This window comes from Ptychodera flava, chromosome 14, assembly GCF_041260155.1.
Source record: "Ptychodera flava strain L36383 chromosome 14, AS_Pfla_20210202, whole genome shotgun sequence".
Taxonomy (NCBI): Eukaryota; Metazoa; Hemichordata; class Enteropneusta; family Ptychoderidae; genus Ptychodera; species Ptychodera flava.
The window spans coordinates 18,398,186-18,537,907 of NC_091941.1; the positions used below are offsets into that span (position 1 = coordinate 18,398,186).

The 139,722-nt window shown below is 38.5% G+C and overlaps 2 protein-coding genes and 1 long non-coding RNA gene across 8 annotated transcripts; 2 read left to right on the plus strand and 1 right to left on the minus strand.

Annotated features, from left to right (window-relative positions):
• Window positions 1–6,823: 6,823 nt before the first annotated feature.
• Window positions 6,824–85,981, plus strand: LOC139149616 (B-cell lymphoma/leukemia 11A-like). 6 transcript variants are annotated; one of them, XM_070721449.1, is made up of 6 exons: window positions 6,824–7,060; window positions 8,384–8,478; window positions 17,320–17,587; window positions 37,766–37,980; window positions 74,710–75,105; window positions 80,389–85,981. In XM_070721449.1, the coding sequence occupies exons 5-6, from the start codon at window positions 74,733–74,735 to the stop codon at window positions 82,752–82,754; spliced, it is 2,739 nt and encodes a 912-aa protein (XP_070577550.1). In that variant the 5' UTR covers window positions 6,824–7,060; window positions 8,384–8,478; window positions 17,320–17,587; window positions 37,766–37,980; window positions 74,710–74,732; the 3' UTR covers window positions 82,755–85,981. The 6 variants fall into 6 exon arrangements, with proteins under 6 accessions (XP_070577550.1, XP_070577554.1, XP_070577551.1 ...); XM_070721453.1 differs by lacking the exon at window positions 17,320–17,587; XM_070721450.1 differs by lacking the exon at window positions 8,384–8,478.
• Window positions 50,468–56,840, minus strand: LOC139149617 (uncharacterized). The gene is made up of 3 exons (XR_011556128.1): window positions 56,675–56,840; window positions 53,058–53,189; window positions 50,468–51,529 (listed from the first exon to the last, which is right to left on the minus strand). It is a non-coding gene; the product is annotated as an uncharacterized lncRNA (long non-coding RNA).
• An 8,433-nt stretch (window positions 85,982–94,414) lies between the features above and the next one.
• Window positions 94,415–106,465, plus strand: LOC139149618 (transmembrane protein 160-like). Its single transcript, XM_070721455.1, has 4 exons — window positions 94,415–94,864; window positions 97,470–97,494; window positions 101,902–102,003; window positions 104,313–106,465. Exons 1-4 carry the CDS (start codon window positions 94,445–94,447, stop codon window positions 104,573–104,575), a joined length of 810 nt encoding a protein of 269 aa, XP_070577556.1. The 5' UTR covers window positions 94,415–94,444; the 3' UTR covers window positions 104,576–106,465.
• The last annotated feature ends 33,257 nt before the right edge of the window (window positions 106,466–139,722 follow it).

Here is a 139,722-nt window from a genome sequence, read left to right on the forward strand (position 1 = left end):
AACCGGATTTCCCAGCCAGCTGATTTCCCAGAAACGCGTCACGCTCATAAAAAGTAAAGCAGAATAAATGAACAACCAGATCTTTCAGATCAAGTAATATGATAAGCATATCTTCTACGTTCTGGTCCGATGTTGAAATGACCAATTGACAGAAAGGAACCAGTGTTCAATAATTGGTACATTGTATTATCACTGGGAAAAAATTAAGAGATAGGTAGGCGTGTCTTTTGATCGCAAGAGCCGGGGAAGTCCCTGATTAGAAAGAAAAGAAAGAGAAAGTCATTTGGATGAAGATGTTACAGTGTTGAAATTGACAACATAATTGACAAGACTTTCCCTTTGTGCATTTCGCGAAAAGCCGATCGTTTTCTTCAATGCCTTTTTGTTTCGAGGTCCATTTACCGTTTTAACTTCTTTGTGTAATCCATCTCCATTACTAATCTGACAACTCTGGAAACATTGGGGTGTTACACTGATTCAAAGGGTAAATTGACAATATGTGGCCACCAAGGTGTGTGTGTGTGTGTGTGTGTGAGAGAGAGAGAGAGAGAGAGAGAGAGAGGAGAGAGAGAGAGAGAGATGAGAGAGAGAGAGGAGAGAGAGAGAGAGAGAGAGAGAGAGAGGGAGAGAGGGGGGGAGAGAGAGCTATAACTGTACATTAATTTTCAAGTTCCAACTGCCGGAATATACACTCAAACTTGTCTCTATAAAAGCCAGAGCTCGAGATTTCGTGCATCATCGCGTAGCATCACTATTATGTAACATAATCGATTATTTGTCCAGTTAATTCTATTCACCACAAGCTGTTGATTGTGTGTGGGGGGGGGGGGAGGGGAGGGGGCACAAAACTTGGTGAAGCATAGAACACAAGTAACACATTTTCGTCTGTTACCAAAAGGAGTAATTAAAACTTATTCATAACAGTCGGCATTTTCAATGATCACGAGACAGCGCTGGGGAGTACGGCATAAGTTAGAAAGAAGGTAGCAACAGCAGGGATGGGCCTTCCCACCTCCTTAAAAGTAGAAATAATTTTGTTTGTTCAGTGCCACAGGTATGATCAGTTACTTAAAAACAATAGGAATCCCCTGGGAGAACCTGTAATGACCTGAAACAAATGAACTACCAGCAGCAAACCAATGCTGCATGCAATGTTAGCATGTCATTGCGATCGGAAAATCGCGCGTGGAACAATGGGAATTATCTTACATTAAAGGTGTACAGTCACCTGTAATCTAAATATGCCTGTATATGGTCAAAGGGGCGTTCCTTGGTATTGAAACTGCCCATGCGAGGGCGCTGTTTTTAAAAAGCGGCCACCCGCTTAAAATCTGTGATTGGTTAGCTTTTCTCTTTCCATGGTAACTGTAGCAAAATTGGAGCAGGTGACAGTATACCTTTCAGGACTATAATGAGTTAAGTTGTACGCGTACGACTTCGGGAGAGACTGTGATAGTGACAAGAATGCAACACCTATCATCATAAAGAGGACGTTTATGATGTTTAGTAGCGTCCATCGCTCCGTCAATTCAGTCTGCCTTCACTATACATCGAACGGCATGAACACAATCTCGTCTTTCTCTACTTTTCACTCCGTGTCTCATTGTTCAAAAGACATACCATCAGTCTTTTAAAGCCAATGATTTCGGATAAAAAGTAGCAGCAAACAATATTGGAGATCTTACAAATAAAGAAATTTAGCGTAAAAAGTGTAAGAGTAACAATGAATTTTAATTTCCGATAAGTTAAGGGTTAACAAAACCCCTTGTCATGTTTACTTGTATTGGTGACGAGAATGAAAAAAGTCTATAAAAAAATCAAGACGATTTGAAAAATCAGCAGCTAAAGGTATAGAAGTAAAGGTGTCAGATCTGAAGCAGCCGCCGACAGCTATGGCACAATATTGTCTGACAACAGCAGGGACTGGTATTTTCACCGCAAAGCCCGACGCCAAAAGAGAACTACCCGTGACTGGGCTACCGGTGTTTAAAATCGAATGGTATTATCATGACACCTGGTACTGTAGAGTGAGTATTGCTTATAGCACGGTTCATCTGTATGGATTGGTCGTACTTCAGTGGAAGGGTGTCTTCTAAGTGTCTGTAATTATAGCACATTGGACCTTGTTGATTACAAAATTCAAGTTTACACGATGAAAATAGGAAAAGTGAAATCAGTCGTTAATAAACTTTGTATCTCATGCCAATAACATTGTACTTTCTCTGAAGCATCACTCGAATTACATTCCGTAAACCCCAAATTGCGATTAAACTTCACTGATAAACGCTGGAACGAAGGTCGTTGGCGAAAGTAGCAAGAGTCCCAGAGAAGGTGTAATATGCGTCTGTGCATGGTGAGATATTAAAAAAGAATTTGCGCACGTTGATGTACAGACATCAGACGGAGTGGCACATTAGGAATAGAACGCAAGGCAGAGTTTCCGTCTGCTGTTAAATGCCAGAAAGAACACTATTTATAGAATTGTGTAAAAGCCGGTAGCAAAACCAACCGGTGACTTTACCAAACGTCATGAGGTGCATTGTTCTCAAAATACATGAACTTTTTTATTTTCCTATAACAACAGTCCGCCTAGGCGCACATGTGCACCTAGGCGTGGCTTGTTTTTATGTTTTGTTACATTCATAACATGTCAAACTAAAAAGTGCACGTGAACGAAAGGGATGTCCTCAGCGATGGCCCTTACAGTCGGTCGCTAAGCCACTCCCCGGACGGCCTGCAATAAACTGGTACCAATTTGTCTTCCGGTTTCCAGGTTAGCTCCGCCCTCCTAGTTAACACATGTTATCTGATACCTATTCGGGTCAATACAGAGTTCAGTTGTTCTGGCCTCGTTTTCATATTGTGTATCATCTCGCCATACTAGAAATTTGATAGAATACAAAGGTACAAAGGATATCCCTTGTCGGTGTCGATATAATATAACGCATAAAATAAGCACAGACCGAGTCATCCGGGTATTAACCCTATTCATGTTGAGTACCAAATTTCAGTATTGTTAGCTTTCAGAGAAATAACTATACATGTATTCTACAAATTTCAGATATTTTAATCTTTACGTTCTCCTGAACGAACAAAAGGGAAGACACTGGAAACTCTTATAACCGGTACACATGTATTGTCGTTTTGGAACTTAAAACAGGGTCGCTACGCCTAGGGGCAACGTCAAAAGTTCAATGTAGGGTAAACAAATTTAATTCCCTTAGTTTTCCTCCCGACCCCTCAACCCCTCTAGAAACTTAACCAACTTGAATTGAAAAAAAATACCATGTTCTTTCAAGTTAAATCTAAGCAAACGAGTATGGTCAATTTAGAGAGCAAAGAAGGACACACACTAGTCGCAACAAAACTTGATCCGATGACTTCAACGTATGAATATCATTGGCGATTTTTTACCTTAAATTGATTCGTCGGATTGAAACTTATCTGGGTCTAACCCCCTCCAAACTTAAATGATTAAGTTTTTCTATCCGACATAGAACTTTTGATGTCGTCCCTAAACCATCTGACATGAGCCGAGCCAATATTGAATATGCCCTGCGTAGGACACTAATATAACTTCTTAGATCAGATAACACAAATGTTATTATGATGTGTTTTGGAGAGGTCATCTATATGCCTAACACGACTCATGGATCAACTAACCTGGTCCTGATGGGAATGTGAGAAACAAACTATTTTGTCAATGATTAACGTACACCGTCATCTAGGTCATGAAGACTTTGTTGTCGAAAAATATCCAGTGTGTGAAAGAAAAAACCCACCAAAACATTTATGTTTTCTTTATTGCAACTGGTGGAAGAGTGCATGCAGAAACGGCTTGTAACACGCACGTTGCCCACTTCCGCTAGCTTCCAAATAATGGGGCTAGTTGCAGTTTCGTGCAACCCGACCTGTATACTATTTGAGACACGTCAACCCTGGACACTTTTCCGCACGTATTAAAGACATCCATATGAAAGAGGAAATGTCACCGAACTTTGTACTTTTCTCCGGGTCGTAGACCTTGAAAGACACAATGTTTAGCGGGGTAAAACAGCCCCCGACATGCTTGCCCTGAGTCGAGAAGTCATGTTCTAGAAACCCTGTTCGTTGTTGCCTCGGGATGGACCATTTGATTTCTGGGAAGGTTGGAAGATTTCAAGGTAAAATAATTCACAGTGAATTCGTTTAAACTATCCCAGACACAATTGACAAGCAATAAATCGGGCAAATATACACAAGAAAAAAATAATCATTTTTAGTCGGTAATTTACCATATTGACATCTCAATCATTTCTCGGCGCGATGCCATAATAGCATGTCAATTCATTTCTGCGCATATCTTTTGGCCACAGCTTAGAGTTTTAATAAATAGGGTATGCATGGGTACGCATGGGTATAAAGTTAAATTGCAGCTTCCCTTCTCCCCTCCCCGTAAAATACCCATAATGCCAAGAAACATCCACAGAGTTTACGATATAGTTAGTAATGCAAATAGCGTTATTTGATATTTATTGTTTAAAAAGCGTTGTTGATATTACTGTCTGTCAAATACATGACAGTGCGGAATGTCAATTTTTTTGCGAGCTCTGTTATTGGACACTCCAAAATGAAGGTACACGACCGTCGTAATGCTATATAGCCCTGCAAAGTTACTTTATCGTAAGACATTTTCCCATCACGCATATTTTCGTGAAACTCATTTCCCATTTTCAAGTCTGGGGTTTCAATATCCACAAATCCCCAGGCACGGCAGTCAACCAGCAATACTTATTTATATTCCCGTACTAGTGTCGCACCTTTGAACCTGTCATTGAAAATACACATTTTTCGATAGACCATATTCTTTCGAGTGAACTGCGCACATTATCAAAACAGACCGTAGTCATCGCTGTGGATCGTGGCCTTCTCCCTATGCATGCATAAACTTTCTACGTATGATGGAAGCGATACAAAAACTGCAAGTTGCTCTTCGCGTCAGACTCCTACCACTTGCACTTATCTGCGATAGACAGCAGTGAAAATCATCTTGGAAGTACCTTGTTATATACAAAATATACTTGTCTGTGACTTAAAGGGGCAGCTCTAAGTTCCTGGTTCTCGTATTAGTTGTTGTTGACATTGAGTCTTTACATTGTTTTAGCCCATTGTTTTCCTTCGAATTTTTTATCATATTTGCCAATTTGCTTTCATTGATGACTCTGATAAATGACCAGCCCCTTAAAATCAGATACGGCCTTCCACATGCCACATTTTGTCGATAAACATCGTTCCGTAAACTACACTTTTGTAATGAAAGTATAATATATATCCCCAAGACACAAAATCAAACTTATCTTTTACAAAAAGTCCAACTGACATGATACAGAATATCGAACGTAAACTTGATGTCACAAGTCTATGTTGTCACAAATCTATTTTTTGGGGTTCTTTTGCTGTTTGTTCGGTGTAACATGGTGTAAAAGTTGTTCATAGACAGTAGCCTAATGAATGAATGAAAATCATCAACGTGAGGTATTTTCGGGGGCCTTGCGAGGAATAAAATAAACTTTCTATGGATGTGATGTTTGAAAATAAGCTGAAATGTTAAACTAACTTCCAAACCCGATAGAATAGCAAACAGTCCACTTTCCTAACATTGAACAGATCACTCGGGAGGGGAAGGGAGAGGGGGGGGGGGTCATGTCTAAATGTACTTCTTATGATCAGTGCGCCCAGCAATATTGAAATAGTCTTCAAACTCATCGCCTAATTTTGCCTTGTTATAGATGTCATCACGCAGGACCTAAGTGATTTGTTGACCGTTGCATTCTAACCCAGTTGCCCGGAAATCCATCCTGATGGCGCACGCTATACGCCATATCGCATATTCACATCGAGAATAACCTAGATTGTATTGTTGTTTATGTTTATTTTAGTCATGTTGTTGTTGTTGTTGTTGTTGTTGACCAATAAAATTCAACGAACATAACCATTGTGCCCCCATTGTGTTGTTGTTGTTGTTTCAAACGAAATGTAGTTATCATAAGAAACACTATAAGGACGCTATCATTATTTCACCCAATGCAATTGCAACTCGCTCCCAACGTACACTCTACGAGTGTACGTTTGGAGAGAGTTGCAATAGGTCAAATAATGATAACGTATACTGTTTCTCATGACATCTACAGTTTGAAACAACAAAATCACAATAGTTATGTTCGTTGAATTTTATTGGTAAAGAAAAACAACAACACGACTAATGTAAACATATAAATACAATAATACAAACAACAACAAAAACCAGATTGCTGGGTCCCCTGTGGTTTGTTTTGTTCATGCACGTAGGGGGCCTACACGTCTGATGTTTGCTGGAAATTATACCCGTCACATTCTAGAGGAAGACTGAGCACAAGCTATAATTAAAATCAACATGTTTATAACACGGTCCCTCCGGGGACTGTGCTTTTAACATAGGGTCTACCATGGAGGTGAGGTAAAAAACATTAATATTTTTGATAAATTTATATTTTAATATATAAGGTTAGACCTTCATGCCACGGCCGCATTTATTTAAGTGTCCCTGAATAACAGATGTAACCAGCTGTGTAACCTAGATTTCTATATTTCATAAATATTAATGCAAACATTTCGGTCTCCATTTTTGAAAGAGATGTGTGCCTGAACAGGCCTGTGTACAGATTTCCCATTTCCCAGGCCCTCTTTTTGACAGGGGCAGACACTAAGCATGCTTAGATCTTGTACAGTCACAAGTCGACCAGGTCATGTGACCTAGAAATATTAGCATCCGGTTCAAATATCCATCTCAACACAGCGTACAGCGCAGCGCCATTTTCAAACTGCAGTGTTGTCACGGTTTCCCAGAAGCAAGTTCTAGGATCGCTCAACATGGTTTTGGTTGTTCGAATAGGGGAAGAAGATACCCAGCACTAGTTTCATGGTCGATCTCTCGATACTATCTAAGCAACGCTTCGTAGCACCTGTGGAACCCGACTGAGGGATGTGGAGAGAAGCTCTCAGACTGGAAGATTGGGTTAGTCCCTTGAAGGTCAGGGGTCAGGTAAGGCATACACCGTCTGCTGTTTATGACTGGTGGTTTACACCGTTACAGTGGACAATAAACCAAAATTTACGCTTACCATGTACCAGTGAAGTTGCTTGAGGAAGAGGTTCAGGCCGCGGCCGGGGCCGAAGGCTTTGTGGGGTGACCGTGGCTGAAAATCAGATATGGGGTTGAATGGCCGAGTGTGTTTTCGGCTTCCGGTTCTGACCATTCCGAATTGGCATTCTGTTGCAGTGCAGTGCCCGATACCCTAGCCTGGATCCCATTCCCCGCTTTTGGCTAGTTTGACCCCATTCTCCGCTTTTCGCCTTCGTCCACAGTCCGGACGAAGGCCAAAAGCGGAGAATGGGGGATCCAGGCTAACCCTACCCCAGTAAATTTACGAGCGGCCAGCAACACATTACTTGCTCCATGCAGCTCAAAGGATCGAGGTATCCATTCCATGGTACTAGTAATCTCAGATCAGTCTCAGGTTGCTCCTAGATCATTTTTTTGAAAAGAGCTTTATTATTCCTCAAACGAGTCAATCTGTGTTTACATCGTTACTGTACGCGAAAGTACAGGCTTGCGCGATTCAGGTTGTGATGTGCCCTACAAAGTGATGACGTCAGAACATAACAAAATTCAATGTGCGACCATGTTGCGACAAAGTCTTTATGTCGTCTGGTTGGAATTACTTTTACTTTTGATATTTGGACAACTTACAACTTGAATTGTTCTAGACACTTGTTCTTTGTATTGGAAAAAAAACAACAAAATACACTTGGGACTTATCTTGAAAATTTTATTTTTTCACTGAAATTGTTTTTTCCAGTCTTCACTTGTATAATTTCACTCGCCCTGCCAACTTGTGCAAGGACTTTGTGATTTTAATAGATTCTCCCAACTCATGTCATGCTAAATCTTTGATAATGGGCTGAATTATTTATTTGTACATGTTACTAGTCTTATATATCTTCCAAATTACCTGTATATAGGTACTTCCTGCAACACACATTATAACCCTTTGAGTGCTGTAATATTTTCCACTCAAATTTCAGTACAACATTTTACCAATTTTTATGAAATTTTCTGAAATTGTTTCAATAGTTTTGGACCAAATAGACGCAATGTTTCAATAGCTACAGGTTTTGACCAAAATTTTGGGAAAAATCTGCAAGAAAATTGTCTATAAAGTCAACAAAAATTGACTGATGATGTTCAAAGGGTTTAATAAGCCAAGGTTGATTTGTTATGATGTCATGGTTCCATTATTAATATGCATAAATAAACATCTGTCAAAAAGATTTTTGGTGAGACTTTTGGATACTTCTCTGACAGGAATGGGAATATTGTTACTTTGATAAAACCGATGTTCTGATTGAAAATATAAAATCAAATGTCAAAATATCCTTCACCAAGCTGCAGTGAAAAAGGTAGGTGTACATAGATAAAAACATCCAAATTTTTGCCGACCGCAGTGTATGTCTTTATGTATCGCAGTACTTAGTTACTAATGACACAATTGCAATCAGTGTGATTTTGCTGGGCAGACCATATTTCCATCTGCAATCAACAAGTTGTATTAACAGTTTTCAATACCATCTCAGATAATCCTATTGTGATGTTTCTGTTCAAACTTGTGTTGATCAGTTCTTGCTTGCAGGTTGAGAATGCTATGGGGTTTTCAGATGTAGTACATACAAGCCGATAAACCGACCCTGGCCTTCGTGATGAAAAGAATAGTACATGGTAAATTCCAGAACACTGATATGTCTACTGATGCCACCATGATTAGGAAAAATACAAATCAGATAACTTAATTGACAACACAGGAATCTATCTCTATTAACTGGTGATGGTTTCTTAGTGAAATATTGAGGTACAGCAGCTGTGAAGAAAATTGTTGTTAATTTTTGTGAGTCACCCTAAATACTGGCTTTTTGGGGGTAGATTTTTGTGTTTGTAAAGTCTCCCATATCACATCAACAACATCTATTTGCTCTTTGATGGCCTTGTTCTAAAAGTATACCTTATATTAATATGATCCATAATTCATGAAGTAGCAAATTAACAATGACATCCTGTAATTTACAGAGAAAAAACAAACAAAATGTATCAAAAAATGTCAAGGAATGAAAACTTGATATAATGTAACATTCATGATTGATACCCGATTTTAATCTGACAGACATGCTGGTAACGAGACGGCTTGTAGGCAGGTCAAATGATGTCATCACTGGTTGTTACCCAATACCTTGATAGACAGCCTTCATTGTTTCAGAGGTTATGTGTGGTGTACCCTTGACCAGTGGTTGAAGGTACCGCTTGGCTCTCAGTCACTTTATCCTCATTGTGTGTACATAATGTGGACCTGAATCCAAAGGTGTGCAACACGTTGTGTTATTCACATTGAACATCATGCATAAGAAATACTGAGACAATCATGTTTTCAAGACGATGGATGTCTGTTGAGGTGTTACAAAAGCAACAGTTGTGATGGTCAGTCCTTTCTGGCATATGCATTCACAGCATAGACCGTAGTCTGAGTTCTGTGGTTGAGGGGAACTGTGACAGCTCAGTGACAACAGCCAATGCATTTAATACTGGCCCCGTTTTTGATATATCATCACAATGGCAGCTCTTCCGTTATGAAATGTAATTCTGCCCGATGTTGAATTAGCCACATAAATCAATATCAGCCCCTGCTTATAACACTGTCCATCATTATGTCAATATACTGATGAGGTTTGCCCTTCTAGTTTCAGGTAAATGACCCGTACTCTCCCAGCAAAATTGGAACGCTACTGTCCTGTATTGAGACAGTATATTACTGATGTTGTCAATTTGCATATAGGCATCAGAGATAGTGCAGTAACATGGCTTATTTCAAGGTCTCATTTAAATGTATAACGCAGATGTGATAATTGGATTGAGTGTGATCGTCCGTTGTATGCTATTCTGGGAACATATCATGCAATGGAGGGAACTGAACCTTTGCATAATTATGCAGTGCGAAAGATTGCCTTGAAACAGATGTTAGTATGGCTGACGCTGTAAATTAAAACTGACCGGTAATTAGTTTTTTGTATGAGAAGCAGTCAACAAGCGCATGTAAGTTATGTCATGATTGTTCCTCATGGCTGTCAATCAGGACCAGGTAGACTTTTGACAAGTCATTCACGTTGGACAGAGTCAGGCGAATTGTTTACCGTTCGTGTGAGCAGTCTTGATGCGTCAACTGTCCGCGAGTGTGACTGACTGTTGCCTTGCCCAGGAGAAAAATCCATTCATTAGATTTGTGCACCCTGAGTGGATTTCAAGCGAGGTAATTCAATTCCGTGCAATTAGTGGTGTTTACAGGTAAATAAGCACATTCACTGGTTCAGACATGCAAATATGAGCATTCGAGATGGACAGAATGTGTTCATTTGACAGTTTTGAGATGCAAGTCACACGTTCATTTTTTTTTTCCTTTTTCTTTCTTTTTCATTCCCTGACTCAGAGGCATGGAAGGCACGTCACTACAAAGGATGTTTTCTTATTCCATCCAAGGATCACATGTTAGAATGGAACACAATGTATAACATTACCCCTTCCACTTTTCTCGGAAATTCTGCATAACTTTCTCGGTAAAAATTGAGAAATATCAGTTTAAGAAGTTGATCCTTTGTTTTCTCTTTAGATTTTCCCAGTCAACCTTCTCACAAGGAACAAGCGAGAAGTCATTTACAACTTGGGTTGTATTGTTGTAAGGTCTTCAGCATGTGTTTGCAAGTTAGAGTGCCTTGTTGCTCCAGGTATGTTTTGAGCATGAGTGCTTGTAATAAGGCGCCCACAATGAGAGTAGTACATGTATCGGTTTAGCACCCCCTTGATCTTAAATGCCACCAAATGTACACTTGTACGTAGGTGACACTAAGGTACAGTACTGGTGGGAAGTCCCTCCAATCTATTGTCTGTTATTGCGCAAACAAACAAACAAACAACTTACCAAAGACCGTTCTGCAGTTTCATCGGCTCGCTGTAGCTGGATAGTATATCCACATTGTAAAAGTAGGCAATAAAACTAAATACTCTGTGACAAGTCATAAGTCCTGCACAAGAATAAGGTGCTCTGTATTGTCTGTCTAGGGAACATGGTCATCAGCTTTATTTAAGAAGGGTAAAAGATATTTTTTTCACGTCGGTGTTGCTGTGTAAATGGTTTTGTGAAATTTAGGTGAAAAGTCAGGTTTCAGAGTTGTATTTTTTTGCACATGCCTTTATCATGGACACTGCAGAGTTGCTTTGGTGATCGGATTCCTGGAGACTGCAGCAGAAAATGCTAGTTAGTTGTATTTGTGGCTCGGTGTTTCAACATTTGTGAATCTTTGATCAGAGTGCTGTTTTTTCACCCCTTTCTCCTGACAGTGACCGGTTTTAAACAAGTTCTCAGAGTAAATTACCAAATGAGATTTGCAAATTCCAGAGCGATTCATTTTGTTCCGTTGCCCTCTGCATTATGTAGGAGATGCCTGCATGCCACGATGTCACACATCTGGCGCCGTGAAAGTCCATTGTTGCCATGCATTATCTCCATAATGCAGCCTGAACTTCACTTTCACTGTCACCCGGATTTACTCTGCATTACAACCATACGGTGAAAATTGGTTGGATCAAACGAAATGATGTCGTTGAAAGGGCTAGAAATATTATTCATTTATTTATTGGTCCCATTCATAATTTATTTGTTTATTTATATATTGATCTATTTATTTATCACAAAAGAGAGGTAATTTTTTCGTCATTACCTCAGAAGACTTTTTCAAGTTGAATTTGCCTGATTTGTTGCATAACCACAGGTCCCTGACGAAATTATGATATGTTTCTTTTATTGGTATTGTCAAAAAACTGAAGGCTAGATGCAATTTCTTCAAGTGGGATGGAATTTCTTTTCATGACACTTTAGAGTTGACATATACTTTCAGTAAACATTTTAGTAATTAAAGTAATTAATTCAAATGCAAGTACACATATTGTCTTTTTTTATTTCTTGAATGCTTCAGTGTTGAAACAAAAATCAACTTTGTATGGTGCTTAGTCATCCCACCACTGTTGTAAAAAAAATTGAACAATGAGGACAGACTGTATTCACAGTCCAGGGATTACACAGAGGTAGACCATGGAAGACATGAATGGGTTTTGAAAAAAAAAACACAGATGAAGGCAGACTTTACACTGAACGTGTTTGCAAGAATGAAAAAACACTTTGGATTAGATATAGTATTGAAGGAATTCCAGTGTAATAGAACGGTTACTTTTCAAATATTGTTTCAGTGTATCAAAGGATTTCACAACAAGTTGGAATATTTGGTGGTCATTAATTCCTTACGCTGGGGAAAAAAATGTTGGCTCGTTTTTGTGACTTTTTCAAGCTTATTTTTAATCTGTTATTGCGATAGCGTAGTATGGTGAAAATTTCAAAGTTCTGTGCAGCTAAAATACAACAGTCAGTCTGAATTTTATGAGTGTCAGTATGATGTCTGGACACTCAAAATGTCACGGGCAGAAATGTGGATTTATTGTCCGAACAATATATATGTAGAATATACAATGTACATGCTTATTTTTCTCGGACACTAGATCTGTTGACAGCATGGAAATATACCATGGAATCACCAGTGTGAGAAACACAGCTCATTCCAGAGAAGCCAAACGACTCTGCGAGCCACTCATAATTGCCTGTAGCCATTGATGGGTTTCAAGACTAACAAACAACTCTTGATGGATGATTGAAACTCAAAAGAAGGCACACTGGGAAGAAAGCTTGAAATAAGCGGCGAATTCCTTTCCAATTCTAAGCTTGAGGTGTATTTGCAACTGAACCATTAGTTTAAACTCCTCGCCGATTGTGCGTCTCCTGAATTGAAATTCGGGCCTCTGGTGACTTGCCAGGTCCTTTTTGAGGGTTGCGTTGATTGAATTTGTTGTAGGTAGAACCCTGAGGGTTGCCGCTAGCTAACCTTCCCCCTGGGTAGATGCCATCAACACTTCGCTCTGCAAATACTTTTATTTATCCGGCGCAATTTATCTTAGCATAGCAGCTTAACCAGGGGGCGAGTGTCAAAGACTGTTGGTACAAGTTCTGATCAGAAAATTGGATAAAGGTTTTTTCCTTTTCTGTTTTTTTTCCCCCTCGCTTGTCTTCTTTGTTGAATAGGCCGAGTTCCAGTCTGTCTGACAAAGCTTCAAAGATATCGCAATCAAAAACACTCTCCTGGACAACTTTGCACTAATAGAAGATCAAAAGGGTTGTTACCATGACAACAGACAGATTACCATTCTCTTACGGCGGAAACATACAATTTTTTGGAGTTTTTTTGACTTGTGCTTTTTTTAGGCACTTTATACTGATGCCACTTCACATGTGGTATGTAAACTGGGAGAATTACAACGGCAAATATTAGCTTGGTTGGATTTTTACTGGTGTAACATCTTCTGTTTAAGGGAATGTGCCAGCAGAAAGACTTTTACTTATCTAAGCTAACATTCTCGGTGTTAATATGTGGTGATACGTTCAGGCCAAATTCACAAGCAATTACGTGTATGTGTATGTCATTTTTGTAATGTCATCGAGAATAATAATCAACAGATTGTGTCTTCTGTGAACGAGCTATTCCATATTTATGATGTTCTAACCTGCAATTAGAAGTGTTTTGCCATTGAAATGACTCAACTGCTCAAGGACACGGTTCAAGTTCAAAAATATTGATATGATTTCAGTTGTGGATGCGTTGTGTAAACTGCTTGTTTCATTATGAGACTTTTAGTAGCCCTTAAAGTTTGAAAATCATAAAGATATCGAAGCAGCAAAATTAATCAATAGAATGCTTCAAGATGCTAACAATTACTGAACTTTCATAATTTTGATCAAAGCAGGCAACAGTGTTTTGCCATTTATCATTCAAAGTACATGTACTCCTGAACTATTTCTGTACAACAACATAAGAAAAGAAGCTCGTATATTTTATTATCGCTCTATCAGAGGAAAGTTGGTAATAACTGGTTGGAAATATTACTAACAGTTAGAAGCTTGAGGGGAAATGCAAAGTGACTGACTTGTTTGTTTCACACATTCGCCAAGCAGCGAAATGGACAAGCGTGATCGCAGACTCCAAGGAATTGTGCCGTCACTTCAGATTTGTACGCAGATCCACTACAAACGGAAATCTACCTTGTCCTCTCATGCAAAGGAGAAGAAGGGAGGGAAAAAAAAAGACCCACCTCAGCTGATTAGTATGAATATTTCCTATTAATACAAGACTGGAAGTAGCATTCGTAAGTGAGCCGCTGCTTCTGCCGTTCCTGTCATATCTGTCAATTGGAATATTCCGTTTGACAATAATGAAACCCTTCGCTGATATTCACAGCCACTGATATTAAACTCTGTGTTTCACTGTCCGCACGTATGAAAGAAATAAAAAAAATGTTGAAATGTTCATTTCCGTATTTTGATTTCTTTTCTTTATGAAAAACAGAGAAAGTTTGTCACACCCGAGAAAAAAAAATCACTTTGCCCACTGTTAGATTAATGGTTGATTGATTCAAAGTTATTCAAGGTGTGGTGTTTAGTGGATTGGTGGTAATGAGTTTGCACTCAGGGGCTACATTTAAGGACGTGTTCATTGATTATGGATTGCTCCGTGTTTTAGGAGTGTGTAATTACTCTACGCTAGTCATTTGAAATGCATTTCAAGCGATGGGTGGTTGCTGTGTTTTAGATTTCCATTGATTTGGTGGCAGCGGCTGGTGTAATTCTTCCATTAACAACGACATTACCCGTCTCATTATAGATGTATGTTCTGTGAAGGATTTGACGTCATTGAGGTGGAAATGCTGAAAAACCTTTCGTAAAAAAAGGGTGACGTCACAGTAAAAATCATCTCCTCCCCCTAAAAAAAATCATGTCTGAATCTGTTAAACAAGAAGTTTTTCATTGCAGAAACATCAGTCATTCATTTCTGTAACAGAACTGGCATCAGATCTGATTTCTCAGGTCAGCCACGCAAAATGTGTCAGTTTGAATGATAATTAGGCGTCTTCAAAGAACTTGAAGTTTCTTGTTCACTATCCTTCTTTTTGTGTAGCTGAGTCAAAGATCAGCGGAAATTGTGTTTTGCATGAAAGGACATGCATGTGTTTCTTTTTTCCCTTTCGGTGACACATCTCGGATAAGTGATATTCTGTATGTGTATCATGTGCTTTGTTAGATCACTTCCTATCAATGTATTTCGGTCACATACTATTCAAATAAGTATGTCTAATTTGTAATTTTATAACCGTTTTACCGTCAGCTTGTATCAGCAATAGAGTATTGACGTGATGGACGTGTTGAGGTTTTTATCAATCATACGCAGGGAATTAGTATGCATCAGATATCAGCCATTGGAGTGATCCTCTTTAAAATTTACAAGTCGGGGGCAGACACACAGAAATTACTATGGATGCCCAGGTCACTCAAACTTATTTTAACCCTTTTAATTAGCATAAGTGATTACGGTGATTATAATAATCAAATTCAGCGCAGTCCCGATGCTATTAGATCTCTGCTCTGCTCTTTCTTTTTTCTCCCTTCTCCTTTTCTCGACACCGATTTCATTCATCCAGCTGGGGACAGGCCAATATCAGCCGGGCCCAGCGCACTGCCAGCCCCCAAGGCTCAAATAATGAAAAATTAGTAAAATTGAGAATTAGGGACAATTTTGGAAGCTATCTGGCAAAGTAATCAGTGCTTGAGTGGTGAACTATTAGGTTTGCCTAATGATTCAGAAGTGATGACAATGTTAGGGTTGCGAGTGCCCCTAGGCAAGATATATTGCAATGCATGCCAAATGGATGTATTCGTGCCTCAGGTGTACGGTCGGCCGACACGTCACTTAGACATGTTAACTCAACCTAGATTGTCAGTTCATCTGCATGCTTCCCTAACCGCTGAGCAAATCAGACCGTGAAGAGCGAAAATTTTCAAATTTGTAGAGCGTAAGCTGCAGTGTCGGCCAAAGAAATTGCTGTCAAGATTAGAATAATCAAATATGGTTAAGGCCAGAACGCTGCTGTTTGATAGCACCCATTAAACATTATCATTTTCTCACCACGGTATCATCCTTGCTTTAGGTCGTGACTGAGTCATTTTCTTTTCCCTCACCAGACTTGGAGAACTTAAAGCCTTGTACGGTTGAGGGTGCAAGTCCGCCTCTATAATCAAGTTCTAAATTTATTTTCAGTGTTTAATCCATGCTGTGCTGACTCTGCCGCCCACGGTGTAGGTTTATTTCATTCGTATACATTCAGAAATGCCAAGTAAAACGACATTGTAGGGAGTTCTGAAGGTGGCTGGAAACAAACTGACGGCAAAAATAATTTCGCATCTTGTTTTGATGAAACTGCGGCAATGAGCGGACTTCCAATCAAGACATTCTTGCATGCCCAGATGTCAGCTCAGATAGCGGCAGTAGACTGATGTATTTAGAAAAAAAAAACATGCCGCTTGAGCACCTGGTTTGCCGCTCGTCTCATGTACAGTCAGTCAGTAATGATACCCCTGCTGCTGTGATGTCGCATCCGTAACTTTTCAACATCCACATCCCCTTAGGAGTTCACAGTATAGGGTGACACTTAGCAGACTACTAAGCAACAAAAAAGAATGTAGCCCACACTGCAAAGTGGTCTGATTAATGCTCATTAGTAGCCGGGGAAACGTGTCCGTATGAGAATAAAAAATAAACCGGGAGATGCTCGTTCGGCCAGAAAATTAAAGCATTTACAACCAGGCCAGTTAGGGCACACAGATAGCAGGAAATTAGTGGAGCAAATCAGTTTCAGCTAGACTTGACTCTAATGAAACCAGCCTGAGTAAGCCAAGAACCCAGGTCACTAAACACTACTTCACTTAATGGCCCATTCAATACAATCAGACAACTCAAAAATTTCATTAAAAACACACTGCAAATTGCAATGATGAAGATGTATGAAATTTCTGCCAGTTCCGTCTTTCGATTTTTTATTTGACATCTTGGGCTGAAGCGGCATTTCCAGCTTCTTTTGTGCCATTAGGGTCAGCAGAAATGATAGTGATTCATGCGATCAGTAGTTGGGGGGCCAGGCGACTAAATTGGTGTTTTCTGTCTTGATTTCTCAGAGGCGATGATCTGATGAGCACGCTTGACAAATAATATTGGCTCTCATGCCTCATTACGGCAACCTTTTCACAAACTTGATTTCTGCTTGTTATTCAGGGATCGGAGAACGCCAGAAGTAAAAGCAATGCGGAGTCTCATCTGGCGGTAGATGCTACCGGAGTTGGGACAACTTATGGAAGATTACGGTGATGGCACCGGTAGGGGTGAGAGATAGGAAGGAAGGAAGGAAGGAAGAAAAAAAAAGAAAGTGCATTCGGTGTGGTCGCAAGCAAGTAGATTATTGATTCCAGACCCAAGGACACCGCGCGACGGGAGGACGTCTCATTTTAAAAGGAAACCGAGGAAAAAATTCCTGACACTGAAGGTGGGTTTCACCAATCCCTGTTGGGCAGGATCACCTCCCTTGTTGTCGCAGATGATAACGGAGGCGGGGTAAAGGAATAATCCAAGGCGGGCAAAACAGGTGGGGTATCCCCACCAGCCCATCCTACCGGAGGGAGCCAATCATGGCCCCATCAAAAGGTCACTAAACAGGCAACTGGTGATGGCTTTTGGCTCCTCCCACCATATTGAGAGTAACAACTAGTACATTAGCTATCAATTGCCTAGATCACTTAAGTTAGTAATCCCCGGCCATTGTCATTCGATATCAAATGAGAGAGGGGGTGCAGAGAAAATGCCCCAATTGTCGTGGATTGCTTTGGCCTTGCATTAAACGAAGAAAAAAAAAATTACGGGTGTATAAAAGGCCCGCCAAGCTTTTCACTTTGCGGCTTTGGTAAGAGTTTCACCTCAGGGTTGGGGGGACAAATCTCAGCATGTGAGGAAATTAGAAATGAGAAATCAAAGTGACAGAGTGTATGAACATCTGTGTTGCTCCGAATTTGTTTTAGCTAAAGAGCTTTACATTCCGTCTACTTGTTCTGGCAAACACCGAGGAAGGACACAAAGCTGTGAAATCATTTGCAGTAGCCAACTTCATTGTGTTGCCAGTGAAAGCAACCCATGGATTGTTTACTTTAGCGGACATTTACACCCCACCAGTGAAGTGTTCTTTGAAAAAGACTTCAGGAAACTTTACCCAGGATGCGAAGGGTGCAGTGTGCCTTTCGGGGAGAGTGAAAGAGAGAGAGAAAAGTCCAGTAAAGTGAAATTTTACAAAATCTTTTACCATACTTAAGTTTCCGGTTGAGTTATTCAAAAGAATCAGGCGGGGAGTATTAACAATGGCAATGTTTGTTCAGATCACTATTTTGCAACACTGAAAAATAGTTCAAAAATGTTATCCACTTGACCATTTCTTTCACGGTTTGCTCAGTGACTATCACTTTGGTGTTGGGTTCGGCCAAGTTCAAAGATTCTGCAGGTGGAAAAACAAGGAAGAATTACAAGTTTTAGTTTTTTCAGGTTAATTCACATCTAAAAGAGGCTGATCTTCAATGCAGTGGGGCTTGTAGCCAACACTGGTTCATGTTAATAGAGTGTTAATGTGAGCTTTAGCAGGGCCAACAAATATTGTCAGCCCATGAAAGGACTAGGTGTTGTTTTCTTTAAATGAATGAGGCATCATTAAAACTGTCCCTTTTGTTTTGAAGGTTTACGATACTAATGACTTTGTAATTAGCATGTACATGACAACAACTGTGTAATAGCTACCAGGTATCTCTGTGAAAAAAAACAAAAAGAGACAGATAAGGCATGGTTTTAGCACCTGTGTGTCCATTACATCTCTGCTGGTGTCACATTTCGTGATTGACTCATCGCAATTAATTTTCCATAAAGTATACACTGTACAGTTCTGATGCTGCGAAAGATTCACTTCATGGATTCAATCTAGCATGCTTGGAGAAGAGAATTGCAGCTTCTGGCGGCAGATGCATCAGGAATGAACAACGAAGCAACAAAAGTGCTGGTAAAACTTTCATGTGAGTGAGACTACCCGTAACGTGCTCATGAATTATTGTTCGGCTGCGCTATCGTCAATGAATATTTAATCCTCTCAGTGTTCCTTGCGTCTGGTATTGCTTGATTTGAAAGCTCTGCTCTCAAATAGAATTCCGCTAGATTAAAGAGTGACATTCCAGTGTCTTCTGCCGATGCTAGTATCCGTAATCAGCTTACTCGGACTATCTTTAATTGACCGGATCTTTTTACATTCAGGATGTGGTCAGTGTTTACGTCAAAAGGGAGTAGTTTTGTTTTAATTTGAAACTTCCCAAGTTACTAAGCCTTACAACAAACAGTTAATAAGTCTTTCTAAAGAAACCAGAGAACTTTCTCTCTTTTTCTTTTCTACCCTGAGGTTGGAATAAAGACTTCCTTGTCAATTCATTGGTGACTGAATCAACAATTGGTGAATCGGTCAAGAAGTTCATTCAGCAAAAAATTCACGAAGGAAAAAAGTGTTCATTTGTTGTGACAAGATATTTCAGGTTTCGGTTGGAAACACTGTGTTAGCTGTTGAATTGAGCGAGTACCTTTGCTTTGCTTGGCAAAGGTACATTATTTTGCAATGTACATTCTATATGTTACATCACAGACTAGACATGTTCCAAGTGTTCTAGAGAGGAGGGGTGAGTGTACAAAAAATGAAGTCTGCATACAGAGAACCTACCTCGGCTCCACGGACAAATTTCCTTGAGCTTTTATTGTCCAACTGCAGCATTCAATATCAAGCACCAATGTTTCAAACATTTTTTGCTGATCAAACACAGTGCAGGAGTTCTCAGCAATTATTGAAATACATTTACAAGTATTTGTTTTTCTTGTCTAACTGTTTCAAACAAGTATTCTTCACTATTCGTCAAATTCATCAGGTTCTCAGTTTTGTAAAGCAAGCTTCATTGGCCTGGTCTAGAAATGTGTCCAGTCAACAGCTGAAGTACAAAAGCCAACCGAAAACTACACTAAACAGAGACTTCAGTGACTATAAAGTCTCCTTCTTTGTGGTGTTGGAAAATTCCGAGATTGATTGATGGGTTTTATTGTCTGAAAACATAAATCAGCTGTGTGAGGTAATGGAAAGATCTGATTTCATTGCCCTCAAATTAATGGACAATTGGAACAGTGGAACTTTTGATATGGCTAATGACTCCGCCGCCGATAGGGTGTCCTGCTGGTGTGGTGCACTGGATTCATCGCCTCCTAAATTCACCAGAAATGCGGTGGAGTCATGCCAGGAAATTGTCTCATCACGGACTTGTTCCTCATAAATTCTCACATTTTCAAAACCCCCGAAAGGCGAATCCGATTCTCGCTTATTTTTAGTACACTGTTTTTGTAGCCTTTGTGGCTGGCTATTGCTGGAGGAAAAGATGTGTCTTTCGGACGCAGAAGTTTGTCATTTTTTTTTCACAAGGCAGTGGTCATGTCAAGGAGATGGCTGTCTGGAGACAAGTGGACTAACTTTGAATGTGTATTTTCTCAGCTGGGATCAGTAATCATTGCACGGTTGCTATAACCATCAATAGGGGACAATAGTGGAAGTAACCAGCTTAGCCGTACAAGTAGGACTTTCTTAATCTCCAAGATAAACTCTCCCTTGTATTGTGTCCATTGCTAATTACTGGTTGCAACAGAATATTGACAGAAAACTTGCGCCATGTATCTCTTACTAATTACAGCTTCCTGGAAAGAAGTCAAAAGCAAGATGAAAAGAAAAGCCAGTCATTTGGGTGGGGGTGATAACTGTTTTATTTTTTTCAAGACGGGGAGGGGAGGGCATTGGGGGAGGGGGGGGGGAAGCAGATGTGGGGTGCGATTGGCCAGTGCTCTCGGGTAGTGTACAACCGTGGAGTTATTACTGTAACCAACACCAGACAGAAATAGAGATGCAGTATGAACAGAAAGAAAACAAAGTTGATGAAAAAAAAAGGTGGGGGGGGGGGGGGGAGAAAAAAAAAAGAAAACACTGAGTTAGCTAATAGCTTTAGTCTTTAGGTTGTCTATGGATAGATCGCTACTGGGCTACTTACATGTCAGTCCTGCAGTGATTTTGTTATGGAGATGAAAGACATCAATGGCCTGCTTGTTAGCTCAAATGATGTCTTTAGGAGTCCACTTACTCGGGATGAATTTTTCATTGACTAATGACTCCACTCTGTCTAGCCTGTATTGTCTCTACTTTGCATTGTGCCGGGGCTTGCCCATCAAACTGTGTGTATCTATATCTGCTAAAGACAACAATGGGGTAAAGGGAGGCAAGTCAACTCTATCAAAGTGAAAGGTCCTTGTCAACCAGAAATAATTGGCTCATTGTACGTCTCAAGTACCCCACACTAATTTTTCTGGTCCTATCTGCAGACTCTCTCCCCCCCAAGTATGTTTATATTTCTAGGGGGACTTGTGATGAGGGACCATGCATTGCCGTAACAATGGTCAAGTGTATGGCTCCCTTGTATTGAAGTGGCCACTCCACCAGGGGAGTACTCCGGAGTAAGAATGGCTGTTTTGCCGGCCCTCCACAGAAGCAGTTGCCCGGTGCTTTTTTGCAGGAAGATCTGCGCTCTAATCCTATTATAGGTGCCTTTTATCCATCAGGCTGAATACGGGCGCCAAAGACAATATGCATTACAAACAAGCTGAATCTTTGAAACTGGTGCTGTGTGCAGTAAACTATACCCCATCAGTGACAATGCCATCATTAGGGATAGGTCGTGTATTATGACAAGCCCCTTTGAGAAGTAATTATGCTTTGTGAGGTATAGATCGCTTCTTGTATAAACGGAGACTTATGTGCAAGAATTCATCCACCTCAAATCTACTGGCATATGCACAATGGCTAGCATTCAAACGCTATTACCGGGCAAAAATGACAGATTGGCCGCAATAGATAAGGCTTAGTACTCATTATGGCCAATAGAAATGGCCCTACTGCCAATTATTGGGCCTTTTGAAAGATTTACAGATATCTATCACCAAAAAAAGTGACTGCAAGGAACCCCAAAACCCACCTACATTACACACAGACAGGAACCACTGCTTCTGCCAGTCTTTTTTTTCTCCCCGCGCTCTCAACTGCTCTTATGTTTGTAATTATCAGTGATTAGGTTTTTGGGCTTTTATTAGAGGGGGGACTCGGCTGAAAGATATGGATAGGAAACAGAACTTGTCCATCAGGTAAATCACTTGATATATTCCAAAACTGGTGATCAATATTCCCCGTTGATGTCTCTCCGGCATGTAGACTTGAAAAGCACATTCAGTTCGAGAGATACTGGCAAACCGTTCATTAGAGAACAAGATGCTGAAGTGACGAAAAATGTTACCATTAATTGGCGTTTTCCTTCCATGTTTGAATTGAATACTGAGCGTATTTTCCAACCTCGGGGAGCATTTGAATGTGTCTCTCCCCAATTAAAGTCGCGCATATGTAGTTCTTGTTCAAGGGCAGGAAGAATGATAGCCGTAGGTCTTTGAGGCAGGTGCCCTTTTCTTGTGTCTGTGAAGCACAAGAGCGAGGGTAAATATTGTAATTTATGAGTCTCTAAGTGTCGGCTTTGGCATTGCTGCGTGTAAATTTTGTCATTTTTTTCCTTTCGCAGCAGCTGGCTCGGGAGCAGTTTCATATTATGGTCGCCACAATGGGAAATTAGTGTGTCGCTTATTTCGTGAAAGCCGTACATTCAAGTGCCTGTCAGTTGACATGATTGTGTGGCTTAAAAGCAAATGTCACTAAACACGATTTGCGCAAGAGGATCCCAGTGAATACATTTCTCATCAAGTGAGCATTAAAATTGCAGTCAATTTAAATGATTGACAGGTGAAGTCAGAGGGAAATGCTGACATTCTGTCTGCTGACGATACATAATTATGCAGAAGACTCTGGCGCATTATTATTCATATTTTTGTACGGTCGTCAGCGATGATGATGAGTCGGCATGTGAAGTGTTCATTTATAACGATTGATATCCTTTCCGCGTCCTGTGTTCGCTCTCTGTGCCGCACTACTTTTTCAAAATGATACAGAATATGTGGCCACAGTGAGAATACGGCCATGCAGTGATGGCAATGCTCTACATCACTACTGCCCGTTCTCTCTCTCTTTCCTGGTACCTTCGGTTTTCTCTCTGTCCTGTTCACAGGCTGAAGTAAAATACAGGTAGCTGCCCGACGTGAGGGACACTTACGTCAGTACCACAGTCAGGCCAGGGAACGTAATCTGACAATTGTAATTACTGTCTCGTTCTTCAACCCGTCTTATTGACAGCCATTCACTGGGTCTGTAGTCGTTGTGGCTGCCAGTGTATTGTTTCATTATTTAGGTATTATATTTTTTGTCCCTTTTTCATGTATGGACTTTCCCTGAACTGCCAGAGCGTATGAGCCTGACGCATCTGACTGTGTGGTCGGAGTCCGTTTCACTACTCCTTCCGAATAGCTGTATACTGTGCTCGCCATGTGGTCCTTACCTCCACAATTGGCGATGTACAATTATCGGTATAGCTGCTAAGAAGGCCTATAGAATCTGCCAGTGAAAAGGACCTGAGCAGTGTTTTTTTGAGAGAAGACGCATTGTCCTGCTCACACTGAGAGGCTCGGGAACAGCATTGTGTCCGCACGGCGGGGTTGCCAGTTCTGAGAGACTCAGCGGTGTGATGAGACCCTATTGATTGAAGTGTTTACAGGCTACACTGAGTTGACACCGCACAATCAGTCCTTCTCCCAGACAGTCATTTCCCAAACGCTGACAATAACGCATTGAAAGTCTTCTCTTTTCCTGCCCTTCATCCAAACAGGTGCCTGTGGCAGATGACACCGGTTACCTACTATACAGCGACTTCAGTATATGTCTCTTTCATACTCAAGCCAGTGAAGTGTTTCAAACCTTCAGCTGATGTAAATAATGTCCTTCTGTCACGAAGGTGATCATAGCCCTTTTGTCCTCCCCCTGATGTCAGAGGACACAGCCTATTTTGTACCGTAAATAAAGTCTTGTCACCTAGATGGGCTCATCCCTTCCGTCACCACCTCATCATCCCCACCCTCAACCTAAACCCACTTCGTTTTTTTTCAGGTTCTGGATCTATACACTGGTGATCAGGACATCCTTGATCAAATATCAGAGGATGAATTTGTCCCTGGTATAAAATTATATTGTTCTGATATGAGAAAATTCATCAAAACCTTAATATGTAATAATATGAAATTGTAAATGTGAATTTGGTGCCCCAGTTCTGAGAGTAAAGCACGATTTATCAATTTTTAATGGAAATTTCCATGAGACGTATCATCCATTTAAATGTTCAATCAGCCACAGAATATTTATTTCTTGACACAGCCGTGATCATACTTTGAAAGCTATGAAGCATTTTATGTGGTGTAAATAGCCTTTTTTCATCGTTGAAGTTTAGTTGATGATTTCAGCAAAATTTCTCAATGGAACATTATTGCTTAACTTTCAGAAGCCGTACGGTTGCCTTAATAAAGCAAGAGGGAGGGAGAGACTGGGATTTAGACAAAAGAGATTGACTGACAGACATTGGGAACAAGACAGACAAATTTAAAGTGACTGATTTTCACAGGCATATAGACAGGCAGACAGACATGTGGAAGACAGACTCCAGAGACAGATAGACAGACAGACAGACAGACACAGAGGCAGAAACTAATATTAAACTCCAGAAAATTGGGTAATACCAGTAATTCTGATCTCAGAAGCAGAACCTGCTTGTCTGTGGTTTCAGACGGGAACTTGCAATGATCACAATTACGGGCAATTCTCTGCCGATTTTACTCTGATCTTTCAGTCAGGAAAATTTGAGGTAGGGAGAGAGCAATATAAAATTGCAGCCTCATAGTACAACCTCTGCCACTCAGCCATGATAATAGATCCTATTACAGCCCAAAAGCACTGTTTTCCTATTCCATAAAAAGATTTTATGTGACTGAAAATCATTTTTCCTTTAGACTAGGAGTTTACCGATCTACCCTATAAGAGCTATTGGAAGCCCCTTCTGGTTGACTGTAAAGTTCATTTAAATCCACCCTGAACTCTCTTCATTCCTTGTTTCCGGTTGTTACCAGAAGGGGCAAATTACTTTTGAGATTGAAAACCAAAAAACCTGTGTCAGAATTAAGTCTGAACATGACAAAGCTACACACAAAGAAAGGGAATGCAAAAGGATAAAAATGATACGAGTGTTTTTCCACAAATCAGTAAATTTTAAGCCATAACTGTGGTAACTAAATCAGCAAAGTCAGAATTTGCACGGAAATCATGGAAAAAACCTTGTCCTTCATTATCAATGAAACAAAAAACTTGACATACAATCAGCTGTTGGAACAATGCAAAAATAGAAGACATGGCATTTTCATCGCTGAGGACACAAGAGATGTGTCAGGATGCGAATTAATGCATGACACTCTTTGCAGGCCAAGAAACGAGGGAAAAAATCTCACCAGCAATCATGCATAAAGTACACATTTGGCTAAATAGCCCCTGACAGCTGAGTGTGTTGAAAACATAATAATTTAGAAGCTCAACCCTTGATTGAACATAGCGTAAAATTAATAATGGCACCCATGGGGTGGGGGAGGGAGGCATGGGCCACTCTGGAGACCTGTCATTCTGGTATAGATAGACATGTCTACAAGAGTCACCTTGTCCGTTCTGTTCTCCATTATCCCACTCCTTTGCCACGGAAGGAGAAACAAAGAAAAAAAAAGAGTGTTAAAGTGAGAACTGAATGACACAGTGGAATTCAAGAGAAGATGAAAAAGCGTCGGGAAATTCATCCAGCGACTTAGCTCACCTTACCCTCTCTGCCCTCCGCATTACCAACGTGCCATATGGGTTATTCTCTGAAATTGAAATGAGCCAATGGGGACAACACGAGAGGCACACACACACAAAAAAAAATCGCAGCAAACATTATGTCAATCTGCATATCCCCAGATAATTGGGAGACATCGAGCAGACCCAGTTTTGATTAGTCTACTCAGGCGGGCAACATTCTGCTGATTTGCCGAGGTAAAAAAAATGGCCAAGAGTACATGATGGCTTTATTGATAAGACTTATTACGGCTTTTTCTGTGTCATTTCAGATCCTGTAATCCTTGCCTCGCGGAAAAAAAAATCGCACCCGCGATATCTAAAAGTCTCACCTCTGATTACCAAAGATGCCATGAATGTGCGTATTTCGGACGACTCGCGCGAAGATGCCCATGAACACCAATTGTCAGTGACGTTTCCCCGATCTTGATATCCCCAAAAGAGTGCTGCATGCAAGCGATCGTTTCTTTCGTTTTAGCGACCACTTCAGATCCACGCGCTCAGCGAAGAAAAAAAAAATACTCACTGAGAGTCAATTTGCAGGGAGAAAAATTTACACTCTTCACTGTCACCTTTGTTTTTCCGACAGACAACCCGTGATTGATCTTACGCAGACGTTAAAAGCATCAAGACTTTTATGGTGGCTGGCATTTGCAGCTCCAAATGAGAACGTTAAAGCATTTTGTTTTACACAGGGTGACAGCTGTCGGTCTCTTGCCTCGTTGATGATAGAATATGTAGCAATTAATCTCAAAGGAGAGTCGACGTCAGAAGAGAGAAAGAGGGAGAAAAAAAAACCAAGTTGCCTGGAAATATGTAATCATTCTCTAATGTCATATTTATGACCGGTTTCACAACTTCCCCTGTCTTCAATATTTCAAAAGGAAATTCAAACAGAATAATTATCAGGCGTACAGCAATTTAACAAGTCTGCTGACGTCTTTTGTCTTTTATTTGACAGTTACTTGACTATGACGCGGCATAGATGTCAGTGATTCCAGCGCGGTAAATGCAGCGTTTTCTTACCATGAGATTCATGATCTTGATAACCAAGGGGTGGACGGCCGTTTCATGTGACAGGAAATTTATCATTAGCAGCCAATCAACTAGAATTCTGAGTTGTCTGAACCTTTTTTTTTTATTCAAAATTTCTCAAGGAATTCAAAAAATTTTGATTGAAAGTCAAAATTTTTCATAACAAATGGCTAAATTCTGTGCTGTATTGGTTCCAGTAGTGACTAAACAAGATATTATGGTAGTCTTTGTTTCTCAAATGTTTGGAAAGAAAAAATAATTGCATGGACAGAAAATGTGCAGCAATTCAACTGATTACCATAACAAGCCATGTCTGATCCTAATGCAGCGTGTCATGTTGTGCAATCAATCCAAGTGTGCCACCATGAGGCGTACTCTCAAAATGAAAACAAAAATGTAAATTCTGTAACATATATCTGTAGAGGGCTCACTTTCACAGCCTTTACAACCATAAGGCTGGAGAATTCCAATTTGAATAAGTGATCAGGCCCTGGCATGATAATGCACTGAGAGATTTCTAATATCCTGTGACATTTGCGTGTAGTTGGTCACGTCATCTTTTTCTGCCTTCAAAAACGTACTCACGGAAACTTCTCAAATTTGTCATCGCTCACATCACATCACTATCAAAGTGAACTGCTCACTCATATTTCCTCACTGTACACTGTAGGCTTCTAGGAAGCACACACAAATTCCTATTTATAGAGATGAATTTAGATCAAAATTCATGTTTGATAACCATTGGTTTGGCAAGTCAGACGTGTATTTCATAATTGATCTATTTTTTCCATTGATTTTTGAGAAATTTTGTTCATTAATTCAAGATAGCCTATAACTTTCAAGCCAAGCAACATTCCATCTCAAGTAGCCCTGAAACAATTTCCTCTGTTGCCATGATACGATGTGCGTTTGGCACACTTCAAGTCCTTGTCTTCGAACAATGATGTGTCTATTCTCAACAGCGACAGCAAACAGCGCCACCATTTTGATACAAGGAAATGCCTTTGTTTGTAACTTTGCAGGGTGATTCTGTTTAACACACAAGCTATGTGTGATTAAAGTGGCAATGAAACTGCTCAGAGATGAATTAAAGGTCAATTAATTTAGGAGAGGTGAGATGGAAGCATGTATCTGTGTGCATTTCACTTTACAACCATTGACATGTTAGATGTCCATGCAATATAAGAACACATGCACAATACTGAACACCCATCCACACCACTTATGGTACAATTACTGGTCCATGACTCTTTATTAACCAAGCTGTGGTCAGATGTACACACACAGTAGCCCTATATCACTTGTTTGCCAATGTCCAATACCCAGACAATTGACGTTTCCACTTGGTTTAATTCTGTGCAATAATTTCCTCTGGCTTGCTTTTTTTCCTGTACCTGAGTGTAGAACATGCAATTATAATTTTTCAACAGTAGCAGTTTAATACATAGATGAAACATGATAGAATAATGGTGTCACACAAAAAAACTTGTCTTCATGTAGATTTTAGCCAATTGAACAAGTCATTTTAAGCCATTTTCTGATGAAAATGGATTTCACTGATAAATGTTAGTTTGACACTGATGCAACAAATTGATCATCAGTGGGTAGTTGAATGTTCCTGTGAATACTTTAAAATCTTACCTGATCATAAAAAAAGGATAGCGAGCGAAGTGTCAAGGAGATGATTTCATTCTGTGCTGTGGAGGAAACAGTCATGTCTCAAAAAATAGATCATTTGAATCATTGACAGTAGAGGGGGCCCTATACTCTCTATGTTTGAATCAAATTTTCTCAGAATGGTAATTCTTGGCAATGTATTTACTCAAACTATAGATAATGTTAACTAGACATGATCTCAGAATCAGGAAAATATGTTAGCAAGAACTGATATTATCATAGGTATATTTTGTGCTGTTTTTTTGTCAAGTGTGATAAGCGAGTATGTTAATGGTTTTCCCAAAACTTGTTATTTTTTTTGCAAGACTGGTTAGCTGTGTGCTCCGAATGCAGACTTATGATTGTAAAACAAAAAATGTCTCGCACAGGTCATTCATTCAACCAACAAGTAGCTATCAAAAGAAAACGTATCAAAATGATTGAATTCAAACACAAAATCCATCATCTATAAATAACGAGCTTTGCTTTTCTTTCATCCGCCGCAGGCAAGTTAGCAGCAAAAATAAACACAAGTGTAAACAGGGGACTGTAAATAACATGCTGTCAATGGAATTACATGTCTAAAGCAAATAACTTTTATCGGCTCGCTTTGCCTCTGTAAAAATTACCCATCATGCCTGTGAAAGCTCAGCCTAGATTCAATCTCTGTACGTGTACCCTGCAATAACTGACCTTGATGTGGTATGAATGGATCATGCGGTACTGTTTTAAATTATCATTGCTAAAAGAATAGTGCAAGAAGCAGTTAGTTGGTTTCCTAATCTATTGTATTTCATGATTTCAGTTGTTATGGCCAGCTGATCATTACATAAGCCGCTGGTTTTCAAGCATCTGTGCATGCATCAAAGCAATATCTCATTTTCAAATTTAGTTAATTGCTAATGGGAACTAAAACAGCGGCTACTATAAATGGGCCACCTAGTGTTCGTTTTAGTGCTTTCTTTTGTTTGACACAGTATGTGACCCATGAATTTGCTACGTATTGTTGATGAAATATCAAATGTAGATGCTTTTGGAATATCATGTGGGTGGTTGGTAAACTTGCAAGTCATTCATTGCATTAACATCACAAAACATTGATTTCAAGTCACTATCTTTATCAATATCTAATTTTTGTAAACGTCTTTTGACTTTGCTTCTGAAACAGCGTGTCTGCCTATCACAAACTTTCATACAAGTTATACTGACATGTTTTAGTGATCATTGACAAATGTTATCCCTTATCTTGATCACGTGATCGACCAGAATGTAGTTCTGGTCAAGCAGAAAACATTGAACAGTGGAAATAGCGCAAAGAAATTTGTTGGACACACACTGTTTTAATTTTCTTGTTTTGTTCCGTTCCCGTACTATTGTTAACAATATTAACACAATGTAAACCAGTTACATGGTGACTAAAGATTGATGTGAAATTTTCCCAAGAGCAGCCAGCTTGCATGTTTTACTTTAATATGCCTGTTCATACTCCTCAGCCTTCCTCCAAGCGGATAAAATTGCAGCAACAATTAGAAATGCTACAAATCTGCAAATTGATTTTATTTCAACAAGCTATTCATTTGTGCCATTATCCGTACCAGTTACTAAAAATACTGTATGCGCCATTCAACATGCTATTATTAAACAACTGACTAACACATCAGCTGTATGGCTGGCAACAGTGTCTGGGAAAACAGACCGTCCACCTACCTATAACGGTTAAAAATAGTAAACAAAGGCAGGCGAGCCAGAGAGGTTGCCAGGATGTTGCAACATATGTGTCTGTGTGACCTTATGTGGGTGGCAAGTACGACACTTGATAAGATATTCACCTCCCTTTTTTTTTTGAAAAAAAATCATTTTATTGATTTTTATATCTTTTGATGATCTCTGCAGATTAATGGCGACATGGTGCCAGCTCCAGAAGCTTGATAATGATCTTGTTCCTCTCAAATGGATTGAAGCAAGACATGGAAAAAATACTAGTCATTTAAGATCAGCCGCTGCTCTGTTAAAATTGCCGGAGACACTTATTCAGACATTTATTCATTGATTTAACTTTGACAGTCCAATTTGTAAATCTACAAAATGACTGGCTTCAAATTACCGAACTTCCTGAAGGCATTGATAAAAAATTTTTCCCAGATGTTCTGCTGATATCAAAGTGATTAATAACATCTTATGTGAAATGTATTCAAATTCCGTATGGCAGGGATGAGATGTGAAATGGATGAGGTGCATTCAAGCTGGAAATGTACACTTGAAGGATTCATCATTGCATCAATCGATGTTCAACATCTTATAAAAAAGGAAGTGTGTCAGGTTGTTACTAGTGTTTTATTAATATTATGAGCCAAAATTAATTTTGGTAAATAATTTTTTTCAATTTTTAATGTGATTGTCATCACACACATAATTTTAAATGTTGTGTGCCAAAGAATGAATTGGCAATCTTCCCACTGGATTTTGAAAGTTGTCACCACAACCGTTTTAAATTTTTTTTCACAACATATGACATTTGGAAATTTCAATTCACCACACACTAGACAAATAGTCTGGTCATTTGCAAGTATAGGTTGAAGTACACCAAACGCACCCATGGGGGTATGAACATTACAGGACACCAGCTGTTACTTTTGATGTTTTAACTTTTTTTGTATTGTATATAAATTGCAAGTTCTCATTCTACTTGGTAAAGGATGTTTAATAGCTTGCCAACACAGCAACTATATATGAAAAAATGTACTGTTATTGTTTACATTTGAATTCTAGACCAGACTAGAATTCATTTATCAATAATAATTGATAGAGCATGTACATCAACCGATGATCCCTATATATGTACATGCAGAAGGGCTGACATTCAAAGGGTTTGTGAGCCGTACAACTGAGCTCCATAAACGTATAGCCCAGCCATAAAGGTTTGATCATGATGTAGTCCACTACAATATGATTGTTAATCCAATTTGCAGGAAAAGGTCAGGTGAGAAACAGTAATGTTAAGTACTGTTTGAAGTATGAAAAGAAACATTGCACAAATCAAGCAATCATATTTGCATTAATGATGGTTTAGTAGCAAGTGGGATCAAGTCATTCATTATATAACCAATTTCTGCACACTATTTCCACCATCCTCATGCATATACGCATATACAGTGTGAAACCAAGAAGACATGAAAAAATTGTAGTCCCATCCCCTATTTCAAAACTCACAAAATCCAGTTTCAAAGCCATTGAGAGCTACTCTGTCAAAGTAAAAGTACACAACTGTACCAAATTATGCCTGAGCAAATTTGCTTTGAAAATGTTAAATCAGTAAAAACTTGTTCATAAGGATACTAAGTCAACAATTGCTGTTTGATACTACATATACCTAGGCATATATAATAGTCTAAGTATATTCATATAACTTAATTATACTTTATTGTGTATGTGTCTGTGTGTATGTGTATGTATATATATATATATATATATATATATCATACAGTATATATGTATATTCTTTTCATGTACTAAAGATATAAACTTACAGTATATATTTAAATCAGCACATAGCTTCATGCATTTCTGCTCTGATAATGTAATTGCCAAAATATGGTTCACCTCTGTCTCAGGCTTTGAAGTACCACTATTATCAGGTCAGCTAATGATAAGACTGGCAAGTTACTTGATCAGAACATAGTGTGTTTGATTGAAACACAGAGGAGTAAACAAAGTGTCTTTTTGGAATTCACAGTTGTGTGATGAGTTGACACTTAGAACTGATTTTTATCGTTACACTCATTTCCTGTTGTAACTAGCACCTCGTAATCTTTGTAGATTAAATAAAAATTAATATGATTATAGTAATATATTACTTCCGAGTGTTAGTACATGTTATTTCTGGTTTCATAGATAAATTCATTGAGTTTCGAAAAGTGCAAATTTTTATCTGGATCATGGGGGGAACCTTTTTCCGCAAAATTTAACAACTTAGCCAAGTTAGAGCAAGGGTCTTTCACTATTAAAAACACTGCATCAATTTTAGGTTTTGTAAATGATGTTATGTATTCATGAGAGGGAAAAACATTTATGTTTTTTTACGTGTCTGGGTACTAGGATGGGTTGTCATGTATTCATAAATTATATCTTGAATTAAAGGACTACAAAAGTAATTGAATACAGACAGTAATATTTCCAGACAAGTATTCTAAATAGTTCAGCCATTTTTTATGGAAATCATCAACAGAATGATTCTGAAGACATGTGTTACTTGTACTATCGACATGACAGTTTAATGAGTTACTCAGTTTTATCAAATTAGTATTGATGCAATTTGAATATCCAACACTCGTAACGTAATGAGCATCACTAGGAACGAGTTGCATGTCCCTGGACAAAATGTGCAGTCACCCGGAGCATCCGCTATTTGCAGAGAATTTGATGAACAGAAATGCGCTGATGGAATTGTTTTTATAAGTTCCGTTGGTTGTAAATGTAAAGGTCCTTTATGCTGGTGTCCCATAATTGTTTCGTGGGAAACTTAACCATAAAATGGATATGTAACAGTGACCATGATTGCAGACTTGTCACAACATGAATGGTATCATGTGTGTGACATAGACTGATGTTTGGGGAATATCGGACAAATTTTTGTCATTTTCACATCAATGCTATCAATGAACCAACCTGTGATTAGATTCCATGACGATGTGTGACTTTTGCCGCCATTCATCATAACATTAGTGATAAAAAAGTGCCAATTTCGCTATTTCTAAGGGTAATACCTGAAATTTCAGACAAATGTTTTTTTAATTTTTGCATATTAATGATGGCACTGTATGACATCATTACTAAGAGTAAACCATATTGGGCTATGGATATCCTCCAAGGCATCCGTGATGATACATGTTCTCTGTTCTGAACAGATAAAGCTGCAATTTCACATATCAAAATCCTATCATGAAAAAATACTATAATTGGCTATCTGTTATGCTCAGTTTACTGAATCCCTATATTACGGATCATGGGAAATCAGAAAGCAAACGTCGAAAGCTGTTGTTGAAATGAAAAGTACAAACTTATCATTTAAGGAGAAGGGATCAGAAAGAAATTCCCACGAGTCAGTTGAATGAATTATGTGATGTCCAGGTGAATTGCCATGTTTTTCTTGGATAAAGAAATGCAGATAGACTTTTCTTGCAGTCGACATTGCTGTCTTCCGGGATAGCCATGGTTCAGTGGCCATATTCACTTTTCTTATTTCAGCAGGCCTCTAAGCATAATTATCTAGTTTGATTAAGATTAGATGTCATTTTCCTTCTCGATCCGCTTGTTGAGAGTGGATGATGTTTAAAAAAATCATATCATGACCATTTATGGAATGTTTAAGTTTTTTATGAAATAAAAAATACTGTGAATCCAAAAGTGCTGAATTTGGTCGTTTGTGATGAGCACCAATCATCGGAGCGATCTCATCTCACTTGACTTGCTGAAATTCAAGAAGAAAAAAACTTTGTATCGACCAGCATTCAAGACAAAAGTGATGTCATTTTATTAGATAACCAAGGAAATAATTGAAATGTGCAATTGACGTGGCAATGTGTTAATTTACGAGGCATTTGGCAGCGATAACCGATCAACGACCCGCCTCATCTTTGGCAATTGTCACTTCGGAGAACAAGGTAGTACATTACTTAATCAGAGCGCTGTGGGTAGACTGAATTAATAGATTAAAATGCATGGGTGCATTCTACCTGCGACCTCTGACCCCAAGTAACCGTGGTTCATACACAGCAAGTGGAGAATTAGCTCCTTGGTCATGTTCAATCAATATTACTCGGACCAAAGTTCAGTGAGATGCCAAAAAAACTCGACTTTATGCACACAAGGATTTATGTTCCCAGAGGAGGGTTTTCTTCATTACTTTACCACTTTAACCTTTCAGATATTGAAACAATATCCCACTTATTGGCTATAATCAGTCTTCATTTCAATTGACAAAGGCAATGCCACTGTCGCTTTGTCACCCGATTATATTTTCAAAATTGAAGAGCGCCCTCATGCTCCCTTTCCAGCGATACCGGCCAATGTTCATAATCTTTGGATTCTTGCTGTCTGCTGTTGCAATGTCATATGAAGGAAAATTTTGAAATTTTACATCGACTCAATACTTTAATTACTTTTGTAATATTGGAGATTTATATCATTTGCCAAGGTCTCGATGGGACATACAAAATTTGAAATTCTTTTCGGTCCTCCCAACAGTCCTGTAAATTTTTTATCTCAACCAGCTTATATGGCACTTAATATTTGACAAATTGTTATCTGGTGAGTGCTGCCCCTGGGCATGTGGGTGTTCTTTAGCCGTTTTTTTGAAGTAGATTTGCATTTAATGTTTCATATGTGAAGACATCATTAAGTCTGCTTGATCTAGCACCTAAGACAAGTATTTTGATGGCTTTGTTTACAGAATAGCCACATACCCTGTTCATGAAATCGACCCTCACCCAAATCATACTTCATAATACAATATTTGTTGCCATAGTGATGTGTTGCATCAATCGAAACAACCATACACCCCACAGGGTATCTGTTACCACTTATGAAATCATTTCTTACCGAAATCAGTCTTACACAATTCCCATATTTGCGGTTAGAGGGATGTTTTATGCCAAATTTCGGACTGTACTAGCTGCATGGAAATTGTGTGTATATATACTTAATCGGTCGTGTTTTGTGTACAGGCATGTTTATATCTACCAATGCCTCCATTGATGTTAGTCATTCTGAAGTAAAGCTGTAAACTGCAGTTAGCATGACAGAATTTTATATGCTCTGATGTCATGGTGTTCTAAATTATGTATTTCTATTTCTATATCTATTTATTTATTTATATGTAAGTATGTAAACATACATGTATGTATTAAGTATATAAGTGTGTGTGTGTGTGTTTGTGTTAACATAACCTTTATGTGTGTGTTGTGTTTTTACGCTGCTTGTATATTTTCTCTTTATTTATCTATGCTTACCAGGGTTCCCAATAATGCAATAAATCGAACATACTACAAGACACAAGCAACATAGTACTAAGGTTCCAAAATCATTTATTTGTTTCTAGACCTTTGTAAAGAAACTGATGTATGTATGTATGTATAGGTTATGTTCTGTGGAAGTGCATGTGTGTATCTACCAACGCCTCCATTGATCATTCTGAAGTAAACCTGCAAATTGTAATTAGCATGACAGAATTTCATGTGCTCTGATGTCACAAGGTTCTAAATTATGCAGTTTGTCAGAAACCTCCATGTTCTCATATAATCAGAGCAAGCCAGTTACATGTATATCTCAGAGGAGGTTTACTGTGTGTGAAGGACTTTCTGTACACAAATACAAAAAACTTCAGAAAGGGCAACAAGTCCACCATTCTAACTCTTGGGACATGCCGTCTCCTAACTTTTACCCAGGAGGTCTTCATTAAGGTAAAATGTACCTCAAGGACAGATATTCTATAATATATTCTGATCTACCATGGTGTAAATACAGTTATTACTGGGTTAGTTTTTGTGAAGATAAAAAATGTTATTTTTTTCATAGAGTTAGCACAGGGACGGGGGTTATTTTGCATTTAAAATGTGGGTAAATATTGGCTGTTTTGTTTCCCTAGTACAAAATTTAACACAGTGACCCCTGATTTTTATTCTTGATTTTAAAATTTTATTCTTGATTTTGAAATTTTTATTCTTGATTTGGATAGGGAATGATATACAGTTTCCTTTCAGAAAGTTTGAGCAAAATTTGAAGTCTTTCATTTTCGAGGCAACAAGCTAGACCCTAATGAGAGCAGAAATGTGTTTACCTGATGTTCAGGCCCATGATGAATAAATATGTGTGAATATGGGTTTTGCATCGGCACAAGAAATTAATGCATCTACAAATCAGTGCATAAAACTTTGTTATTCCTGTGAGCAAATAAAATCATTCTTTGTTAATTTTTGACACTTGGTGTCTTATTAATATTCAAGTCCCACACTCCCTCGGTGTCGGGTCAAGGAAATCTCCCTCTTCCTCTGTCAGTTTGGTAATCAGCTGCAATGCCTCATAGACATCGAAGCGTTCTGGTAGAAGTCATCCAGTGTGATTGCAATACTTCTGTAGAGTATGACTGCCCGGTTTCTTTGGAATCCTGAGTGATTCAGTCAACAGGAAAAGATAACCTTTCTGATGTAAAAAGTTGCATTATAATCATTTATTTGTATTATAGCTTTTATGTCACATTAGTCGGTGCTGGTATTTTCCCACATGATTTTCATGTCATTGCTGGTAGCATTTTCATGATCACATGTTATTTTGTTTTAACATATTCCAATTCAGATATAATTTCACTTTTGCTGGCACTTCCCACAGGAAGTCGGATATCATGGCACATGTTCGGGAAATATTCCCATTGTAAATTAGCTTCACTTCGTATAGGCATACACAATACTATTTGATTGTATTTCCTCATTTGTCATGACACGCATATCCAATCGAATTCCCTTTCATGGGCATCACAAGTCAGATTTCCCATGTGCATATGTGCCACACTTTATATAGTTTTTGTTGTGGTACTCCAACCATATTTTACCTAGGCAATGTAACACATCTATCCAACCTGCAGATTCAAGTTTGTATTGAAGGGAATGAAATGTAAACTAAAAATTTCAAAATTATTGTCATATTCAAAATCACATTTCCACTGTGCAAATACATTCTATACAGATTCTATATAGAGTCTACAACATTTTAAAGACGAATTTACTATATGCTGTACTGGTACCATGGCCTTGTCCAATAACCAAACTAAAAATTCATCTATGCATATATCAGCTAAAGCAAATGTTATTTCAAATGTGCCACACATCCACAATGGATTTGTTTTGAGCTGGTACCATACGCCCTGATAACATCACTCTCACTGAAATGCTGTAACATTACAAATTTGCCGCAAAAAAATTCAAGATGACCATCTTAGACTGCAGACATCGTTGTAATATGATATCACGCATGAAACCACATTAGCTAAGTAATGTCTTTTGCTTCTTTTATTTTATTTGACAACAGGTAACAATTAAACCAAACTATCTTCTCTGCACAATCCGATACCCGATACATGGTCTTGATGTAGAATGCAGTTAATTGGTTACCCGATAACAACAGACCTCGCTCTCAGTGTCCCAACAAGACAGTTATTGACTGGTCTATCTGAAGCGGCTTCAGATTTCTCATTCAGGACAGCGGGGGAGGACAATAACATTAGACGATATTGCTACATCCAGGTAAGCCTGTATTGTCACTGAGATGGTAATTGTATTCCGAGGGGGAAAAAAAAAAGAAATGTTCATAACTGACTCACAATGACAAATCCTGAATGACAGTAAACAGTGGCTGATCCGGATGGTGGCCTTGCATGACAAGCACAATGGGAAAAGATGTTGGCCAATTCGCTATGGTTACACCCTCTCCTATTACTACCTAGCACTAACTACCGTTGGTGTGCATCATTGCAGTGTATTATTATAATCTGTGCTGCTGGCAGATGCTTTGCAAACAGACGTCATATCCCAAATATGTACCATTGCTGCAATTAAAATCTACCAAAACAGCTTAATTAAAAGCCTAAATGAGCATGCCATCATGGTACGGTAACAGCACGACCCTACAGATTTTGCAATTTGGGAATTGCACACCAAAAAAGTGAGAGTCCTGACATAGCGTGATGCTATGACCTTGAGCAAGGCTCTTCAAATGTCAGCTGCTTGCCACATGCAGTGATAGGTGGGTGCCTGGTGGGACAGAGATTAACAATGTGCCAACATGTAGGTGAGCTTATGAAGTGAATGGCAGCTAGATCTTGTTATATGCGTGCTCCCCTATGGCAGAGACACGGGTTTCTGGTAATGTCGGGTTCATTGACCAGGTGACACGCAAACAAACACCTTTCCTTGCCTGAGTCATGGATGTGCATTCCGGTGAATTCAGTGCTCAGCTGAGTACTGTTGTGGGTAAATTGCTGCATAGATGTTGCAGAATCACCTCTTTGCTGTCCGCCATGTGAAAACAATGTTTGCGAGGTATAATGTACATGAAGCAGGTAGATGTAGCTGGTAGTGCATTGTACTAAAGATTGTTATTCAAAGGTTTACTCATCCAATTATTGTCAAATCAACAAGCATCTCTCAATATACGCAGCAAATCGGGTATTTCAACAACATAGTAAAGCAGAAGCATATTAAACAAGCAGTGTTCTGAATGATGTTGCACTGGGTTGTCTTTGCTGTCCGTTATTTTTTCTGGTGAAGCAGTGTTTACTTTTCAGCCTGGAGAGATGTGCAAATTTGAAAATTGGAGTTTGTGCAACTGGTTCACAAATATCCTGTATCTGAGGGTTTACTCATCGTGAACTTTGAGAATGTCTAAAACACCTTGAGCTTAAATCGACATTTTGACATCATTCAGTTCAAAAAGCTAGCTACTGCATACCTTGAAGGCAATAGTTCAAGAACACGGGCGGCTGATCTGAAACAGAAATTTTGGAAAGATATTGTAAGGTAATGGAAAGAAGGCTGAAAGTGAATATTTCAGTATAAAATGGCATTTTGTTTCAAGAAAAAAATACGAGGGCAAATGGAAAAAAGGGGGCACCATAGATCTTTCTGAGATTCATGAAAATGAAATATTTCTATGGCTGTGACAAGGAAGTGTTATAGTGTATGTCACATGTAACACACTGCATATGATATCACCGGAAAAATTCTGATTGCTGAGGTCATGAGCCCTACCATAAATTGTAAGATTCAGCAAAATAAAAGGAGAGGGGATGTGTGTGTAATTTTGTGAATCATGTGATGGTTGCCACAGAAGTAGATAAAATTGTATCGTGTACGGAACTGAAATAGTTGTGAGTGTAAGCTATGAACTTTTTTTTTCAACAATCTGTATTTCCTGCAAAAGACAATTGAATGAAACCATCACAGCTTTAGAGAAAAAAGTAGAACTGAAAGCAAAAGATGTCAAAATAAAATCACTGGAAGTTTGCTGTACAGTTTGAAGTTTGAAATGAAAATAAAATTGCTTATTGTTGCAATGTTCATTATATGATATGTTGCAAATGACCCTTTTTTTAATCAGGAAAGCCTTGAAAGCTACATTTATCTGTAACATTTATTTAAAAGTCCCTTACACTTAAAATGAAAATATGACATTTTTGGTCTTTGAAGTTTGTGCTATCGCTAAGTAGATCTTCTCACCCAGTTAAAGACATGTTCCCTTTGTGATGTCCTGTCAATGATACACCACATCGAGTCACTCTCTCACTGTGGGGCTACAACTTCCAAACAAACTGCATCCTTAGCAGGTGCCAGTTTCCCCTGCCATTTATTCAGTGTTTTCTCCAAAATACGCGATTGCATGATTCCCCCATTTCTAATCTAAATCCTCCTTAAAATAATCACAAACACAGTGCAATATCACCCCCAACAACAATGAGATCTTGAAATATTGATTACACACAATATTGCTAGTGATATCCAGTGTCATGATAAGTGTCCATGATTTAACCCTTTGAGCGCCAAAGTCAACTTTTGTTGCCTTTATGAAATATGACGTAGCCAGCAACTTTTTTCAGATCTAGACAAGTTTTTTCAGATTTTTTTCCAAACTTTTGGTCAAAAATTGCAGCCATTGAAATGTTATGTCCATTTGGTCCAAAGTTATCAAAAAATTACAGAAATATTCATAAAGATGGGTACACTGGAATTTTGGTGGGAAAAATTTCAGCACTCAAAGTGTTAAACATCACAGACTTTACCTCCAGGTTTAATACAAAACTATGAATGAACTTATTTATATGAATAAAGTAAAGGTATAAACATACCCTACATAGACAGGAAGAAAAAAGAGGAGACTATTTTGAATTTAATATTTGACCCACACTTCAACCCTACTGTGTGAAAATCTTGATAAACCTTAATTTGCATAGTTTAATATGCATAATTCATTATGGTTCCCCCACATTCGGAACAAAGCCCCCCATTTTTCATTGAGAGGGGAGGACATTTGCCCCCGTGAGAGAAACCTGCAGAAAACACTGTTCATTGTCACTGTACATGACATTTTGCAAATGACTTATTTTATGACTGAACAGAATTCTTTGAGATGCATGCTTCAGATATGCTACAGCTCTGTCACAAGCAACATCATTCTAGGTAATTTTAGGAATGGCCAACTTGTGTTTTTTTTAATACCTTTTAATGTGAAAGAAACGAGTGGTCTTCTGCTTTGGCACATACATAGAGGCAAGCAAAATTTTGTAATAAGGGGAAAATTACTGCTCCGGAAGTAACTAATCAGTGATTAATATCTTTTTAAAAAATGAAAAGGAAACAAATTGTCAGCAGATGTAATTCCCCTTTATTCCAAAAACAAAGACTGCAGACTGTGAGAAAATTTGAAAAATTCTGTATCAACACAAAAACCAGGCAGTATTTTCATGAAAAGGCAAAAACACTACATTACTCTATATGAAGTGAAGTACCCTGCTCTGGTTGCAGGTGATATGCTTTCAGTGTTATGTTGTAAAAACTGCATTTCAAGTTTCAAATGACAAAGATTAGATTGCACAATTTTCTCTCAAAAGATTAAACTGCAGTTTCGGATTAAAACTTGAAGATTTTACGTCCAGTATATATGCACGTCGATGATGGATTGACATGAATTAAATATGTGACTCCACTTAATACAAGTGCTGAGCAGGTAGATAAGTACAAGATTACGCAGGAAAAAGGCCCCGCAAGCTACTGAAGTGGAGATAGTAAATATGTCCCATACGACATGCCTTGAAGCCATTAGTTTTGAGCTTGGAGTTGAAAAAAACTCAGGTTTTGAGTACTACGAAGGTGAAATATCGAATGATGCATATGCAGAGGATTTGCGTCCATTTTAAAAATATGTCAAGCATTTTGTTGATCAGCCTTGAGTGTGATTTACTTTACACATGCTTACAGGTGGACGTTTGCTTGGGTTTAAACAATAGGGGAATCTGTTCTGAAATATAAGGCAAGGAAAATCAGTGTGGGTGGTATTTATCCGGTTTTAAAAATTACTGGTAAAGATTACTAGAATAGTACATAGCTTGGAGATAGGCAAGTTTTCATGATAGCAATATGGGAGGACCATTAATTTATATCGGTGGCATGCATGTAAATGTCATGTAAAGTCAATGATGGCCAAGTTGCTGCAAACAGCGGTATACCCTGCGTGTACAAAGACGTTGAACTTGTGACAGTTAACATAACAATTTCATTGCTTTGCTTTGGAGAAAAATGATGGCTGCAGTGTATTGAAATTGTATGTGTACTTCACAGTGTTTAAAAATATGTTGACTTTCAAAACTGGCGGTATCGACTTTGTAACTGACATAGTCATTTTAAATTTTGAAGTCACGATCCAGGGTCGTTTTTAGAACTTTGCCTTTTTAACAGGTTTTGGCCTAGAGAGAAGAGAGACATACCCTGGCTAGTAATTGAGGTCTACGGATAAACGAGGTCCTGGAATCTATAAATTTCAGGCCAGCTGCCCGGAGGTTGAGACAGTGGAATATATGCAGCTCGATAGCCTCAACAAAAGCAACTGGATGCCAGTGTAAAATGAACTTTAATGAGGTACATACACTTGCATACTTCAACAGCAATGCTGTGAAGGTCATCTTGAAATGAAGCAGTGATGTTGACACTGGGGAAGGGGTACATTGAACCTGATGATGGTGATGTTGCATGTGTTATTTACCAGATAGCCATTCCTCTTATCAGATTTTTATAAATAGGTAAAAAGATAGTTGTCCATTAATTAATTAGTAACATATGCAGAGTAATTAGACCAATGCTTGAGGAGTATAAATTTCATATATATATATATATATATATATATATATATATATATATATATATATATATATATATATATATATATATATATATATATATATATATATCTATATATGCAAATAGCCTGGTAAATTGGTGTTATTTCACATTGTGACAGCAAATGACAATGTAGCCTAAATTACAAGGCACCACGAACTTTTCAGAAATCCTGGTATTTATTGTTAGTGTAATCTCGTTCTAGCAGTGCTGGTTGCAGTGGAGCAGCCTTAGTTTTCATACAGCAGGACCATATTTTTTGCGTCATATATTGTAATAGGAAATCTGTTCACGGAGTGAGTGCACTGCTATTATATCTGCCACTTCAGGCTTTAAAAGTCTTTGTGATGCCATCTTGCTGCTGATGGTGGAGTCGGGAGTGTAATAAATCATCGATGGACAGGCAATGGTATCAAGCACCCAGTAAAAAAAATTACAAATCAGATTTGGTGCGATATAATAAAAATGAAAAAAAAAAAGAAATCAAACACAGCACATTTTTGAAAAACACACTCAAGTGATGAGGACTGGTACGTGCAAAGCCCCGGATCCCGTGCAGTCTGTTACTGTTTACAGCCATTCAGTATCAAATTGTGAGTGAGGTCTTCCCCTCCAGGCACTAATCATTTGCCTGGTGTCATCAAGACATCAAAATAGGTCTTTGTGCTTGGAATGCGATATGTCATCAAGCGAACCCTGACAGTTACGATTGAAAACACTACAGGAGCTCCACTGTCTCTTCAAAACGGCTTTCACTCTCACTTTTAACATTTCAAGCTCTGGGCATGTGCTCGCTTCTCCTCATTTTCAAATCAGCATTCTCGCAAAATATCAGCATTTCAATTTTTTTTTTCTCTCAGATAATTTAATGATCTCTTTTTAGTTGCAATATCATCCATCATGATAGCTAAAGGAGCTTCTCCATTTTTTTCTCCCCTTTATTTACATGAAATATTATATCTCTATCTTGGCTACCAGAAATCTATGGTTATAATTTGTGTTCAGAATCTCAAATGTAGAGAATTACACATTCTGGTTTTATTTTATTAAGTGGGCACCGCCAGTGTTACCCTTTCATTGAAATTCTTCAAAGTCTTCCTTCAGTCATATAGATGTTATCTGGGAATCATTTTCTGTAGAAATTTCATAAAATGAGGATATTTCTAACTTTGGTTCCTTTACAGCACGTATGTATTATAAATGCTAATTTTGAGTAAAAATTTCAGGAAATATATTGGGCATGTAGTTAGCTCCTGGCATATCTGTATTACGACAGAAACTGCATGTTTTTTAGTCAGGTATCTAGGGATTACAGCTAATACACGGGCATGGGGTTATGTGATAACACTGCCCACACAACAATTTCACGCTATTTTTAATAGTCTTTACCAGTCTCATACCTTTCTGCGCATATGAGTATCTTATTCAAAGAAGGCCTTGATTTCTGTATCATATTCTTGGATCAGATTTGACCCGTCAAGCTACTTTTGCAAGATGGGCAGTGCGCACAGACGACGACCCGCAGTGCATAACAATGCCCCATCTCAATCACGTTGAATTTTTGAACATTTCCTGCTCTTTTCATCACAAACGCAATGGATGATACTGTTGCTTTTAACCGCAAAATGAAACATTTTGTTACTTAAACTCTCAATGACCCCTCAATCCTGGACAAGCTGGCTCGGTCCCTGTGGAGGGACCATGAATCCTGTCAGAGTATTTCTACACTTGCGACATAAAAGCAAAGAGTCAAGACTAGTTGGCAGTATTTTATATTGAAGGCTATTTTATATTGAAGGCTGTCATGTGTGACAATGCTGATATAAGAATTTGATCTGAGGCTCAGCAATGACTAAGCAAAATAATAACATACTTTTCTGATTAAGGTAAAACACTCCTCGGGGACAGATATTCAGGCTGTCAAATTTCTACAACTCTTTTCTGATCTACCACTTGTGGGGGCTCATTTTAAAGCTCTTGGAGAAAGAAAAATTTTCACCATCTTAGTTTTTTTTTTCAAATTATCAATTTCAGTTTTTTCCCTTACAGTTAACACAGGGATGTGGCCATTTTGAATTTCAGTATTGCAAAATTTTGGGTAATTTCTTTCCTTAGTTCTAAACTTTGCACAGTGACCCCGGATTTTAATTATTGATTGGATAAGAGAATGGTTGAAAGTTATATTCAGAAAATTTTGTGCACTGAAACGTTTAAGTCTTTCACTTTTGAGGCGCATACTACCTTAAAGGAACAAGGTAATTGTTTCATTGGCATTTTTCATATCAAGAAAAAATTATACACTATTGCAAATCACCAGTTATGTTTAAACGTGAGACAATGAGTGACAGCCATAAACTCATACTCGCGATAAAGTTTGCATTCCCCCGCCATGCATATCTAGTTGGTGTTGTCAATTCTGTCAATTTGTGTTCTGCTAGTTTATAAGGCGGTTGAAATGGCGGTTTTCATTGAATACTCTTTCAGCATGCATTGTGCAAGATAGGAACAATGTAAACTGAATCTGAAATAAAACTAAATTGGTCATGTCCAAAGACAGCGCTTCTATCCCTGTGAAACCAAGTACATACACTACAACTTGTTGCATAGAGCTGAGGTATTCACAAGATTCTCCATCAATTTCAAGAAAAATTTCGTCACGGAAGGACCTGCACGCCTACATTGTATCCCTTTCAGCTCAAGCACTTGATTTTTGGCCTTGGCTATCAGCTGGCATGCATGGACAACACAAAGAGATGTAGTCTCTGAAAATCTACGTACTAGAGCACCATTTTGGCTCAGAATCCTGAGTTTGGCCTCTGGCTGTCAGCCTAATCAGTATGAAGATAAGGATTAACTTCTGTGTTGCCAGCTTTCCAGATGTATTGTTAAGCAATAAACCATCCACAGCCAGGGGTATACCTTGAGATTTTTAACTGTTCATGAACATATGTACACTTGTTACTGCTTGTGTGTACATGTCGTAAACTAGTCAAAATCTCATAGTATACCCTTCGTTTAGGTGGTGAATTAGTATTATAATATAATACTAAATTGAAATTCTGATGTAAAATAATAAAAAACTGATTTTTCTCTGTCTTAAAAACTGGAATAAAGTTTACATATTAGATTTGCCCTGAAATATCAATAATTACAGATGACTGACATTTTTCACAGCTGAAATATGTTTCTGTGTACTTGCACCAGTGCCTGTAAGATAGAGCTGACCAGACAAGATTACTTATAACTGAAAATTTGTACCCACCCTTTTGAAAATGAGCAGTTGTACTGTAATTATTCTATCTCATTTTACTTCTTAATTTCAGCGGATTAATCCACAAACTTTCTCCTTAATGTATTGAGTATAATATTCACATCGTAGAAAATTCAGTCCTGTTTAGGAGCGACTTGAATAGGTTCCAATTATAGATTGCCGTACTCTCACTATTAATGTATTGGAATAATATAATGTGTACTACTGTAATATTTGGTGCACCGATGGTTTAATATCAAACAGTGACGCTGAAACCAAATACTGTATTGCTTGCCTTGAAATGACACTGCACGGTCCTCTTGCTTCGTTGCAACAACCTACTGTCTTTCTTTTATCATTGTCATAAGTAGTTGAAAGTGGCTGCTGCATTGCACAACAATAAACTCATGATATTTATAAAATATTGTCTTATTTAATCACTTTTGCTACATCGTTTTCACTTGTTTTGAACTTGGCAGGTAATATCGTTGTTCCTGCAGTCAATGTGCATAAACTATGCAGGCCATGTTTGATTTTAAGCAGTACTGTCCCATGTTCTCTGTCTTATGAGTCAGAATTGTAATAATTAAAACCTTCTCGATTCAAATGTGATTGCAGATAATCTGGAGTAGAAAGCAGGACTCTTATGAGAGGCTTCAGTAAATTTGTTAAGTTTTCATAGTCTGGCAGTTCATTTCAAAAAGATCATCAGCTTATGCCATCTTCGGCATCATTTTACAAGTGGTATAGCCACAAACTGATGTCGTCAAATCGCCGTACACAAAACACAGACACCTTGTAATAATGGCACTGTGTATAGTGTACGGCCATTAATGTCATCATTTTGTGGCTATACCACTTGTAAAATGGTGCCCAATCTTATGTTCAGGATGGTAAGCTGGTAAATGCATATGCTGCCTGGGTTCCTCAGTTATGTCACCAGGGTTCCCCCTGGTTTACCACTGAAGCAACCGTGCTTGAAAATTAAGAAAAAAACATGCATGTAATCAGAGCAAAGTGTTTTATTACAAAAATAAACATTGATGACAATGGTAAAAATGGTTTGGTGATCCATCATTTCCTGTTTAATCACTTCAGAATGGAAACGAGAAAATTTATTGTTTCCAGGAACAAATTAACGTTTACCTAGCTATATATACTGTATCTGTGAATGAATGAATGAATGAATGAATACACACACACACACATACATACATACATACATACGTACACACGTACGTGTACAATCATAAGTATACATAATACATGTATGTTTATGTAGCCACTGTAGCTGCACACATCTATGTTGCAGTCTGTGTAATATTTGATAACAAAATTCCTGTTCTGGATAATATGACATCATTATTATATTATATAACAATACATAATATAGTCATAATATCATAGTTCATAAGTATTTACATTACGATTGTTGTACAATATCAAATGAATTACATCCATTGTAATAAACATCATAGTTTTATATTTTTCTGTTATATATATATATATATATATATATATATAATGAGCTTACATAGTTGTACACATGAAGTACATATGCCACCTGTACACTAACACATGTACACATCATGCGCATAGCATATTCAGAGTCTGAAGTAGAGATTTCCTGCATTTGGAAAAGGTCAACAGTCAAAACAGTAAGTTACAGACTCAAATGTGGCACCATTGTCCCACTGCGTCATGCAAATTGGAGAATCATGGATACAAATGTCAAACAATGTGTCTCTACCCCCACAAAAATAACAATTTTATTGGATTGATATACACACAGTTAAAATTATTCAAATACTGGGTTAGCTGAATTTGTAATGTTGCATCAATATTTACACATGCCACCTCGTTTTCTGGCATTAAAAGAACAGTGCTAGGGTTAATTTTAATACTTTCCCTCACTGTTTTGTCGCTTTGTGTTTTATTTAAATCATGTGAAGAAAATCAGGATATGATTGTTTCAACCAATAACAAGACCTGCCCTTTAATGTAGCAGGTCAATAACCCCTGTGCAATGCATTCATATTTGGATCATGTCTGTGTTTTTGTATATGGGAAATTGGCAATCTGTCTTGTCTACTTGTATGGCAAGGCAGTCTTTTGTTCATTGGAAAGTCAAAATTCGACAAGTTTATTTGAGGTCAGGTTGTCATGGCTTTATTTTCTAGTTTGAACACTGTTCTAACTGAAAAGTTACTCATATATTGACTGAAGGAGTCCACCCCCACCCCCCCCCCCCCCCCCCCCCCCCCCCGCAAGAAAATGGCTCATCCTGGAAGGTATCACCTGATTATTCTGTGCCCAACTTTCAATTCAAGCCAGTAAGAGGTTGTCATGCCAACATCAAGCCATGATTTATTAACGTTAACAGATTCAAGGTTTTTGTTTAGAAGCGTGTTATTTCAAATTCTGATGCAAATGTTAAACCATTGAAAACTGTTGATTAACATATTCTATTTGGGTACTTTTTGCCCCCAAAGACACGTATGGTGTTGCCGTATGCCATAAAGTTATCATCCAAGACTGGTGTAAATATACTGAATAAATGACAGTGCAGTGTAGCTATCATGCTTTATACAAAGTACATTCTGTTTTGCTTTTGTTTTTGCCTCTTTCACTGACTCATCAAAATCATGGAATGTTGGGCGAATAATTAACTGAATATAGTGATTCACTCCGCCGCACTACTCCTACATAACCTCCAGCCTAGAATAAATACACTCTTCAAATATAAAATCAACTGATCATTATACCCATGAAATCCGTTTATATATTTTGAGTAGCATCTTTACCGGTGCAATAAATAATTCATCGCAGTTGGCCAGCCAATCATTATCTGTTGTGTTTACCGATAAATCAGAAAACAGTGAAATCCGTAACTTTCGGAAAGTACAAACCACAGTTATCCTACAGCTGTACTGTCACAGTAATGTGTTTCGTGGGTTGTAATGTCCAAATAAAGCGAGTATTTGTCATCAATAATTCATCTCATGAATGCAGTTTGTCCTCAATATGTTTTCTTCTTGCTGTGGGACAACAGTGTATCATTAGTCATTACTGCCGTTGACTGTCAATTTGTGTACCCTGTTCTACCCATTCAAGAGTTGTTAGGTCCATTACACCAGATACGATGATGAGCATGTCCCTCCGCGCCTGCTGTCGTGATCAAGAAATGGTGTCACCCTGATATGGTGTGGGCAGATGGGAACAATCACTCGACAAACAAGGGTGAATACAAGCTTGCCCTACCTCATTAAGAATGGTTCGACCCTTCACATCTTTAGGGGGAAAAAACATATTAAACAACACATTTATTTAGTATAGGTATATAATTGCAGCATGGGCAACCATTGTGTAGCCTAGATGCTGGTCACCATGACGTCATGGAATGATGTAATGCCGCAGCGAGACCGTGTGAAGGTCGAGGCATACAATGATAACTCTGCTGATCGCCCGGAGCACTGCAGTGCTCCCCTGCTTCCCAACATCATACATGTGCCATGGCGGCAGTGCTCCGACTGCATGAAGCAATGGAAAGCATTGTAGTGCGGTCTTTGTTGCAACCGTTTTCAGTGCTCCTCATTCACCCATTTTTGAAATAACTACTGTCGCTCGTAATTAGGACTCATGCCATTCAAAAACGAGGGGAGGACTTTTCAGGGAGTTGACCAGCTGAGTTCATTGAAGGGGGGAGGGACGACACAAAAGAAAATATCACAAATGGTTAGAAAACGTCAGTGAATGCCATCAGCTTCAATCTCTTTGTTTGTGAAGGTCACAGACATCTGATGCAGTCTGGTTTTGACCCATTTCCGGCATTTGTGTCCACACAGATAAAAAAATAAAAGATCAAGCAGTAAAGCCACCAATTTGCATTGTCGCTGCTCTTAACAGTCAGGGGTAATCAGGCATTTTTTATTGAAAACTTAAAATGTCAAATGCACATTGACAATATACGTTTGTGAGTCTTTACCATTTTTTGCTGCAAATTGGCAAGGGGGCTCAGATATACCCATTCAGAAATCCGATACTTGACTTGCCCCGTTTTTTTCCCCCATTTTTTTTTTCATGCTTTAGCATTGAATGATGCTGTAGGTGTGCAGTGTGGATTCTCATCATTAGAGTGTACACTGATCAATGGGCTAAATGTGCCAGGGGCATTCACAGGACCTCACTTTTCAACTCTCAGACCCTAAAGGCAAACGGCAGTTTTTTTTCAGACCATTGAATAAATTCTCATGCAGATATAATAGCAACATATTATTTCTTCAGTTGTCCTATCTAAATTAAAGGGACAAAGTCTGTCATTTTTCATGAATTTTGTTTGATGCAAGATACTATTATATTGTTTGACATGTTGACAGATACTGAATGAAAGGGTGACTATGCATATATTTGACCCCGGTTTTTGACACGATACATGAAACCATTGCGAAAATGAATTAATGGTTATGACCATTAATTCATTTTCGCAATGGTTTCATTCAATTTGTCTAAAACCGGGGTCACCAATATATGCATGGTCACTCTTCATTCAGTATCTTTCAACATGTCAAACAATATAAGAAGTATCTTGCATCCAACAAAATTCATGAAAAATGACAGACTTTGTCCCTTTAACACTCGCTAATATTGCTTCTGTGTGATTGAGTGGTGAAAAAGAGCGAAAACTAAAAATAAATTTCCACCCTACACCTTCAATTTCCTGTCCTTTATGACACAGTTTTGAGAACCTTTCCTCACAGTACACCCTTGATTTCATTTACAATGCACTGACCCAAGCTCAATAACCATAGACTGCATATTGCATATTGATTTTTTTTTAATCATATAACTTTACATTAGTGATGGAGAATGCTCACTAGGTCAAAATCTGTGCCGCTGTCGTGTTATTATCTTCACTGCCACTGGCAAATCTTGACTGGAATTACCCAAGAAAGACTGATCTACCCGCAGTTGAAGTAAACAAAATGCTACTGTACCTTACACATCTGCATCAAAGCTCTCTATAACCATTTTTTATTCAAATTAACAATAACAAACCGATACGAACAAAATATTTCAGTGATTTCCCGGTGAACACTTTTAATATATTTTTGACATAAAGCGTCCCTAGAGGGAAATATAAGGGCATAGCTACCTTGTTCCTGTTTCAGGGATGGTGTGTTAGACTTCTGTAGTGATCATTGCAGAAATGGCAGTGGCAATGATTCTTTGATGTGTACATTAATATTGTATGTCTCTAGTGTTTGGCTGCATGTTGCTGATTTTTTGCACAAAAAAGAGATGAAATTATTAAAAAGTTTGCGTGGCAAATTATTGATAAATTGCTTGCGCTTACAAACAGCAGATTTCTCAATCTCAGTGTTTTAGGGTGAAATAAAAATTATGTGAAGTAAGCTGCCACTGAAAGGTCTTTGGGCTGTTCTGTTCTGTGTGGGTGTCTATGTTATTTTATAATGTCTGCACTTTTGTAGGAAGAAAATATCACAGGCTTTTAACAGATAAAGCTGGTAAAGCCGGGGACTTGCCCTCTGATTTCAGTCGTCTTTCAACCATTTCCTTTTATCAAACTGACCTGACACTTCTCAGCAATCCATGCTAGGTCACATCACACGGAGCAATAGTCTCTGCATTGTGCAAGCCCTGCAGGAAAAGGTCAAGTTTGAGAATGAAATTGCGGCACACGCGAGAACACAGTCATAGGTGATATTTTCCCGAAACTCTAGGAGCCACTGAGTGCTGCCCATCATATTTTATGGCATTGATGTTAGTCGTTTATCCAATACTCTATATCTAGAGTCGTGGATGTCCATTAAGTTTTGTAAATCCAATTCAGAATTCAGATTTTTTTCTCCATTTTAGTACTATAGAGGAACCAATTCCATGACAGTTTTCCAGATAAAGAAATTGTTCACAATCGACAAATTGAAGGCCAATAAAAAGGTTCCAGATTATAAAATTCATCATTTCTATGGTGGCCACAACAATGTGGGCATTCAAATGATTTTTGACAAGAATCTCTACCATGATATCAACAACTTCCTCTCTGAGGTGCGCAGTTCAGCAGGAGGCGTGTACACTGTACCACTTCATTGTGATGCAAATGGCGACATACCTATTGACACACAGCCAGTCGAGGATGAAATAAAAACGACTTGTTACCCAAACTACATGTGTATCACATAGACGCTGTAAAATAACCCTTGTAAAGTGCCCGGCCACAGACAGCCCTTGTAAAGTGCTTTGCCACGTGTGAGTTATATTTAATGACTTTTGCTACATGCTAAGTTACAAATGGAGACATTTCCTTTGGCAGATTGAACGGTTATACACAGCCAGCTGTTAGGTTGGCACCTTGAATTTGTGATGTACTTTAACCTGAAAAATGACTAAGCCTTTCAGAAACAAAATATGTCGGACTGCCCTTATGAAATTTCCCAGTGTTTCCACAACCATGAAGGATAATTTTCTTTCATTTGAGAGGGAAAGTGCCATTTCCAGTATTACAATCGGTTTAATAGGTGAGGCAGACGTGAATAGCCTCAGAACCATGGAAAAATCAAGAGCAGATACTGTTCTACAGCATATCCCTTTTTGAACTTATACTCCTGATCACAGATCCTACCATATGTTTTTAGAAAAAAACCAATAAGGTTATACTTCAGCTTGCTAAAGTTATGAAAGGATTTGGCCATCTGAATTAGAATCAAGAGCTGACCGCAGAGCAAATTTCTACATTTCATGTCGTGGCTTTGTTTTAAATAGCCTGGCTGGAAACACATTTAAAATAATAGTTGTTTGCCACTTGTATGACAGCACTTTTCAGTCAAGAGGATTTATTCAGTGACAGCAACATAGTTTATTGTATGACACATCTTTTGATAACATACAAATAATTGAATTTGGATAAGTGTTTGATGGAATTAGTTTACATTGACAACCATAAATTATTTGTTCAATGCAATAAATACCGTCAAAGCATATGGGATAGGTACATTGAACTTGTGTGATGAACTTGAACTTTGATAATGCTAGTATGTACAGATCAGCATTTCATGATGAATACATATACTGGTGTTTGAGTTTTTACTGATAGTGTCTTGTTTCACTATAGTGGCATTATACACTGTGAAAAAAAAGGTGTAATACTAGTATGGATTTTATACTTTACCAGAACAGATGATGAGCATGATTCAGGTGTTTTTTCTCAGAACAAATGGCTGGTAAATGATATTCTAGATGCAATTCTACACTTCAAAGATGTACAGCACACACAATCCACTGTCAATGTCGCAGACTTCACCTGCAGAAATGAGATAAAAAAGTTAAACACATTCACATGTGGTGTCACGTCTGATATCACCTGTCATAAAAATCTCATGACCTTCTCATTTATGCAGAACACCGGCGGAAAAAATATGTCAATCAGTAGTTCAGTTGTCAATAAAAATGGATAAAGTGATTGTGATTGTTAAGTCTTTATCCCAGATACACATTATACATGTACTTAATTCTTTTTTATAATTAGTAGAAATTTTCCTACTTTCATAGACTAGTAACCATGTCCCCCTTGCCAATTTTGCATTTGTCATTTTAACAGTTTATCCTGGATTTAGTATGAATGAATGTTGCACGTGATGGATTCTTGCATGGCAGTCGGCCAAAGGCGCAAGGTCAGAGGTCAGAGTAGAGAAGTAAAGCTTCTGAATGTTATGCCACTTCTACGCAAGGTCAAAAGATAAAAATGGTGGATATGGCTGTTAACTTTCTACTATTTTTGTATTTTCAATTTGTGACTGTGCACATTTTTTATATTCAATAAAATGTAGCTACCACAAATAATGCTAAGTTCAGATGCAATGGTTGACTCTTGTGTCATGTAGCTTTGTCGCTAATGAAAAAATCAAGAACCAACTAGCTTCAAACAGTCAAAAAGTATCTTTTTGCCCCATTTGACAATTTGGACCACTCTACCATATCACAGCAACATGGGCAGTATGCAGAGTTGGTTTAACATAGGGTTACAACCTGAATATATCACAAGAAAAAATAGGTAAATATCTTTTTTTGTTTGTGTGACTCGGCCATCATCCATCCCTCCTTCAGCACAGCGTTTATTAATACAGCCATCATGATAAAACAGGTCAGTATTGGAATTTTAGGTGAAGAATTTGTTGCAGATGGTAGTGCTGTTGCGATGTGTACTGCGGAATCTGGACCTGCCTTCCAAGCGGTGCATGTCACCATGGAACTGTCCTGATACACAACTTTTTTAAAAATCACAGTTTTTGAAGCAGTGAACAAAGTGTCATGCTTGAGCACAGCCTTGTCGATGATAAAATAAAGAAAGAGAACTCAACTGTGAAACTGAAAAGAAAGAAAGACGATCAATTGAAATCTTTTTGTCCCTCATTGATAAGCTTAAATGAAAGACCAAAATGTTGGTATACACTATAAAAGCTTTTATTTTTGGTCACCGAAGGCCACAATGAGTCCATAGACTTGCAAATCTGTGATGACATGTATGTTCTAACATCAAATTATGAAGCCAAATGGTCTGATCTACTTAGATGGTGAGCAGTATGCATGAGCAGTCTTGAGCGCAACTAGAGGTCCCCTGCTCATACACTGTAAGTTATATGCACAAAATGCATATTTCACTAGCTCTTGGACCAAAAGTACACTAATCTATAGGAGTCAACAGTGTCTGAAGTTGAAAGACCAATTTATTTTAATATTGCAATTGGTTGCACACCACAGCTTCAAGGCCAGAGATGCCCTTAACATCGAGAAATTATGATTGTCTTTCGGACATTCAGATGGCCTTCAGATATAACTTGAAGTTGCTCATTTGAATTTCGTTCAGAGTTTGATGATCTGTGGAGACAATTTCTAAAATTACTTAATCAATTAGAATTCAGCATCATTCAAATTAACGTCCTCTATTACAGGCTGTGAAATGTTTCAAAAGCACATATCATATTAAATATGACATTTGAATGACCATTATCAAACTAAAACCAAGTTTTTTTCTGTAAATATGTACAAAATCCATCATTAATACACCTATTACCATTATTTCTACTGTTCTGTGTCCCATAACTACAGTTGGTATACAGTATGACCTGTCCTATTCATTTCACTATAAATTTTAAAAGTGCTTGACCATGAGACTGTATGTGAAACATACCTAATATTAGCAATATGCAAATCATTTGATCGTAATTTTAGTTTTATTTCTAACTTGCATCCTACATGTTCAGTTAAGTGCCCTAAAATGAGGCGATTCTTGATAAAAGCCGTACAACAAAAGGGTCACACATGAAACGTGGTTGTATGTTGAATTGAGTCCCACATGTGTCATATGGTCATATGTTGGCTTGAGCTACATGGTGTCATATTGGACTCAGTTACAGCTCATGCAAATTATGTCAAGCACGTAGCCCTCATCTGTACATGGCTGCACTTTTTTAAATACCCCTATGGTATTTTGTAATGCATGATCATCGTCGTGAAAGCATGATTGAACAGAGAAAATTAAAAAAGTCAAAGTCAGTGAATGGATGTCGAATGAAGAACACAATACCAGTGATGTGATTTGTAGGTTTTTTTGTGAAAACTTATGACAGTTGATGTAGTATGTGTGAATTTTGTTACCTCGTGTATTTCATATCATTCATAATGACAGTTAAAAACATACCGCTCTGCTCTCTGTAATGCATCTACCATTGTCTTTAATGATGGCAATTTGTTGCTCTGTTTGACAAAAGTCAACACCCTGACTTGTCAAATACTTGTTCTTTTGTGATTTCTCTCTGATATGCAGCTACTTTATTGTGACTACATTTTCAAGTCCAGACCTATCATTTATTTGACATGTTGAGCCTGATTTTTTTCAAACGCTATAAACCAAAACAACCACACCAGAGAGTAATCTGGAAGTGTAAAGTCAAAGGGATACCATGATGAAGTTGCTTCAAACAATCCAGGAGGACATTGTGCTCTGTGACATACCAGTAAAAGTGTTATCTGTTTACTCATCATAAATTTTATTTTCATATTGCCAGACAGAACATAACTATTTCCTGACCGAGTCAGTGCTTTGAAATCTCAAAAAAACAAAATTGACGGCTGCATACATATATTTTTTTTCTTGGTGACATGACACACAGTAGCACTATCACTCTTAATAGTGTACTTCAATCCCCTATCTCGCAGTGTCACCCTGATTGAAACTCAATTTTTGAAATGGAAAATACACTGTCACCAGCATTTTGCAGTGTATGAGAAACTTAGTGAGTTAGTCGCTTTTACTTTTGATTTTTTTTCACACTTTTTGTTTTTAATGTTTGCCACAGTTTCTTGTTCTATCCAGAAATCATGTTCAGATACACAGTGTTCAGCTTGTCTACTCAGACTTAACACGTATCACTGCATTGTTATTGTTGACATGTGAATTCTAGTCTGGACCATAATACAATTGTAAACAATGATAGTGCACTTTACACATACAGACGCTGTATTGACAAGCTGAATGGGAGGTGTTCAACATCCTTTCAGGATTGGAACAAAGTTCGCACACACAACAAAAATTTAGAAAAAAATCATCAGAAGTTACCCTGCACATAATCATTGCATATCAAGGTCTTCATTTCAATATGTTCCAAATCATTTTGCCCATCTGTAATCAGTGTTAGTGTAGGGACAGTGGTTTTTGTATGATGTCTTTGCATTGTGCCTGTGACAGGTTTTCCAATGAATGCACTTTTACGCTTGGAAATAACTTACTTTTTATGAGTCGCAATTTCACTTGAATGAATGAGAAACGCGAAATCTTCGGGGATCAATCTGAAGATAGCACCGGGGCAGATTGAAGTCAATGCAGACATGGGTCTGGGGAGCCGCATTCACCATTGCGGTCTTGAAATAACTCTTCATTTTGGAAACATTCGGATCCCTGAAAGCAAAATAAGATATTAAGCCATTCAATCAACACATTTCAGGGGGAAAATACACTGTGAGTATATATGCCACATCTGAAAAGAGTGTGTGAGTAAATGTTAGCATCAAAGACGTATACTTTTCCAAGAAAGAAAAGGGAGAAGTGTTTGAAAAAGAAGCCAGCTGTGTTCTCCTTCCAATGTATACACAGCTGATTGAGTGGTTTGCCTAATGGAAACCCCTCTAGTGTAATGACACAAGTTGGACAAGAAATAAAATCTGAAAGTTAGTAGGTCTCTGAAGCTCCTTCTGTCGATGATTGACAAGATGTATAGAATAGTTTTATCAGAGTGATCAAAAATGACTGGAGGGGAAAAATACGTTCATAATATTGGCGAGGGGATGAATCAATCATATGAATGATCAGAGTACAAAATGGGTTCCAGCATGACAACTTATATATACCATGGTTTTTGTTAGTGACATCATTACCACTACTGTGTGTTTTGACTGATCAACTTAAGGTAGAATGTGCCTCGGGGACAGATATTTGGACTGTTCCCAGACTTTTCTGATCTACCCCTTGCAGGGGAGGGGGGACTCATTTTAAAGCACTTGGAGTAAGAAAAATTTTCACCATCGTAATTTTTTGAAAGTCGAAAATTTTATTTTTCCTGATAGAGTCAATACAGGGATGGCGGCCATTTTGAATTTCAAATATCAGTAAATGTCAGGTATTATTTCTCTGGTTCCAAAAATGCTTGGTGACACCTGATTTTTATCGCTGATTTGGTAAGAGTATGGTCGAAAAGTTTCATTGAGGAAAGTTTGGGCAAAAGTTGAAGTCTTCCACTTTTGAGACACATACTGGCTTAAGAGAAGTTCAACTCACCGTCATTTTCCATGAAATCTATTCGCATTAAATCATGTAGAGTTTCCATCCCTGTTGATGTGTCCATCCTTGCAAGTGATTTTTCACAATAAAATGCAAATAAAATTACCAGAAGGTACCGCAAAACTATCATTATATTATTATTGTTCTTATTGTCCTTATAATCACTTCGAGTCATTTGATACAAAGCTTTGTATGTTTACAATTATTGCAAAATTTGGGTAGATTTTGTAAAATATACTACGCCTGACCAACAAAATGAGAAAGTTAATACACAGTTCGCACACACAGTTCGCTTGTGTTAACAAAAACAAAGATAGTTAATGCTGTTTGTCATTGCGATTCCAAAGGTCAACGACGTAAATTAAAATATCAAAGATCTACAAAAAAAGACATGAATAATACTGTAGTACCAATTTTGTCATTCATATCATTAGCATAATAAATGTTATGTCAGGGGCCACCAGTACCTTTGAAAAGCGTTAAAATCTATGGAAATTAAACTCACAATAATAATAATGCATATTTGATTCTTTGTGGACAAAAAAGAACAAAAGCAGTAGTCGCCATTAAGCAAGAATATTTAGCCTATTTTTTTCTAAACTATGCAGTGAAAGAACAATCTTATTTTGTCAGCAGAATTTAAATTTTGGTTTTAACTCAATAAGTTCTGAAAATTTTCAGTTTTACTTTTAGAAATCAGTTCATTTACTGAAGTTTTCTGAATGCTGAGATGATGATCACCAGGGCAGTAGATGGCACGACTAGATGGCATGTAGTAGATGAACAACTCACCTGTAGTTTAATTACTTTGCCAATTTTTGCATTAGTAGTCACTTGCAACACCACATAATCAGCATCACGGAAGTTGTCTTCCTACTTGGCTTGAAAATGATCATATCCTGTAAAAAAAAACACAATCAAATAAAGAATATATGTTTTATGTATGTGAGGTTAACACCATCAACATTAAATAACAACCATCTGAAAAAAAAATTTAGCCCATGCCTGTGGATCTCTGGCATTTGTGGGTCGTTGGTAGCCCATTACTGACTGCATCACCCATGCTACACGGACCAGACGGCCAAGTGGATGCTAATAAAAATCACTGCTGAGGTTGCCATGCAACTAGTTTAACGCAGACACAAAACTCTAGGTTGCCAGAAAGAATGGGAAAAGCTATCCTGCAGAATACATAGAAACAAAGGCACTTCTTCTGCTGCTCATTCATTGGCGTTGTGAATTGTGTTGGTAAAAACTAAAGTTGTATGTGACATGTCTTCCACCATTCCCCATGCCAAGCTAATGTAAGTTGGTCATTCATCAGCAATTGTTTCTGTGATGCCAACAACAATGCCATTTCCTCTCTGTAATCAGTCACATGATTGTCGAATTTCACCTCGTGTATTTGCCCCTCCCGAGGGCATCCATTTGCATTTCTTGACTAAGCTAAGGACGTCGCTTTGTCCCTATTTTAGCCAAGCTACGATGCTGAAGTTATTTTCGTATTCGTTTTCGTATTCGTTTTCGTATTCGTATTCGTATTCGTATTGGAGTCACTGACAGAAATTGTTATTTCTAGTCCAGGTTTCAGGTATGAAACGTGCAATATACGATATTTACTGAGGTTTAATATTGTGATAATTTGATTCGTAATTTCATCTGCCAAATTTGGTTAAATTTACATAAATTTGCATTTGTAGATTTTAAAGAATTTGTTCACTTCATTTTATTTGAAAAAAAAATACTTAAAATCGGTTGGAATCTGGTAAGGCAGCATCTTCGCTTGCCAATGTCTATTGACCGGGCAGCTGGATGCACCCCGAAATCAGGTGGTCAGTGCCAAGTAATGGGACTCGTGAGAGCGGATGCGAAGGAGCTGCCCTGGACTGTACCATTGTTTTGCGGGGAGGGCAGATTTTTGTGAGGCGCTGCAAAACGGGTGACTGTGAAAGCTGTGATGAACGGGGGACTTGTCCAGGACAACCATCTGAATAAAAAAATGTGAAAATTGTTATATCCGGTCATCCTTTTGGACTCACTGTAGAATGATCATATCCATTTACAATTTGTATTTCAAGTATTTTACTTGATTTTGACATGGCTCTACGTAGACCTGAATAAATTATAATAACAATACAATACTTTACAAAACTCAGGGAGTGCGGTAAGGCAAAAATTACAAAATTGCAAGTTACGACAAAGTTGTACGTGCTGCTACAGAGGAGAAAGTAACAGAAATAAATGACAATAGGTAGTTTATCTTTCAGAGTAAAGATGTGAGCAATAATAACATAAGCCGGACCGACCGATAATTCATGTATTACATTCAATCAGGGCTCAAAGTAGCGACCATTTTCAGTCGCATAGGCGACCAAATTTATGAGATTGCGACTGAATTTTTTTCAAGACATTTCTCCATACCGTATACGTGATCAAATACAACATATATTCGCTCAGTGTTCACGGAGCATTGTCCCGAAAGGCCGCGACCCCAAAATACGCATTGAATAAGCATAGCCGTTGAGCGGAGTTACTCAAAGGTTTGAGCGCGTTCTCTCCACTGCACAGCGCTGCCAATGTGTCTGCTGATGTTATCTTGAATGATCTGTCAAAATATCGCATGAATTTAATGATAAATTTTACTACAATCCAATCAAGTATCAGAAGCAGTTTTAGTGCTGTCACATCATTTCAATTGAACCAATCATAATCCCAGCATAAAATGTCATCAAAATATAGCTGACAAGGGAAAACAAGCAACCAGTAACTGCAACATGTTTCATGCGTTCACGTGCGTAATGAGTATTTGCGTTAGTGGCATGTGACCGGCTAGACCATTTCCGGAAACGTCCTTTGGAAAGCAGATCAAAGCATCGATTTCATCAAGCTTGGACTGGATTATCCTCTTTCATAAAGGTTTTTGTTTTCAGCTGGATCTAAATAGCAAGCAACTTTGTTGAAATATCATGGAAAATCTGCCGGGTAGCGACTGCAATTATGTAGAACCATGGAGGTAGTAGAGAACAGACCATGGATGGGACTGTGGCGATGACCTCAATGACCCGAGCGAGTTCGATACACGCCACAAGTACCGCTGCGTTATCACAGCTAGGATTAAATGCGCATATACGTTTGAGTTTTGTTCTCTTGCCTACAAAATATCAATCGAAAGATGATAGTTGCTGCATTTCTATTCAGACTTTTTGTTGAAAAAAGTAGCTATCTACGGCTAGCGGCTTAATTGGTCCTCCAAAATAGTACTGCTGAAAGTTTTTGGAGTGACCTGCAGAACGGAGTTGTAGAGCGGGGCAAACTGCGTAACACTAAAACTGGATCGCACAGTAACAAATGACGGAAACCGATCGAGCCAGTTTCGACAGCTACTAGACTAGCTGAAGTCTATTTATCATAGAGTACAGGTATTTCTCGATATTTCGCGATACAAATTAATTTCCATGCATTCTGGTGTATCTTATCAATACGCAAGTTGATCAATATGTTCTGGCAATGGCAGTTGACGCAAACGCAAGGAAAGAAAAAGAGATGGGCCGTACTGAAATAAAGACTCTGACAACAGCTCACACATTAATTTAATCTTTATTAGGGAAACAAATGTACCGATCGGGACATAGGCCTATGATACCATTTATTCATCTCGTTTTCTTTTATGACGCTTTCCCACATCATATGAGATGATATTTTCTTTGCGACAGCAGTCTAAATATAGCATGCCATCGACTTAGGGGCATGCGATAACGTTGAGCCCTGCATTCACTGTCGTTGTGACGATCACTTTCTCAGAGATATCAGTTTAAAACAAGAAAATTACCTTTTAAGTTTACAACTCATCAAATTGGGCGGGTCAGCTAAATTTCCATTATCGATACTAATGATGTCAACAGAATGTTTAAGTTGGTTGTTGTGATAGAAGTTAATACGAAAACGAATACGAATACGAATACGAAAATGATGTTTGTTTAAAAAATCTTTCCTCAAAAGACTACTACTGGCCCACAGGCGCTAATAGCTTGGTAGTCTGCTAAATAGATCGATTTCGGCTCGATCTATCGATCCCGTGGTCAGTATGCCCGCCACTGTAACCTAGTGAGTATTTTGGTTACAATGGCGCGCATATCGACAACGGGATCGATAGATCGAACCGAAAATCGATCTATTCAACAGACTACCCAGCTAAGAGTGCCTGTGTACTGGCCGTTTGTTTTTAAAATCTCTCCTCTAATTATAGCAACGATATCTTTCAATCTAGGGCCTAAAAAGATTGGATCTTTTTCAACTTACATTCTCAAATATTGAAGTATTGATATATTGTCATATAAATAGCACTTTACCTTCTGTAAAGACAGAACTTTTATATAATACGTACGAAATTTGGACTAAAAATATAAAATTTTGTCAGTGACTCCAATACGAATACGAATACGAATACGAAAACGAATACGAAAACGAATACGAAAATAACTTCAGCATCGTAAGCCAAGCTGGGGACTTCAGACAGTCTGCGTGATCTATCCCATCAACCTCCGCATATATAGCCGCCATTTTTATTATTGTATTTCTTTGTTCATATTTTCTTGCAAAATATCCATCTTCACCCGGCGTTTCAAAATGTCGCGCCGAAAGCAGGACAAACCACAGCAAGTGAGGAGAACCGTAACAGGTAATGTAAAACTCGTCCACGATACACGAGATTGTGCACATCGGTGGAAAGTGAGAGCGAAAATACGGGGTCTCAGGACGTTGGACAAAACCAGTGGTCAAGTGGTGTACAGTGGTGTGGGCATAATGGCGTGTTCTATGTCTTATATGATCGCTTTTCTTTGTCTACCTGCACTGACATAATTTTCCAGATGGAGCGATGTTTCTAATGTTTATATCCACTATTTTAGAACAAAATTATCCCCGATGAGAGAGAAGCGTGCGTCAAAGACGTAGAGAAGTCAGTGCCCTGCTAAACCACATTTCGGGAAAAAAATCGCTCCGAAAAAATATAACAGTTGTTGTTGTGCATCGCTGCTGTTGTAGCAAATAGCCATTGGGCATTTCGGTGAGTGTGTGTAGCGACAAATAGAAATTATTATCGGGAGTCAGACATCTTTGCCGAAAACAGCATCGACATGCAAGCGATTTCCGCGTACGTTAGATAAATATGAACTAAGGCTGGGCACGTTAGGATTATGTAATAACGTTTGATAATGTCTCCTGTCAGAAAAACAGGGAGAGCGTAATGGAGTGGATTCACAGCCTTGACCCGTAAGGTCGGGATTTAGCCCGTATTTTGGGATCGTTCGAAAAAATTGTCAACTTTCCAAAATCTGTCGATGCACACATCGCTAACTAGTTTGTAAACAATTGTGATGTAGCGGAGGCTTACGCTAGAGCGGTCATTTTTCCTGGCGGATTTTTCCTGAAAGATGGAGAAGTCGGGGATGTTGTAGACGGTGCACTCTAATCGTGCGTGACCTTTTTGTTGTCGCACCACACATTGATCACGTCAGGCTGTCGCCCCGGCGGTCTGAAGTGTTAACTTGTGTGGCTTGAGTGTCGTTCTGGCCGCAGCCATGTTGACCTGAAATGACCCCTGGCGTTGTCCAGAGACAAAGGTCAGACATGCTTCATCATACGCAATGAATAATTAATGAACTAATGATATTGTCACCTGAGCCAGCCTCGTTGCATGCAAATTTATCAGTTGAGGTAAAGAATTTTAAAAATTTGTAAATTATTGTGGCTTTTAAATATGTGGAGATTTTCAAGAAAAAAAGCAATGCTTGTAAAGCAATGCCACAATAACATTATACTTGAAAGAGAAATTATATTCATTTTGTATGCAAATTAACACTGTGATCTCTCACTTATTACTGCCAGCTACTGACACTGAAATCAATTTGTTGTGTCTGTGTATTCAGAACGCTATTGATATCAGTGTCTTCGGTACAATTCTCACTGCATTGTGGGCATCTCAACTTTCAGAATCAGAGAGATGGCTGTATTCATGTCAAATCAAATGATGTTCCAATATTGAAAGCAATTCAAAACTGCCAAAAAAATCTGCATAGTTATTTTCCTAATGTGAGCTGTCTTTTTAAGCGTTGTGTCAAGGTGATTGTTTCAAAATTCTTTCCTGCTAGGCTATTTTGCTGGAGTAAAATTGAAGTGGCTGCAGCAAAGTAGGCCGTCTCATGGTGTGCATTGTCTCTCCCCACTGCATTTGTACAGCTCTTGGTGTACAACGTTTGTTCAGTCGTTGTATTTACTCACTGGTAACAGTAACTATTGGTTACTGTGAACTCACAACTGATATTAAATGCCAGTGATTTTTGGTGGTTCGTGTTTTGTTTAGTATTTCAGTCCCCCCAAAATAGTTATTGAGATTTTTTATCCAGTTCATATTCAGTTTCATGTAAATTAATAGACTTAGCTTGAGGTCACCTCACATTGTTTGGTAGTCACAAAAGAATTGATGTGGCCAGTGATACGTCATAAAAAAATTGTCATTTTTATTTCATTTTGTCCTTTATGTTTCTCTCTCCCTCTTGTTTCTAGGAGCATGGGCTTTGGTAAGGTTCACCATCCCCCATGGGTGGATGTAATGATTTCTGATGTACACATATATCATTCTGAGTCATCATCTTCCATCCAAAATCATTCCTAGTGATCCATCCAAACAATGTCAGGATATAAAATATAGGACACAATGGCAGAATCATTGAATTGAGAAGTCTTGGTCCTCATCAGAGTTTCAAATTATTTTTGTATTTTGTTGGGTTTATTATTTACTGAAATATCGTTAGTGATTACAAAGGGTCAGGCATTACAGTAATGATGAGTTTTTTGTCTAATTTGCCACCATTCATGGTCGTAGGATTTTTTTTTTTACTGCTGTGGTGCTGGAATTGAGTGGTGTTTTATAGGGTCATAACTCTCTGTACACACGCTACACATCGGAAAAAGCAGCAGAGATGGCGGTAGGATGTGTCAGTGTTGTCAGGCAGCGAGCATCACCATGAGAACTGGCGTGAAATTAAATTCACCCATGTAAAAAGTAGTGAGGTTATTCTGCTGGTCTGCATCCGCAAATAGCAGGCACACGTTACAGTCTGAGAAAGACTTCAGACACACAGACGCAAAAAAATGAGATGGATAGTAGACAAAAACATCAAGGAAAACACCTAGTGCATGTTTCAGTTTAATTTTAAATAACTGAGTCAGAGGGGAGGGGGGAGGCTGAAGCCGTTTCATCTGTTTTTATGCAGAGTGACCAACACTTTTGTCTTTCTGTCCACAAGTACCCTTGCGCACACGTCATTGTTGTGCCCTGACACCTTTGTTCATCGGAGAGAGAGAGAGAGAAAGGGGGGGGGGGGAAACCCGGGTACTACATCGTTGAAGCCTTGACATATTTGCACCATGTTACCTTGGCCCCCTCCAGCATTCACCACTCTCCCATCGCTGAATTACCCCGGCCTTGAGGCTAGCCACTACCGTCACCATAGCTACTGCCATTCACGGGCAAAGCAGCATTAAAATGAAAATGCTCTTCCCTTTACAAAACACTGGCCTACCAATTTATCCACATCCATCACAAACCATTGTTGGCATCATATTGCTATCTTCAATACCGCCTTTTCACTCAGCCTTTGCATGGCTATAGGGGTCAGATATCGGAAAAGTTTTTTTTTTCTCTCCCCATCATTTTGAAGGTAGCTTGCTCGTCACTAGATCTAAAATCTGTTTAATATTTATGGTGCAGGCTGGTTGCAGTTTGCTCATTTGCACTAAATCACTAAATATAATGAGAACGCATGAGAAGGGGACCCTCTGCTTGATCATTGATCAAGAATCTTACCGATCCGGCATACCAAATTGTCAAAACAGTGAGAGAAATATATGAACACTCCTCAACCGAACTGATATATTCTTCATGACGGGTAACTCATTAACTGTGAACCCTGTGTAAGCATGACATACAATGGCGTGATTGTTCCTCATAAAGGAAATCTCAAATTTTTAGCATTAGAGGAAATAGTTAATCAAAAATTGTGTTCCGAACAGATATGTCAGATATAGACGCATTGTGCTCGGCTTTTTACATCGGCCATGTTCTGTGAGACCATATCTATATTTGATGATGCCTTAGAAGTGTTTAGGTTATCTGGTATTGGTAGCAATCTAGGCTCTTTGAAAGGGAAAAAATCAGAAGTAGGGTTCTGAGCCAGACATCTGAAGTTAACAGGGAAAACACATGTAAAACTCATCCTGTTCCTTTTTAGTACCGTGCACACTGAAGCTTGGAGGCAGATTTTGTTCACACTTACAAAGTAGCATATGTCAAAGGTGCTTCAGTGGAATCCAGCGCCAAAAATTTAACGATGGAAAAAAAGGTGCGATTGTCAGCAGGCGAGCGTAATATTTTACGACTTCTATAAAGTAATTGTGAAGATGTCCATTTTCATCATTTGGCCATAAACTTGAACATCAGAAAACATGTCTGCCTGATCATGGTGAAACTGAGATCCCACAACATGATATTTTCCCTCCCTCCCACATCATTTCCTTGGATTGGCCAGGCTATACAAATTGACTGACATGTCCTGTCAGTGTGTGCATCTTTGCCCAGCTCTTAGCTGGCCCTGTGTATGTTTTTTCTGCAAACATCATTATCAGTGAACGATGTCTCCACTGTTGCCAATGACTAGCGGAGTTGTAAATCCCACAAAATTTATAGATAGGATCTCTGAGGGATTAGCAGCACCTCAGCCAGTGCTAACAGCGTTTGTGTATGCCCAGTCTTTTTGCTAATGTTTACTTGCCAAGTCTTTACTGTGGAAAAGGCCATTCCAGGTCTCTTGTAAAATTTCTTCACTGCGTATTTGGGCTCCTGATAGAATCGAAATAGAACACCAAACAAATCACAGTCTCTTTTCGTGCCTTTTTCACATGGATACTTCTTTCTTTCTCTCTCTCAAAAAGGGAAGAGGGAAAAAAATGTGCCAATGGCATTATTAATTTAAAGCCAAAGAATCCTGCCACAAACCTGTCTTCCTGGTTTCGCTGTAACAAAATATTCATGTAATTTGCTGTCCAATATTGAACCTGCCACAAGTTGTATGTAGATTTATTTACTTTTTAGGTTAAATCTGCAGCTGCGGTGCGTGTTTGGAGATGTACCCTGACCCCAGTGTTTCAAATGTGCCAGGCCCTGGCATGATTCAGCCTCCGAGGGAGAGTGAGATGCAGAAGGGAGGTGTAACCGCTGGTCAGGGCTGTCGTGTCAAGAGCCCTGCCTGTGTTACAGTCGGCGTGGATGTGATACATCGAGCTCAATACCCATTTCATTGGAAATTACTGTCTACAGCGATGTTTTTGGTTGGTTGAGCCGGCTTTATTGAAAAGAATTCGTGGAGAGTGTTTCTTCATTGATCAATAACAAAAGCAACATCAGACTCGGCTAGCTTCCATTGTAAGTGCCGTGACAGTGTCACTACCCTCACTGAACCAAATACGCTATACCGCTCTGTCACTAATTGATATAAACAGCTTCATAAAAACAAAACGATCTAACAGATTTTTTTGTGAAATTAATCTCTTTTGTTCATTTGAAGTTTTAGAAGTCTTTTCATTGTCATTTATGATCAGAAAAAGTACTGATAGCGAATCGATTTTGCAGGTTTCATTCTACCGTCTGTTTATTCCCCCTTTTATTTTTTTGTTTGGAAGACGTTTTCTCATTTAACTTGTCATTAATCGTGATTCCATAGCCAGGTCATCAATCAGTGTTTGGAGGGGAAAACAACTGCGTCAAATTCTAGTAGAAGTTGTATGGATGGCTAATTCAGTTTCCATGCTACAGAGTCATCTTCACGTAAAGTTGTTGGTGTTGTGGTAAAAAAAAAAAGGTACAATTTGAAGAAAGTTTTTGATTTTGGTAGGTTGATATTCCTCGTCATATCGAAAATGAATGTGAAGGGGACAAATTTCAGTGGAAGTGTTGTATTTCTGAAGGGAATATGTTTTAGACTATAAAATGTTGGAAAATGCTGGTGTTTGTTATCATTCAATATCAGAGAAAAACCGGATACCCGGGAAAACAAAAATGTCTGGAAAAGGTCAGCATGTTTTTTTTTTAATGATCTTGACAATGGAGAGCTAACAATATTTGCAAAGCCCAGTTATTTTTCCAAAATGAAACCTGTAAAGGCTATGGTAATTTTTTTGTGCCACTAGAGTTTTTGTTGTTTCTTCCACTCGACCACATTTGTCCAAGGGTAGGGTTTTGAAAGGAGGTACAGATGGTCAGTACAGGTGTATGGCCGGCCTGCCGTGTATCAGCAACCCTCCTTGATCACAACAACATTGTGTAAGTAGCGTGTGTGCCACGCAGGCCTTGCTGGGTTTCACGCCGTCCTTTGTTTACTTCCAAGTTAGGGGATTTAGTGTTGTGTTTGCTGGTATAGAGACCCTGGCCCAAAGACAGGCACCAGGTGCACGGGGATCAGACAAAAGCACTCGTGGCCCTGAAACACACATGGTCACATTGTGGCCTTTGATCACATGTGACCATCAGACCATAACCGGCACAAAAAGCCCCCATGAGGTAGTCTTTTTGTGCAATATGGTTTTTTTTTCCACCAAAACGGATCAAAACCCAAGTGGTTAGATCACTGCATACAGGCACCTCTGTGAAGTGGACTAGTGCGGACCTTCAGAGAGAAAAAAACGATTTGCAAAACAAACAGAAATTTTGCGTTTTCATTTCCATCGATGGCAGTGTACTCGCATCTCTTGTTGAGCATCGCTGGTAAATTCCATAGGCAGCTCACAAAGTGGAGCGCACACATTCGGCTACTGTGCATAAGTTTCAATTGTAGATGTCAATTGTTGAACAACCTTTTGTGTAACATTTTGCACCATTAATGTTACTGTTGTGTCAATTTAATTGTTAAAAGCGAGCATGGAAGTACATTTGTGACACATTAAATTTAGTTTCATTACTCAATGGACCACCTATCAATTTATCTCACCCCGAAACTCCTGAAATTTCATGACTTGTTTGTGATCATGCATAAAATGTCACGTAGAAAGGCCACTCTGTAAGGATCACTTCAAATCTGAGGCTAAAATTAAGAAAGGAAGAAAATAGAAAGAAAGTGATGAGTGACAAAGATTCAGTTGAAAAGTGTAATTCTTTTGTTGTGTATTTTTCACCAAGTTCTTATACCAGTTTTTATGTTTGTGATCTTATAAATTGAAATGGATTCGTTTAAAATGTAACCTTGTTCCCAAATTGAGTTTTTACCCTCATTGGTGTTATTTATTCGGTGTGGTTAAATTGATTTATGGAAGATTTTTGTAAGCATGGCAGTTTTATTCAGGCCAAACAAAAATGAATCTGCTGGCTTAGAGTTTCACAGTGTGTAAGAATAGATGACAAACATGACTTGGTAGAAGATGTTATGACTTATGGGGGAATTAGGGAGATATTAGAAGATGAACATCCAGAAACTATAAACAAACAAACAAAATGTTCTCAATATCTTGCACTGAGGTGATCATTACGTTTTCAAATGTGCATTACTATTCCAATTGTTATACACCCGGTGCTTGTTATAGATAGTGACAAATTTTGTGTGATGTAGAGCCAACAATTTGAATTTTTAGAATGGTTTGACTGGCATTCATGGGTTGCACTATTAAAATTACTGGTATAGTCCGCAGGGAAAATTTGGTGGTGAAGTTTTTTTGTCATTTTGCAGCAAAGTTGGCCTGAAATTGAACAAAAATCATTTCCTGCGAGGTAACTTTTAGCAGTTTGGCCATTGTGCGATATAGATGGCCATATCAGAATGTACATGAACATGTGACCGGCTGCAGTTCACACTTTGACGGAAAAAAGTGAGGCAAGGAACGTGTGAACCCAAAATTTTCACTCCTCAACTTGCAGCGGAAAGTTACACAAGATGAAAACTATCACGTTTCATCTCAATCTCAGCTGTCCATATTTTCTACCACTTTTGACATAATCCCTGTTGCAAAATATGTGAGAGCAGTAACGTTTGCATCTGTTTCCAAAGCTGATTTTTTCCTCCTCTTTCATCAGCGACAGGCAGCATCTGACATTATAGTCAGAGACCTAACACAGAAGTTGAGACAGTCCTTCAAAGTGATCCCATTGATAATTGTAGGGGGGGGGGAGGGAATTCAAAATCAGATGATATTGATCATGCACGTCATGCATATGTGACAAATGATATAGGCTATAAATAACAAACACTATTATATTCCATAAGTACTAATATTTTAAGAGGTTAACATTATTGAACACAGCTCCCTTGATTTACTGTCATTTGTACTTTCATCACAAGTAGCATTTTATCCGTAATTGTTCTGTCTTGTTTTGAAAACCCATCAGGTTTTTTATTCAAAAGGCAAGTGGTAACTATGTGAGTTATGTGAATTTGATGTGCTTGCGTATCATCATACTCGGCAAATCATTTGTATGGGATTAATTTGAAAGACGGAAGACTAGAGTTGCCGGAGAAATTCAAGAAGGGACACTCATCCAAGGTACTACCAGTACCGGTAGTATGTGAAAGAAATCAAAAACTCTGCCGCAAAGCATCAAAATGTTGTGTATTGATGTAACGATAAACCAAATACTAAAAGCTCCAATTGTGTGTAAATTTTGAGATTCTCGTGCTGTGCTGTGAAAATCTTGTTGAAATGCCCACTGTTCATCTTCAGTACTCTCCGAGTGTTGGGAATGTAGGGTGATGTTGTTGACAACTGAATAGAAGCCAGGACTAGCATTCACTTGTCAACTATAGCGGTGCGTAGTGTACACAGGTAGTCTTTGCAAGGCTGATATAGAGAGAAAAAATGGAATACGCACTTGGTTTTGAATCTTCAAATAATGAAAATATTATTAACAGTCTCATCCATTGTCACTTAAACATTTGTAAGCCATGTTCCAATAAACCAAGCTAAGGCCAAGAAAAATAAACAGTTTGTTTCTCATCCTCACGTGCGTCAATTCAGACCTGCCATGTCAACTATTTTTCTGCTCATGAGGAAATAAAATAAAAAAAATAAACATAAAAATACGCAACGATAGTGCATAATACAGTGCTGTATAAAACAGAACCGTAAACAAAATAATTGACACTGACACACTAACATATGTGACTGCTATATTACGCGGTCAAAACTGCATTGCAGCACTAAAAGTCAAACCGCAGAACTGTTGCTATACAAAAATAATAAAGCAACACTGCTGTGCATTTATCTCTGCGTGCATTCCTATGCTGTTTTCATGTTTTTTCAGCATTCTTGTTGATTGAAGAATAAAAAAAAATTTGAGATAAAAAAAACCCTCATCACCGCATCACTTTTGAAAAATGTCTAGGATGAGAAACAAACTTTTTATTTTTCTGGGCCTAAACGTCAAATGTATTTCATAAACAAACAATAGTTAATGAAAAGTTTAAAATTCCTCTTGAAAGAGGATGTCGTACACTTCCACCAGGTAAGATATGATCATCATCATCAATAAAGGGGAATAATTGCTCTGTACCTGTATGCTGACTCTTCAAGATTTTCAAGTTTTCCGATGAGAGTCAAGTATGACGTGCAGAGAAAAAAACCCTGTAATTCTTAATTCATAATTCAATACCTTTATACTCCTGGCATCACTAATATTTCTCTTGAGTGTCCTCAGCCTAACTGAAATGTTTAGTACAAATCTTTCCCAATCCACTTTATGGGGTATATAAAATTTCTTTTAGAAGGGAGAATCCTGCAAGATTTTATCTGATGAGAGTAGGGGATAAAAAGTCTTAATATTTTAGATGCTGTGGGCATAGTGTGCGTAAGTCCAGTGAATGCTTTGCTGTCTGGTGTATGGTAATATTATGGTGTTTGTCTCCGGTACTTCAGTCTTCAATCTTTGTTCAGTTACAACTTGTCTTTATCCTTTGTTTTGTGTGCAATTTTTGCAAGGCAGATCAGACACCGTGTTGATCTGGCTTTCGTCCACTGTAGCTTGGTGTGAGAAAACAAACAGATGTAAGTTTTTCTTTAAGTGCCAGGTGAAGCAAGTCAAGAATGTTGATAAAAAGAGGTCAACAAATTGTGAATGATAGAATGGGTTGACTCTAGAGAATCTTTTCACACTATGTCAGTTAAAAAACACTGGGAAGAGCACTAGTACAGGATTTCATCAACTGTTTTTATTTATTCTGAATTTGAAGGCTTCCTTAGTTTTTACCGAAAAAAGTCTATCAAAACAGTACAAGAGGCAGTAATAATACCTTTATGCATAACACTTCACAAGGGTGTGATTTTCAAAAGTGCAGGTCTGACTATCATTTAATATAAGGTAATTTGTGCTGTGTGGCAGTTTCATCCATAAGACAGAGAGATAAATTCAGGGAATTGTTGCTTGCTTGAAGCATGGCAAAAAAAAGGTTGACACCAGATGAGGAGTGGAGATAAAGTTGATCATTTGCTACCAAGATCTGTTGACTTCCACTCAGCGCATATGCTTCTGGTAGACATATTCAGGAAATGTACGCGCAGTTTGATCCAAAAAATCTCATTACTCGCGCTTGATTGGCTCATAATTTGCTACTTGAACCTGAGACATGTTTATGGGTCAGTTCACTCATAGCAGTGAGAATTCATACATTAATGTTTTTTGTTACAATGATCTGTTTTTACCTCATTGTTAAGTAACAGATAGATAGGGGTTTTTGCTCTTGATATTGCTGTGTGTACTCCATTTTCTGGAAGCTGCCTTGAGCTTGTCTAGACCCTGAAAATTGGTGTCCAAATGAGCAATTATTGGTGTTAGCTGCAAACTAACTGGGGACTTGAATCTACAGACCCTGTGTGTGTTTTTACCATGCACCTGCTGACTCCAGTGTTCCATTTTCCGCATTCCTCAGTGGAGCTCCTGCGTCCTCTTATTTTACGTTCGGTTCCGTTAAAGCCCCTCAAACTCGCCAGGCACACTTATATATTGTGTCAGGAGACATGTTTAATTGACAGTGTGATTACAGTAGATCTCCAGTCGTAATTTATCAATCCTAATCCCGGAGACTGAGGTACGTGGATTTTCTGGTGATTGGTCCCACTATTTAATCATATTTCATTGTGTTGCGGATTACACTGTGTATTTTTCTCCAAAAGTGCTGTCTCCAGGAGGATTATTTGTACATCACTGGTAGGAAAAGAAAAGTTTTGGGGATCAGTACAACATGACGTTCTTCGTCCTCCTGCTTTCTAACGCAGTAGATACCTTTAAAAAAAAACAGACAGAGAGGAAAAAAATAATATCGCGAAAGCTAGACTGGAGCGATGGGTTTGCAAGTGAATTCTCGAATGATTAGGTTTGTACAATCGCACTGCCAAGGGGACTGTTCCCAGTTGCATTCCAATCTGTGTGCAATTTCTCAGAGGTAACAACGATAAAAGGGCCATTCACATAATTGATAGCTATCACTCATATTATCACACATGATACACATTCTAAGATAAGAAACAACCAGTGATAGAAAACAAAAACTGTCCATGTTACATTCAGTGATTTTTTTTTTCCTAGGTGGACGTTACTGGATTGTAGGCAACATTTTTTTTCGTCTAATTTCTTCCTCTCTCTCTCTTTGAAATTGAGGTCTTTCATACTGATTTTAAAATTAGATGACACCCTCAGTCTACTTTGGTCTGTCTTCTCCTGGGGATACGTCTCATAGATGTTGGACGAAAAGGAAAAAAAGAATGACTCTTAGAATTTCACATTGCAGTGAAAAGCGTTGCACTCATTATGGGCAGGCAGTAGCCATTATAACCGGAGTGTGCCCGCATGTCAGTGATGTAAAACTCATCTGTGTAATGATAGCGGCATTTGAAGTATCATAAGTGCAGGAGGCTGGCCGTATAGGAGGTGTAATAACGACAACGCTGATGAAAATTCGTCACTGCATTGTCCAGTGAGCACACCGTAAAACAAATTAGAGGTGGATCGAGGCTGTGTTCATGCATGCGTTTCTGCCTAAATGATCACAGAACCCGTGCAACACCTCATGGCAAACACTTCAACCATGTTTTTCCTTCTCTTTTTTCTCCCCTCTGCTTTTTTTACGAGCACTGAGGGTTTATTGACTGTTTTGGAGATGAATCTGGCTTGGGAAAAAACCTTTGAGAGTAGCTTTACAGTGCAGAAAATACTGATAAATATTAGATCACCCTTGCTCAGCCCTGAGGGATCGTAATAATCATGTATCAGTCATATGTGTAGCTACAGAAACAGTTATTTGTCTCTCTAGTTGACCTATCAAACATGTAAATGGAAGGTGTGTAGCTTAGATATGCCTGCCTCGTTTCCAGTGTTACCAGCCATAATAGCAATGCAGAGAGTGGAAGGGTAATAAATTTTGTGGATAATTCCGACCTGCTGGCAGCGATGGGGGAATGCAGCGCTGGGGTCTTCGGTGCATTCTGACATTAAATTTCCATCAGCATATAATTGCAAAGCCATGGAGTTTGACTGCACCAGCTCAAGAATCTCAATTTTGTTCTGCGAGAGTGGTTTTTTTTTCAAAACTGCCTTTTTTCATTCTGGTGTGACACCGGTTTGAGTCATCATCATCAGGTCAAAGGTCTTCAGAGAACACATTTTATGAGCAAACAATTAAAAAAATGTACTCATAAAAAAGTGGTTCACCAGGTACTGTTTGATCAGGGCAAAATTTTGAAAGTCTAGTGGTGTTGTGTGGGAAATGGTATGATATTATAAATGTATACTGAGAATTAGCAGTGAATGTGGTACCCAGTTGTAGGTGGGATTCAATTCCTTGATATCTTGTCAATTTCAACTGAATTGAGAGAATAATGTGGGTAAATTAACGGAAGATCTTTATTGCAGAACAGTAATATAATGTGGCTTTGTGCTGTTTTTTGTTTGTCATAGGGGACGATGACGAATCCACAGGAATGTTCACATCACCGGAAGCCTTGGAGGATGATGAAGAGGAAGACGACGAAATCCACACGGAACGTTACACACCTAAGCTGCCAAAAATAGACACACTCAAATGTGGCGAGTGCCAAATGGACTTTGCTCTAGCAGACATTGTTGCGTTCATAGAGCACAAAAAGCAGGGATGTAAAGGGGGTGCCATGGAAATTATGGGTGAAGATGGAGGTATGGCGGATGACGGAGTCATGGTCCTGCGTACAGAGAAAACTGGGATAACCACCCCAATCAAACACAGAACACCAAGTAACAGCAACTTTAACCGAGAGACTAAAGAAACAACATCTTTAAAAGCGCAAAACTCGCCCAAGACAAGCGATGCCGAGACAGGTGAGAGTGTAATTTTTAGGGCTATGTATCGTTTTTTATACGCAGCTTTTATATCTTTGGACAGACCGTTGCATTTTCTTCCCTCTACTGACACTGTTCATGCCATTTCAAACACAGCAGAATATCTGGAATTGCCATGAAAGCTCAAGTCAAAGGCATTAATTCCGCCATGAACTTATTCTATCCTTTTGCAGAATTAGGCTCGGCAAAAAGTACTGGCCGTTCGGCCAGATAAAGGAAAATCAGGATTTTTTTAGACGTTAGATGGGAAAATCCAAAATAGAGAAAATGGATAAGTTATTTTAGCACCGAGGTATGGGGATGGGGTTTTTGCCAATTTGAAGTACTAAAACAAGGTAAAAATATGAGTTGTTATCTCAGAAAGGGGATAATTCATTTATAAAAAGAGGTAGATCTATTTCATGGACATCCAACAGCAATCCTTGGATGAATGGCTTTGCCTGATTTGCATAATCAGCAAGCAGCATCGTTAAAGGGCTTTTTTTGGTCACTGTGAATAAGCCATAGATTGTTTATCTTGTGTATCTGTTGCAACATGCTGCAGTGGAAGAGAAAAGGGTCAGTTTTGTCAATGCCTGAATCAACGTCTCCATTTGAAAATTCTGTGGCTTGATGACCAGAGCTTGTTTTGGGATGAAACTGTTAGGTTATTTACCATCAGATACAAAATTTCAGTGAAAAACTGGGTAAATTTGCCCCATGTATTCGTCTGACGTGTGATGTTTTTCGCTGAGCATGTTCTCCGAGAGGAAGTGACTGCTGCGTCTGTCACATTTGAATAATGCAACATGTTCGTAACTGTTTTCACTGAGCGAGCTCTCCATCAAGAAAAGTGTTATAATTTGAATGCAACCAGGGGTCATTTGTAGTGGTTTCTATGGTGACAGAGTGTGACATTTTTCCTGTTGTATTCTTCTCTAGCACACCAACCTAGGAATAGATTTTTTTTACGTGTGTGTCCCAAATAATGGATACGAGATCACAATATAACTTCACAGCCATCTTAGACTTGACCAAAACAAGCAGAAAAACCATCAAAACATCGTTAAAAAACAAAAGGAAGACAAAATAGGCTGGCAGTCATCTCCTTTTCTTGGCTTCCATGTTTTTTTTCCTGTAAAGAGCTACCCCGAGGCTACACCTCTCACAGACATATTGTAATCTCTAAAAATTCTCTTTCCGCCTATTTAACAGAACTAGTAATATTGTGGAACACATTCTCCCTTCGAGTCCGCTTTCATCTTGACACCCAAATTATCTCATGTTGCCGTAACCATGGTTTTATACACATGTACAATAATGGACAGCTGTCCGGGGTTTTTTTTAGCACATTCTTCATAAATGTCTTGAAGCTTAGAATCAAGCCTTGAATCACCAATTCAAGGCAGTAGGATTAGGAAAATTAGCCATTAACAGGAGTGTCTATTGGTTCTAAATTTCTTTTCCTCCAATAAGGAGCTGGAAGTTGGAAGTCATTTTGTAATGACATGCCAAAATATATGTTCCAACATCAGCTGAATAGTTACAAATGTGTAGTGTTCTACCTTTAAAATGAAGAACAGTCGTCAGGTAGTATTTAAAAGTGTTTCAAAAAGAGTTGTTTTTTTAAGATTAAACTCTACTATATATGTTTGTAATAGAGAAGAGTCATATGGTAGTGTTTTCAAGTATTTAAATAAAATGATTTCAGAAGATTAAACTTAATATATATGTTTGTAGTGTGTTGAAAAGAGGTTACTAAAAACTAGCTACATGCATCAATGGGCTTCAGTTATCAAAGAGGAATTGTGATTCTTGCTGTTTATTTAGGAAAATGAAGAGTAAATGGAAATTGAAGAGCTTTTGAATGGTAACATTTGCATTCTCTTTTCATCATACCTTTCCCTGTTGTCAAGAAGATTCAGTCCAGTGTAATCTCAAAAAACGATTCGTAGCTCTTGAGATAACGGAACGTTTGAATGTTTTAGTGTTGTTGTATTATATTTAATGGTTGACAGTTGGTAAAACGGTAACTTGTGGTAAACTAGTCAGGGAAATGTGCTGCCTTTAACCCTTTGAGCGCCAAAGTCAATTTTTGTCGCCTATATCAAAATATACATCAGTCAATTTTTTTTCTAAATTTTGCTAAAATTTTGATAAAAATCTGAAGCCAATAAAATGTGATATTTATTTGATCCAAAATTGTCAAAAAAGTTACAGAAAAATTTACAAAATTGGTAAAATGTTGCACACAGTAATTTTGGTGGGAAAAATTGCAGCTCTCAAAGGTTTAATAGTAAACAAAAACAAGCAAAATCAGTACCTGATTATGTCAGAGGAAATATGTTATTATGATTGGCAGTCTGGAAATATAGTTTACTGAGAAGTAGAGGAGCCATTGTCTTCCGTTGAAGTAGAAATTGAACATAATGGTGAAAACTTCTTAATCATCCAGCAAGTGTTATGCACAATACAGGTTTTATATCTACCATCAAATTTTGCATTGGTGCAAGCAAGTGTCAGTGTGTGTTCTATGTCAGTATAATTTGACCAGTTCAACAGACCTGTTTGTGCATGTGTCACTCAGCACCCAGATCACAGTCACTGGCACTCAGAATGCACGGCAGGGTCGGCGATGAGTAGAATCACTTTCCATCAAGCCTGGAACAAGGTCTGATATGTTCCGATTTAATTTGTAATCAGTGCCGACATACCAAATAAAAACGTCTAGGCGGAGGAAACGCATCACAATCACACAACTGTGGTAGAGTCAGATCTGTTGATTTTTAAGCGTATAAAAAGTGATAAAGAACAGAAAAATTGTGTCCCCATGGAGCCACGGTGGCCATTATTTCCAATGCTGATGCCAAAATTGTCAGCTGTTGTGTAATTCTTAATCGGATGCATATTTTTTTTTTTCAAAACTCTACCTGTCTATCATTTTCATTGCAGTCACATTATATAGTGGTGAGACAAATCCTTTTCACTGGTTCATAAAGGTCAAAGATTTGCCACAGGCTTTCTCAATGGATATAGCCTTCAGTTCAAACAACAGTCACTGATGTCTCTGTGGGCTAGACACGATTGACCTCATTTTACACCTTCCCAAAATCATCATCCTCATACTCTTCACAAAATCAGTCAAATGTTTTTATGTCACATCTTTTATTTTAATAATTAACCCATTAACAGTAATTTGCAGCCAGTAATTTCTATCAGACAGGGACAGGTAGAGGTAGAGAATATCTGTACAGAGGCAGTTAAATTTAGAACTGTGAATGGCATGGCTGATTTTGTTTGTTTTTTCAATAGTGTCCCATCACAACTCAGGTTATCAAAAAAAATTGTGCCCTTAGATATCACAGCATGGAACATGTACTGGACATACTTATCTTGTTCACATTGGCAACCCAACTGAAATTTGGGCCGACGCAAAATAATTGTCCTTTTGGGATTAAATTTGGTCCGTGTCCACACTTACCGGTACCAGAATTAGGGCCGACGTAACTTTACCTTCCTTTGTGACCTCTGACCTGTCAAAGTTCAAAATGGCGCATTTGAATATGGCACGCTGTTTCTACTGTTCATGATTTTCCTGTGTTTTTACGCACAAGAAGGGCAAATATGACTACCACTCACCTTTTAATCATCGGAGAGATCTTCACCATTTATTGGATGAGCATATGGTATATATAAGACCGCGGTGGAGAAATAACCAGTGCGCGGCATTTTTGACATGCTCTCTAGTCTATTACGTGCACTGTGGAATCGAATGACATGGTCTCGTTTGCGGAACAAAGGTTGGTGGGAAGTTCAGCGTACATGGGATGATATTAAATGTAAGACAGGATTGAAAACTTTCGATAGGTGTAAACTTTAGTTTCAAACGTCGTTTGTTTTGTGCGAATAGTGTGACTAGTTCAACTTCGATCCATAGCGGAGGCCTGGTCAACTGGGACCAGGGCCGACGTAACGTGTCCACACTGGCGATTTGCGTCGGACCAAATTTTGCGTCGGCCCTGAACCCCCCTTCTAACCGGGACCAAACTGAGTCGGCCCAGGGCCGACTCAGCGTGTCCACACTGGTTTTTTACGTCGGCCCCGGCCCTGGTCGGGACCTGGGCCGACGCAAAGTCGTCAGTCTGAACGTACTTATTAACATTGGGACTGAGGCTATCACGTCATACTGTATCAATTACTCCACCAATTTCAAGGTCATGTCTCTATTTATTGATGTCTGAGCTGTTGTATCTGAATCACACAACAGGTTTGCCAGTCGCAATGGCCAGAAACACCACATTTTACTAGATATAGCAATGTATGTCTATTACATATAATACGAATGCACCTCACACAGACTAAACCCATGGTCACTCTTGCGTTACATTCAGACATTGGTATGATCTGTAAAAAGGGTAGGTTGTATAATTTAGTTGTATTTTTATCAGCCAAGTACTTATTGATATACACATATGAATGATATCCTTATTATGTGATGGTAAGCTACATATCTGAAAAATCATTAGAAAGCAATACTCATCACACTGGATGTATTTTGATAATAATTTACACAAGGAACCCCCCCCCCACCCCCAACCCCGTCTGGAGTTTGATGAATCCGAAGGTCCATATCATTGTGCTGTACAAAATAAACAAAGTGTGAAGTTCAAGTACCAAATTTACAAGGTCATGAGCTTGTACATAAACATTTACAATACTGCTTGGTTGCTAATCGTATTAAAACTAAAGTAGGACATACATCATTCTGAAATACATTGAAGTTCTCCTGCGTGCTCCTCATCAAAGAAAATCACGGTATAATATCATGAGGAAATGAGATGAAATTCCCATGCATTATTTAAAAGATGAAAAGTGAATTATTGTACAATACTTGCCTAGCATGCTGATACTGTACCTGTCATTGTCACGACATCTGGTAACCCTCCGTAACCAAACTCTTCTCTCCCTTGCTCAACATTGTACACATGTTTTGACATCAAATTACATACAGAAATGATGATAGCCACATATGATTATGGGTGAGAGTGAAGCCGCCTGCTTCTATTTACATATTTGGTCATTTTGTTTTCATATGAACAGCCAAACATTTTTCATCATGCACTGGGCATCTAGTGAAAGCAGTATGTTGTAGCAACGCTCACATGCAAACACACACATGCTCAGGGAGCAACACTTTCAGATTGCTCAGTAGATACATACTTTTCACCTTATATACGTAAGATATCTCATTAATATACGCTGTGCACGTTTCTCGTTTGACAGAGTCTACAGCATCTGAACCAAGTCACTATACCTGTACACAGTGCCAGCTGAAACTGACCAGCGCTTGGTTTGTTCTACAACATGCACAGAACGTGCATGGCATGAAGATATACTTGGATAACAATGTGGATCTGTCCAGGGAGTCCCCGCCGAGTGTGCACCTGGAGCAGCCGTCACGAAAAGAAGCAAGAACACCTCAGCAGCAGCAGCAGCAGCAACAACAACAGCAACAACAACAGCAGCAGCAGCAGCAACAACAACAACAGCAACAACAGCAGCAGCAGCAGCAGCAACAAGCTAGCCAAATTCCCTTACTGCCACCACCACCACCACCTGTCCCACAAACTCAGCACACTCCGAGTCCAGGCTTGCCCCATGAAAACCACCATCCCTTGACCATCGAGACAAGCCCCATTCGTCCACCAGTGCCTCCCATCGAGAGCAATCCGTTCGCTCTGTTTCTGAGGCCCTCGATTAGTGAGCACAGCATCGTCACCACGCACGAGCCAACCATATATCATCACCATCACCATCATCCACATCCAAACGCTGAAATACTACGAGATGCAATACACATGGAGAGAATACGAATGGAGAGGCCGGGAGACAGGATGGGAGAACAGTTTTGCATACCGGAAATGATTGACAGACGATCTGCCATTGTCGTGCCACCTCCACAGCAGCCGCCACCACCACCGCCGCCGCCGCCACCACCACCACCACCACCAATATCCATACCAGTGCCACCACCGCCTGCCCCTGCTCTGTCACCATCACAACAGCAGCAGCCAGCCCAGCAGACTACACCCACATCGCAGGCCCAAGTCAGTGGACATCCATCAGTTGGGATAGAACCAAGTCTTGATTTTTACTCTCAGAGACTGAGGCAGCTAGCTGGCACCAACAGCCCAACCAGCCCACCACTGTCCCCTACCAAGAGAAAACCAGGCATGCACCACAGGCTGTTCAACTTTTCTCCAATGAAAGCTGCACCCCAATCCAGCAAAATTAAGTCGTGCGAGTTTTGTGGCAAAACTTTCAAGTTTCAAAGCAACCTGATAGTCCACAGACGTTCCCATACCGGGGAGAAACCTTACAAGTGCCAACTTTGTGATCACGCGTGTTCACAAGCCAGTAAACTCAAGAGACATATGAAAACCCATTTCAATAAGAACAGTAGCCCCCGTTCATCCACCACGCCAGGCTCGTTATCACCAAATGAAAACAAGGAGCCCCTAGACGTTCCCAGTGCCAGTTCAGTACTCAAGTCTGTGGTGGATCAGTACATCAATGACAACAAACAGGCTTCAGGACCGCAACACCACATACCGGATGAGGAGCTGGAGGACCTGACAGACAACTCTGGTGCAATAGACTTGTCTGGCTCCAGGTCGAATCGGAACGGCTCGCTGAAGGACAACAACAGCACCGATGGCAGCACCAGCAGTGGTAACCATGGCAGCAGTAACCGTGGCAGCCACTCGTTGCTCAGCGAGGTCATGAAGAACAGCGGGCTGAACGAAATCCAGGCGTACAACGAAGCTTACCAACAAGCAATAGCTGAAAGCTCCCTTTCGAGTAATAAAGATGGCGACAATGACTCCAATTCCAAGGCTGATACGGAGACTGAAGATACTGAAACAGAGCCAGATGCAGGGAAGCGCAAACTTGACCCGGCTGACATAGTTGAGACCAATAACATCGATTGCAGGGGCCATGGTGTCGAGCGGACATACACGCCCGAGAACACCAATGGAAGCGTGGAGGGAGAACCATTCGTCAAAAAAATCAAAACAGAACCGTCGTCTCCTCCGCCTCCTTCAAATGCAGATGGCATCTACACACAATGGCTACCGGAAACAACTGCTGCATCTACTAAAGAAATGTATGTAAGCTCACCGGCTACGTCGGAGTGCTCCACTGCCAATGGGGGTTCGGCTGTGTATTCCCTCAGCAAGCCTGACTCCGACGAGAGCCCCGCAAAGCCGGAAAGCACCAACAGGGCCAAATCACCCAAGGGGAGTGGCGACCGGAAGAGCGACACATGCGAGTTCTGCGGCAAGATCTTCAAGAACTGCAGCAACCTGACGGTGCACCGACGCAGCCACACCGGCGAGAAGCCGTACAAGTGCGAGTTGTGCAGCTACGCCTGTGCCCAGAGCAGCAAGCTAACCCGACACATGAAAACTCATGGCAAAGGTGCTAAGGAGGTTTTCAGGTGCGAAGTGTGCAGCATGCCGTTTTCAGTCTACAGTACGTTGGAAAAACACATGAAGAAATGGCACTGGGGCGGCGGTCCGAAACCGACCTCCAATGCAAACAGTAACACCAACGCTGCTGCAGACATTACAGAAGGAAGTGCATAGACCTACTTGTTTTCTCTTCAATTCTGTAAAAGGCACATTCCAAAGCAATCATATTGTGTAATAGGAAACTTGTCAGCTTGGTCACAATGAAAATGAAAAAAAAGAGGGGAAAAGAAACAGCAAATCGGTCAGTAGCAGTTTCCACGTTGCTTACTCATGAAATCATTCATTTGTCAAAATACAAAAATCTTTATCATTCATTGATTTTTTCATTCCAAAATTCTTTATTATTATATTTATATAACTCTATCACATTTAAAAAAAAATCAACTCACTGAGTTCTGAAATAAAGTGACATCTTTTTATTATTGGAAACCTACAAGGTAATTAATTTTTAATAAAGGTTTGTTGTTCAGTGGCACTTCAAAAGTGCCGCGTCAAAAACTAAAAACCAGTGCTGCTACATCGTGAACCACTGTCTGTACAACATTCTTTGTAGACTGCATTCTTCTAAAGATTTCACGTCAAAAAATAAAAGTTCCTTGCCAAATTCCTGTAACTTGAATTCACAAAGTGAACTTCAGTTCAGTTTAAACCTTTTGTCAAAAGAAATGGTACCATATTTTATATGTGCAATATTGTGTATTCAAAAAAGTGCAGATTTCAGTATGTTGTTACATTGTCACTGTTGCCGTCATAGTTTTATTTAATTTGTTTTATTTTTTTTGTGGTTTTCTTTTTAATTTTCAGCAGAAGTTTGTGACATTAGTCTATATTTATCAAAAAAAATTTGTTTTGCAGATTTTCAAGGCTGTCAGACAGCATCTTGCGAGCAAGTGTACTGTGCAATAAATCAAACGTTTATATCCGTCTTTGCTTCAAACTAGATAGCTTGCACAATAAAAAACGGCACCAGTCTGAGTTGTAGCAGAAATAAAACCAATCTTGTACCTTTTGCATAGCAATGTAAATTTCACAGCCTAGCTGAACACATACTTAACCTGTACATTTCTAGAATAGATAATTACTTGCCAAGCAATTCATAGTACTATATTGTCATTTTTGAAACATACAATGTTTCTCTTCATATTTTTCTCTGCCTTGAACTTCAAAAAAAAATTAATCTGTCAAGTTTCTTGCCGATTCAAAACAAAATATTGTAATCTCTGTAACTCAAAAGGACTTTAAGTCCTCAAGTGCTTGTAGATTCATCATGTAAGGTTTTTTTCAAAGAAGAACATTTAACAAACTTCAGGTCTACAAATAGGCAATTCATCCATTTACCTGTCTTGTCCTGTGTATTACTGGCTATTTTTTCCTTACACTTTGTACCTCAGTGTGTTTAATAGATTAATATTGTCTCACGTAAGTAGTTCAACAACTTGATTTTTTCTTTTGAACGGTGTCGAAAGAAAAATAGAAGGAGTAAGAAACGAAGCATAAAAGAAGAAAAAATATAACAAAAAAATGCTGAGATTATGTTGGGTGATACGTCCTTGTGGCTTGCAGTGGAGTTGCCTATTTTCTACAATTTTTTCAAACATAATATAGTAGAGGAAATCATTGTAGTAAAATTTGTGGACAAGTGTTTTTGGTGTGTTAATCTTATTGTAGTTTTAAAAGAAAAAAATATGTGACAAAGTATCCTCATGTTATTTAATGAGGTTTGAGAGAGAGAGAGTTTCAAGAAAGCCATTGTTTTGGTTTTTTCGTTCAAATGTAAGTGTTCTGCAATAAGCTTGAGCGGCAGTGATGTCTGTGGAAGCTAGGGTTAGTGGTAGTATTTCAGAAGTTGCAAGATCAAACAAATTCTCACAAAAAGAGGAAAACTTTTCCGGATTATACGGTACCTGAAAGCTGTTTGATATATTGATTGCGTTGCACAATTGTTTGCTTTGTTCTGGGAAACAAAAAAAAAATCGTCACGATCAGTCACGTATTAGCAGCTTCCAGTGTGCCGTACTCATTCACTGCCTGCCATTGGTTGCCATGGCGAATCTTTGTTTCTGAAAAAAACACTACTGCCATACATATATGTATTCTTAAATTTTAGCAGGTTTCTTATAGTCTGATTTATAGGTGTGCCATGACTTTTTCTCTTGTGCCATAGGAAATCTTTCCTTCAAGTAATACTTTTTCATTGGAAAAAAGTACTAGTTTTTTAAAATGAATGTACATTTCTTGTACATTTTCTTGTTACACTGTTCAACCATTGAATTCAGCCAAACGCCGACGTTCTTGGTGTACACACAACTTTTGTCATCCGTGTGATTTGAATTTAGCTTTCATTACATTTTGAAACATAAAAAAATGGTATATTTTGGATCAATTTTTTGTCATCCAGACATCACTTTGGCCATATGTGAATTGTATGGTGTGTCTGAGACCACCAACATACCACCAGGTATGACAATGTTATTCTTATCTTGTCGTAATATTGAAGCCCCAGGCTGACTATATTGAAGACATAAACCGCTTTCAAAAAGTCAAAAAAGTACATCCATATATCCTTTTAACTGTGTGCTGAAACCAACATAGTGGTATCTCTTTGCAGCTTAGTGGCATTGCATATCATTAAAAATGTACAAGCTCCACTCTAATTTATGTGTATTTTGTGTCAAAAGGCATTTTTTTGAACAGAAAAAAGTATATGTTATTTATTATATTTAGAAATATCTATTTGTGTTTTTGTTTGTTTTTTTACTTATTTTTCCCACATCGACATTCATCTCGGAGGTGAAACACATTGAAGTTAAAATGGTTATTTAAATGCATAATGGTTTTGTTGCTTGTTTTCCCAAGAGCCGTTCCTTTTGTAAATATATGTGACATTATGACAAACCAGCATGTTGTACGTAGTACAGTTTGATAGAAAAAACTCCTAGAGTTTTTTTTTTCCAGCAAAAAAGTTGTTACAAATTTTATTGTCATTTTTTCCATGCATCCTGAGTTTTTTTTCCTATTTATTGTCAATATTATTATTGCTATTGTTATTAATATTATTATCATTAATGTATTTGTTGGTCAAACCATGCACTTTTCGATAAGTGTGAACTGTAGTATTTAGGGACCTCAAAGGTCTATACAAAGAAATCAAACCACAAAAGTTGCTCTGTACGTCTGCCTCTGTCCTTATGCAAGGAGACTTTGCAATCACCAACCAAACGAGAGTGTGATTTCTCTGTTGTTTTAAGGTTCTCTATCCTCCACATCTAGTGATGGTGCATTTGTTGTTAATGTATTTAGTGCAGATGTATATATATATCAATAAAATTCTTTAAACTGAAGAGCATAGTCGTGTCAGGGTTAATTTCCATCAGCAAGTTGGAGGATAAAATATGAGTTAATTTTTGTGTTTGTGTGTGTCTGAAGTGATATTCTGTGAACACTTTCATGAGTGTTGGGCAGTCTTACTTCCACAGTGGATGTATTACTCATAGTCACACCCTCCCTGTTTTTCTGTCTGTCTGCCTGTCTGTCTGTATCTCTCTCTGTATTAATTTTTTGCACACACACACACACACACACACACACACACACACACATATATATATATATATATATATATATATATATATATATATATATATATTATATATATATATATATATATATATATATATAATATATATAGATACACACATATACATAGATACACATCCCATGACATCAGAAATGTAGTGACAGTGCATGAAGGAGAAACTGTTTTGAAATCTGTCAGTTGGAACACACATACTGTAAACGTAGAAAGGGATTGCTCCAAGCTCTTACCTTGTTTAAGGTTGATTTCACGCCAGATAGCGTCATTTAGTGTCTCATTATAATGTGTGACATAGTACCAAATCAGTCTGGTCGAGTGTCGTCTGACATCACCCCAGACGGTCGTTATCGAAGTAGTGTCTGGTATTTGCAATTACGGGTGGGGATTGGAAATGACAATGCGACGCTCGCTGTCATTTTGACAGCGGAGAGGGCAATTAGTGGTTTCCGTACTCCAACACTAAAATGTCTTTTCGAGATTATCATCTTGATATAAATTACGAAGTATAAGGTTCGTCGTCGGCACTTCTGACAACATGGAGATAAAATCTCATATAATAACATCCTCATGAACATATAACCACGGTCCCTCTTTATATATATATATATATATATATATATATATATATATATATATATATATATATATATATATATATATATAAGTATACAGATGTCCTCGTGGGAAATAACAGTGCTCAATGCAAAAGCAGAGCGTTATAAATAAATAAACAGATTACTTCAAGTACAAAGTCGCAATAATCAGATAGAGGATTGCGAGATGCATGAAACTTAAGTAATAGATTTCATAACTTTGTACTTGAAGTAATCTGTTATATATATATATATATATATATATATATATATATATATATATATATATATATATATATATATATATATATATATATATATATATATATATATATATATATATATATATATATATATATATATATATATATATATATAGGCGTTTATCTCCGACTTGTAGACTACCCCTCACTGCATTTTGCTCTTTTCTTATAAATGTAAGGATGCGAAGCATTTTTCACCAAGTATACGGCCACTGAAACAGTTGTTTGTACGTATGGTACCACTGTTTGACAACTTGATCATGGGGGGGGGGGGGGCAAAGGCAAAGACTGCATACAAATAAAACGTGCATCCCAAGTCCAGGAATATTGGGCATGGCATGGTTTTAAAAACAAAAGCTGTTGTCTCCTGGTTCGGATGTATCTGTAGATCAAGGAAAACTCCACTGTTAAACCATAACAATTATCGGGCTCCGTCCAAGCTTTCTTTGCCACGCAGCATTCCTGGCCCCTCGAGCTATTTTCTTTCAATGTTATCCATATACTTAATTGCCTTCCCCTCAAATGAAACGATTGTCGGGAAACTGCGTTTTATGCAAAATTTTCCATTCTGCGGCCGTCATACATTGAAAATTACTTCAAAATGTGTTGACTACCCTCAACACATGCATCTGGTACTGAAATGTCCCGGGCAACTAGTACTACCACGCTGTGCTACATGAGTAGCGCTTATACTGAAGAAATACCTTATCGTCTTTGCAAAGAAAAATCAAACCTCGACGATTTTTGAATTATTCTTATCTCATGGTCAAAGTGATTATCAAAGAAATTGTCTCCTGAATTTTAAATATTTATAAGCGCTATCATCGTTCGGTAATTCAGGGAAAGGAGAGTGTGTGTCTTTGAAGGGAACAACTTTTCATCAAATTTTTATCTTGCCCTGTAGGAGCTACTTTGCTTTAGTGGGGGGGGGGGAGCGAACTTGAAGACAGTATGTCGTGGTGATGTTCAACAAGACGTCCATCATTCATATATGGGTTGTATTGCAAACGCTACCGTAGCAAAATAAATTGTGCTGTTCCGATAACATGGTTTTCAAAAATAGGGTAAGTAGGTCGGCAGGAATTTTTTTTCCAAAATATTTTTATTGTTAAATATGCATTTTTCAGGGGTTCAGGGCAGTCAAACACTGGCCACAACATTTCCAGAAAAATGTATCGTACATATAAAAGGAAAAAAAATCATAAAATACATCCTTGTTCAAGAAAAAATCAGATGCCAAGTAACGAACGCGTGATTTTACAGGTTTTTCGTTTCTTTGTTTATACTTCCGTGTTTACGTAGCTCTAAAAAGTTTAGGGTCGGTAGGTAAAAAATAGGGTAGGTCGGGTTATCGGAACAGCACGTTTTTTCTATTCGGCCTAATAGAAAAATTAGCATTGACTATTGAAAGTCATGTGTAAACGTTGGAAAATCATTTTCACTTCTGTGACGAGATAAGTCATAAGGCAAATACAATCACTTTTTTGTGTGTCCGAAACAAGTATTACTATTTACAATGACGATACTTGGGAATGACCTCCACGATTTGATATCCAGACGTACCTACATTTTACTTTGAGCCTGAGCAAAAGGTTTTGTGCAGTCTGTCTGTCAGCTAATACATACCAGCCAAGTCAAGTGTATGCAATAGGGGCTAGGATCGTGGAACAATCACTGCAAGGCGACAATTAACCGTTGACAAGCAACGCTTGTTAAAACATCAGCACTGTCAGGTTAGGCTTTCGCGCATCCATTTTGACACAAGAATGTGCCACTGGCACCGACCCCAGAAATCGGACAAGTGACGATGGCCCTCACTTTTATTTCCATTCCGAACAGCGCCAAATTGAACGATAACAAGACGACAGACAGTGTCTGTTCTGTGTTTTTTGTCGAAATACGGCTCTTCATTTAGATTCACGTGCCCGCTCTTAAGCCATTCTAGCACCGCGACTTAGTCATCTACCTCTCCCGGAGCAAATTAAATCGTATTTCCATGAGCTGTAAGTCGACCTTTAGAATTTACAAACGCCTTATCTGTGTGAGACTTTTTACGACTATTTCTTTCCGTCTAGCCAAGAATTCATTCCGCTTTCGACACGGTTTAAATACAACTATAGCTACCTCAATTTACCCCGAGAGAAAATTGGAACGAAGCTTAGATGAGACAACATACAATTGCTTGGACGCAAGTTGTTTTGATAAAACGTGACCATGGCAACGTCCAACACATAAAAAGATATCAATTGCCTGGCCCTCTATTACATGTATCGAAAGGTATTTCATTCGACGCCTATGTATATACATGTATGCTATGTATGTACGTATATATATATATATATATATATATATATATATATACATACCACATCACTTTGCCTTTTCAGTGTAAATCATAACACCTGTCGATAGCTATAGATTTCCTGTTCATCATATTGCAGGTCAAAGTGTGAGATGCAAATTCTTTACATTTTGTGTTATGGCTGATCCCTTCATCCTTCATCGATATGTTTCTCCAAACCCTCAAAACGCCGTCCGTCGATGTGTAAAAACTCCTCGGATTTAAGTTGCAAGGTCGAAGCCGATTGGTGGATCCTCTCTTGCATTGTGACTCGATGCTATGGTAGTCTTTTCAAATATCGGAGCGCGGGAGCCAATCAGATGCATACTCTCAACATCGGCATTTACAGTATTAGCCCCAGTCCCCCGGTACTTACATGATTTTCATGAAACTCGCTAAGGGCTACAAAGAGTGCAAATACGGCGATGTCTGCCGGCCATCTTCAGGTCTTCTAAAACCGTGCGTTCGGTATGCGTAATGATAACACCCCAGGCTCAACAGGTAGGTACACTGCACTGATTGCTTCAAGCTGAACACACGTAAGCCTATAACTCTTTGGTAAAGATCTGCCTACTTCTCACTATTCAAACGAAGACATGATTTTTCATCTTAAGAATAAATGAAACTTTAAAATTTGGTTCGATTTCATTGCCCGGCGGGCGATTTGTCATATATTTTATCGGTATAAATTGTAGTATCGTGTGATAAGCCTCTGCCAGGAAATATCGTTTTTCGGTCATCATTTCGATATTCATCATTCACATGAGAAATCAGACGGGTAGAGAACGTGTTTCACTAGTAACAGATTATGTTAATGAGAAAAAGGAATATTTCTCAATGACAATTTACCACAACTGGCAATGAACTTGCCCTGGCACCTCAAGCAATTTTACATCGCCATATCGAACGCAGTCAGTGTGTCGGCAGCGTTCACCTACCATCAGCATTACTGTAAGTATAAGACGAACGATATTTGTAATGTCGTGTCACTTAAGTCTTGAATTCACTGACAGATCATAAATGACGTTTTTCAAGTATTTTGTCAATTTGGTTTTGGAAAAATAAACAGTCACTCGGTAGCACACAACCAAATAAATAGATAACTAAATATGTATGTATGTATGTATGTATGTATGTATGTATGTATATATATATATATGTATGTATGTATGTATGTATGTATGTATGTATGTATGTATGTATGTATGTATGTATGTATGTATGTATGTATGTATGTGTGTATGTATGTGTATATATATATATATATATATATATATATATATATATATATATATATATATATATATATATATATATATATGACTGTATGAATATATATATACATATGTATACACAGCCAAAGAAGCGTACAGACATTACATATCTATGTACTTCATGAATGTATCATGTATAATAGCAGACGTATCTTACGGGACTAACTTCCAGAGTATGATCTTCCTATCTTCGCGTAGTCCTGAAGAGTAGGCCATTGGCAACTCGGAGTGCGATAACCAACGGCTAAGTAGGCTGAGGTAGGAGAAAATGGTCAGTGTTATTGCAAGCGTGTCATGGAATGGCAAAAAGTTCACGTAAACGACAACTCTGTCTTTTTGCTCAGCCAGATCGTTATGTCAGAAGGCTTGACTTTCGTAAAGTGAGTACCCACCATGTTTTTATTTTTTACATCAACTTCACATTTTACCTGTGGTAGCTAATGTACATATATCAAGACTGCAAAGTGACATGTAGCCATCATTCTTCAAAACGTGTGTTCATCACTTTGAGAGTGATATCGACACAGGCTTTGCGACGGATTTAGAGCTACGATGTCAATTAGGGAACGAACCATTTTATGTGTGGGGGAACAGGGTAATGTCACGTCGGTCTAATTATGGACTCCCTGTTTGCTCATCTTCTGTCAATGCTTCATCCGGGCATTTTTCATTTTACTTGACCTTCCTCCTGAAACTTGACAACTGAAGTTGCGACTCAGGAAAACGATAGGAGTGCGGAAATTAAAAACATATAAATCCATAGTATATTTTTTTCGCAAAAACAGTGATACAACCGAACACATCATATAAACGTCGCATTACAAGCTGGAAGTCGAAGCAGTCGAAGACTCTAAATCGTTGACCTGAAGTAAAACAAATTTTGAGAATGAATATTGGCCTGATATAACCTTGCGCTGTCCTTTCCTAGCATATGTACGTATGCGTCGTGCTATTATGACAAGTTCCGACAAGACTGAAAATTACTGGGCCTGCGCCAAACTGTAGTACAATGCAACATTATCTCTTGTATTTATTCATCATGCATGAAAGACTCCCCAGAGAAACATTGATTTGTACCATGAGGAGATGTATTGGCCTGCGTTCTTTAGGTTTTCCCAAGTTCATCTCGGTTTTGTGGAATTATATGGTACGTATTCTCCGTTGAACTTCACGGATAGGTTTGGAATCCAACTGATAAAACAAAATTATATTCATGAACAGTTTCCATCATGATTTTATCCATCAACCTTTCAAAATTCCGGTGTGTTTGAGTTGTACTGTTTGAATTTATCAGCAGAACCACACTGCGCATAAACTAGACCAGTCAATCTTTTTATGGTTTCCTAACATGGTTTTCCTAGAGTTCAGATCAGGCCGCACACTATCTCCCTGTACATGAACTTAAAGCTTCTAGCTGTTAGCTATAAGTCATGGCGTAGTTTCCATTATTCTTGTTCTGATCATGAACTTCACTTTCCTGTTCTCCTCCAAAGATGATTTCCGAATGCCTGGTTTCCAACTTGTCACGCAACATTTATACATGTTATATCCAACGTTACTTTTGACAACTGAATTTCAATTCGGACTTGTCTACCATTCATTTGTATTGCTTAACATTAGAAAGGCGAATCTTTACATTTAGCATATTTCAGAAATAAAGGAGACAATATGCCCGTTTTTAGGGACAAAATTTATGAAAATTTTATCAAAGCTTACAGAGCAGTGCATTTAGACACGAGCTTGTACATGATTTTCTGCATCTTTATCGTGGGAATACGGGATCAAGCGCATAGATGGACTGTCTGTTTATGTCGAGGGTTTGCATTGCAACAGATGTCTGAGCAACTTGCCAAATGTCATACTGTTTTCGTTATTTGGGGTGGGGCGGTGTTGTTCTAGACTGTCAATAATGCTTTGAACATGTAGACGATCATGAAAGATTCAATTCAGCTGGCCAGCAAAACCCTTGAGCGTGCGTCCACAATGGACAAATGCAAGTTACCTTAATGGATGAATCTCGTAATATTGAATCACGATAGTCTCTAGGCTGTAACAATACACATTCTTCGGTGAAAACAGGATTGTACTCGGTTGACGAATGCTCCATTTGGCTTTTGATATTGCGGAATGCATGGTAAGGCAAACTTTCCTAACAAGCGAAAAATTCGTTCAGTCCATAATCATTGTATAAGAGGGTTCATCGACGACACCTAACTTTTAACAAGTATATATTACGACTTTATGTTCTGAATACCGCACTACTTCAGGCTGCCTAAAATGAAAAAAGATAGCAAAACGATGACTATTTTTCAGCAAAACCCCTGAAAGATGTGCACTGGTTCAACATGATGCACACGGATGTTACTGTTCATAGTGGCTGTAAAATCTAGAGTGTTTAGCTCTTCGTCCATAATGTTCAGAATGATGTTATTTGGGCAAAACGGGTATTTCTATTCCAAATCAGTCATCCTAAGTGTTATACGGATCCTTCTGGCGCTGTTCACAGATTGGTTCAAGAGGGCGTGGAGGGGCGGCCAGGACATCTGCTTGTATCCTGACTTGTCCGTAAGTTTTTTCAAGCCTTTTCCCACTTCGGGTTGATTTTCCTTCGGTCAGGGATGTCAGTGAACGTAGATGAGAAAATCAGAAGAAATTTCCTTTGCAGTTGGCACGGGATTCTTTCAATTTTGCTGAAACAATGAAAGGAATTTGAATGACCCCTAGAAGTTCGTCGGGCGCACGGTGACGAATCCTCGGGGCATTTTGAGGCAGTTTTGTTTTGCATCGGACCTTACACCGACTAGCCTTGTGATGAAAGGTCTGTGTGTTACAGGTGAAACGCTGAGAATGGTGCGCACGGCGCGAAGTCCCCGTCATAGGTCGTGCATTGTATTAACGCCTACTGACGATGAACGTTGTAATGTCAGAGGTTAAAAGTGTCATTTTGCTGCAGGTCAATCCCAGAGTTCCACAGAGACCAATGCAAGCAACAGAATTCCATTTGTAAAGTTACATCACCCAGGCTCTGGGTCTGTTCCTGAATTGAGATGAAAAACCCGGATGCAAGCTGTTTATTACTATAAACCGAACTTTAAGTGATATCTCTGCATATTTTTGTAGAAGAGCCTAGGGGAAACCTGTCTAAAATGATACGAAAGAATAGGCAACGTTACCGTTTTTGAATTAAAAAAGATATACAAAGAACAACGAGTTTTCATTTGATTATTCATTTAGAATAACGATGTGCGAAGTAATAATTAATACCTGGTCTACGCTTATTTCTCTCAACTATAGAACTACTATAGTATAGGTTTCTTTATTCAGCTTTATCTCAGAGCAAGTTGATTAACTAAACACAAATTTTAAAGGAGAACGAAGGATTTAAATCACATTTTATAAACAAGAAACAAAGGATTGAGGACTGCCGCTTGAACTGGTACGACTTTTGTCTCATCGGAGGCCCTACGCGGTTCAACTTGAATTGAGCTCAAACGGGACCACTCTCAACGCAGTACGAAGAGCTATTACCTGCAAGCGTAAAATATATCGCGAAATTGTCAAATATACATCGATTCAACCCCAGGCGCAATCACAAAATGGGCATGGTAGAAATCTCATGGGACGCATTGAGAAGAGCTAGAGGAAGGGAGCTGATGACGTATGGTCGACCTACTTCTTTAGACCAAAAGTATGTGCGCATGCGCAAATGCATCCAATCAACGTAACCAAAACACAGACATGGCTGCCTCCACTTGCATCTGCAGAACTCTGTTGACGTCCGGGCGACGCTCTTCATGGAAAGCCTTTGAACGTTCGCTTGTATCTCTGCAGACACTTCAGTATCCCAGACATATTCACAGTAGTCGCCAAATACGTACTTCTTCGATCAAGGTCGGGAAATTGACACAACCGTTTGAATGGGCAAAGTTGCAAGGTACCCCACCAAGTCGATCGACGTGGACATGGTCAACGTGTACACGTACGTTGATATCCAAAACTGCTCCGGAGACATCGCCTGTCCCCTGGGATCCCAAGGTTTTCGCGAGGCACTCCTATTCCAGCAGCTCAAAATCTCTTGGAGGCAGCAAACGTGACAGTGACAAAGCCCTTCCAACTCAGGATGCAGCGGCGCAGGATGGAGAGCTGAGAACTCGTTGGGTTAGTGTCACACCCCAAAATATCATAATTCATAATACTATATTGTAGAACGGGCTTGATATTGTATTTGTAGGACTGTTGGGATCTAGTGTAGTGCTGGTAATTTAAGAAATAATGTAACTCGAATATCCTAGATTAACTACAAGAGGTGAAAAAGTGCCATTTTATTCTGTATCATTCCTACCACTTATTGAGTGCAAATCAAACACTCCACTGTCTTTAGAATGGCACTTTTATCCAGTGCACTATATGGGGACTCTTCATGAAGATTATTTACATGAAGATATTGTCGGAGGAGAGTTATACGATTGCAGGCATTCGAATTCTAAGAGAAGACTTTAACGTGTTTTTGCCCTTGGAAACTCAATGGAAATTGTTGCGTTTAACTTTACGGCTTTCAGGGCGTGGCGGCTTTTGTAATGTTTTATACCGATGTAAATTAACATATGTATACTGCCTGTGCCGGGCCCATTTTTCCCCTTCAAACTGATTTCAAGTTCAACAAGATAGCGCTGCAATAGTATTTTCTTTATGTGATCATGTAAGAATTTTTGTCGTAGGAATCATATTTTATCACCAAATACCTTTAAAATGTTGAACCATCGGTAACAACATCCAAATAACTTTTGCGATCATGAATGTTTGTTGCAGAAGAGTAATCTAAAGATAACAAAAGGATAATTTGAAATTTGAAGGGAAAAAAGCTGTAGTTTTCAAAAGTACTGACAGACATGTTTTTAGATTATTGTCTTTAGTCTTTAGAAAATGAAAACTTACAAAAATGAATTTACCATTTTCACAAAAATAATGTGATATTCTCTCATGCTTAACGTTCTGTGGTAGCTTAAAAATATCAAGGCTACAAATGGAAGGTCTGTTTGTCATCACCATTCAAATTCAGAACTATACTGAACAATTTACCATGTGTTCTACCTGGATGCGGCTTGTTCATCGTCCTGTAGTTATTTAATATCATTGTTAATGACCAGTAAAATATATATCAGGGGTAAAATATCATTAAAAGTAACGCCCCTCCCCCAATCAATAAACAGTAAAGAAAGAAGCAAGTAAGAAAGAAAGAAAGAAAAAGCAAACAAAGCATGTGGAGGAATACGTTGACATACATGCACCATACACAAATGGTAAAATTTGACACTTTAAACTACCACCAAATTACTGTAAGGAAGTTAAGAACAAAATCTGATGAGGTTTTTTATGACCTTTACATTTCCTGAAAAATGTGTAACTTCATTTTCATTGTAGCATATACCTTAGTATTGATAGATGTGTTCAGCAACATTCTGAGCAAGCACAGTAAAACTAAATGTCATGCATTCATTATAACATTCTTTGTATTAAATGTTATCAATGGATTAAATTTTGATTACTAGTAATTATTAAGTGGTATAGCATTGAAATGGAAATAAAGAATGTTTAAAGTATTACAAGACAACACATTAAAAATTTTTTTAAAATGTTAAGTATTACAGCATAAAAGAAACAAAAACATGAATATTTCTATTTATATGAAAAGAAATGTGTACACTGTCAGAACCATATCGTATCATGTACCTAACCAAATACCAGCATAAATATCAAAGTTCACCTCCATTCGGGAATTAGCTTATGATCTGTCATTAGCCATTGCTCTTAATTCAAATTAAACATGCACACCACCCCAACCAGGCGTCTAAAGTTTGAGGATAGCTGGTGTAATGTTTATTCAAATTCTTTCCGTAACATTATTTGCAAGAATTATAATAACTCTTCACAACCTAGCTGTTGCTGATCAGACAGTTTTGCATATTCTGATGTCATCATAGCATTGTTGGAAATCAGTGAGTAACAAGTGTTTGTGCTTTCAGGTTTTGATCATAACTTTAGCAGTCAGTGCACAGACAGACATTTTGAAAGGTCACAGAAATGGAAAGACTTAGAAATTCTGTTCCACCAATAAAAATAAGTTCCTCCTGTGTGTAATCAGCAGTTTTTGCAGGTTGTCACTTTTATCCATTTTCTTAACTTCACATAGGTTTGCTTCTGTGATTCTGTTTCCGTTTTTGGCTCAGTTTTGGAATTTCATTCAATTCATATTGAACTTTAATCATGCTAGGCTGTGGTGAAAACAAATACATTGAACTTTGATATGCTGTATTCAACTTTATTATCTCTCAAAAATTGGGGAACCATTTTCATTGGCAGCATGCTGCAATAAAAAATGGCAGGTGACTTTGTCAACCCTCATCCTGCCAAGTTCATAGGTTACCACCAGGTCAAGTTGGTTAAAACCAGAGAGGCATAAGTTACATGCCCCACACGTTGTATTTTCACGAAGATTTTAAGAGCATTTGAAGGCCCTGAAAACAGATACTGTAAACATGATTTTAATTTACTGAACCTGCTATGACATACCATGCCAAGCAGGTGAAAATTTCACAGTACAGGATTAGTAACTGCTTTTAACTGACTTGGTAGATGGGGAAGTGTTAGCCTGACAGGGAAAGGGATGACATATGCAAATTAAAAGATGACATATATATAATTAACATTGATTTCCACATCATAATGTGAAGTAATAATCCCAAAATATTGCTTTTAATTTCAGAACCTCAGAAGTGGACATGAAAATTGTGAGTACCGATGGCAGTCTTTAAAGTACAGTAATAGATTTGTAAAGTTCGCATACCACTTATCCTAAATTTTATATCATTCACTGTACACCATTGACAAATCTAGGCATCTACAAATACTCTAGAAATATTGAAATGCCATCAATGTGTGAACAAAGCACACAAGTACAGTCCAACACAGAATAAGGCATTTCTGTTAATTCCTGCTCTCAATCATCATTGATTATGATTGGCTAAGCGTAGACATACATATCTTTGCACTTCACATAAACCAACCAATAAGGAACTTCTTTACATGTATTTCCTGACCAGATTCTCTATTTGCACCCGCTTGCTTCACCAGAGTAAGCTAGCGATTTTATCACATTCTGATACATGAGATGAGATGCTCATCTATTATGTTTATTTCTTCACATCATGGTGAAATATTTGCCTGTGAATGTAATTTTTCGATATATGATATTTTGTTCAAAAGTTTTCAAATGGCTGGCAGATCATTGATGATAGGGAGACAGGGATGAATTAACGGAGGATATATACAACATCACCCTCCATGGATGAAAAAATGAAACATTTTGGATGGAAATATATGTATAGCTAAAATTAGCAAACGGGTCAGTCAGTTTCGTCATCAGTTTGGCCAACCATATTTTAATCCTACTTTTTCGTGACATTAGGCTCCGATCGCTTATGAATAAGCAACATTTTAATTTTTGAATGAGCACTAGTTTTTGGTATATTAAAGAGGCAGTAGCTTTTGAACTTTTGATGATTTTCTTTTGTCACTAGGTTTGTCTTTAATGTCAACCACAGCTTCTTGTTCTACTCCCAAAAGTATGTCGAGATACACAGTATTCAGCATGTCGACTCAGTCTGTACATGTGTAGACTGCATTGCTACGGTTGACGAGTGAATTCTGGTCTGGACTAGAATTCAATTATAAACAACAACAGTGCACTTTATATGTGTAGATGCTGTGTTGACAAGCTAAATAGTGGGTGCTTCAACCTGTTTGGGGATATAGAATAAAAAATGTGATTGACCTACAAACAAAAACAGTCAAAAAACCTTCAAAAGTTACAGCTACTGTCCCTTTCATATTAAATGATGCACGGTATTTGCACAGCATGGCATAACCTAGCTGAGTGTACTAATCACAGTCTTCGTCACTTATTGTTACGCTATTGAATAGAAATCACAAGCCAAATGGTCCGTGGTTAAACATTGCATATTTTACATGTATTGAAAGTAGTGGGGAATAATCAAATTTGTCAAAACAAATTTCAGCTGTAGATTGTGAAGACGAGATCAATGAGATAATGTAATGCTATTTGTTGTGATTAGAATTCAGGTTTCAGATAGTGAAACTTTACTCTTTTTTCTTCATTTGAATGATTTTGTCATTACATTTTACAACAATGTTAGGGTCATATTTGTCTTATATTTCAAGCAGTCATTACTTTGATACCAAAACCTATAACCATCGTTATCTGTAGTATGCAATCATTCCTACAAAGAACGGTGCAGGCCGCAGATTTGCATCTAAACATGAACACAGGTACTCCCTATTGTAGAACTCCGTCTTTCCCAATAAAATTTATAAAAAAAATCAATACTAAATGGACATACCCATGGAGAAACAGTCTCAACAAGGTTTAGTTCCTTTAAAAGAGTATATAAACTGAGAAAAAGTGGTGTCATGATTTCTGCCCAGAAATCGTACGCACAAATTTTAGATATAGCAGTAACCAATTTTACAATCCTGAATCAAGGCCTCTGTCTATGTCTTGCAAGTGTACCTGGATTTATGCGTGCATGGCCCCTGGCAAGTTTCCCTCAACAAAGCCCAAACTCAAATAAAAGATACAGCAATGTCAAAAAAAAGTCACCGGTAATGAATGAGCCGACTCCTCCATGCTGGGTTTCCGCCGTCCCTGTCAGCCGTATCATACCCATCACCGTCTTTTTCCCGAAAAAGTGTTTATCTTAGGCAGTGGTATTTATTTAGGGTGACAAGTATCTTACGATCCCTAATAAGATTACAACTGATTGATGTCGCAATGACACGGGGTAAAAAAACACACACGCTGTCAGTTTTCCGTGCAAGTAGCTCCCTCTAGTGACAGAGATTGTAATCAAATGACTGATGATAGCATGCGATGGGTGTATGTGACTTGCATACAGTTTTGGTGTTATGGTAGTTTTCAAAAAAACTGAAGACGCAGTGGTTACTTTTTGCCAACAGAGATACTTGCATATAAAATTGGCGCCTGCTCTTACTCCCTCCACCTCAAACCATCTTTGTATAATAATCATGTTTTTTAAAATCACAAAATATTCAGATGACAAATTTTTAAGAGTTTAATTTTCCCAGTCTTCTTTTACTTAATGATATTTCGTAAATTTAACGTTATAAGATGACCTAGCTGTTCAGCTAAATCTGGTATTCACTACTTGAACGTAAAGCCATTGTTGTTTTTGCATTTTGTTTTATTCAGAAAATCATAATATTAAATTTCTGCCATTTCAATATATATGACAAGCCGAGTGCTCAGTTGACGGTTTGTAAATTCATGAACTTGTTATCGATGCGATATGCCAGGACTGTGACTCCAGTTTCCAAATGTCGTAACTGGTTTACAATGGTAGATTGCATGTGTTGTGAATGCTGAAAAGCAAACGAGGGCATTTCATTGGTTTAAATGGATGTGTGATGTCATCGTTGCGTGATACCCATGAAAATACGCGGACAGGTATCATAAGCGAACATATCATTTTAGGAACAGACCAATCGGCAAAAACGCAAGCATACGATATCAGCATACGTCAAACAAGCTGCTCCAACCTTGTAATTTTGCAGACTTAAAAATTAGTCCATATATTACACTCAATGCTTCCAAAATGCCTCGCCGGAAGAGGCTGGTCTTTCAAAGCTCCATACAAAGGGAATTGAGGTGGTTTTTACCGAATAAAAAGCAACCAGAAACAAATACCCACAAACAATCAGCATCTTCCTGAACAGGCAAAAGTGAAGTCATCTTACTGTCTGCTATTTAAACAAACCAAATACAATTACAAGAAATCGAAGATGAAGCAGAGATTGCCGCTAAATGGTTCCACTTATCTGATGAAAGCGCCCCGAGTCATCTCTGCCAACATAGATTATGACAGAGACAGTTATGTAGGGCAGTGCAAAGACAGTCAAAGTATAAATGAGGGGGGGGGGTTTGTTGCAATTGGGAAAGGTTTGGGGTTGGGAAAGTACGTATTGTGATACTGTAATGTCGAATGCCTGTGTATAGAAATGTCGAATGCCTGCAAAATTTTGGTTCTCCAGGCCCAATCTCTGCACATTGACAATTTCATCATATCTGTAATTCTTTCTGTGATCAAACCCTTATCAAAGTACTTGATAGTACCTAAAGATATAAAATCCACGTGCAGGAGACATATTTTTATTGATGGCTCAAAACAAGGCACGCAATCAAACATGGTTATTTTGTTTCTGTAGGTAAATGTCTACATCTGTTTACTTCCTAAGATTGTCATCTTGAAAATAAATATTTTCAGTTGTTGGAGGATAAGACTTTTCCAGGCGATGATATCATGCTTTCCAGTGTTATAATTCAAATATCTATAGTTCAATTGATCATGGATGTTATTTCAATCATTTTCGTACAATATTTCCTGCATACAAGATGACTTAAATCGTAAAGTTAATGTTCATGCATCAGATTGAAAAGTTTTTAGCATTTGCACAAAGGTGCCCCAAGGAAACGTTAAACCATACTCTCTCATGATCAAGAATAAAATCAGTGTCACTGAATAAGTTTTGGATCAGAGAAACAAAATTACCCGAAGATTTACTGATTTTATTCAAAATAGCTGCTGTACCCTGTGCTAACTCTTAGACGAGGAAAAAAAATTAAATATTTGGTTGTCAAACAAAACCAAGAAAATGAATACTTTATTTTTACACTGCAGGCTTCTAAAGGAGCCTGTACAAGCAGGAGAACAGGAAAGTAAAAATTTGAGTGTCAGAAAAATTGAGGCGCATTTTGTTTTGAATGCTGGAAAGTTAATAGAATATCACTGAAATCACTGAATTACTGGTACATGTTCTTAACAAAACATTTACTGACAGATCACAAACCTCTTTCTCATCGGTCCTGACCCTCATGCACTTCTTCCATCCAAATTTTTGATACACTGCTAACCGTAATTAAAAATGGACGGCTCTAAACCATATCTAAGCAGTGAACGGGTAGGAAGGCATCACTCAACCTGAAAAATTACACATTTACACATTTTAGTCACAGAATTCGACCTCCATGAGGATGGATGGCTTCCAAAAGGTTTTCATTTACTCCAATCTGTAATGACTTTTTCCCCGTATATCTGTTTCAGTGTACCTGTCCTGGCAGAGAAATGCCCTGATTTCTACAGTGGGCGCTGTGAGCATCTACTCCCAGGCTGAACACATCCCTCTAGGCAAAGAAGCTGCAGTGGGTAGGTCGCCATCTCTCAATCTGCTCTCTTATCAGTTAAGGGCAAGTGTACGTTTACTGCAACAAAACAGTGAACAGGAATTTTTGAAGAAAATGAAACTTGCATGATTTCTGTCATTTCAGCTGAATATCAAGAAAAAGAGTTACCAGCGATATTTCAAAAAAGTGCCCAGAGTGTCATTAAGGTGAAGTACTACGAATTACTTCAAAATTAAGTTGTGGTGTAATTTTCTTGAAACTTTACACAAATATTCTTGGAAGTTGTGCAAGTGCAAAAATGAAATAAAAAATGGGGGTCACCGTGCTTGTTTCCATGGAAACGGATGTTAAAATGGCATCGTTAGAAATAAATAAAAATGATATAATTCACTTAAACTAAAGAAAGCAATTATAAAACGCTTAGCAAATGAGTTAATTTTAATAAATACCAAGACTTAAGAACCATATCTACCGAATGTATATAGTTTTGATGATGTTTGTGAAGAAATTTTAACATAAGTATCGATTACAAAATGACGATATCGAAATTACATCACTACATAATTCGAACTTTCTTCCTGTCGCTTTGAATGGTGTCATTTTGACCAAACTTGACGAATAAACTCCTGACATAATATCATTTAGTTTACACTTTTAATAAAAGGGTGTCACCTCGCTACTTTTTACAATATCTCCAGGTGAATGGGTAATTTGCGCCATATAAATGGGAGAGAAATGTTAATTTTTCGCTCATATTGAATAAAAACCAGCTTCCTGGGGGGTCAAAATATGACAAGGTTATAGGTCACATGTATTTCTAAGACACTGGGTCAAAAAATTGGTAAAAGCGCAATTTCAACAGTGACAGGCATTGTTAAATACATGCGCTACAAAATAACCCATTTGCGGCAGGCTGGAGTTAAATCTGCACAGAAACGTTCTAAAGCGTGTGCGCGTCCGAATTCGTCGCCCTTTACCTTAAGCGCCATCTATAATGGTTTCACAGTTGACCTTTTGACCCGCTAAAATGTGGTGAAAAACCAAAGTGGATATTTGTAGACCAAAAGCAGGATAAATAATGAATTAAGTGTTGTGTCATTCTAAACTAAGCAAAGTTAAAGCTTGATTAATTTGCCCTGTGTACATGGGAATTTAGAAACTGTGGAAAAGGCTGTTAACAATCGGCTTGAACCAATGCAATAGATATCAATAGTATTAAATTTCTCGCCTCTCTCCGTGTAGAAATTTAACTGGTACCATTTGCATTGCAATCAGAAAATCTGAAAGATTTTTTCAAAATGGCTGTATTTGAACATAGACAGTAGAGAACCGTTTCTGTAATGTCTATGATTTGAACGACAAGAATCCCATGCGTGAAAAGAAATTACGCCAAGTGTAATTGAAGTGGATTGTGCTTAGCAGGGTACATGAGGCAAAAATCTATACATGAGTGTGTGTATTCAAATGGACTCTATGGACATTTCTGCTATGCTACTTTGTCACTTTAAATTTAATACTGCCAATGTCCTTTCTGAAAAATGATATATGTGAGAGACATCTCTGCCTGCGGATCTTAAAAAATTGTCTGTCAATACTGCAGTAGAATGACGTCATAGAATAAATCTGTCTTGATGAATACAAAGAGTATTTCTATTGACCTTTAATAATGTCAAGAACTGGATGCTCAAGACAGAAAGAATTTTGCACAAATTATCAGTCATGTAACAAATTGCCCAGAAGGAAGCAACTTAGTTCACAAAATGATTATGGCTGGTCTTAAGGTAGTATGCGCCTCGAAAATGAAAGACTTAATCTTTTGCTCAAACTTTCCTCAAAAAATCTTTCAACCATTCCCTTTCAAAATCAAGAATTAAAATTCGCGGGTCACCGTGCAAATTTTTGTACTAGACAGACAATATTACCCATGATTTACCGATATCTGAAATTCAAAATGGCTGCCGTCCCTGTGTTAACTCCATGGAGAAAAATAAAAGTTTGGATTTTCGAAAAACCATGACTGTAAAAAATCTTTCTTACTCCAAGAGCTTTAAAATGAGCCCCAACAAGTGGTAGATAGAAAAGAATTGTGAAAGTTAGAGAGTGTGAATGTCTGTTCCTAAGGTGCATTCTGTACCTTAATGTTGCAAAAGACTTGGATGTTCAGCAAGCGAGAGTGTTTCTTGAACATAAAACACGGGTCGCCTTTGAACAATAAAAGCTGATCCTTGTAAACGTCCATGTAGACGTTGACGAAATTTTCAGGCTCAGTTGGCCTTGTTAAATGAGAAATTCTTCACAAACTTTGCATGTGTACTTTCCATTTGTTTGTAGGACTGTTCCTGCTTGGCTTTGCGGGTTACGCCATGGGCATCGTAACCTACATCACGTCGTCCATTGAACTGCGGAAAACCATGAGAATGTCTCGTCCAGCTCTGCTATGGCAATGCACACACCCCATCGCCAGTCTTCTCTTGCTAGCTCTCGTCATCGCCCTCTTCCTCGGTATCATTGCTGTTGAAGATCCACCATCTCAAGAAGCTGTCAAAACAATCAAAGAAGACAATCCAGATGCTTTAAAAACAGTTGAGGCATAGATTAGCTTTTATGTATAGCTTTTTGTACTGTCACAAAAACAGTGAGCTAGGGAGTCTAAAAATTTACAATATTATACATCACTGAGTAGGCAATAGTCATGCAAGGGTCCAATAACACTTGTATCCCCCAAGAACTTGGTTGAAACCTATTTTTTCCAATATCCAGGGTTGGGCCTATTTACACCGCAGTGTTTTTGCTAAGGGCAGTAAGCATGTGAATGTTACAGGGGTTTCCCTTGGTATTTAAATGCCACCAGATCATGTGACAGCAGAGATAGATGTTACCTAGGTTACAAAATCATTTACCAGTGTTCCCTAACCTTAGCAAAAACACTGCACAGGGATGAGGAACAGGAGGGTTGCCATTGCTTTTATACAAATGTGCCTTGTTTTAATGTGTCAATAATCTTCCAGCAATGGAGCAAACGAAAGCTTTTTACGGTATGAGTACATGTACATAATATATTATTCCTTGGTGTCATAAGAATAACAGTGTTTTAAGATATAAAATCATGATGTGTAGAAATTGCTAGTTTCCCTCAGCATGGAAGGCATCATAATCTGAATACGTGCTGTATAGATTCTTCATCTTTGGTTTGTTTTCAAGTTGCTCATCAGTGAACAGTCAGTTTCAGAATGGGTTAAAAGTTTTTAATGAAGTTTAAACACTGACCAGGGTCCAGGGTTGTAGAATGTGATTGGAGGAAGATGGAGTGAACTTTGACATCCTGGGTGCCATCATTTGCTGTCAGACTTTTCAAGCGGGTTTGGTAGGAGATCATAAGCCCATAAGTGTAACAGTAATTCCAAACCATTTTTATCCATTCACATCAGCCTTAGTAAATAATTCCTTTCACAAGGGTGGAACAGAAATATGACACTGTAATGCATAGCCTTGACATGTTTATGTAGGAATGACACTCAGAGCATGACAATGGCACATACCAGAGCATTTCAATGACACGCTTACATAAAGTCTGATGGTGATAGAACAGTGTAATTATAGCATAGCCGTGACAGTGTGATAAAAATGACCCATACTTCACTGCTGAAATAACTCTTTACCCTTTGAGTGCCAGAGTCAATTTTTGTTGCCTTATAAAATATACCTCAGTCAATTTTTTTTTAGATGTCTACCTGGATTTTGATAAAAACTGTAGCAGATAAAATGTAAGGTACATTTGGTCCAAAATTATCCAAATTATTCCAGAAAAATATATAAAAATTGGTAAAACGTTGCACTAAATTTTTGGTGGGAAAAATTACAGCACTCAAAGGGTTAAAGAGAAAACTACAGTGTGAGGAAGAAACTAACGCAGCAATGTCAGCACCCAGCATGTAGTGTACATTTCAGCCGTGACAGAGGCCATGACAGTGAAGCATATAACTAGGGATTTTAGGTCACGTGACGTTTGTGTTGAACGTACGCGTTCGATGCAGGTCTAGTCCGAACTTTCGTGTTAATTCTTAAATAGACCAAATAATCAGAAAAAATGAAACTGTTGTGTTGAAGATTATTATTTTAACTTCATTTTGGGAAATTTTCACTTTTGTACTACGATAAATGGCAAAACAGCACGACTACAAACTCACGCGTACCGGCGATTTTGGCGTCGGATCCATTATGAGCGTTGTGCCGTGACCTCAAATGTCCCGCGAAGGAGATCGAAATAATCGCAATCATACCAATCCATAATCCAATAACACTAGGTCAAAATTTGTAAGACAATAGTTGTAAACATAGACACAAAACAGCACAGAACAGACAGTAAATAGACGGTACAAACAAAGTCAAATTCATGAAAGAAAGATATATGGACCTCTGGCCAAAAGACCAAGAAGTGATGTCAGGTGTTTCGAAAATAGTAAGCGCATCCTGCCCCACTGTGGCACCCGCCATATATCAATCTGTAAGTCAGATAGGTAGTGGTCACTAACTAAGGCCCAATGTCACCGATGCCATCAGTGATCATTTGTCGAAGAGAGATATTGTATTTATCTACCAGCTTGCGATACCTGCCAAAAAGCGTTTGAATGTAGAGACAAGTCTTGCTCTGGTGTAACCTTGATTAACAGTTTGAAAGAGAGATGGCCATGTCTCTCTACAAAATCACCATATGAACTGCATGCTCTTGCATATCGTATAAGCTGGGAAATGTATACCCCATAAGCAGGTGAGAGTGGAATATTACTGATGAGGTGTGGAAAATTAATTATACTAAAGTTGAAATCATCTCTCTTGTCATATAGCCTAGTAGAAAGGTGACCATTGGAGTCAAATTCAAGTAAAATGTCAGATATGAAGCAGAAGAGGCCGTTTCTGTAGTTTCTTTAATCTCCAATTCTGGAGGATAAATCATAGCGAGATATTTACTGAATTCAGAGTTATTCAATGAAATAACATCGTCTATGTATCTAAATGTTAGGTTGAAAGTACGAGCTACAGAGACCTTTTTCTGCTTGATAAGGTTCTGGATAAATTCTGCCTCGTATGAGAACAGAAATAAGTCGGCAAGTAAGGGAGCACAGTTAGTGCCCATGGGAATTCCTATACACTGTTGGAAAATGTGTCCTCCAAATTCAACAAATATGTTGTCAATGAGGAAATCAAGCATACTGATAATGTCTTTCTCGGTATAAAACACTTTAGCATTAGTTGTATTTTAACAAAAATGTAGAATTATACCCTAATACCACATATTGTAACGGCGTGAACCGTTTTTGTAGAAAAATGCTTGGTTGATGATGTTTTTCAAGCGTTCTTTCAATTTATCATGTGGTATTGTGGTATACAATGTGGAAAAATCGAAAGTTTTAATAGATGTTATTTTTGAAACAGATCTTGATTTCAAATTTTCCAAGAGTTCCTTCGAATTTTTTAATATCCACATTTGATTTATACCACTCCGAGAAAAGACAACATCACAGTATGATTGAAGTCCCCGTTTAACAGTACAAAGAACAGAAGTCAGTATCTTCGATAACTCTGTTGTTGAACATTTTGAAGATCCTGCGATAAACCTAGCTTTGTAAGGTGTTTTGTGGAGCTTTGGTATCCAGTATAAGCTAGGCAACTTATTATGGTCATCCTTTGTTGTAATATTAAAATTATCCATGAATGACTTATGGTTTGCCAAAATTTCAGATTTGTTGAACATTGATTGTCTGTAAGTGGAGTTGGTTGAGGTCTTAGTTACACCAAGTTCGTCTATAAGACATTCAAAATAATACTTCTTACAGACAAATACAATGTTATTGGCAGCTTTATCAGCAGGGACGACAACATATTTGTCATGGATATCATTCAAACACTTAACAGCATCAGGATCTTTAAATACAGAATAGGGTCTTCTGCAAACATGTGATCTTAGTCGACCAATACGGCCACGCACTATTTTCCTCACAGATTTGACCCATTCTGACAGTGTGTCCAACTCTACATCCTCCCTTTTAGCCCATTTCCTGGCATAATCTTCAACTGAGTCCATAATGATCTTAAAATTATGGTTCCAGTTGATCCTGCGAGGTTCTCTGAACTTGGGTCCACAAGATAATATCTTACGAAGGTGGTGATGTTCAACCAAGTTCAGATCACCAGTGATGACATGGCCAACTGGAGTATATTTGAAGGGAGATGTAGAGCAGTCACAGGATGCTGGTGTTTGAAGGAATTCATCAATTTTTAAGTGCCGCAATGCCTTATTGTAATTAAATATTTTATTGGAGATTGTCTTGGTGTATTGATATGACAGAATAGGTACAGACTGGTTCTTAAAGTATACAGGTATAGTTGATGTAACCTTTTTGTTGTGAAGTATATTGCTGATATTAATGGCATCAATTCCTTTGTTAGTAAATGGAAGATGTATGAAATGACGATGATCATCAGTCATAGGTTCAGCACGAACAGGCTTGTATAGTCTGTATAGTGCAATGTCAGCAATAATACTAACCAGTCTGTACGGTTGTTTGTTCGGATCTGTCAAAGACAATCCCAATGCATAGACATGCAACCTTCTCAAGTCCTTGATGGAAAGAGCAAATAATGAAGTACGAATCTGATGGAGACCTAAAGGCTTCTGCAATAAAAGAAGCAGTTCATGAAATTTGTCATGGCAATTGGATGTAGCTGATGTATCCAATTTAGGCCGATGGTAACGCCTATGTCCATGACTACGTCTTCTACGGACAGAAGACTCAAATAGGCCCATCACATTCACTTCTGAACAACCAGGACTTGAGAGATTGCCTATTGAACATATACCTCTTTGATAGGCTCTCCGCATGACTTATTCTGATCGCATCACTATTTTTTAGGGTTGGTACGAAAGTAGAGATCATGGGCTTCATTTTGAGGGGGCGAACGTTAAAATCGGCCGAGAAAAACTCAATCTGTGATCAAACCTTGTGTTTCGTTTGTGTTTTTTTGAAAGAAAATCTTGATTTCCTTAAACGTTCGGCCCCAAAATTAATTTTATGATAAATATTAATTGTAATTCTGCAATAATTACGAGTCTGACGATGCGAAAAATGATGCTTAAGGCCCTTTTTAGCGAGTATGGTTTCACCCGAACTTTACATCCGGGCACTCCCAGGAATCACATACAAGTAATCGGCGCTTCGCCGCATGTTCTGTGTCAGGAGGTCTAAGCTGAGTTCCGACGTTCATGATTTTGCAGCTTGATTTGTCTGATTTCTTATCTAACGCAAGGATCTAGAGAAATATACTTTACCCTTTCAAACGTTATCTTGTTCGAAGTAGTTTGACTTCCGGGTGATATTTTTCGATAGACACTGAGAAGTTGTCAAGCCAGCACTGCACTGCAGTGTACAACTGTAGGCATACGCACGTGCACCACACTGTGCCGATACTATACTGAAATTTTAGTTTCGATCTTTAGTTCCCGAGAAGGGGACTATTTTGGTTTTCTCTGAAGAACAAGGCCATAGATCATTAATTTGTTCTTTCCTCATTGATGGTGTCCCTGACTTTGGAAAAGTTGTATTTAAACTGGTTTGTATTTCGGACCGCTGACTTCGACATGTTCGAGGGTCTATGTTATTTCGGGGGCAGCTTAACTTTACATCCAGTTAAATGCAGTTGTTCATTCTATAAATGCGTGTTGCTGTTTTACGGCATTGACAAAGGGTTGAGAACGAAGTTTTTTTTTACTTTTTGGAAAAGTTCTTGTAATTGTTTTAACTTAAAATCTACATTAATCAGACATATTTCATAATCATCTAATAACAGTTGTAATCACACAAAAAAATTTAAAAAAAATTCGAAGTTCAAATTAAAAAAATCTAAAAGAATTTTTTGTTAAATTCAAATCAAGTTCTAAAATGTCACAGGTATCATTTTATTGTTTACAGGTATTGTTGTTTATTTGTTTACCTTGTAAATATAAATCTAAATAACTGTTTTCATATATGCAAAGTAAATATGATGGAATATGATTATCATATTTCTGTTGATGTTCACAATACATAATGCATACAGCGATCAATGTCACAGGTATCATTTGATTTTTACAGGTATTGTTTATTTGTTTACCTTGTAAACAGCATTCTAAATAACCTTTTTCATTTATAAAAAATAAAAACATTGAACATTTCGTCAGCAATATCCATCAAAAATTTCATCAATTTTCAATAAGAAATGCTTGAGTTATTGCAAAAAGCACAAGAAATTGCAATTCTAGTTTTCTCAAACAATGTTCAAAATGGGGTCACCTGGTGGTTATGATAACTACAGGTGTCTACCATGGCATAATTTCTAAATGGGAAGAAGTTTTTTATCAAATTCAACAGGACATATCTCTGCATGTACTGAACCGATTTTCATCAAACAAAATGCAATCAATTGGTCTTGAAGAGAGCTTTCTTTTGATATATAATTTATTATTATTGTAGCTGTCTATCAATTTCATGTAAAATCCCTAATATAACCAAGACTCTCTAATACAGCCATTATAACTGTCACCAATGATATAGCATAGCCAATGACAGGGTTTAATCATATGATTAAAGTATGATTTTATGAAATATGTTTCTCCAAGTCTTTGACTGCGTGTTAAAAGTAAGAAACTAAGATAGAATATTTGGGTTAGATTTCTAGCCAGAGATTGTTGCAATAGAGTGCTCAGAGGCTTGCCAAAACAATGTTGAGGTATTTCAGTCACTGCTTATGATGTGTCTGACAAGTTGTCTCGAAATGAAAGATGAAAGTTAAAAGAAATATTTAAAGCTCTTCAGATGCAAATTAATTAATTAATAATTTAATTAATTAATAACTAATTGAGGCAATATCCAGGGGAATGCGGTAATCAAAATATTTCACGATTGTTTTTAAATTCTTACTAATTTTTTGTATTTTGAAATGTAACAAGTGAATGATACAGACTATAGTCGTTAAGTAAAGAAGCACTTGAAATTACGTTCTTTTCTGTTAAATCAACAAGGAAAATATTTACATGAACATTACTAGTGTCATGAAATTGACATTTATGTGTTTCTTAATTAGTATGTACATGGATGTAGTTTTAATAATTTGTTACTGAATATTCACAGGCTGGTCCCTCCACCAAAGTGTTCTCACTTTTTTTTGATCAGGAGAAATTAACGATATCAATGTCAGCACTGAACTGAAATCAACACGACCAAATATATTCAAATGAAGTAAGCCAAACACACACACACAGCTACAAAGCATGGAAAGGTGAACGTATTCCTCCTGAATATCTTTAATTACAACTTGTTTCAGGGAGTGTTGAAGGTGAGTTATTCATTTATCAATGTCAGTCAACCACCAAAGACAATCCTTCATGAAATTGCAAACTTTTGTTAGATAAAGCATTTGTGGGTAGACTTTGGTTGCCATCGTCAAAAAATAACGTGTACATATGCAAAATCCAAAGCTCAAAACAATCAAAAGAATTTTGACAGACATTCAGAAAGTCAAGTTATATAATGCAGACAGGATACGTGTCGCTGTACGTTTACAGTTCATTTACATCGCACACCATGAAATGATGTTTTGGATGTTTACTTATCCTTGATGAGTGTCAGGAACTAAAACCAGTCTGTGTGGGTATACTGTTATGTTGCTCTGTGATCAGCACAGAACAGATCCTAGGTACAGTGACTTTGTTCACGTCAAAAATCAATGAAAACTTGTAAATGCATTTAGAAATTCATGTGCCCTTCAGACACACTTATAATTATTCTCTTACATGTCAACATTATTCAAAATATTTTAGAATGGACATATTTGAGTAGTCAGATTATCCTGATTCTGATAAAAATCAAAACTTAAATATTATGTGCCTATACTTTTGTAATTCCATTGTACATATATATATATATATATATATATATATATTATATATATATATATATATATATATATATTATATATATATATATATATATATATATATAATATATATATATCCTGTAGTATTCCTGTAGTTAAAGTGAGTTTTACCTGTAGAAAGTATTTGTCATCAAAGGATGGGCCCACTTACCTTCATAACTCAGTTTAAATCCATTGTACTTTTATTGTACTTTTGTTTTACAATATGGTTGTACAGATGGAAGAAGTTCAAGGCCTTGAATGGGTTCTGTAATATGAATAATGATCATCTCTGATTTGATAGTTGATCCATGTTGGATCTGTGCTAGAATATTGCAGGTTATCTTTTAAAGCTGGAGGCAAGTAAAATATTGCATAAAATCATGCTATATTTGATTGTGCAATTTTATGTGAATATGTGAGCCTGTAATTTTCACAGAAGTTTCTCTTCTTAAGATGACTAGCAAGTGATCTTTACAGGATGTGAATAACTATTTGTCACAGCCAGGTCACATGGATAAGTCATAGTAATTACACTTTTTTATGAGTATTCATGGCACAAATACAATAATTTTCATAGGTTATGATTAAAGGGGAAAATGAAATAGACATAGAAAGTGACGGCAGGGAGATGATAATGGTAGGATGGGGGATGGAGTCAAGATTCAAAATTAGAAAAGTTGAAGGGAGGGGTTGTTGAGAAGATCATGGGATGGCAGAGAGGGTGTGTTGGGTTATAAGTGTAAAAGAGGGGAAGGAAATGAAGGAAGAGGGGTAGATTTCTTACACATTGACGCTGTCTAGGATTTCATTAAATGTGAATTTTCTGAAGGTGAACAAGCGTTTACAGAACAAAAACTTTCCATAATTGTAAAATGCTGGTGCTTTATAATATTACCGGGGAAATGTCTGTAATTCTATTAAATTAATCAATAAGATTTTACACAATCGTATTTAGAATATAGAATGGACATTAGATCAGAATTCATAACTATGTCCAGTGCTGTTTCATCTTGCCAACCCATGTGGGTCACTTTTAGTGTCTTTGGAAACAAGTATTTATTTATGACGTGGTCCGTCCATGATAGAATGACCATGTTTGTGATGATGTCTAATGATCATGTGACTTTTGAATCAGCTATACGGTCTTTACATTTCCAGTGGACAGATTGAATGCCAGAGGTTTAAGAAAACTGTACCTGGAAAATGAAAGACATTTAACTTTTTTAATAACAAGTATTTTGCTCCAGACAATGTGCATGAGATAATCCCTGTCAAGACAGTAATCTTTCTTCAACACAGTTCTACAGTTTTACCTTTCTCAAAGACTGAGTTTAACCTGAGTATTGAAATATAAATTTACAGAAACAATTTGTACAGGACAATGCAATCAACTCCTCAGTCATTGCCAATGTCACACTGTCAAATCTGATATCACATGGATCACAGCGAGGTGTCATGTACCATTGAATCACATCTAGAAAGTTCTGTGTGTGTAAACTTCAATTCATGAATTGCAAATTTACTGCTAGGTGCAAATCACTGTGAGATTTTTGACCGACTGACTGTACTGATCACAATAATTTTTCCATTGAGGAACAAATAATTTTAGCCAATACATTCTTTCCTAACCAATATATTTTTTAAAAATTAGATAGATGGTTGTACTGATACACAATGGTGCTATGTAATTACTGAATGAAAAGTACATTATTCATCTGTATTTTTTCTATTTTTAGAGTTGGAGAAATTATTACTTTTTTATTCATCATGTAGTTCACGGTAGATACAGAAGTACTGTTATGTCGTTATGTCTCGATGCGTCACAAATGTGACACGCTCTCTGATTGGTTCATTGCAATTTTGTCAATCGTGTACCAGCATGCATTTCTATAAAGTAAAGCCAGCGATTGCTCCATTCATCACGTTTTTGTAGTCATGTGATTTTGCCACGTGAGAGAAGATATCAACGATAATAGAAATCACATTCACTGATACAGTATTTTCCATTTTCATCAACCATATTGTTTCTTTTATTTCGTACACAAATCGTTCTCAATTTCTCGATAATTCCAGCGGAGCTAACATGGTAAATATTTGCCCTGTAACTCTATAAGTCTTTTATTCATGACCTTGTACGTTTCAGCAGTTGTATACTTTTAATTTCTTTTTGTAATAAACAATACACATCCACAGCACGTGAGTTATGTACTTCCATAATTATTGTTGTATATCAGAAGTTGCGTTCTCTAGCTTCAGCTTCGAGGATTTCCTATACCAAACACGAGAGGAATAACGATTTGCTTTTTAGGGACCGTGTATAATTAAAACACGCGTAAGTTCAACGACACTTACTGCGTTTGTCCTCAAACCCCTTTTCCGTTTAAGCAAACGTTTCGTCTGTCATGTGTGTGTGTTATTTTCGGCACCTTCTATACCAAATGCTGCTCCGAACAGTGCGCCTACGTGCACAGTACCTGTACTTTCGGACTTACCGGAGCATGTCTTCAAGTACGGGATGCACAAATGTCTGTATGTGCCTTAAAGTCATTGTCTCTTTGTCCTTAGGTACTGGTGGTAGTGAAGTTATATTTTGAAATGCAGTGATTGTATTTGTAACGTCGTTTATGACTCTCGTCTAGATTGTTGTTTTCACGTTTCCCTACACGGTAAAGTGCACATTACAGTCGACAGTCGGGTGTGACGTAGTCGTTCTTTATTCTAAATAATGCACTCTTAATGATTTCGACAACAAGAAAATAATGCCCCGGGGGGGAGGGGGGCGATCGGAGCATGGCTTCAATTTGATTTGGGATCTATAAAAATGACATATCGATAGTTCTTCCCAATGTTCAAACATTTCCACGCAAGTGTGATACTTCTTAATAACTCAACAACTATAGCTGTGCATAACATGGATTTGTCAGACTTCCACAACTCAAGTTTAACGACTCAGTTTAACGCAGCGGGAGTGCGATATACGACGGGTAATATGTCAAGTGTTTTTACAGCGTTTACAAATATGTCTGGACAGAGATTGATTGAGATCAATTACCGTAAATCTTGTCTCCGTAGACAGGGCTATAAAAACCTCAAGGTCACTGCCGGTGTAGGCGACGAGCAAACTATACCGATTAAGTCTAGATACTCCGCCCAACTCATCATCAATTTTGCCTCCAGCTCTGATCTCGCACTGGGCAATTAATAATATTGATTCCGCCCAGGGGATCTAGATAAATGATGAATTCCAAATGTGTGATTTTTTTTAATTAAAAAAAGTTCACGTGCAATCGAGAGAAATCTCGAGGACTCTTTTTAGCCATACACACTGTCTTATTCTTGCTGTACAACTAAATCTCTCTTCTCCTCTCTCCGGTCGCTCCGGAGAAAGCCGATAGTTCCGTAATGTTGCATATTGCCCTCTAGCGGCGACAAAGCAGCATACAACTATAAACATGAAATTATATGCTGATTTTTTTTATCGGACCATCTCCTTGAAACCCCGTCGTATTCCGGCCTCTTATCAATATATTCTTCTATCCTGTATCTCATATCGAGAACTCATATTGCATAATTCATATGAGTTGACGTTATTGTACCAAACTAAAATAAATAATGTATCGCGATAGACCTAAACTATTATGACGCCCCCGAATAGGGTACCCGATATGCTTAAAAAGTGGTTCCAGTTTGGCTTCGGACTCACGCATGCATACCACTTCAACCGTGACAACAACAACAACAACAACAACAACCACCTCGTACACTTGAGTCCAAAAATTGACTGAGCTCAACTGTTATCACTTCACTCCATCGATGTGATGTTACGAAATGTGTACTGGCTGGCCTGTATAATCGTTTTGAATTTTGTTTTTAAGCTCATCTGAACTTTTCATAACTCACGATGCAATGCATTCGAATCAGACAAACGGAGGGGATGCCGCCAACACGCGCATTCACACGAGATTGACCAACTTGAAATCGTAAAATCAGTCACCTCTCTCGGAAAGAATCAAAGCAGCTGAGTTGTTTAGAGCGCATATCGTCGTTTGAAAAAGTCTGAAAGTCTGTCATTTATATGCACTGGAAAAAATTCATATATCTCAACTATTTCACGCGAGTAATCCTTCAAAAAAAAGTTGCAGGTGGTTTCAGGTGTTTTCCAATGTACAAATGCATTCCTTTTATCATTTTAATGGCAAACTTTTGATTTACAATTGATGAGAGAGCATTAACATTGAAATACCAGAGGAATGTAAAAATATACTGGCCGGGAAAGGCACCGACTTCATCATAATTTGCCAATGCAGCGCCCCCATCGCTCTCTCAAATGTTGGTTCATGAAACCTTATGATTTTTATTATTTGAAAGTTTTCTCACGCAAAATTTGGACTGATCCCATGGCGAGTCTTCTGTCTTCTCAACTGAAGTCGTAGTTGTGTTTTGTTGCAAAGACTGACGAGGGCAAAAACTATACTCCTAATCAGATACCCCTAAGCAATGATATGATAACTGCCTTACCAATACTGATAAAGTGACTTGCAATTAGTGCGGGAACATTCCCCCCCAAAGCAGTCAATAGTTGGAGACACGGAACGTCTCCCCGCTATCTCTCCCGTCATCTCCTTATGGGCGAAATGGCGTTGTTCAGGAGGCAGCCCCGTTGTATTGCCACAGTTCGTCCAGGTTCTGCGTTGATCGTCTTATGTGGGCGTAGAATATATTGTGTGCCTGTCAGCGATTTTCAGCGTCAAGAATGTGACATATAAGACCGGAATGAAAATGTCAGTTTGCCACTCGTGTCCTGTTTTCTAACTGACAACTCAAAGTTTCCAAAAAGTTTACATAAAAAATAAAAAAATTCTAACCGTGTTGCAATCACAGGTAATAAATATACGCTAATACACGAAGTGAAAACGTCTCAGCGACGTGAAAACAGAGAAACGGCGAAATCGTAATTGTTTAAACGTAACCATAACATATTCATCACTGTACCTGGCAGTCATGCTGTCATGAGTTTGTATTTCGAAATGCTTGTCAACGATATTAAATCTCGTTACTTAAACGCGAGCTGAGATATTAGTTATATCCTAATCACTGTCACCTGTGTTTCCCATGTTGCGCATGCTGGGAAGAGATGGTCGTATACTGATGGACTGAATCATACAAAGATGTATTTTTCTAACTTCAGCGTGAAACCTTCATTATAGCTTTTTTTGTAGGCTTTGAAAAAGTGGAGGCGCCATAAACACATAAACAGCACAGGCAAATACTTGCGCCTTTCGCCCCCCGGCTTTCGTCGCAGCCATCCTTAAGTGATTTTGACAACAGAGGGCGCTGTGCACTTTAACGATTTGACCGCCTCTCTCTCTCTCTCTCTCTCTCTCTCTCTCTCTCTCTCTCTCTCTCTCTCTCTCCGAGAGAGAGAGAGAGAGAGAGAGAGAGAGAGAGAGAGAGAGAGAGCAACCCTTAGTTAGGTTAGCACTGGGGTTAGCAACACATAATTAAATATTTCTATGATGTACGGCACCTTTAAATATTACATAAATTGTTCCTTGAAATATAGGATCGATGCAATAGAAGCGCGAGTTTGAGTAATATCTGATTGTAACGAACACGATTGGAACTAATTTGGGATAATTGGTTTTCATATTTTTCAAATTTCTCAAAAGTGTTAGGTTCCGTACAGCTGAATGTTGCAATATCGCAAATTACTCATAAAAACAAGTGTACAAAAGAAAAGCAGATGAGATTACATTTGCAGATTAAATCGACATCATGGATTACTTCACCATGATATCCCAAATTAGTTCCAATCGTGTTAACGAAAGTAAACATTGTTAAATCTATTTTGACTCTGGTGCATTTGATTGAGGATCGCTCTAACAACGGTATCACGAGCGTATTGTGTCTATTGTATACATATACATAACCCTAATCTGCGCGGAAAGTGGAGTAGTTGATACACACGCCATCATCAGCCTCTGCAAAATCATTTCTTCTTTTGGTGATGACGAAAATAATCTGAGTATTGTTTTTAATTGAACTGGCCAGTAACCGCCTGCTCTACTAATACTTTGCTGAACATGTGGAAGTACATTTTCAGCGTACAAATGAACGCGCTTTTTCTCGGCAAGAATTTCAACTATTCCCTGACTGAACATCATTCGTTTCGGAGAATTATCCTGTATATACCGGTATGCGCGTGAGTCTGAAATTGTCCTGAAAATATGCACTCGAATCACATGTCATCTTAGAGTCTCATTAGATAAAACAGAAGGATGATAGATGATCTGCATAAATAGAATGACCATAAAGAGGAATACCTGACGGAAAAAACGAGTAAAATTTACAAAAATCACCTCAAAAGTAAGAAGAATGCCAGAAAGTGCATAAAAATTCCCCGATACCAAAAGAAGTTCTGAATGCAACTTTTAAGAACGCCTGGAGCTTGTCTTTTGCGTACCGTGTAAATAATTGAAGCCATGGTAAGGCATAAGAACTGATCATGAGATCAACAAAACGACGATTTCTTCCGTCCATATTTCGAGGCCAGTTAGTGAAGCGACATATAATCTGTATGATTGAATGGGAAAAAGCGAGAATGACTTGGAAAGGCTGCATGTTTTCGTTTAATATCAAGGGTGAGATTCAGTTTAGTTAACCATATATCTTTCGCAGATTTTAAACATTCGAAAAATCTACAGAACAAAAGTGGGATATGCAAATGAGGGGAAGTAGCGGCCTGTAGGCTAAGGACGAATTTTGATATTAACGCGAGAACCTAACACTGGCTATGATAAACATGGAAAAGGCCAAACGGCATTGACCTGACATTTGAAAGTTGAATGACCGCTTGTAAAAGGTGATATACATAGAACGACTCCCTGAAAACTCGCCGCTGTTATTCCTGATACTCTTTAATTGCTATGACTGCAGGATCAATATAGACTCATAAGTACCAAGCTTTTATACTTGGGCATAAATTATCTAAAAATATACTATCATTATACTTACAGTAGCCAACAAAATGTTCCTGTACATTTTATCTCTGTTGCAGGCTTTAGATAGCACCATGCACTTCTCGGTCTGAACCCATGCTGTTACGTTTCTAGCGTATTTAAGGAACAGAATCGCTCATTTTTTACCTTTCTGTGATATCTAGAAAACTTGGCATAAAGTCATTCAGTGTACAAAATGACGACGGTACATAACTACGAAAGTGTCAAAAATTACCCTTTTGCTGAATGCAAACAGATGATTTTGTTTCTGACCTCTATAGACAAAGTGGATTTTTCTTTCTGCTTTCCTAAGAAAATGAATATTGCCATAACGTAAGGAAAAACTGCTATCCCCATCTGTATGAAAGGCAACGCCAGATTCCATTACAAAGGCTTGCATAAGGTCATGGACTGTCTATTATGAGGTCCTAACTTTTGTAACAGTGTGTGGTCAGTCATGCCTGATAAAAGTTGTGCACGGAACTTTGTGTTTAAGTTCAGACCGCAAAATGTTTCACTTTATGTGTAATCTTGTCTGGCTGCAAGCAGAGTTGAGGTTGTGGACAGTTGACCATTGTTTCAGTCAAACAACACAAACTTCTTTTCATATAAAAATAATGAAAAAAAGTAAAAAAGGGGCGGCTTTGTCCCTTTAAAGGCATGATAACTTTTGCTCTAGGGTAAATTTTCTTACTCACCTAAACTGTGCTGAAGTACAAAAGATATTAATTTCGCCAACACAGTGATCTTTTTTCATTATGCAGTGTTGATCCAGACTGAAGTCAGTTCACCAATAACATTGCATATTCCATACACAGAGGTGATATCAAATAGTTGAATTTGGGACATTTTGACATGATTTGGGGATTTTTTGGGAGGGGAGGGGAGGGGGTAGAATGGGTCACTGACTTTTATAGACATCAAAAATGAAAATCACCGAATTACTGAGCTGATTCTCTTCCGTCTTGCAGCTGTTAAGTCATTCCTGACGCTGGTGGCGCAGTCATAGAGAATGTAGTGAAAGGAGGCGTATTAACCTTCCGTAAGTACCGAAGAAAAAGTTCTCTGTTGTTGTGACACACACAGTTCATCGAGAAAGCCAAGATTGATCGTGACCTTTGGATTACCTCACTCCTATCAAAGTACACTGAAGGTATCAAAACAACGGCATATCTCTCTCTCCCTCCGGTTTCGCCTGTCATTTTGTACAAGTAATACCCACTCCTTGACATACGTTACAAGGCTTGGGGTGTGAAAAGCTGCAATTTGATGACGCCTAACTGAGTGTCAAGTGACCTTAAAGTGGATACGAAGCGACCCTGTTTGACCTCACTGTGTGTCCGGAATCATGGCGTGCCTTTGGAGTCACAGCATCGCTGGAATTCTCCTTGTCAGCCGACGGTCCGTGCAGAGATACTCCAGCTGATCTTATTATCGCGTCTCGCAGTCTGCCATCTAATATTTCACGCTCTCTGTCTACCCTCACGTCCGACGTTCAGAATATAATCTTTCAGATAAAAATACAAAGAGTGATTTGAAACAAACACAGTTAACTTTTTTATTAACAACGACATTGTTTGCAACAACGATAACTCTTTTGTTATTCCAATGGTAAGACACCTAACAGCTGCACAACTTCTGCCAAGGAAATTTATACCGCGTCTGAAAGGTGTCCGATGGACAAACATAGCAAAACCGCTGTCGTCAACTTCATCAATTTTAGCTAGCTAATTCAGAGGTATAAATCACACGGGAATAGTGAATTGATTGCAACATAACACCGTCTTAGGGAGCCGTCATTATTTACGGCCGGGGGGGGGGGTTCTGGAGGAATTTCATCGGAAACTCTGAAATTTCGAGTACCCCACTGCCAAACATGATGAGTTTGAGTAACCCCCCTCTCCAACACAAAAATTTTGACTATGGCCACCCTCCAAACTTAGAAAAGTTAAATACCAATACATGTATTCAAAAAATTTACAAAAATACAGCTACAGTAAAAACCTTTAAAATCCTGGTCTACCTTACTAGATTATCATTGATTATCTCATGATGGTTACAGTAAAAAAAAGGTGAAACCAACAAAATGAAATTCATAGTCACAAAAAAAATTAGATGCCAAAGCTCACGCTATAACCAGTATCCAACCATACAGTATTGTTTTATTTAAATGGGTATCATGGCAGGGTTTTCACTAAGATATCTGACAGGGCGGAATTTGAAAGTACGGGAGGGAGAACACAAGGGAGGCTAAGGGGAAAGTGTTAGAGGAGGTTGTCCCCTCTCTTGCGTGGAAATTTATGAGAAAGTGATGTATGCAATTGTGAAGTTTGATGCAATCTGAGGGATGTTATCAATTTGTATTTTACATAGGTAAAACTGTTAGAACACCCAAAGGGGGAGAGCACGAGAGGGGGTGTCCCCCTCTCGCATCGAAGATTTTTTAGAAATTTGTGTGAAATAGTGCAATCTGAAAAGTTTTTCAATTCATTTTGCACCAAAACTTTAGTATAGTAACCCCCTTCTTTCTCTCCACAGTTTGAGCAACCCCCTTATAGCTTTTAGTTTTTTGAGTAACCCCCTCATATTCCTCCCACCCTCGGTCCGTAAATAATGGCGGCTCCCTTGTCTGTTTCTTTATCCGTTTATTTCCATGATTGAAGGCCATTATAAACATTTAGCCATCTGATGTACATTTCGTTTGCGAAACGACGCATCGCAAAATGTACATATTTCAACGGAATCCGTGGAAAGCACGGAATGGAAATGCACAACTGTAACTGTTGCTTCGTTTCTTATGCTCTGGCGGGAACCGGAGGAAAATAAAATTATTGAACAAGACATTTTGATCGCTTGAAGAAAATCTGAAAAATTAAGATAAATGCATTTCCAGATATGAAAACCGGAGAGACATCAAAACTAATTAAAATCCGTATCCTGAAACAAACACCACCAACAGACGTCATTGGGTATGTGGGTATGTAATGTATGCATGCATGCATGCATAAAGTGTGTCTTATTGTGGTAGCATCATAGAAATAAAGTTGGTCTAATCACGTTAAATCTTTGAGCGGCGTGACTTTTAACATTTTTTGCTCACGTGTTCACACACGTGAGCATATGTCGCAGCGATGTCTGTCTGTGTGTCTGTGTGTGTGTGTCTGTCTGTCTGTCTGTCTGTCAGTCTGTCTCTCTGTGTACTCAATATCTCAAAAACGGCTCATTAGATCAGAATCAAATTTGGTACATAGCTTAAGTTTGCAAATGGCAAGAACTGATTAGTTTTTGGTGGGTGTGGCTCGCTTACTTTTTGCTCATTTGCATAATTAATGATTTTAGAAAAAACTGATATATTGTCAACGACTGCACACAATTTGATGAAATTCGCTACAAATGTTGATCACACCAAGATATATCAGCTTTGATTAGCTCACGTGGTCAAACACGTGAGCTAATGTCGAAGCGATGTCTCTGTGTCTGTCTGCCTGCCTGTCTGTATGCCCGATATCTCAAGAATGGCTTATCGGATCAGAATCAAATTTGGTACATAGGTTCTGTTAAAAAATGGAAAGAACTGATTAGTTTTTGATGGGTGTGGCTTGCATATTTTATACTCATTAGCATTAATGATTTCAGAAAAAAACAGACATACAGTGAATACTGCTGCACAGAATTGGATGAGATTTGTTACAAATGTCGATTACACAAGGATTTATCCGCCATGAAAGACATTAAAGGGTGACATGAAAGTTAATTGCTAATTTGATGAACTTTCTTAATTAGAGATAATCTGAACTGACTGAATCAAAATTGTCGAAACTTGGTCTGTATATTGAAGATATGATTTAACATTATTGAAAGTCATATGACCTTTTTACTTAAGCCAATTCCAAATTTGCATACATAATAAACTTTCCCACTTATGGATATATATCTTGATTGACTTGACCAAAGTTGATAAAACTTGCTATGTACATTGAAGATACTATGATATAACATTATGGAAAGTCATTAAGCATTTTTACTTTAGCCAATTCCTAATTTGCATATTTAATGAACATTCCTTATAAGGGATATATAACTAGATTAACTTGATCAAAGTTGGTAAAGCATGCTATGTATACATTGATGATACTAGGTTAAAACAATATTGAAAGTGATTGAACATTTTCACTCCAGCTAATGACAAATTTGCACATTGAACGATCTTTTCTAATTGGAGAAATATATCTGGATTGGTTTAATCAAAGTTGACAAAACGTACTAAGTACAATAAGGATACTACAATTATGTTGTATTAGTGAAAGATATTTTGCATTTTCATGTCAGCTAATTTATAATTTGCATATCTAATCAGCTTTCACACAGTTTGGCATATATAGCTTGAAGAACTTGACCAAAGGCAATTACACGTGCCAAAAGTGGTGATACAATGACAGCAATCAAAGAAATTTAGCATTTTTATTTCAGCTAATTGAATATTTGTGTACTTAATGATCTTTGGAATTAGTCTGTGGCGAATATTGTTCATGATTTTGATCGTAACACTTTCAATGATGTTGCGAACATGTTGTAAAAGTTTAAATTTACAAACAACTGCAATATATACTGAAACACGTGAGCAATTTCAGTTCATATCTGATGTGGATGCGTTCATCGAACGGAATCAGAGCAGATATTTCGGAATGCATTTACTCTCCATTTCGAAGGCCCTGACTCGACAAATCTACAAGACGTGTCAATTTACCGATCCTGTAAGTAGAGCATAATTGTCGTGTTTGATTTGCAAATTGACATGCCAGTGGTGATGGCCAGTCCAGATCACGAACGAGACTGGCGTGCGCAACATAGTTTTTAAGAAAACATTAAACTGTACCGCTACGAAACACTATTATATATACACTAAAAACAGACTCGAAATAAAAACAGTCCTTCATACCGATCTCCAGATTTCAAAGATCTTTATTTCATAGCATCGTTTCGGTAACACATCATGTCGTCATCAGGGTAACACTGACAATAAAAATAAGTACATAAGAAAAGGTAAACCCAGGTCTGTTAAAAGCATCTGATGTGTTGCCGCTATTATAATTTTAACACTGCTGTTATGCTTCTTACGGGTTCCCGCACTGCCTTTGCGACTTCACGGCTGAAGTTGGACTGACTGTCCTTGGAACATTTCTGTAAAAAACTGAGTCACATTTTCTCAGTTATGTAAGTGCTAATTTAGAACATGCCCAAAGATTTATTTCTATTACAATGTAAATTTCACAATGTGATATTGCAGCGATCGATGAATGCAAATGCCAACGTCAGCACGAATTCCAAGGTTGCGTCCACTTAAAATCTTCGCCGTCTCTCCCATTGCTGTTGTATTTAACCTAGTGAACAGCCTTGTAAAACTCTGAACTTATGACACTCGATGGTGCAAGGTAGAACAGACATATCGCTGTTAACGTTGTTCCGGTAATTATTTCTTGCCGAATTTTCATCATTGCAAGGCCATTTATATAGCGCTTGAGTTTAATAAATTCATGATTAAAAATGTATTTATGCATTAAGCATGTATAAAGCATAATGAACATCTTGGTATCCCTTTTCTTCTTTCAATATCATTCGACTCAGATGACAGTGTACATGCCGTTCTGCAGCTGGAATTTGAGTAATTGATAATTTAATATTCTGCCATCATAAGGCGAAACGTTTAGCGTTGTTAGCCAGACGAACTACTGTAAACAGTTTGGCTTCTTCTGCGTCACATCGCTCTATGAAATACTTTGATGCAGATACAAATATGTTTACTTAATACGCCTATAACATCGACATCGACGGAACTTGTCTGATATTTGCCATATTTTCAATCATGTTCTTTGCCTATTAAGTTTACAGTCAGTATTTCTTCACTCCATCTCCCCTCCACTATGTTCTAACACTTTTCATACATCCACCCCTCCTGTTCCGGAGGTAACAGAGAACTCAGTCATACAAATCTAAAATTATGTTCGAAAATGTTCGCAGAGAAATATTAAAGGCGTGACAAGCAGCTGACCGGAAGATATTACACTATTGGTATTAAACACCTATTACCTGTTCATGAGGGGTATTGCGCTCGTTTATTACCCCGAGGGGTCGTACGTTACCAGAAACACATCGCTGTTCCCCGAAGCCGTAGGCCGAGGTGTATAGCGATGTGTTTCTGGTAACACACGGCCATGATTGGTGGTAAACGGGCGCTATAGCCCGAATATATAAAGACCGGGTTATATCGGTGTTTTATAACACAACGCACGCTCATGTTGTATTATGTTATGGTTTTGAATGTGTTCTGATATTATGCACTGCAACAACATGTGACAAGTTATACTTGGCGATTTCTCCACAGCGGTAACAGTAGTACCACCTTCTTCCAAAAAGTATTCTGAGCATACCTAGCCAGCATCCTTGGTTGCACTTGAATCTTTTTCATCGATGAGCTGTATTCAATTCGTTCGCTGTTGGAAAGGAAAATCTTGCTGTTACTTTTGTCAATTCAGTGTGGACTAGACGTATCTATTTTCTCGTCACGTGACATATTCTGGCGAATCGCAACACGGAATGAGCATGTGGCGTGTTATAAAATACGTTACGCACCTGCGAAATAAATTCACGGACTAGTCCAAAAATGAAACGTTAAACATGCATCAATCACAAACAACCTTACGAGAGGACTGCGGGCGGTCTAAACATACAACAAAAAACATGGCCAAAGATACCGTATACAACGTTCATGTTTGTCGATGATGTTTGTCGGTTTTGCTCGTACAGCGCCCTCGTTCAGTTAGGTTCAAAGTTCCAATTATTCGATGTCAACCCAACCACGACACCTGTTACCTATAAAGATCCATAAACGACACTGGGTAAAACTAAAATAGGGCACTAAAACTTGCAATGTGTTTTCTCTCTTCGAAAAGTGCCACACGGGCTTTCTGTACGACCCGATTGGGTCTTTGGATGATGTCATGGTCATAGCAGGGAGCCATCTGTAAATTCTTGAAAGTCTGATTCATCGATACACCCGATCATGACGTCGACATAGTTTACAGTATTGCCAAGTAAAATAGAATTGTGTTTGGTCTGGGGATTTATTTTCAGAGATGGGGTGAAGAAACGATATTTTTCATTTTTACATTTTTAAGTTCCAGGTGTCAGGTTTCTCTTAGTTAACAGTTAATGTTCATGTCTTGTATTGAATTATGTTATTTTAATGCTGGGTAGAGAGGTATTTGTATGTGTTGCTTTAATATTTCGATTTCTACATCGTCGATCTCTGCTCCACAGCAACAGAAAAAGAGGGATAACGAGAAGGCTTTAAACACTAGGCTTTTTTCCTATGAGCGCAAATGTGTGTATGTATGTATGTACACACACACACACACACACACAAACAAACATATGTACAGTACACCTGAGTGTTACGTCAAATGCCTGGAACCAATGAATAACGGTTAATTTGTAATCGTCAAATGTAGTATATTTTGCTGTGCAGTTTCCTAATACTGTCTTTAATTACTTTTCCACCCGCGCAATGTGTGTATACTTCAGCGTCTATCGGTATGTCATATACATGTATGTGCCTTCGTGTCTGCGTGCCTCAGTGTCTGAGATGCGCCTGACCTTTCGTCTTCCTCATTATTTCGCCCCTCCCCCACTTTCGCCCGTGCTCTCTCGATCTCTGCTCCTTCCTGTAATCTATCACTGTCACTGTATCTCCATTTCTCTTCCTTCTGGTCTGTTTCAGCTTGAACATCCAATAGAAGCGAAGACATTGCGCCATATAGTCGCAGACAACGGTTAAAGAGCGACAATGATTTATGTGGTCGTAACGACAAAATCGAACACCCTTTTACGGCCTTTAGTTCGACAAAATCAACTCCTCACAAATTACCTTCGATTAATTACCGTTACACGTACTTTTAATTTTGCAGTACATTTAAGCTATTGGTAAATAATTGTCAATATCTCTGATATTATCCCTGAATGAGTGTATAAATAATCTTCGACCCTTGGAATCTGCATCTCCTCAGGAGTGACTCCTGTGCATGGCACATGTATCGCGAAGTGGTCGTTCACCTCGCCCTAGCATCCGCTTTTCGGTTGAAGCGAGGGAAGTGTGGACATTCCCTGCAGTCAGGAACGACAATATTGTGCAATTATTTAAAAGAAAGAGTGATCGGTTGTGCAATCAAAGAACACAGAGCACCCGTTCATCTATTTTGAGTTCGCTCGTTTACCTTTTGCCGAGTCGGCACGGACAAAATTTGATTAATTACACCTACAAATAATTAAAAAATGCCATGGGAAAGTCTGGCTAATGCACAATGCTATTAAAAACATTACGTTAGACAAGTTTCATTTGTTTTATTGAACTTTAACATTTTTTTTAATTCAGCCAAACGCACATTGAGAGAATATATTTAGGTTTTCCATTTAAATCTGCGGCGTCACCGTGCATCTGCCACAATTAATTGTTTTTTGTATGTGTGTATTTGTGTATTCTCAAATACAAGTATTTTGACGGCTGCTTAGTGATTGTAGGGAATGGTCTATGTAAAGAATCAGGAAGTGTGGAGAAGAGGCCCTATGAGATAAAACTTGTTACTCGAGAGATCACCGAAACTGCGACCTCCGGAGATGTCAAACGACAAACTTGCAATTAAAGGCGCGCTCCCGGGTCACAAGGATAGAACAATTCTCGACAGCAAATATTTACTCCAAAGTCTAACGATTCAAACGGCTGCCGACGCGATATGCCAGCATAAATAATGAACGAGTAAAAAAATTACTGGTATCTACATGAAGACTTTGGAGTCACGACTCAACCATTAGCAGCGAATGCGGAAAAAAGACTTGAGCTGAGTTTATCCGGGTATCATTTGCGTGTGTCATGCACGTGACATCATTACAGTATCCGTGGGCGTGCGTTGAATAATCCTGAAAGTCCAACAAATCTGGCTTTGAGCCACCGACAGATTATCCCGGCTAATTTTTTCTGCTTTCCCCGATCATGTCTACCGAATGGCCTTGCCCAAACAGAGCTGTGTAGTCAAACATTGAAGATGCGGTTTTAACTATGAGCCAGTGACCGCTGGGTACAGCGAACTGACGCATGCGAAGAACGTCATCATAGGCCTAGCGAGAGAACAGCGTTCTCAGAACTGACAGCCGTAACCACGGAGACTAATTTACCTTTGATAGAAAAGAGAAATCGGATAAAAATATTGAGTTAACGTTCTACTACAAGATGATATAGTATGTATTCTGAAAAAAACCCACTGGCTCTTAAATTGCATGAAACTCCCCTGGCAGTAATTGTTTTTAAAATTTACTATTGTTCTCGGTGTAAATAGGACACTCAATATAATTGTACTCTTTCACGCAAACTGCGTCATACAGCGCTTGAAATATGCGAAATGTATATTGTCTGGATTCACCACATAATTACAAACAAATCGCAGATTTACAACAAACTACCAACATCGTTATTGTGAATAGTATGATTTCTGTGGGTGTGTTCAGACCGTACGTTTAACAGTTTTCAATTCCCAGAAGCGGGTGTGTCGTATTAAAGTACGCATATATGTCAAACCTGTGAATAGATGTGTGTATAGCATGTGCAGGCATGTGCGTACCGATATTATTGAGAGACCAAGTGTCAATATTGGTTCTTCTGTAAGTCTGTCTGTCTACCTATCTCTCCAATCGTATGCGTAACAAGTGAGGGCGATGCTTCCAACAGCCGAGCAATCTAAACATACCATCTCTTATAAAACCCACGGGAATTACATTACCAGGTTGTCACAGAATTCCGCGACGCGCACGTTTCATCACTAATCGGGCGAAAAATTGAATCAAATTCCTACGCTCTTTTCATTATTTGGTATATCTGTCGGAGAAACCGATCTCCCCTTGTACGTATCTATAATTTAATGAGAGCGCCAAGAACGCAATCATGGACGATGCGATGAAGGAAATAACCCGGCCACGTCGTGCTGATTGAGTATTTACGCATTTTAAACCCGCGGCGGAGAGTATTTATTGTTTTCCATTTGGTGGAACTTTATTAAAAAACATTTATCTCGAGCGAGCGAGGATGGACATAAGTCGATGCATTTCAGTATTTAAATGATGGTTCGTTCTGTAAGCTGTGGATGAGCGAAAACCCGTACTTGTAAGGCATCGAACAAATTGCACGCAATCATGAAAGTTTTGATGTATACGCCCGGGCGCTTTTTAAGTCGGATCTCGTACCCTCCAGAGCAAGGCGATAGACGCTTTCTATAGTACTTTTAGAGTTACCATACTTAAAATACTACATTACATACTTAAAATACTACATCAAACTGTCGCTACTGTCAGTACTGAGGAATTCCTACCGTTAAATATACGAGACATCTCTGTATACAATAGTTGTAAACATGGTCAATAATTTGCGTGGTCAGTCTGTGAGACCGTGATTTTCAGGCCCCGGATCCCTGGCGGCCTAATCATGGGAAACGACACGTCCCGACACCCGAGAGCCTAGTTCAGGAATACGGACTGTGCGCTAATTATCTTCATTCTTGAATTAATTTTCCACGCGAACGGTCTAAGACTCCTGGGTAAACGAAGTGATGGCATTATCGCGTGTGTATAATATTGGATTTGTGTTCACCGTTGGCACTTTCGCTGAGAAAATTGTCTGTGTAGCTAAGTCGCAAAAATGCAATTTTGTGGCATGCCATTCGCTGCAACGTGACGTAAACGGGTGACTTAAGTGAGTGCTTGACAAACACCCGAGAGATTTGTACAAGGCCACTCGTGCGATTGTCTCGACGTCGACAACCAACGTTTTACGCTAGGGAACAATACGTCGCCAAATGGCAAATCACACGACGTAATATGCGCCCGCAAAGTGATATACAGCTGTCAGTCCACTCCGGGTTTCTGCAGATGTTGTTTTTTATGGCGTGTTCTGATCTGTTATAATCGTTCCTCTGACTATATAGTAAGTTCACGTTCGCAAATTGGCCGTCTGCAACAGATTTCGGAACGCGAGAACTAGCATTCCGTCGTGCCATTCGGCATGATTCTGCGGGATTAGAAGGTCGTTGGAAAGGAACGCCATCTCCCTGTAGCCGATGCATAATTACCACAATCGACCGGGGTGCTGCAGATTGTACCGAATGACCTTTGCATCACGCTGACAGCAGAAAGTTCGTGTTTGAAGAGTTGAACAACAGACACCGAGCGATTCGTCATCCGAGACGTCGAGAAGATATTCCGAGTATTACGGACGTCATAGACACCTGTCTGCCACACTGCGCATGATCAGAGAAATCAGTTCATCGTAGTTACTCTCTCGCTTTTTATAGTGGCGCAGTATTACCTGTAGTTTCACTGGCTTGAACTGTGTTGTTCGCCATGCTGAGGAGAAATCGGACCGTGTCCTGTCCGTCAGAACTCGAATGCAACCCCACACGAGCTACTACGGTCTGCAACCATGTCTGCGAAAGCGTGACCGGGCCGAGGCACATCTCTTTCCCGGTCGAAGTCGAGTTTCACTCGGCGGTGCAAAGCAGGGACACAGCTGAACTGTACAGGCTTCTAACCAAGTACCGCGACGAGATCAATGTGAACGCGCCCAATCACACGGGAATAACGGCCTTGCATCAGGGAGTACTCAGCAAAAACCTCGATTGTGTGAAACTGTTGCTAACGCACGGGGCGGATGTCAACGTCCAGGACTTGCACGGGCACACACCCCTGCACACGGCGTCAGAGAGCGGTTATCTGAACATTGCCAGCATGCTTATAATATTTGGCGCCGACTTGTTCCTCCCGGCCAAGGACGGAGACCTGCCGGTGGACCTGGCCAAGAATTCCGTCATAGCGGATATGTTAACCATGGAAATGTGCTCGCAGATACAGGCCCAGGAGCTCAGGGAAAAGTACTGGCTTCTCTTCAAATTAATTGATGTGTGGGAAATAGTGAGAGCCAGGCTCATTGAGTGGCACCGTAAGATTTTCAAGCTTGTGGTCAGGGGAATCAATTACATGTTGGTGTCGCTGAACGTACAGTATCGTTTGTCACTACGTGACCCGCTGTCGGATACCTGACCCGTTGAGATTTTTCCATGCCCTTGTAACTGGAAGTGGACGACGGAAAGATTGAGAATGCACAAATACCAAATAGGAGAGCGCTCTCGGAAAAAAGGATACATCAATTCAACGTGTTTCCGCCTTTCCTTGGAGAATACATCAATGTCCAACAGGCGCAGAGTTTGACCTTTTATTATATGGAAGTTGCCATAGGGATGTGACAGTCACACAGCTGGGAAGGGCGAGGAAAATGATATCTATTTTCAAGAACATGGTTGCGGCGTTGCGGCTTCCCGCAGAATGAGAGGAGTACTTCTGGGATTGATCGGCCGAATCACTTACTAGTACCGCCGGGTGTAATGAGCGGACGCCATTCTCTTCCGTGTCTTCCCTGTTAATGTCCTGTAAACGACTATCTATCTTCACTGCTCCGACGCCTGTTGCGTTGTGTTCTCATTTGCACCAGTTGATCAGAATCGATCCACGCAGATCTCTAGGGGCCGTGATCGTCTTCCTAATCCGGACTTGTCGTCCATCGCTATGAATCTTTGTGTCGTCAGACGTGATTTCATCAAACTTTGCCTTCCGGCTATCTACAATTTGTGAAGGGGTCGTCGGTTGGTGAGTTTCCGCCGACGCTGTTGTTCCGAGCCCTTATACCAGCATGTATGGCACGACTTTTTACCCACAATATGATGTGATGCAATCGTCTCCAAATACAATCAAACGATTTGATTACAGTGAAGATCATCATCAAGCTGCCTAATTACAATAGTCTGATAGAAAAGCCAATCAACAATACCAGTACATGTACTTATTTTACCCGCAGGTTTAAATGGCAAGTGCACACATACACACAGATCTAAAAGTGCGTCATACAGGGAACCGAGTGCCGGGGATAACGTGGCCAACACGCAACCGCTGGGCTTTGACCTTTTAATAACCTGCAGTATTCGTGCTGCAATATTTCCTGGCGTATCAAATATAATCTATTGTAAAATAATTACATGTTTAGACGTACACACTGTCTGTGGAAGCACCCTGGTGACGATGATATGTTGACCAAACCTAATATGACGGTCAAGTGTCGCATTTGACTCCGGCCGCTCGGTACAATATGCCCGCAATTGGCAAAGCAGAAATCGGTCTAGGTCTAGCCTCAACAGCTCTCACTCCAACACATTCAAAATGCGTGTTTTCGTATAGTTTGTTTGTGCAGATTCAATCAGTTGCGTTACACTAATTCTGACATGTTTGTTCAGTAAAAGTCAGTCACTGCAACTTTTATTTTTTTTAGTCATGATTTGACACTTTGTGCAAGACATCCACTTTTATCGGTTGTTCTAGAAATTATCCTCGTGGCTGTGACACCGTGTAAACTGTGTTTTTACGTGGTTGATGAAAACCAATATTTAGTCAATACTGATAACGGGGATAAACTTGAAGTAGTCGCGTTCCAGTCAAGCCCAACTGTAGTCTTTACTCGGTTACACAGCTACCGCGCAAGTCACTGTGTGCGCAATTTGCCGCACTCTAAATACCATAAAAGCCGCATTTTACAGGCGCCTAGGCGGTGAGATTGGTTCATTTAATAAAAGTCCAATGACGTAGGCACTCGTAGGTGAGTTAAGTGCACGAAGTTGACTAAAATGTCCAGATACGACATGTGAAAATAAGTTAATATGTATACCTACATGTTTATGCCGAAACCTTTCTTCAATCTACCAGTTCGTCAAGGGGTCTCGATTTTTGGCCCTGAAAGGCTGATGCGTGAGCGGGAATGTGGCTCAGCTCGCAGCCCTTGGATAAGTATGAGTTAACGTTCGACACGGTGCTCAGTGCCTGCACGATACTGACAGCCTTAGAAACCCAATTACCATGATGTTCCTTTACGTGCATATGTAATGGTATCAATATGATACAGCAACAACAATTAGTATTCAATTTTATTAGCAACTATATTACAACCTTGTCGATACAAGTGAATTTGTTACGTCACCCCCAGATTATTACTGATAATGCATTCGATTATCCATTATTGTGGCCCTAGATGTTTTCTACATCTACAAATTCACTTGCATTGCCAAAACTATAACATTATAGCAATAATGTACCCCATCCCAGCCCACAATTGGCTAAAGCAAACTTTGCACTCCACCATACGCGGCTGCGCTTCGTGCATTATGTTGTGCAAAGTTTCATTTTGTCTATTGTTAGCCGAAGGAGTACAGTTTTGCGTAAATAAACGAGAGCAACAACCGGATTTTGTAAGTTTTCTGTGCACACACTTTTCCTTTCTGCAGTCGGGCGGGCGACCGAGGAACCCATACATAAGTTGACAATGAACTGCGCATACCGTCACTTTCAATTGATGGCGTGTTCACTGCATTTGATGGCAGGGATTAATCTGTGATTGCTATGGGCATCCCTCACCGTCGCTGAAATTTTTGAAGTAGCTTGTATCCGTGCAACAGGAACTGAAACCATGGCACTATATCCGAGTGTGTCGTCTCGCATGCATGATATTCACACAATTACAACACTACACAGCTGGGAGAGAGAAAGAGAGAGAAAGGGAAGATTAGAGCATGACTCGCAATCAACGGTAACATGACCTTACAGCACCAGTGACGTAAGACCTGCGTGACCGCCCAAAAATAATAATTGACATTGCTTACGCATTTGTAATCATCATTGATGTCAGCAAATTGATCTGCCGACAGCCTGCATCTCATGGCGAAGAAGTAAACAGCCAGAGGCCATAGCAGAGACTGAAACTATGCCCTCCGATACCACACAGGTCGATGCCTTACATATGGTTCAATGCGCGATTAAGCCCAACATTTCTTGACGTCAAATAAAATAGCTCTTAAAAATGAAGAAATATTTTTAACAGCTAAAGTAGAAAGCGAGAGTTCACATCTCGCGGATGAACACTTCACAATTTCCCGGAAATCGTAGAAAAGTGATGGAATGCCACGCATATCGTTACAATGCATGTCAGTATCCCCTAACAACAACCGCACTCAACGCCAGATGCCGTGCAGGTTGTTACCTTTACCATAGTTTATGACATTTCGGTGCGACCGTCACATTTTGAACCTTTTCCAATGAAATCGCGCGAATGGCGCCCACGCTGCAACTCATACACCACTGCAATTAGGGCGAATCTTTGCCATTTTCGCCTCCACTGACGACAAAGATCACACAGCTGTTACGCTTCTCATTGCGTTCAGACCGAACATGAACACCGAATATCAGAACAGCATGATGAGTTGGGCTGTTGAATAATTATACATGTACCGGAAAAGCAGGTTCTTGTCACGCGTCTGCAGATGATATAGGGCCTGCTATGCTATAGATTTCACTTCTGCATTTCGTCAGTCGATGACAGATAAGATACAGCTTAGTAAAGGCAGAAGTTTAGACTGGACACATTATGGTAATGCAAGTCTCGAAACTAAGCTTAACAGCTTTTGTTCCAACTTTCCTCAGAAAATCATTTCCTTTCATCGTAAAGTATGAAAATCAATTGTCACTGTGCTAACTTTTTGGATCTGAGATACCGTAAATGTACCGATATTTGAAATTCAATTTCATAATTCATAATACTGTATACTAACTCTATGCTCAAGTGCATGATCGTCAGGAAAAGCGTTGTAAAATAAGAGTATTTGTCCCCCGAGGCACATACTATCTTAAAATAGCGGCAATACGGACAATAAGCTTAAGTAAAGTTGTGAGACACGCATAGACGATAAAAATCAGAGATTGAACGGAGAAGGGCGTTGATAAAGACATATACGCACGCAAACGTCAGCACATATATTCCTAGGTGATTAATGTTGTATAAAAATCTCGAGAAGCAACAAACAACAGTTTGCCTTTGTTGCCTCTCGACTGGTAGAGTTCTACTAGACGAAGCGTTCGGTCTCAGGGTTTGGGCATGCGCATAAACTTACAGAATGGTCACATTCTCAGGCGAATAGAACTTTTAATAAGATACCTCTTTCATCTTTTTATTAGCTATGCGAACTGGAAGTATTTTGAATTACGTCATAGGCCAATCAGTACAATGACTTCATTTTTGCATAAAAAGCGGTGTCATTTTCGAGTTTCTCCGAGAAACATCGGATATGCATTTCACGGGTATTCATGATGATATTTGTCAAACTATTCTGACTTCTGTTCAGACCAACTCTATAAAAAGTTGGGAGGTTTAACAAGAGTTCCATGCACAAAGTGATCCTTCTCTCGAGTTCTTATGTAGTCCGATAAGTGTTAATGCTATAAGCGTCCTCTTATACTTGAGTTGGGATGAAGTCCCATCTTTTCAGATTCATGAGATTCTTTCGGTTATATTGATTTCCTATGAGCAATTATTTATGTTGTTCGACTCACTGAAACATGCCAGATTGCCAGTCGTCAGATCTCTACTCCCTTCCTGCTTGCAGATTTAGCAATAAACGTTTCGATGCCATAATTTATGGCACACACCAGAAATTATGTCATCAACACGTTCATGTTGTGTAAACGTTAACTGTTAGCAGAACTCTTGATGATTGATAATTCACCGTGCTTTAGTGAGCAGGACAAGATAAATAACTTCTGTGGCGTGAAATGAAAATAACCGAGGTGGCGACTTGGTCCCTTTAACCACGGTGTGTGTCGGATTCACAGGCGCCCTGGGCTGGGTAGTCTGCTAGATCGATCGATTTTCTGTTCGATCTATCGATTTCGTACTCGATCTGCCGGCCACTGCAACCTAAAACTGCAACTGCAACTCCTCAAAATACGGCCGATTCCTCCAAGATGATGCAAGATGATGCGAGCAACACGTTCATCGGCGTGATTTTCGAGAAGATGGTTAAATTTGTGATTCAACAAAGTATATGGGAGTGTAGTTCTGAATGTTTTATGTGAGCGCACGGCCAGTTGAAAACCCGGGTCATGTGTAGATTGAGTGATTCTGTTTCACACCTTGGGGGAATTCAGGTTGCAGTGGCGGGCAGATGGCATATGGGATCGATAGATCGAGCAGAAAATCGATCGATCTAGCAAACTACCCGGCCAACGAGCGCCTGTGGTCGGATTGAGAGCCAGCAAGAACTTAAGTGGATCATTTATCAAAGAATGATGTCGAGAGTTGGTGAGCAGGGCCATTTTATAAAAGCAAAGGACATTGCGTTTGACGTGTTTATACACAAAACAACGTTTTTATGTAAAGGGCTCACCTTGTCTCCTATAAGGGTATGCTCCCCATCTAGACAATTTATGTTTGAATGGGTATCAACACTCATAACTAATATATGTACTCATCGGCTCAATTTACATTAGCTACATCTCGTTTGCCTCATGACATCGCTCCACCATCCGATGCAGCAAAACGTAACACCCGAAAACGAGATCACATGTTTAACACGTGACTTCAGCACGGCATGCATACGATCATTTTAGCATCCGGGCGTACAGAAGATATTTAAGAACGTAAGAGGAAAACGACATTCATCAGAAATTGATGTTCATGAAACTTATCTGGAAATTTCGAATGCCCTGATTATACTGCAGTGCATTTTCATGCGATCAAATTAAGACTACCCCCTTAACACGAACAGATGTTCGCTGGTATAAGGCTGGTGATAGATTACGTCTCCTCCGCTCCAGTCTCGACGATAATGAATCTCAGCCGCGAGCTATGACGCAATTGCTCTCGACGTTTGAACTCTCACGACCTGACGACCCGTTTTCAGCGAGACAGGTGCGTCTTTGGAGAAACGTACTGGTCGCGCTTTTCTTCACCACTGTCGCGGATAATGTAGTGTAATATTAAATGGCGTTTACGGTGGAAGGATTTCAACTGATGATTTTAATTCGCTTTAATTCATGATATGACGAGTGCCACTCACTGTAATGCACGGAGCACTTCCGTTCAGAGCTCATGACTTGTGTAGCTTAGACTAATTTCTTCAATGACACATGTCAAGGGTCACATGTATGGCTCTGCACAGTATTGAAAGATTTCAGACCCCTGGATCGGACGATGTGGTACCTTGTGAATCTGTTTTGCTCGACAGAAGGGAAGTTCTCCCAGTTGTTGAAAACCTCAACTCATGTGTTCGGGTCATAAATTTTCCAAGGCCTTGCCGAACGATTGTTTATGCACGGTAACAGGATATAACCCACTACTGTCTGTTGGTTCCTCTTTCGCAGACTTCTCTGACTCAGCTATTCTTGCCTATAGATGTAATAAATATTTGTTCAATACACCAAGCCTCATTGCCTTTCAACCAGTACGACACAAATAAAGTTACATACGGAATCATATATGAATTATGGAAATAACAGGTAACTGAAGTTACTGTAGTAAAAAGCTGAGATTTCATTTGGTTTTTACAATCTTTTTCTTAATTCGAAAGTGTAGAAATAATATTTGCCAGGTTATATAAGATACAGGAGTTTTGCGACTTTAAAAGAGACGTGAATATTATCAATGATGGGAATGCAAGACAGTATAATGGAAGAAATTCCTTAATTAGCTCATCGTATCCAGGACATACTACAGAAACGAAATTCATTTTCAACTTGTTTCATGTTACATAGTTGACATATTCTTCTCTCTCTACATATTTTTCAGATCTTCCATACTCTACTTGCAGTATGTGACTAGATAATATAAACACACATAAGACTCTCCGAAATTTTTTGAATTCCGATTACAGTCAAACATTTCTCCCGCATTAAATTATTTATCGTATAAACGGTAGGTTTCTAGTTTTGAACAATCAATAAGGCTTCCTGACCACTACTGACATCTGATATCCTGTGACCTTTGTTTAGAAATCAATAAGAACTGATTTACATAAACTACATTTCGTTTTCCCAAAACAACACCAAAATCTATGCAAAAGATTTTTAACTTTAAATACTCAACATTCATACCCCTTTTTCGGCCATTCAATCTGGTATTAATAATGCTGTTTGGTACCATCCTGGAGTCTTGAGCAATATTTGATAATACGATGGAATCTATGGATGTGTGAAGGATGTCTACCGAGTTCCCCAAGTACAGCAGAATTACAGGCGGCATTGCTTAACTTGTAAAATACATTTACAGAATAAGGTTTGAACTGTTTTAGTATCACAAGCCTCGTGAAACCCCCAGACTTCAAAACCGTCCACACTTGATTTGACATTGTTGTACATAGTTTTCAGACTCCTCGACATTTTACCATTGAAACCATTTTCAAAAGTATGCAAAACATTGTACAATCATGATCAATTCGATCGTAGACTTTACCAAAATCTATGAAAGTGCGATAGAGACAGGAAATGTTTACGGAGATACTTCCAAGTTGCTGTATCTAAAATCAAAAATTTATCAACCATATGCTTATATGTACAACCAGCTTGTGGTTTCACAATGGGACAATATCTTTCAACAAATTCTAACAAACAGGGTACACATAATGTTACAAAAGACCTTTCCTATAATAGAAAGCAAGGTAATACCTCTAGAGTTACTGGCAATGTCACGTGAGCCTTTTTATGCAGTGGCACTATTATACCTTAGATCCAGCTGCGGGAAATTTGCCAGAATCAAAAATTTTATCGAAAAGGTTTAACAGAGATGATAGGAAATATTACTTACTCAGTTTTTAAAAAGTCTACTGGAATGCCATCAAGACCGGCAGTTTTGCAAAGGTAAAATGCCATCATCTGTAATATCACGATCGAGGATATCAACGCCCAAGGGCAACTATGTTACTCTTTGCATGCTATGAAAGTGAAAGTTACTCACAAAGACTTCCATCCATCCATGTATATCTTTAGATATTTTACCTGGAGTGTATTCAATAAAGTGGCAAAACACTACTACCAATCCGTAGGTGATATTGCATCCAACGGTTCCGATGTGAAATGTTTCATCATAGAACCAGAGGCGTTTGGAATTTTCGTCTTTGGCAGCGTCAGCTAAATCTTTGTGTTTTTGTTTAAAAAGGATTTACTTTTTTATAACTTAAAGCAAAATGTTGCGATATTCTAGTCGACTCGCTTATAATTAAAAGTTGCAGAACACTGCGTTTTCTTATGTCCTTTTAGTGCATTATGAACTCGATGATTCTAAGTACTGTTTATCCGACCAGCGGGTTTTCTTGTTTTCAATACGTGGTCTAACTGAACAACTCTTATATAATTTCTAACTATCTGAGGCACTGTCGATATCCCCGCTGTCGATTGCATTATTGACTTCGGTTGGAATCTCATCAGCATTATATGGACCTACGCCAGGAAAAAGGTCACCATTGATTGCTGATCACTTCTCCACTCGCAAATGAACAAAGTATTGCTGGCACTGTTACTATTATTACAGCCAATAGGGCTTAAACTATTATCATAAAATGTTTTAAAGTTACATTTGTAAACAACAGGTTGGTGACCTGATTCAGGCTTGGTATGGACGTACATGTCTGTCAATAAATGTAACTCATTATATGGTAATAGGAGGTAATCTATAACACTGCTCCCATTTTGCCTTACAAAATTGATATTGTTTTAAAAAACCAGCCCGTTGACAATTCCTGAGATCAGTGCTTTTGCAAATGCCCAACATGTGTGACCCATTATCGTTCACCACTGTGTCACCCGAAACATGATCTTGTCTGGGCGTGAACCAA

Bases quoted from the DNA above. Each gene is read 5' to 3' on its own strand.
- LOC139149616 (XM_070721448.1), top strand. From the start codon at position 62,349: ATGTCGCGCCGAAAGCAGGACAAACCACAGCAAGTGAGGAGAACCGTA. The intron at 62,401-74,709 runs GTAATGTAAAAC...TGTTTGTCATAG, and splicing joins AGTGAGGAGAACCGTAACAG to GGGACGATGACGAATCCACA. The intron at 75,106-80,388 runs GTGAGAGTGTAA...CTCGTTTGACAG, and splicing joins GACAAGCGATGCCGAGACAG to AGTCTACAGCATCTGAACCA.
- LOC139149618 (XM_070721455.1), top strand. From the start codon at position 94,445: ATGGCTGCCTCCACTTGCATCTGCAGAACTCTGTTGACGTCCGGGCGA. The intron at 97,495-101,901 runs GTGAGTACCGAT...TATCTGTTTCAG, and splicing joins CAGAAGTGGACATGAAAATT to TGTACCTGTCCTGGCAGAGA. The intron at 102,004-104,312 runs GTAGGTCGCCAT...ATTTGTTTGTAG, and splicing joins AGGCAAAGAAGCTGCAGTGG to GACTGTTCCTGCTTGGCTTT.